This window comes from Grus americana, chromosome 6 (assembly GCF_028858705.1).
Source record: "Grus americana isolate bGruAme1 chromosome 6, bGruAme1.mat, whole genome shotgun sequence".
Lineage (NCBI taxonomy): Eukaryota > Metazoa > Chordata > Aves > Gruiformes > Gruidae > Grus > Grus americana.
This window is the reverse complement of record NC_072857.1, coordinates 22,770,683-22,886,874: the sequence shown is the minus strand read 5'-3', so window position 1 is coordinate 22,886,874 and position 116,192 is coordinate 22,770,683. Positions and strand designations below refer to the sequence as shown.

The 116,192-nt window shown below is 39.7% G+C and overlaps 2 protein-coding genes across 6 annotated transcripts; one reads left to right on the top strand and one right to left on the bottom strand.

Annotated features, from left to right (window-relative positions):
* Positions 1–222: 222 nt before the first annotated feature.
* TLK1 (tousled like kinase 1) lies at positions 223–70,309 on the top strand. Of its 5 annotated transcripts, none has more exons than XM_054829299.1 (22): positions 715–1,161; positions 19,870–19,913; positions 27,508–27,626; positions 30,646–30,717; positions 34,748–34,823; positions 38,448–38,494; positions 38,840–38,926; positions 40,028–40,117; positions 40,973–41,065; positions 42,314–42,424; positions 44,100–44,236; positions 45,483–45,671; positions 52,915–52,981; positions 56,613–56,710; positions 59,984–60,065; positions 60,338–60,429; positions 60,516–60,605; positions 61,256–61,425; positions 62,607–62,742; positions 65,058–65,169; positions 65,458–65,565; positions 68,560–70,309. In XM_054829299.1, exons 3-22 carry the CDS (start codon positions 27,513–27,515, stop codon positions 68,734–68,736), a joined length of 2,148 nt encoding a protein of 715 aa, XP_054685274.1. In that variant the 5' UTR covers positions 715–1,161; positions 19,870–19,913; positions 27,508–27,512; the 3' UTR covers positions 68,737–70,309. The 5 variants fall into 5 exon arrangements, with proteins under 5 accessions (XP_054685273.1, XP_054685271.1, XP_054685274.1 ...); XM_054829297.1 differs by lacking the exon at positions 715–1,161 and adding an exon at positions 1,894–1,943; XM_054829298.1 differs by lacking the exons at positions 715–1,161; positions 19,870–19,913 and adding an exon at positions 223–357.
* A 20,435-nt stretch (positions 70,310–90,744) lies between these two features.
* Positions 90,745–106,411, bottom strand: GORASP2 (golgi reassembly stacking protein 2). The gene is made up of 10 exons (XM_054830220.1): positions 106,211–106,411; positions 97,883–97,963; positions 96,967–97,170; positions 96,482–96,568; positions 95,878–96,008; positions 95,424–95,556; positions 95,174–95,297; positions 94,711–94,797; positions 92,576–92,671; positions 90,745–91,794 (listed from the first exon to the last, which is right to left on the bottom strand). The coding sequence occupies exons 1-10, from the start codon at positions 106,271–106,273 to the stop codon at positions 91,478–91,480; spliced, it is 1,323 nt and encodes a 440-aa protein (XP_054686195.1). The 5' UTR covers positions 106,274–106,411; the 3' UTR covers positions 90,745–91,477.
* Between the last annotated feature and the right edge of the window lie 9,781 nt (positions 106,412–116,192).

Below are 116,192 nucleotides of genomic sequence, written 5' to 3'. Positions count from 1 at the left end.
CTGCAGCCACACCGTCCTGTTCGGGAAAAGAAAAACACTTCAAGTCCGGCAGATCCCTGTCTGCCCTTGGAGGAAAAGCTGCAAAAACAACGTTTACGCGGACCGTGCTGGGAAGTGCCCGGTCCAGCCCCGCTGTTACTGTCCGTACTTACCGCAGCAGCAGGCTGCGCTCGCCCCGCGCAGTCCCACGCCGGGGTGGTGCCGGGTGGCGCGTACCCCCGGCTCCGCTCCCGCCCCCGCGCCTTTCCCCGCCACCATGGTGGCGGGGGAAGGCGCGGCGGCCGGCGCGGGGGGCTCCGGTGCGGACGGACCGGGCCGCCCAGGAGACCTGGACGAAGGGAAGCGCCACGGCCTCGGGTGAGCCACCTCCGGCCCCGCCGCGGCAGCCGGCGGAGCGCGGCCCGCGGCGCGGAAGGTGCGCGCTGGGGCGGAGGTCCCCGCCGCGGGACGAGCGCGCGTGGGGAAGGGGTCAGGCAGCGGGCGGCTGCGGGCCGGCCCAGAGCAGGGGCCGGGAGCGGCCATGGAGGCGGGAGGCGGCCGGCGCGCTCAGGCCGCGCCGCGCTGGGCGCCGGGGCTGCGGGGCAGGTGCGTGTGCGGGGGGCGCCGCTCCCCGCCTGCCGCCCCTGGGCGGCTACGGCTCGGCTGGGCGCCGGCGGAGCGCGGCGCTCGCTCGGCTCGCGATCGTGTTTGCGCATGACCCCTCCCCGCCTGCGCCCTCCCCTCCCCGGCGGCAGCGGCGGCGGCGGGGAAGGTTAGCCTCAGACACAGGCGGCTGCTCGGCGGCGGCGGCGGCCGCGGCGACGCAGTGCAGAGGTGCGGGCAGGTTGCGCCGGCCCCGCGCCCCGTCCCTCCCGCGCCCCGCCTGCCTCCGGAGCCCGCTCCCCGCCGGCGGCCTCCCCGCGCCGGTGTCGGGCCGGCCCCCCGGCCATGAGCGCGGCGCTGGGTGTCCCCCCGCCGCGCCGCCTCCCCCGCCGCCCCCGGCGGCTGCCGGGCTCCAGGAAAGTAGCTTGATGAGTGTCCAAAGTAGCAGTGGAAGTTTGGAGGGGCCGCCATCTTGGTCCCGGCTCTCCACGTCCCCACCGAGCCTGCAGGGCTGCTCCGCGGCGGCGGCGGCGGCCTCCCAGCTCCACGGCGCGCCGCCCGGCAAGCCGCCCAAGGAAGGTAACCAGAGCGCCGCGGGGCTGCGCGGGGGGCCCGGCCCTCGGGGAGTGGCCCGGCAGCCGCTGCCGGAGGCCGGTCCCGGGCTGGCGGGGAGCGGCGGCGGCGGCGGGGGAGGCTGGTGCCCCCGGCGGCGGTGGTGCGGGGTCAGCGCTGGGCCCGGTGGTGGCGAGGGGAGCCTCGGGTGCTGGGCGAGCGGGGCCCCGCCGCCCCCGCCCGCGCCTCCCGCCGCCGCTCGTTAGCGCGGCGGCGCCTCGTTGTTCCCTCCCGCCGCCGGGCCGCGGAGGGGGATCGGCCGCGCTCCCTCCGCTCCCGGGCCGTCCGCCCGCCGCCGCTCGCGTTTCCTCCCGCAGCGGCTCTCCTCGGGCGGCCGCTCGCCGCGTCCTCCCCGCAATCGGTTCCCCTCCGCCAGCGGCAAAGTAAAAGTGCTGCGCCGGAGGATGCGGCCGTTGTTGCTGGATGGAGGGAGTCGGGCACTTTTGGCATCATGGAGGTGGGGAGGAGAGAGGGGCCGACACCGGCGGGTTCGTCCCCGCGGGGAAGGCGCCCTCGGGGGTGGCCGGTTTTACGGCCAGAAGTGACAGGGCGCCTTACGGCCACCACGGAATGACTGCAACTTTCTCCTGTCCTCCATCACGCCTTAGATGATAATATTTTTCTCCTCCCTCCCCTGCTCCTCCCCTCTTGTGTTACACCGACAGCGACAGCAGGGTGTTGTGGGTGTTTGCAGGGAATATCTGTATGAAGGTTATGAGCAAACAAGTCCCTTCACTATTCCCTTTCGGGTATTGTCTGCTTTTCCTCCTTGCGTTGAAATGTATTGCCACAAGATGTAGCAGTTATACAGCTAGTGAATCGCTCGGTGCTTTTAGCTAAAATAACTACTTGCTGAACGCCTGTTAGTGGCGGCGGCGAACTTTTATACACGGATACTTGCATACTGATCAGTTGTATAATTTTACTTGATTTGCCCAAGTTTAGTGAATACCACGTAGCGTTTCTTGTAGCATCTGCAAAACGCCATTGCCCAAGCAGGAAACTTGCTAACTTAAAATAGAAATAATAGTGAAAATGGGGAGTCTTTGTTTTTCAGGTCTTCCTGTAGCTGCTTGCTTGCTTTTTTTTTGGTTGATAAGTGATGTAAGGACTTGGTAACCAGGATTCAACATCCTGAAAATGTATAACGCAGTCTGCGTTTCTCCATTGTCCATGCCAGTAGTTGTATCACTCTGTGTCACTTTTGCACACGTTCCTGCAGGTAGATTGACATGAAATGCTCTAGAAAATACCTGGAAAGGAATTATGGTATATGTTAAAGATGCTGAGTAAAGTGGCAGGCATTTTGTGCTCGTCTTCTCTGGGAAACTGAAGCTCTTAGAAAAACAACCACCACTGGCCAAATATATAGTTTAAGTTTATCAAGAGTGGGTTTCTACAGTGTTGCAACACTTGTTATGAATATATGTGCATGTAATATTCATGTAGAGTGTATACGTGAGGTATTTTTGGATGATTTCAGATACCTATCATACAAGCCTGAAATAATTATTGCAGCACAACTTACATATCTATTTATTTTAGAGAAAAATGGCGTTCCCTGAGTACCTCTATTTAGACAAGGAAAAACATTTCTGTGAAATTAATTTTGAACATGATGATGATGATGATGCTTTTTACTTTTTCCTTTCTTATGACTCATGCTGTTGGATTTTCCTGGGTACTGTAATTTACATCCTCTAATAGAGATTCAGGTGTTATAGAGTAATCAAAATGCTGGTGTTTGGTTGGTATTATAATGTACCGTATTTGCACGGTGTTCCTGGGTCGTGATAATTGCATGTTCTCGCTAGGTAGTTCTGCTTGAAAATCAGCATAAGCTGCCAGCCATGCTTGGGTTCATGCTCGTAGGCTGTTACCAGCACACCCTACTTCATGTATGTACATTTTACAATGAAGTATCTTGCCTGAAATCAATAGGCCCTGAACTATAAACATGTCGGTATGTTCATAGACATTGGCTTATATATATATATATATATGTGAAAGAATGATGTCAGATCAAACTAATAAGTGTGCAGTGTTTGCAGCGCGGTGTATTTATAGGAGTTTGTGCTTTCATCGATTCTGAACTTGTGATACCTTGTGATGTTAACAGAAGCTATGAGCTTTGGAGCAGTGCACGAGGCTGCTGGCCCATACTGGATCAGAACTGCATCGCTGCTCATGCCTTTGCCGGTTTTGAGTGGGTAATATTTCCAGATACAGTGCATTTGGCACTTGGGCTGAGCTTGTGGCTCAGTCTGACCTTCTCGTGTGGGGATTCAAATCCCTTTGGTTGGCTTCTGTGACAGTTATGCCCACGTTGCCTTTGGATGCGCGGGCCTTCACTGAGTGTACCATGTGTGCTGTGGTTTATCTGACCTTACCTTCGATTCACTGTGAAAGTTTGATATAAGCCCATGTCTCTCATATGGGCTTTTAAAGGGTCTGATTTATTAAGAACAGAAACCCCCAGCACCCTGATTTAGGAAATCCTAAAAATATTCTCTGAAGCTCTAATACAGAGGAAGCAAAAAGAAAAGCTCTGGCATATGTAACTATCACACAAAGTTTTGTTGGTTTTTTTTTTTTGAAAAAACCTTGCCAGTATCAAAAAGGGACTACTTGGGAAATACAGGCGAAATTAAAGAAAATAATTAACCTTTTTTGAAATGCACTACAACGTTGCAGCAACATTTTTCATTGGCTGTTATTTTCTATATCTTGACTTACAGAGGCATCATGGCTTAACTGATTTGAATTTATGTTTTAAAGCTTTAAAATGGAAGGACTGGGGTAGACTTGAATATGATTGCATCTGTTCACTTTTATTGTTCCAGAACTGTCTCTTGTTTGCATTTCAGTATAGCTTGTAAATGTCTGTAGTTCTGTCAATTGTTTTATATTCCAGTAATTTATGTGTGGAATATGTGGTCACTTATTCAAGAGCCCTGCAGTAGATGCTATCAGGAATTTATGAGGACTGTTACACAGTATTATTTTACATATAGTATATGATTACGTGGCTAAATCTTGTGCCACAGCTCACATAATTGCAATCACACAACTTCATGTTTGAAGTTTCTTGACTTTTGACTGCTTTATGCGTGTAACTAAAAAGACCAAAGGACATAGCTGGAAAGTGCGGTTTTGTAAATGAGGGATGTTCAGGCCATTGCTGCCAAGGCAGAGAGACAGAAGAGATTTTTGAGAAATACGTATGAGTGTCTTCAAATAGCGCCTCTTTTGAGGTTAGGGGCAGTGCCACAGTGTTTGGTAGTCCAGCATGATGCTTTGCAAGTTATTTTTTGTATGTGCTGTTGGCTTTGAACACTTTACTAAAAGAAAATCAGAATGCCAAATGCAACCTTGAATTACCACGACAGGAATGTGAATGCCAGTTTTCAAATTTGAGCCCAAATTAGCATATTAGGACAAAATGGTAAATGAACTCATGACATCTATATGATGCTCTTTGAAGAACTAATGTTGTAGTGTAGCAAATTTTGTTGGTGACTTTTTTTTTTAATGTGATAAATGTATATTATTTATATTTATTGTTACCTAAAATGTGATGGTAGTTGCTGGTCTGAGCATAAAGGTACAGTATATTTCCTCCTTAAGTTTCCAGTCTAGAAAATGTTTCTAAATGCCAGGTTGTGTCACACATGCTGCCTACAGTATATTAATCCAGGAACATGAAAACTACCTGATCTTATTAAAACTTCCAGGATTGTTTTTTTCTGTTGGTTGTTTGTAGCGTAAAAACTCAGCTGCTTTATTTGCTTAACCAGTAAGTTCTTGGTAAGTTTACTGGTTTTTATCATTCAACTGTAGATTGAGAATTTTATAGATTTGGCTAGTTTATGGGGGAGCAGGGAAGAATGGGAACACTTCGTGTTTAAAGATGATGGTATATTTTTACTTAGCATGAGCATAGCAATCATAAAAGATTATTTCGGCTGGCTATAGCACAAGCAGGTGTTGTGTAAGACTTTATGTTGTTCCATTGATATGCACAGATTCTAACTTGTGATGTTATTGATGGTTTTGTTGCAGATGTGTTTCTCATAGTGAGCTGATGCTTATCCCAGATTCTTACAAGATTTTATAGCGTGCTCAAATGAGAAATGGGAAAAATAACCCTTTTTTTTTTTAATATGGGCCCTTGTTTGAATCTCGTTTTCTAAAAAGCAAGTGCTGCAGAGAATAGAACAAATTAGTACTTGGGTGATTGTTTTGTTTTAATTCTGTTTTAACTTGCCTAGAATGGGATTTCCCATTAACCTATTCCATTTTAAATGGAGAGAAAATCAATATCTTTAAGGACAGGCTGTATTTATTTATTATTATCTCCATTCAAATAAAAAGCGTGTTATTTCTTTCTTTCTTTTTTTTTTCCTATACGATTTTTTTCTTGTTTGCTTTTTCTTTCAGAAAGTAATTTTTTTTCTTCAACAAGCTGAAGTAAACTTGCTTATTAGTAATAACTCTGGTCTGCAATTAGTCTTGACATTTCTTTGGGTTTTCTTAGAGCCTGGTAATCCTAAATGATTGAAAAATACTGTTGGGACTCCTGGGAAAGACTACTGTATACATGTGTATCACGGTCAAAGTTAGATCTATAGAATTTTGCTACCTGAAGAATGGAGATTATGGAAATAGGACAGGCTTAAATAATCCTTTATGCTTTCTGTGTTCTTGATATAAGGTTGTGTTTTGAAGTAGTACTTACTCCCAATCCAGATTACTCCCATACTAAATTTCTTGCCCCATCACTGAGTTTTTTTATACAAGAAAATGTTGAAGTTAGTAAATGGTGTTTATACAGTAGAGTATTTCCTGAACTGTAGCTCCCCTAAAACATAAAAGCACACGAGAGGGGAAGAAAAGCTTTGTCTTTACGAACTTCATGAACTTCTTTCTGTTTGGTTTGGTGTTTCAGCTGTAAAAGAGGAGAAGGGAAATTTGGTTTGCCAAATTGCTTTGAGAGGAGGTGAAGGTGGGTAGAAGAAGGGTGGTCAGTGTTTCTGTTGAGAATGCCGGTGCTCCAGTTGTGATCGCTGGAGAGCAGTTAAACAGAAGCTGGCCACCATAATATAACCCAGTTTCTCAGGTGGGCTTAGAAGTGGAAAACTTCTAACGGTTGCTGAAGATAACACGGGATGAGTACTGCAGTTTACGTTCAGTACTTAAGGATCAAGTTCAGCAGCAGTAGAGAAGGGTTAGGGAGCATCAGAAGGTATTTTGGATCCTACTTTTCTCTTCATCTTGACTCCATCCTTATTGAGATGCTCTGTTTGGCATAAAAACTAAGGGTCTGCTTCCTTCCCAGGCACCTTCTCTCTGGAGGTCTCACTCCTTTCTTTCGTTCCTGAGCAGTGTGCCAGCAGGAAAATCCTTGCAACCAACCTTTCCCTGGGGACGATGTGGTAGGTGGCGGAAACATGAATGCTTGTAAGCTTTAACTGACCTCAGTCAAACAGTCCCAGAAGAGGGGAGCAGGAGGGCTTAAGTGAAGTTGGACGTGCTGAAGATTGACGGGGGAAGGCTGGGGCTGTGTGAGCCTTCGGGGGTGGCTCCGTGCTGGAGGGATTGACTGAAATCAGAGTGATTATATTACTAATTTTAATCATGACTTAAATCAGTGAGCAGGAAATCCTGATTAAATAATTGTTTTTAATTTTATTTTGCATTTGTGCTTAATTATTTTTCCTAAAGAAAAGTTGATTCTAATTGGTCTAATTTGATCATGCCTCTTACTAGGCAAGAGGGTACGCATCTATATGCATTTATTTAAGTAGTTATGCAGCTTAGATTCTTAATGTTTAAGAAACATAATTCCCCATGCTTTAGACAGCTTTTAGCTAACTTTATTAGCTAAATAAAATGAATCCTAATTGTGCTAGATACATAAGAAGAAACAAATAGATCCAAATGTGGTTTGCATTTAAACCAGATTAAGTAGAATTGTCTGTAGTTTGTGAAATTAATCAGTTATTTCTGATCACCGTGCCTTGCAAGATTCAGAGTTAATATGTCAAATCCAGTCACCGTTCCTTCTTGTTCATCACTTGGAAAAGAAAGCCAGGCTTTCCTGCTTTCTGAGTTGTCTGTTGCTGTGTAGCAGTTCCGAGTGAACCAACTATTGAAGTGGTTTAACAAATGAAAATGGCAGAAGCGGTTGCTGGTGAAAGCCAGTCGAGTGCTTCAGAGCTCCAGTTTGAGCGGCTTGCCGGTGGCTTCCAGCAATGTGATGGTTTGGCTGCCAGCAGAGCATTAAAGTTTATATCATTTGAATGTATTTTTCCCTTGTATGAATTTAATAGATCATAAACTTTAAACCTCACCATAGATTCTTATTGCTTCAAGTTTAGCTTAAATGTTTAACGCTGGAGTGCATTTTTAAAATATGCAAATAAGAACAATTATCCACCCTGTGCTCAAAAGGCCTTTTTAGCTTTAGCTGGAGATGCTCAGAGGGTAGCAAATGTCCTCCAAGGATTTAGAGGGAAAGCTAGGGGTTGTTGGATGATTACACAAGTGTGATGGGAATCTAGTCGCTTTGGAATAGGAAACTTAATTTACTGGAGCTTTTACGTGAAACTGAACGTCACGGAGAAAGTCGGTATTCCCTGGGACTGCCTCTGCTTGCTGAGAGGTGGCAGCAGGAGCATTAAGCAATGTGTCTTGCCTCATCATATCTGCACAGTTTTAAGTGGGTGGAAACTTAAAGGCCGCGGTGCTTTCTTTATAATGTCCTTAAGAACAAAGCACTCTGCACTTCAGATTCTAAGCGATGAGGATGGTGGTAAAGAAACTCCAGAGTGCCTTTTACAGGAAATTAAGCCATAATTACTTGGACATTGGCAAGTACTGGATTCCCTTTCTTTGAACTTCTAATATAGCTATACCTATAAGAGAAAAGGAAGAGAAATACCTTTTTTGAGCAATAACAGGAAATCTTGATGCTTTTAGAAAAATCCATTGTATGATGTCACATAGTCCCAACCTTTTAGATATTTAACTAATTTTATGACTGTACGTTGAGCTCAAAGCTTCTAGATGCTTCAAGCACTGTGTCCTGCAGCTGTAGGTTCTGGTGGATTGCAAATTTTTTTTTTTTGTAAGTAAGTAATAGAGCCTCTGAACTATATGTGTGAGGGCAACAAATTGGAAAGTAATGCTAAATATACAGAAAATATTTAAGTTGGTCTTTGTAACTCCTGTAAGTCTGAAAGAATATAATTTAGATCCTGGTATTTACTCCATGAGTCTCTGATGCCCTTGGGATCACACAGCTTTAACAACAGAGTTGTTTCCTATTTCTCTTCTCTACCACTGAACTTTTGGAGCTCTTGAGTTTTGGAGACAAACTCAGATGATGGTACAAGTTGGATTTCTAATACTTCTTTCTTTCACTCCTGTGGCTTAGGCTAACCAGACCTGTACATTGCATAGCTGTATTTGTTAAGTATTGTGTTTTCTAGTTGATGCTGCGTTCTCATAGATTGCACAGTTTTGTCCTAAATTTTGCAGCTGTACTTCAGCCAATGCTTTGCTTCCCCCCCCCCCCCCTCTTTCTAGCTATTTTGGGCCTCAGGGAGGTTGCAGTCTTTGCTACTTCTTAGCTTATTCCTCGTATAAGTGATGAGAGAAGTAGTGTTCTCTAATAAGTTGGTATATTCATTATAAAGCAACTGAAAATCAAATTGACACATTATTAATAATATTCTCTTTAACATCAGTAGAAACATGTATTTTTAAACTAACCTACACAGAATTATAATTAAAATATGTTTGTTTATTTAGACAGGACAAATTTTTTTTGGTTGACACTGGTGGCTTACAGCAAGGTTTATATTTTTCTAAGTGATACCATTGTAAAGATCAAATGTGTTTGCACATACAAGATTGTAAGGAAACCAGCTTGCTTGATAAATGTGTTGTAAGTATGGTGAAAAATAGAGTAACTTTGAAATACCTTTGGGTTTTATCTTTTAAAAATATATCCATTTATGTGGGAATAGCTTTTACAGGTATTATGCTGGAGGTCTTAATTTACTGGCAAATTCATTTAGTCTTGATGAGTAATGATCTGTTTTTAACAGTTCTGTTAGAAGTTGTATTAAAAGATGTACCTGAAATTTGGAAACTTTTCAAAGTAAAAGTACTTTGTGTTATTTTTTCATAATATTCTCTTACCTGTCTTTTGCCTTCCTTTTAAAATAAGAGTTCTTATCTGAGAGGCATGGCAGAAATATTTGATGACAACTAAGCCTACATTTGCTGCCCTTTGAACTAGAATTTATAACGCATAGAAAGTGATCACACTTTGTCTTAGTTCAAATCTGGTATTTAGAAGATACTGTGTTCAACGTCATACACAGCCCATTGAAGAAACATGTTTCAAGCTACCTCTTTCTTTATGTTTGGCATTGTGCATACTACAGTATGATGTCCATTCTTCAGGATAACTTTTTATTGGAATGATCACATTAAAATGCCATACATATTAACGTGATTCATAGCTTATTTATAATACCTTGTTTTCTGTAGTGATTGATAAGTTTTAAGATCATCCCCAAAGACCATAAAATCTTGACTTGAGTTTTCTGATCATCCAGTCCCTTCTGGCTTCTTCAAGGTTTTATCTGATTATTTTTTCAGGACAAAATCCCTTCTTCTCTGTGCTTTATTATTGCTAAGGTATATCCAGAAAAGTGTCCTGATTCCCTTTCCCAGCTCTTTTCCTCCTGGTGTGATCTCTTCAGCAGCCAGGTGAGAACTTACACTATGGTGAGAAGAGTGGTGGTGGTCTAGGTGGTGTGATAATCTTCATAAGGTAATTTTTTTTGTTTTAGTGGTGGTGGTGGTGATTATTAAGAATATTATGCCAACCATATCCTGAGCTACATCCAAAAAAGCGTGACCAGCAGGTGGAGGGAGGTGATTTTCTCCCTCTACTCTGCTCTTGAGAGACTGCACCTGGAGAACTGCATCCAGCTGTGGGGCCCCCAACATAAGAAGGACATGGACCTGTTGGAGCAAGTCCAGAGGAGGGCCACAAGGATGATCAGAGGGCTGGAGCACCTGTCCTGTGAGGACATGCCGAGAGAGTTGGGATTGTTCAGCCTGGAGAAAAGGCGGCTCCGGGGAGATCTAATTGCGGCTTATCAGTACCTGAAGGGGGCCTACAGGAAAGCTGGTGAGGGACTGTTTATCAGGGAGTGTAGTGACAGGACAAGGGGTAATGGGTTTAAGCTGAAGGAGGGTCGATTTATATCAGGTGTTAGAAAGAAATTCTTTACTGTTCCAGTGGTGAGGCACTGGAACAGGTTGCCCAGAGAGGTTGTGGAGGCCCCCTCCCTGGAAGTGTTTAAGGCCAGGCTGGATGAGGCTTTGGGCAGCCTGGTCTAGTGGAGGGTGTCCCTGCCCACAGCAGGGGGGTTGGAACTAGATAATCTTTAAGGTCCCTTCCAACCCAAACCATTCTATGATTCTAAGTGTGGGGAGTAGTCACTAGGTTTTTTGTTTGTTTTTTGTTTCATTTGCAAGTCAGTTATTCCTTGAGCTGGCTGTTGTTTGGGAGTGGTTGCTGTGTCTTTGACACGTGTTTTAGAAACGTTTTGATTATTAGGGTTGCATTTTAGTTTCAGTGATTCTATTCACAGTACTGAACTATGGTAAAAGACTATCTCGTAGTTTTCTACAAGCTTTAAATAAAGTGGAGTAATTCTTGTTATGATAACTTCATATTTAGTATTATGAAGGGCTCTTATGAGGAGTGGGATTTTCATATTTTAAAGTTAGTATAGGATGCAAATAGAAGTAGTTCCTGAAGATAAAGATTTAGAATTTTTAAATGAGATACAAAAAGCACTTTTTGCTGTGCACATTATTGCCTCAGTATGTGATTGCTTTTTGTGAAGTTCATTGCCTATTTAATTTACCTCTACTTATGTAATCAGATTGCATATTACCTCTAATTAAATTGTATTATTAAATGATTGTGATACTAATAATGCCTAAGAGAGGTAACACCAGTATTCAAACTATGAAAGGCAAATATTATGCTCTTTGCTTCCTTGTTAGATGATGGTGTTTTGTATTCTGCATCCATAGATATTTTCATTTCAGTCACTTGCTTGATACATGCTGTCACATCCAGAGTGTCCAAGTGGTTAATATTAAGGAAGAGGCAATTTTATGTATTCTGCATGTACATGCTTTTATATATACACAAAATGTTTGTGTGAAGTCTTGATGAGCTCTCTGTTTAGTCATTAGGAATACTAATGTTGTTGTTAGGACCCCCCATCCCCCATAGCAGACTCATAAACGAGGTAAGCTTACACAAAAACTTCAGCACTGCTTTTTAGTAAAAATGTTCTAAATTCCTGTTGTCTCTTATTACATACTACTTAAAAACTTGTTTCATTTTTTCCAGAGATGTCATTTTGTTAAACCTGCTGAGTATTTCAAGTGATACAAAACTTGGGTGCTAGATTAATTATGCTATAGTTTTGCCATATCTAGAGTTTTAGCTTTTTATATTGCTGTTTGCTTCTAAACAGAAGAATAGAAACACATAGAGTTCACAAAAAACCAGCCTGGTTGTGTATTAGATTATATATTAGTATTATATTTCTTGTATTTTTCTCCCCATTTGTTATACTTGCAACAGATGTCTTAATTTGGGAATGAAATATTGAAGCTATGAACACAAAATAATTTCCAGTAAATGACCTTAATAGTGATATTTTATTTTTTTTTCCCTGTGTCGTGTGATTGAAAGTTGACCTGATTTGTTCTCCTGGCTAAATCACAACGTGCTGTTCTCTCCGAGCCTTTCACTTGTTTTTCTCTTCTAGAGAAGTGCAAACAACAGGCACCAGTCTCTGCCAACGTCTGACACCACCTTCCTGCTGTTTTCTTTAAATCTCTTTTTCTTCAAGTTTGTTCATACAAAAAAAAAAAAAGAGAACCTGCTATTTTTACTTTTTACTTTTTGTTGTTCTTGTGGCTTTGAAATCCCATCTTTCTCAGTGAAACAAGTGATGAGGCAGCAGTAGCAGTGACTGTCGGAAGTTGCAGAATTTGGCGGTGTGCCACCATCCCTCTGGCTCCCCAGGTGGGGTGTGTGCTCTCTCCTAGACCAGGTCCCTCACCCTGCCCCTGGTTTCCCTTCCTGACTGGTGCTGGGCCACAAGGGTGACCTCCAGTCTCGCCCAGCTCCTCTGCTTCCCCTGTGTTTCTCTAAACTGTCATTTTCCTCCTCAAACTGTGGTCCCCCTGCTCAGCTTTCATTTGTGCATGCTGCTGATTTTGCTGGAGGGAGGGTAATCTTTAAAGCGAGTAGGTCGATGCAGTAGAAGCAGGAACCTTCCGGATGTTCAAGCGTCGACCGCCAGCGCTCAGCTGGAGGTGCACTCAGTGACATGGTTTTGCAGGGATGTAGCCGGGAATCTCTCCTCTTGTGTCCCGCAGCACATCACCGCGCGGGAGCTCTCCTGCTGTAGAGCTGGCAGCAATTGCGAGCGCTTCATGCAGTTAGGAGTTCGCAGCCACAGGTGCCTGTGTCTAGAAAGGCTGGAGAGGAATGTTGGTTGGTAGGGATGTAAATGTTTTGGGTTTTTTCTAACAGTTGTACATATATGCATGGTGTACTCAGTCGTTTGTGTTTACGTGTGCCACTTCATATTTAGAAGTTTTTCTGTATGTAGACTTCTATCATGCATGCATATTAACTGTGGCAATGCAGTACCTGCAACCTGCCTCAGGGGCACGTACCATGCAGCGGCCCTGCCGGCAGGGGCTCCTGCTGGGCACGGGCACGGGCAGGGTGAGGAGGGTGGCCTCCAACTTGCGTTTTTTTTTTTACTCCCTGGGAACTGCTGTTGGTGAAATGTTATCTTTCCTGGTGTGTTTTTATTCAGTTGCTTTTACTAGTTCTTAAATTTCAGTTGTCTTTTTGTCGCTGAGATAGATAACCCGCTAAAGCAGCAGGCCTGGGTCCACCAGGGGAAGGAATGTGGTGTGTGCAGCAGGTACCCCAACACGTCTGTAGACTCGTCAGGGTTTTAACCTTGTCTGGCTGTACTGGTCAGGCACTGGTCTCATTTGGACTTTCTGCCTTTTCTAACTGATAGAGGTAAGCCTGGCTTGGTTCTGGATCCTCTAAGTCCATTATAGATTTGTTGATAGGTTTATTCAGTTGTTAAAAAAAGTTTCCTGCGTGCTTAGCTTGGTGTTCAGTTACCTCCAAAGTCAGGAGTATGGAAGCAGTTGTTTTAAATGTACGTCAGGTGAAACACATCCCAGTTCACCAACTGTTGGTAAGGTGTGCTGCCACCTCCCTTTAACTAAGAAGAAATGTGGTTAGTTTTGTGGGGCAGCAAGTACTATGCCCCTGAATGTTCAGGTGCTTCTACATGGTAGATGATGTTAACTGCACATAAGTATTTTTACTGGTGTCTTGAAATATGTTGTGAATATATACCTGATTTTTTTTTCCAATATCAGAGACTTATAACTCCGCCCTTTCCTAATTTCTGGTTGCCCTCAGGGCTTTAACTGCATTTATATTACGAAATTTTATTCATGTGATCGCAGACTTTGTTCCATAAAGTGTGTTCTTTGCTCAGTCTGCAAGATGGCCGGTTCTCAGAAAGGGACTCCTTTCTTCTAAAACGTGAATGAAAGTGATATTATAGCAGAAAAGAAAGCTGGTTTAAAATTAGGCAATGAACGCTGGATAGGAGAAACGGCTGTAATGCAGATTTCTTTAATGATAATGCTGAGCAACACTAAAATGTGTTTTTGACAGATGATTACATAGAAAGTTTCTTTGTGAACTGGGTGGATGCTGAATTTTTGAAAATGTTCAGTACACAAAGTTGCAACTGAATTTAATGTATGCTGTTGGTATCAACAGGCTTTGTAGCTGTGCTGGAAGAAGGATGAGTACAAAGTTTAAAATATTTTTTCCCCTTAGCCTTAAACGTGATTTTTCACTGATTAGTATGTCACTTCAAACAAGTCTCATTTTTTTCCCTATCTGTAGAATGGGAGCAATGCTGCACGGTCCTAGGAAAATGTAGGTGCAGTCATTAACATGTCAGCTTCGCGCGTGTATAATTTATCTATTTAGAGCCATATTCCGAAAGGCTCCTCCCTACAAAGGACTTTGAGGAAATTAGTTTCTTCCCCTATTCAGCGAAGCTTGGATTGTCTTGTCAGTTCAGAGGCTGCTGGTTGAGTTGTAAATTAAAAAAAAAAAAAACAACAACAAACCCAACAAAAACCAACACAAAAAACCCGCAGAAAAAAACCCCACAAAAACCTAAGGAACAATATCTAGTTGCCTGATTCTTTGAGCACCACCTAGCCTCTAGACAGGGTGCCTACAAAAAAACAGTACGAGCCATCTCCTCTCCAGTAGCATGGCTCTGCTCAGCACAGGGGCAGGGTCCCAGTTACACGAGCTGCCTAGTGGTGTGGTGGTTTCTCACACAGCTTGTGATTCTGCAGTCTGAATCTCCTAATGTAAGGGGGTTTTGTTTCAGTTTTTAGTATTTTCTATGCTGTGTGCACCATACGGGTATTTTGAAAGGAGGAAACTGTCAGTGTCATTTGAGGTTAATAGCTTTTTTTCTTAAAATGGTGTAGTTCAAAAGCCAAAATAGTTCATGAGTCTTGTGGTTACAGTTAGAGGTGAATTTACTGTCCCAGTTTAATCTTAGAGGTGTAAGAAGCTTTTTTGTGTGTTTGATGTTAGACTGTGGCCTCTTATATAAGTATATGGGGTTGAAGTTATAGTTGATCACAAAGTTATGAGTGAAATAGATTAATATATTTGGAAAGACTTAGGATTTTTTAATTTCTTGTTTGTAGCATATAATGGTGAGAACAATATAGGTTAAGAGTTATGAGAGATCAGCAGTTTATGTCCTGTGTGCTCCAGGGCGCAGAGCTCTTGCCTCAGCCTCGAGGGTCAGTGGGCTGTCTGCGCTGGGGAGATTTTGAAGATCATGAGGGCAGAAATGGCAGTAGGAGCTACAGAAGTAAGGAGATTAGGAAGTTCAGGGAATTAACAACTGAAACACACTCCTATTGACACAAATACAGCTTTCAAATACCAAATGACTCGTATTATAACTCAGGAAAATAAGATACATTTATTCTGTGAAATTGGGGGGGGGGGGTTGGACTGCCTTTCTACCCTATAGGTAACTTCAGAGAAATTTATTTGGGGAAAAGGTGCACAATTTATATTTGTTTCTTCCTGGTTTACTTTTTCTGAGGAGTGAGAGTGAGAACCAAAAACCCTGTGGGAAGGGACATTGCTTGCTCTCTTCCTGCTTGATAGGTGACCTCTGCTTTCAACTTCCTTTCCACTCCTTCCTTGGATAGCAGAAACCGCTGTTTATTTTTGATATGTGGAAAAGGCCTGTGCCATTTTAAATTCTTGCAGAACAGCCATTTCATGGACTTGAGCATTTAGAGCTCCTTATAACTGAATGCAGCAAATGAAACTTGCTGTACTTTCTGGTATTTTTCTAGGTAGATGGCTCTTCTTCAAGACTGCTCCAGGCTTTTGGTGCTTTTCAGCATAGAAATAGAGATGGATAAGTAGTGAGTTTTTGTTTTGAGTGTGATGCACTTTTGAGAGTATCACAAAACTGGTGTTGTCTTGTGACCTGTTAGTCTGCATTGCCAACAAGTGACCCATGAGCTTGCAGTGTGCTTCTCCCTGCTAGCTGCCCCTTCCCTAAGGGGACAGGGAGCATCTGGTTTTGCAGCAAATGAAGCTGAAATGGGCAAATTCTGTTTCTCTCTTTCTGTTTGGATACCTTTTACAGAGTTGTCTGGAAGCAACAGGAATTGCTGCAGATTCCTCTACATAGAGATGAAAAGGGAGCTGGTAGAGATAGGCAGGCAGCATGTCACCTGCATATGTGCAGCCCAGGCTGTATTAGTTTTTATCCCTCTTGACATAATGTTGTGTTCAAGGCAGATGTTTGCTACCTAGGAAGACAGTCTTTTAGTGTTCCTGCCACAGATGTCTTGTGTAACTTTAGCCAAGACTTCAGGTGCTTTCTGTAAAACATAAATAGGCTTTTCTTACCTTATAGGGGGATTGTAAGCATAAACTTCTTGTCTGTGTATTGTATATTTGTTTATCAATCGTAGTAGTAGTAGTAGTACAGTGCAATACAGAAACACTGATACTGCCCTATGGGACACTAACAAGGACTTTTTTTACTTTTGATTGACCAAGGATCTCCAGTAGACTAAAGAAACCCAAAGGAGTGCCGTCATGTTTTCTTCTATTCTTTCTTCTAACTTGGTAGCATACAATCATAAAGCAATGGATTTAGTGTAGTTTTTCTTTAACCAGAACATTATTCTTAACTTGAAGAAAGAAAAGTTACTGGTTTTGACCTGACAACTGTGTAATGAATCTTCCCTTTCCAGGAGAAAGCTGCATGGAACCTAGATGTGATTGTTTAAGGCTTTACGGGAGACTTTAGACAGGTTAGTATCACATTTATGCAGGCACAGACTATAGTGGTCAAAGATGACAAGAAACATCAGGAGGATGTATTAGTTGGCTACCCAGTTGCTGCCAAAACTGACAGTTATCTTAAACAGAACTTTATTAAAAGCACTTTAAATGAGTGCTTTGTATCTCTGATTATTCCGTCACTGTAGCAGATGTTCAAATCAGATGCTGTCATTAAAAAAGAGTTTTACTGAAGATGCATTTGTTTTTCAGTATCTATACAGTTGTTCTAAATGGACTAGATGCTTAGAGCAGTACTTTAGACAGTGAGAATCAACTAGTCAATAAACCTGCTCCTGAGTATCACTGTCTTTAGCTGTGAAGAGTGCAAAATGGTTAGTGAAGACTATGTTAACAAACCTACTTGTTTCTTTGAAATACTCTGGCTCTGCCAGTTCACTATTAAATGGTAGAAGTTGGTGGTGTTGAAAAGTCACCAAAATCCTTCTGCCAAATCAGAACCTGCTCTTTGATTGCTCTTGGCAGTTCAAAATAATCTGGAGAACAATTGCAAGTGAGTAATCCAGCTTTTAAAAAACAGGAAAATACGACACTTGGGATTGCACAGCGGCAAGTTTCAAAGGAATGGATACCATTCCTTGTAATGAACATGTTCAGGATATCACCCACCTAGTTTGTGTATGCTCAGAGTGTTGACATCTTTTTCAGGCTCATTTTGCATAAGGTGTTGTGGCCAACAACTCAGGAAGGCTGGTTTTAGCTAATTTTTTATTATTTAAAGTCATAGTTGTATTCGTTCAAAATAAGTCTTTTTAAGTAGGACATTTCCGGAAGGGATATTATTCACTGATGATACTTTTCTGTGGAGTATTTTTTGTAGTGGCTTTTCTGTTTGATTGATATAGGAGGGCTCTCATGATGGGAAAAGATCTTGCAGTTTGGGATTTTGACGTAGGAAGTAAACTCTGATCTTACCTAACTCAATATTGGTTTTAAGAGCCTAGAAGGGATTACTGGACACAGAGAGCTATTTTGGATGTGGGGAATTCTTCCAAGTGGATTGTTCTGCTGTTGGGTACAGTAGATGTTTCTGTTACTGTGCCCATGAACTGATCTGTTGCATTCAGTTTTTGTCTAGTTAAGGTGTGTGGAGGAGAGGAGAAAATATAGTGATACCAATCTTCAGAATGTAGCCTCCTCACTGCTGTTGAGGGGTGGCAATTCCAAGATAAACAGCTTTCAAGATGCTAGTAATGTACTGCATGTTCTTTCGGTTGTCCTTTTTCCCTGCATTCATCATGTGAAACATTATTCAACAGACTCAGGAAGGACCTTGTCGTGGTTCTGTTGCTCATAGCAGTATTTGCTATGCTAACGCTTCCTGTACATGGTGCACATGGGGTTATATTAGAAGTCTGGGAAATGGATAGGTAGATGCCATGTTGAATGTTCTATGATATATCTTATCTTCTGCATCCAGCTGTGGGGCCCCCAACATAAGAAGGACATGGACCTGTTGGAGCAAGTCCAGAGGAAGGCCACAAGGATGATCAGAGGGCTGGAGCACCTGTCCTGTGAGGACAGGCTGAGAGACTTGGGGTTGTTCAGCCTGGAGAAGAAAAGGCTCCAGGGAGACCTTAGAGCAGCCTTCCAGTACCTAAAGGGGCCTACAGGAAAGCTGGAGAGGGACTGTTTACAGGGGCATGTAGTGATATGGCAAGGGGCAATGGCTTTAAGCTGAAGGAGGAGGGTAGATTTAGATGAGATATTAGGAAGAAATTCTTTACTGTGAGGGTAGTGAGGCACTGGAACAGGTTGCCCAGAGAAGCTGTGGTTGTCCCCTCCCTGGAAGTGTTGAAGGCCAGGTTGGATGGGGCTTTGGGCAGCCTGGTCTAGTGGAGGGTGTCCCTGCCCGCAGCAGGGGGGTTGGAACTAGATAATCTTTAAGGTCCCTTCCAACACAAACCATTCTATGATTCTATGATTCTTTTTATTAATTAACCTATACTTGCCAACTCATTTCATTAATATGGAAAAAAACACTGCAAAAATAATGGCCTAATAATTTCTAGGGCAAGATGAAAAAAAATTGATCTGTCAAGAATTCCTTCAGGAAAGCTAGCATAAAGAAAAGTCTGGCTAAAACCCAACCTGTTATAAGGATTCACATTCCAAATAAAACTAAATGTTGATTCGTTTTCTGAATAATGAACAGGATTGGAATGAGACACAGCATGCCATTGTTTCAGTGAATATTGCAGAAAAGCTTCAGTAGCTTTCAGACCCATCCCCACTATTAATTGTTAGACAGACTTCAGTCTTGAAAGCTGTCATAGGCATGCAAGTTATAATTTTTCTGGTTTGGGATGTAATTTTTAAAGGTGCTTAGTCAGTTGGGTTTTTTCTTGCTTTTCATTACCTACATTAGTGCTTACCTTTCTTAGGTACTGCGCTGCACCTCAAACAGGTTGTGTTTACACCTGTGCAATAGGTTTGTTGTCTGTGGTGGTGAAGGAAAGTGCAATTACTTATATGCAATATGTAGGGAAAATGCTGTCACTCAGAAATAAGAGCTCTTCATTCCTTCAGGAGGCCTGTGCATTGTTCTTGAGCCATGTGTGGCTTTTGGGCAATTCAGTTGTATTTCCAAGGAGCAGGATTGGTAGAGGAACTTGTCAGAAACGAGGCATTGCCAGCTTGCCTTGGACATAGTTGTGTGCGTGGTTCAGCCCCAATTACAATGGAATAGACCCTTGGGGAGCTATTGTCCTCTCTGTTGTGTGAATCACTCCCTGAGTTCAGAATGAGCTGTTCTGAGTTGCCATCCTTGTGGCATATACCCACATGCATGAGTATGTTGTTGGTTTGTGGCCAAAAAAAGGCATTGGTGGGCAACTCGTAAATTCATCTCTGCCTCTGCTGCCTACAGCCATCTGATGAGACACATAATGGCTGAGGGATCCTTAGAATAGGGCGTGTAGCTGAAAGGTGGAGAGAATTAAACATTCTTAAATTGTTACCCACAAATGTCTCCTAGATGATCTGGAGTTGGCCCAAGTGGTTTATTCATAAGTCTTTCTTCAAGGCGTTAGCAGAAGTTCCCTCAGGAATGTATTTCTCTGTAATTCACTTTTCTTTTCCAGGTTGTTGGCCAGACAGTTGAAATCCAAAAACTGGCAGCACAGAGGTGAAGTATAAAGATCATTAAAATTATTTTATCGTTAAAGAATTTATTTCTGTTGTAGAATGATTTGCAGAAAATTACTTATCTATCCAGCAGCCGAAGTTTTCTTTGTTTTAGATCAAATTTCTGGACTGTTGAACTGTTGGGAAAAGTGAAATAAACAATGTTCAAACAGCATTTTTAAAAAGTGAGCTATGGTAATTAAAAAAAAAAAAACAACAGCAAACCACCACCGAAAAAGACTTCCAAAAATAAATAGACTGTATCTTGGGGAGAGAAGGGACACAAGGAATATTTTGCTGTTCTTTCAGCACCAGAAGAATTAATGTTGAATGGTAGAGTTCAGGAAACCCAACAACATATCCAAAATGCACTTCCTTGTCAACTCTTTAGTTCATGGGAAATCAGTCAGAAGTAGTTGTGTTTGGTGTTTTTTAGCTCCCCATCAGAAAAACTTTATTTTCTCTACTTTGTATTTTAACAAGTTTGCATCCAACAGTCATACAGCTGTAATCAGCAGACACAGTTTTATAATATTTGTCAAAACCCACTGTCTTCTGATGTTTATAGGGAAGATTTTTTTTCTTGTAATTTTTTGGATTTACCATAGTTGTGTTTTTTTAGGCCAAAATTTGCCAGTTATATTATTTCCTTCCCACAGGTTTTATGTAGACTAAAGCCTAATTATCCAGCTTTTCCCCTCCTTCCTTTCACCCCCCCAGCCTCCCGTAAGCAGTAGTCACCTTTCACTTGCCAGCATCGCTCTGCCCATTCTTTTGGACACAGTCTTTCTCATTTTAAGAGGATCAATTCATGGAATAAAAACTCTTTAGATTATTAAGAAAAGCATTTTAAGTTCACCTAGGCACCTTGGCAGTGGTAGGGGATGTGTTTGTTAGGAAACAGAAGTGCCTAAATAGAGAAGATAATTTCAGTGAGAAATACTATTTTTATACTTCCTTTTCTGTGTTGTGTGCTTCAATGTTACCAGCTCAGGTGCTGAGAAATGTTGCATTTTCACTATGCATTTAAAATGACTCTTGATTAATTAAATGGATTCTGTTCTTCCCTGACCCTGGTCTGTGTCTCATTAAGAATTTCTTACCACTTGAGATCTTTTCAAACAACTAGTTTCACTTGAACATCAGGATATATTTTTCCCCTTTTCTATTGCATCTGCTGCTGCTGTTTGACTTCAGCTACAGTGAAGGTTTTCAACTCGAATGTAATGCTGTGAAATTTTTCATGTTACGTGTTGTTTGGACATTACAGTAGCTACATAGTCCTCTGTAAAAGAAGTTAATCCTCTTCATTGGAAAGCCAGTGATTTTAAGCTTTTCTAAGTTTCCCAGGCTAAATTTTGTCATGGTTAATCTGTAGCTGTTTGTTGTTATTCTATAGCGTGTTTTGGAAGAGCTGGATCCCTGGGACCTTGGTAAATGGTGTCCTCTAGGCTTTGGTTATGTAGCTGCTGTTAGGAGGTAAATATAGCTTTGGGATTTGTTTGTGTTACTTTAAATGTCAGAGATTGTATCTTGCTGTCTGCCCTGTCGACTGCTGATTTAGGTTGAGGGAGACCCTCTTGACTTCTGAGGCTGCAGTACTGAATGACTGTGGCCTCAGGATTGTGATTCATGTTGGATGGTAATGCAGTTCAAAGCCTTCTGCTAAGGGTGGGCTGTGTTTTTGCTGTTATCTTGGAATGGAACTCTTTTCAAATAACTGCTGCTTGGCTTTATGCCATCATACTAGCATCTCAACTTGTTTTCTTAGCACATTAGTAGTTTTCAAGGCTGTTTCCAATTCTGTTTTATGTGATTCCTCAAAACATGTTGTGGAAGAAGGACTATTCAAGACATGGTTTAGCAACACAGGTCAACTTTGTGGTGTTTGGGGGTTTTTTTAATTCATTTCTCAATCTCGCAGTCCAAATGTTCTATTTTAAATGGAACAGGTGTCATTTTTTCCAATTTAAAAATCAAGAAATTTGCATTCACTCTATACAGTTTGATGTCTCACTGTGTTTTGGTTTGCTGTGCTTTTTCACTTGATTAGACTTGTAATTTAGAGCTCTGTATATTCCTTTACTGACAACTTGTTCTGAGTTGCTTTATTCCCCATTGGCTTTATAAGGTACTGAAGCATATATAAAGTATAAGCTGTAATAAATAGAAAGTTTTACTATTAATAGGAAGAGACCTTGATCAACATGATGATGACTTGCTAGCATTTACCTAACTACAAAACAGTTTGTTACCAAATACTTTGTCTTCTTGAAGGCAGAAATGTTAGCTTCATTACCTTGTTGTCCTGGAGAATGAAAAAGTCCTTTCTGGTTCATTCTACAAGAAGGAAAGTACAGAGTTTCAGAAAGATAAGAGAGAAATGAAATTGAGTGCGTGGTTTGGTTGGGTTTTTTTGTTTGTTTTGGTGTTGGGGTTTTTTTTCCCCCAAATGAGACAAGTGAGTAGCTGACTTGAAATACATGTGGATGCAGAGACAAGATGTATCTTCATGCTGGTGAAAGAAAAAAAAAAAGTTCTTGTGTGGGCTTTTTTTGGGGGTGGGAGGAAGACTGCTTAAGGATTGTAAAATCTGTATTTTTAGTAATTTTCTGTAGTCTGTTTTGCATTTGATATTTTAAAGCTTTCATTTTATCTGCTGATACACGTGTATTCTAGAATGACAAGAGCTGTCATACTCAATTGTTATAAAGCTAAATTATTAGAGCATCAACATAATGGGATAAATGCATATTTAGGATATTCCAAATTGGAATAAACAGTTACTTAAGGACTTTAGGGATTGCATTGCAATGCTGTTAAACAATGGTTTCTGTACTTGGAATGGTTACCGTGCTTAAAGTCTTCAAAAATTGTTTGATACCTTTAAAAGAATTTTGATTTTTTTTTTTTTTTAAAGGGGGGGGGAAGCTGCTTTCCAGGCTGCTTTTCTTGCTATTTAAAATGTGTACTTTTTTTTTGTTTTTCTTCTTTCCCACCCCTCACCCTTTTAGCTGGATACTGGTTAGATTTACTGATCTAAAGGATGCTACTGTCAGTGAAGAGACTATGTGGTGGTAATATTATCAGTGTTAATGTGAAGTGTTCCTAAAAATACGTTGGACATAATTCTCATACCATGTGTGTTACCATAAAATCTGAGTGCCTACTAAGGAGCCCATCAGGAAATTTGATTTAAATTTGGGCTATTGTTGAACTGTCGTCTTCTCTTCAATAGATAGGTCTCTGTATTGATTTATTTTGCTGTGGCATTAAAAGCTATCTGCATATAAGTCTGTTAAAGAAGCCAGCATGCCTTTCACTTAAGTGAAAGGTGGTTTGCGCTGGTCTTGAATTCAGGAGAAGGGGCCTCAATCTAATCTGGAGGGTTGTTCTAAGAAGAATCTGGCTTTTGCATAATGAACTTTATCTTTATTGTAGAAAGCTGACAATGTGTGAAGCTGTTGAGCTTTCTTCATCTCGAAGCTGTAATTGATTGCCAGATAACAAGACTCCATTCAGGGTAATAAGAGAGTTGAAGATAAAGATTGAGTCTTGGAGCTTGATTCCATATTTAGTGGAAAAGAAAAACATGTTTGATCTGTCAAGCCTTTGTGTTTGGGTCTGCGACGCTGCACTACAGTCTAGCAGTGTTCAAGATAGAGATTGTAGTACACGTGTATCCCAAAAGATCTAGTTTTAGGAGGTGAAGACTTGCAGTTGCAACTCTGTGCTAAACTTTTTCTCCTAGAATGTCAATTTTGCTGAGGTATGAGCAAGTATTTGGTTCAATAACTAGATCTTTTGCAAGTATTTGTATATTTGGAAGTATGGGGCCTTGGGCTACAGGTGTAGTTGCACTTTATTATTTTCTAGTCACCAGTTCTGAAAAACTCAAACTACCATGGAGAATCCTCCAATTCCTTACATTTCTGTTTTGTTAAGGTAGAATACAACATAATTGATTATACTGAATGCCATGAAAAAGCTTATAAATTGCTTCTCTGAATTTATAACTTTGACTTTTGACATAACCCATTGCTTAACAAATTCTCAGAGGAGTTTGGAGTTCTTTTCAAAAGAGTTCTTGCAAAAAAGTGTCCTTTTCAGGACAAAAAAAATCTGTATATTTTATATTAGTTTTTAGAGGAGAGGCTGTATATGGTTCTGACAGATAAATTCATATGGAAGATAGCACTGCTCCCAAAAAATACAACAGCTAGGTAGTGTGGGTAGCTTTTTTAAAAAAAAAAAATCTACTAGAAGCAGCACTCCAAAATCTGTAGTGGTTACAAGAAATAAAGAAAAGTAGTTTTTTAGGGCTTTTAGGGCTTTTCTGTGAATTTTGGGTAATCTTCCAGGTGTTCTCTTTGGTAGATAGTAGAAGTTTGAATGGCAATGGGTGGTAGCAGTGACAGTCTTTCATTTAACATCATTGTAAATACGCTGTAAGTAGTTTTGTAACATGTTCTTTGAGTGAGTTAGTTGGCTTTCAGCTGTAGGCATGAAGTTAGTTCAAGAGAGAAGTCTAGGTTTATTTTCAAAACTGTAAGTTATGTCAGTCTTGTGGGCAGCAAGGTGTTCTGTGAGCAGGAGCATTTATCAAGTCTGGTGTTTAAAAAAAAATACATATTTTTGTCCCTTACATGAAGTTCCTTAAAGCTTATGGTACCTTTAAAAGTAGGTAGCTTGTGCTGAGAACTGAAAGATTGTACAGAACTGCATGTTCTTGAAAAAACAGCTGTGTATCTGGGAGTAAATGGTGTATTTTAAATTGCAGCATGAATGAGGAAGGCAGTTAGGCAGTTTAATAGCTCTTCCAAAGATTTGCTCTGTGTTGAAAGAAGGTTTGAATCCAGCTTTTCTGTCTTGTCCTTCAGATCACAAGGGTGGCAGAGTGTGTGGTGCTTTTTGGTTCTGTATATTTAACAAAAATATCAAAAATACAAACCAACCCCCCCCCAACATAACAAAAAAAACCACTCCAGCAGAAATAATGAAGAGAATACAGTACATTAATAAGCATGTGTAGGCTCTAAAATCTGAGCAGAAAAAAATGAAGCATTGTATTTCATCTGTGCTGTGGACTGACTACCCCTCTACCTGCTACATTACCATTTCTGACTGGTAAGGTAACCCAAGGGTGCTGATCTATTTAGTGCATTAGTATCTAGATACAGTACATGAGACCTGCAGTAGCAATTTCACCCTGCAGCACTTCAAATGAGCCTTAACTATCCACAGTGATTATCACTTTCCCATATTTCATAAAATAAACAATATGGGGTATGGTAGTATCTGTTTCTGTAATAGATGCAGGGTTTGTAATTGGTAGAAATACGTCGTTAATTTTAAGTAAGCTCTGAACTTTTGAGGGCAGTGACTATCAAGTAGGCTAGTAAATCAAAATATTTCTAGTCCTGCTTCATTAAATGGGTTACTTTGGTAAACTAAAATTGGTTATTTCAGTGTGGCACACACTTAAACACTTTTACTGTTATGAAGCAAAATTATACTCATTTAAACTTGCCTGACAAATCTGTTGTGATTAGTTTCTTATGCTTTTTCAGAGCAATACTTTCCCATTAAGGTAGAGATTACGTACATACTTCAAAAGGTATGCTGTACACATCTGCCTTTTTTTTTTAAAAAAAGAAGGCTTATTGCACAATGTGTAAATGTAAGAAATATTTTTTTGTGCATATGAGAAGTGTACAATTTGTTTCTGAAACTCTTGGAAACAATACACAAGCGCATTTTAGGAAGCAAGAGTTTAAAGTAGATTCCTGATTGTTCTGCACTGTGCATACACATAGTAAAACAGTCTTTACCCCGGAGAGCTTACAATCTAAAATATGTAGAAATTGGAGGAATTCTTACTAGGCAAGTTCAGAAGCAGCGTTACAACTGCTGATAATAAGCTGTGGTTTCAAACTGGGTAGTTCCCCTGCATTGCTGGAAAAGAGACCTCCAGCTCCGTATGTGGCTGTGTTTGGGTAAAGTACCCCACCTCCAGAAACAAAATGTGGTATCCTCAACCTGCCACTTGCAGATTTTTCAAAAGAAGGCTCTGCCAACAGCACAGTTGCCAAATGTCTCCTTCCCAACTGTTTTTCTCTTGGTGTGGTTTTCTCCATCAGAGGAGGTCTGGGTACTGGGCTCTGTGGTAAAGGAGCACTGACACCACACTTGCCGTCATCTGCCTTCCCACAGGAACAAGGGCAACTTGAATTAGCCAGATAGCAGAGCCAGTGCTTTCCCTACCAGGAGGTTTAGCTGCATGGCCAGGAGTGGCCAAAATGTGTGGTACAAAAAGGCCTGTATAGTTGTTGAGTGTTAAAGATTTGTGAGATACCCAAGAGTCATATAAGAAAATGTCTTGTGGCTTATTGGTGAAGAAAGCTATGCTGATGCCTTGGTTGTCAAGATGCTTAGCTGATGGGTAGAAGTTCATAGGAGCACTTAAACTTTGCAAGCTGTAGTTTTCATGAAAAGGGAATTCCAGAAGCTTTTTTTCATAGCACCATTTGACTATACATAGTTATTACTTGCAGTCCTTTCTCAACTCCTGTGTTGTCCTGTGGGACTGAAAAGCACAAACTTGTTGTGTCTTAGTTGAAAAAATTGAGGCTATATCACTTTATATGGTACTTGAGGGGTATGCTATTAAAATAGTGCATAAAGACTTTGGCATTAAATAACTTATTTAAAATAAAGCAACTGAAATGTTTCTAAGTGAAGATAAACTGAATGTTCAAGTAGTTGAAAAGATAAAAACAAAGAACGCAGTTTATGTAAATACGGAAGACTATTTGTATAGATCATCTTTCAGACTCATTAAACAGCCATAAGTGATTTAAATACAGATTAGAAAGCTGCACATAATGTTGCAGCCTACTCATGTAGGCTGAGCTCATCAGAAACTCCTTTTGTTCCTCCATTTCCTTCCACCTTATTTTCCCTGCCAATGCCAGCAGCACTGCTTTACCCTGCTTAGCAGGGCTCTGTCAGAGGCACCACCCGTGCAAGGGTCTCTGTTACTCTTGGCTCCTTTTGTATTGCTGATCCCACTCCTTGCTTCTCTGCCCTTCTAATCTCCATATAACCCTGCATTTCCTTGCACATGTTGGGGGCTGTGGTCTACCTTCTGATTTTCCTTTTTTTCCTATGATTCTTACTTGTTTGTCTTGGACATTGATATGCTGATAGCCTAAACAATTGAAATAATATGGAAAATGGGGAATTGCAGTATTGGGAGGTTTTATGCTGGAAAGTGTTTTGCTCCTCTCAGCTAGTTTTTAATCTATAAATAATTGCCTGGTTGGCGTATCGCACGCTGCAGTCTCCATGTCTCTTGCACGCCTCTAACAGGTTCTAGTTTTCACCAGAATTGACAAGGCTATTCTGAAACACAGAACTTTTCCCCAAAATTTCTGGAATTCACTGAGTGCATTTGTTATTAGATAACAGATGGTAAATCATTGTTGAGGGTATAAATCCTTACTTTGCATAGGCCAGTGGTAAGTTTGGCTTGTTTGTAAAATATTCCACTGCAAGTATTAGGGAATATAATGAATTTATTTATCCTTTTTTAGGAGCAATGGATGAGCTTCATAGCCTGGACCCAAGAAGGCAAGAATTGTTGGAGGCAAGATTTACAGGAGTAGTAAGTGGCAGCACTGGGAGTACTGGAAGTTGCAGCGTTGGAGCTAAAGTAAGTTCTAAGAGCAGTCATACAGATCTACCATCTTTGAAATACTAATTTATCTCACACTGTCTCACTTGTATATTGCCCATGCGATTTACTTGCAAAAGTATTGAGTTGGAAGAGACTCTCAGGAAAATCCTTACTAGTATGTTATTTTGCTTTGAGATAGGATTGTTTATCCTAAACCTGTCTATGACATGGACATGGAATTGTTCTTAAAAACACCAAAGAACAGGCATATACAGGCTCTTTTTGGTTTTGCTGTAGTGCACATGTGATCAGAGATGGAAGTTTTTCCCAGTATTTAATTGGAGCTGTCCCTTCTGCAGATGGCCAACTACTTACAGTTCGGCTTGAAATAGACACAGGGAGTCTGGTGTGCCCTCTGTTTTTAAGATTAAACTTGTTTGAAGACTAATATATCTAGATTAACAAAGCCAAATTCTTTCAACTTTTCCAGACATTTATATCAATTTTACCTACTTTCATTGTAGACATTCTGCAGTCTGTCTGTTAGTATCTAAACCGGGATGCAACACTTCAGGAAAAACCTTATGAACATTGAATAGCGGGGCTTAATTACCTTCCATATGTCATATATTACCCTTCAGTTGATACATCTGCAAAATAAATTTGCCTTTATTATAAATTCTGTTCAAGTTACTAGCTTCAGCTTCCAAGACTCATTTCTGCAATACTATTGCCTAGACAGAAATACTTCATTTAGTATTTGTACGTTTGAATGTTCTACACCAGGTATAGGACTTAATAAACTGATGTTAAAAAGATATAATACTAATTTTTAGGCACATTTCCCCCGTGACCAAAGTAGTTTTCAATTCTGTTTCCAAAGTGTTTGCAGTGTCCTCATATTTTAAGAATTTTACACAAACTTGGTTAGTATTTTTCACTTCCTGTTCCACATTATAATTACCAGTCTAGATTACATAACAAAATACTACCTGATAGTAGATGTTAATGAAATTTCTGGAGACATGTGATGTATTGATGACTATTAACAAACTTACCCTTCATGTAAAACATAAATTTCGTGTCCCTTACACATTCCAAGATCTGTTTGAACAGATAATTGTATCTAATCCAGTTGGTTCCCAAATGGATATCTGGATAAAGTGTAGTTTTTTAATACTACCAAATGTTTTGATAATTGTTTGCAGAAGATACTACTATCGCTGTTTTCTGATTGATGCAGATCCTAACCTAAGACACTGTTCTTCCTACCTTCGACCAGAAATATTCCACCAGTGATCTTCAGTATACAGTGCAATACCTCTTCTTTCTCCCGCTTACTTTTTGTTTGGTTTTGGGAGGCAGGGCAGTAGAGAAGAATGCCAATATCTAGTCCTGTGGTTTATGCCACCCTCAGTAAAATGGCAAATATATCAGGTTTGTTTGTATTTCTTTTATTTCTGACCATTCAGTGTATCCAGGCAGATAACACTGAAGTGTAGTAGCTGATCTGGGCTGTGTTTGGAATATGCTTGCTTTTTTTTTTTTTTTTTTTTTTTTTTTAAATATAGTTTTTAGTCTTGGTAGGGGATGTTGACAGAGGCTTATCTGATTTTTCTTAAAAAAACTGATAAAACGTTTTTGATCTGATGTGCAGAGGTAACTGGGAAAATGTGATGTATGAATATGATCTCCATTGGTTTGCTTTCACTTTGAATTTAAAAATGAGAATACTTCCTCCTCACATACGTACCCAAATCCACACATACCAAATTCTCATTTTCCTAACCTAGCAAGACAATACAGAGGTTGCAGCTGCACTTACTGGTTATTTTCGGAAGCATTCTAGGTCATTATTCTTCCAGTAATTAAATTGAGATGGACTTTTATTTATTGGGACTACTATTTTGAAAGCCTACCTTTATCTACTGTTTTGCTGAAGAATTTTGGAATTGTTGGGGGGGGAAAAAGCCCATCATCTTCAAGCTTTTTCAGTAAGCAAGGGTGGAAGTATGAATATAGGTTACTGAGATTATTGTCTTAGCTGACTCCAATGACCAAATACTGAGACATTGCAAGGAAGAACTACATATGAGCATTTCTATGCTAGAGGCTGCTGGGGGGGAACACGCGTGGAAATTTTGTGGCGTTAGTTAACATTTCTTCAGAAATTTTAATTCAGAGATGAGCTAGTTATTCAGAAGATATCACAGATCAGTATTGTCCTGCAAACTGATGCAGCGCTGGAATTTAATGCTTTGAAGTAAGCCGAGTGTTTGCCTTGGAACTGGTTGTTGTTCCACTTCAAAGTATTTGTTCTGCCTTCCTATATGGAAGAGAATAATCCCGTGGTATAAGATTTTGATTTTTATTTTTTTTTTAATATAAAAAAGCTCAACTGATGTTGGCATTTTTTTGTTACGTGAATGCGGAACACTCTTTGAATAAAATGTCCTTGTTGCCATTCTGTGTTCAAAAGATCACTGAATAAATCAGCCTTAGAAAATTTCTAAATGAATATTGTAACTGGAGACTATTTCATAGTTTTTATCCTTTTTTTCTTCCCCTCACTAGTCTAAATTTGTTACTTTGGGGGAAATCGTTTGTTTTAAGAATATAGAATAATATTGACAATAGGTTGTAATTTTCTGTCATTGAATAGATTAAAAAAAAAAAATCTCTGCAATAGCTTAGTATCTGTCTTAGAGAAAATGAAACCCTCTTTTTCTTTGAAAAATGAAAATTTTAGTAGTCTCCAGCACTTTCAGCAATATTGGCTTTTTAAGTGCATTTTGTGGAATCATTTGGTAGGGTTTTTCATTGGTTGTTTTGCTATTCCCAAATAAGACTGAAACATTTTTGAATGTTCTCGGGGTTTACTTGATTTAAAAGCAATCAAAATACAGAATTTACTGTGCATTGTCAAAACATCCACCTGTCACACTTCTTACTCCCCTTGAAGTCACAAGTGCTCAATAGTTAATCAATTTTTGAGAGTGGATTAGCTGTTTTATAGATCTGTATATAATGTTTAGTATTTTATTTTTCTTGGTAGGCCTCAACAAATAACGAAAGTTCAAATCACAGTTTTGGAAGCTTGGGATCTTTAAGTGATAAAGAATCAGAGGTAAGTATATGGGGCAGATTTATTATTACCTCAAAATTTTAATGTTAACAAGTTATAATTTTATATTCCAATTTGATGTCTTATTTTATATAGAAGCTTTTAAAGTAAAATGCAAAATACACAGCTAGATAGGAAAAAACATACATTACTAAAAGATACCGTCTCTTGGAGGAAGAGACATGACTTCATAAAAGTTCCTTTGGATTTTTGGTCATGAAACTAGCTGCTTCTGCTTTTTCATTATCTATGTAGTCATGCTATGAGGATACATACAGCTATTGGAGCTGAAAATGCTTAAACAGTTTGCTGTCTTTTGTTTAATAAGTAATAAGGTTTTCATCAGCACAGATAAAGTTTTGCTAGTCTTTGGCTACATCTTTGAAAATACTCTAGAAACTAGTTGCAGTTGTCACTGTGTGTTTTCTTACCTAGTACCACTTCATAATGCAAAAAAAGGACCCTCCCTTCCCATCTTTTTGTTTTTCTGTTGTGAATTTTTTCTTTTTTACTTTGCACATGGGATTGCAGAAAATACAACTATTAGAACTGTAGTCTTTTTTTTTTTCTTTTTCTTTTCTATCTGATGGATCTATGAAGAGGGGCAACTTATCTGAATAGTAGTTTTAATTGAGATACTTCACAGAGGTAAACTTTGATTGCAAAATAACTTGAAACCAGGCTTTATTCTGGATTCAGGTCAGCATTGTGAGTGATAAACATTAGTTGGATGTTTGATCTTAATATCCAGACCTGTATTCCAGTTTCTTTCTAAATGTATACATGATTTTATTAAATGCTTTGTTGCTGTGGTACATAGGTCTTAATTTCAGTGTGTTTTAGCTACTTGTAGTTGAGTCCTAAATTGGCTACCTCAGGTTGTGAACAAGTGCTTCTGGTAGTCTTCCCAATAGGTTGGCCTTCCTTACCATTCCTCATTAAAGTAGAGGAGTACTCCTTGTTTTGGTTACAAATACTTTTTTTTATTTATAAGTAGTATTTTCTAGTCTCTGTAGATAGTGAATTATTTAAAGGAGGACAGCTTTGTCTGTGGCTTGATTTGTCCAGTTTGATTAGTTATTTAAATGTTTTGCTCTGCTTGCTTGTAGCTGTTTAGTTGCTGCGGTTCCCAATAATACAGAACCCTCATTATGAATGTAATTTCAGAAGTAACTGAAGGTTTGATGTAATTGGAATTTATAATGTGTTGCAGAGGAAAACAGCACTGCTGTATTTGTTTGCTGTCGTTGTAATGCTTTGGAGGGGAGGGGAGGATTTAGAAGAAAACAATTGTGGAAAACTATCAACTCATTCATTATGCATATGAAAAATACTAACAGCTACAAAAAAAAATGTAACTGTTAAGCATACTGGAGATTTAAGTGTTGAGAGACCAAAAAATTAAAACTTTTAATTTCCTACACATGATTTTTTTTTCCCCCCTCTACAACAATAACTTCCCGAGTTATGCTGTTACCAGTTCTACAATAATGGTAGAAAGTATTTAACTGTACATAAAATATCTAAAAATACTTAATTGAGTATTTTTTTAAAGGAGATTAACTAGTTGAGAATTGATACTTAGAAATGTTTATTTTATAAAAGAGGATGTGAAAAGCCAAGATTTAAAACTATAAATGTGAAGGGAAGATTCAGGGGAAGCACATTAAAATTGAGGGGTAAACTAGGATCAAGACCATGATGTATGAGGCTCTGCTAATATGCTAGGCTGTGGGTAACTTTAACATAGCTTTGCAATCTAACTTTGCATAACTTCAAAACTATTTTGTCTTGCTTATGAAATAGTAGGATTTTAATCTAAATCTCAGCTATATGTAAATCCTTCTGAAGTGACTGAAAGCAGCTTCAATCTTTGTTTATCAGAAGGATATGCCTCAGCCCCTTTAGTCTTCAATTTCTTGTAATTCATATGATTCCATTCATTAGAAAGGATTTTGGAGAATATTTTCTAGTGATTGATGCATGCTGTACATTATCATGTGAATTTTATACTTGGAAAAGGTGAACATGACCTTGTTGGGTAACCTCATTAATAACCTCATTAGTGTGCTAATACTTTTTAGTTTGGAAGCTTAAATTAAACACTGAAAGAAATCAGAAGAGTTCAAGGAAATAGGCAGTTATGAATTATTTGAGTTTCAGTTTTAAAACTATAAACTTCTTTAAATGTCTGGGTTTTAAATAAAAGACATCAGTCACTGCAGTTGGAAACTAATTTTGGTGGGGGAAACCTTAAATGTTTAGTCATTAACTAGCTTTTAAACAGCTTTTTTTTGCTTCATATGGTAGGTAAAACTGACTACGTTAGAATGATAACTGCAAAATTGGCAGCTGGAAAATAATAACATGTAAACGCTTTGTTAAATAGTTTTTATTTAGTTTTGTGGAAAGATAGCTTAATGTTACCTATTTACCTGGCAGTAATCACAAATTATTAAAAGTAATACTTCTAGGCTATGGTTTCTGCTTTTAGAATCATACAGTCTTGAAATAACTTCATTTCCAGGAGTCTCTGTTGTACAGTTCGCTAATGTACGATAGCACTCTAAAAGATGCAGATTTTGGTTGGAAGAGTGTATTTAAAATAAAAATGTGTGTAATTTGAACTTCATTTAAGCCTGTTAATACAACACTTACAATTGTAAAACTTCCAAATACGTTTTTATGAAGCTATTCACAGAGCCAAAAAATACATAATACAGATAAGCAAGACCTTTCTTGTCCCGACTGTTCTTTTATAGACTGATAATTTTCTACGGATCACAGGTAACTTAAAGTGGTTCTTTGCCAAAGTAAATATTTTAGGATATTTGTAGTAAGTTTATATTTGAAGATATCCACTGAAATGCTTTTAATGATGAGTTGAAATTTCAGTTTTGATATCATTTGCCGTGGTGAGAAAGAATACTTGGAACACAAAGCAACAAATACAGTGAAATGATAAAATGATGGTGTCATAAAAACATGAAGCATCTTATCACTGATCTCAAATTTAGTCCGAAATGTTAGGGACCATTGATTTCTTGTAAAATGGAGTTCATGTAATGGCTTCTATGCTTTCTCCAGTTACTGGTATGAGGCTGTTCGGAGGCTGAATACACACAGAGCTGCAGTATCTTTTCCTTGAACCAGAGCAGCTTGTAGAATTTAACTTACACTGGGGAGACTAACTGTTTTGAATCCTCAGATCAAGGGAGAGCAAATATAATTTAGACATGCTTCTGATCACAGCCCTTTCTTGTTATCTGTTGTACATGCTGATTGTAGTTTCTAGGCAACTATATATAATATTTCTGGAATAAATTTTTAACAGGTCTGTATCTTTTCACTTATCATTGATGTCTGACTTCCTTGAGATACAGATATCATGAGGAGGGGATGACGACACTTTCCAAGTGGATAGATAGTCAATAGTCAATTTCTGAGCTATTGCGTTCTCTCTCTCTTTTTTCCTTTTCCTTTTTTTTAAATCCTAAGCAGATTCTAGAAATCTACAGTTTATATCAGTTTGGAGATGACTTCTGCACTTCCTAGAATGCATAGCATTACTGGCTTCCTGTTGAAGCACTACAATGTTGTGTTTATACTGTGGCAATGTGTAGAAAACACCATCAAGAAACAGCTTATTTCACTAAGTATTAAGCTTTAAAACACCCACAACTATAATATGAAAATCTTGGTAAAATTTAGCCATAAGTGAAACCAAATTGGTTGTTCCTAAACCCCAGAATGGATGAAAAGGTATACTTGCTTAACAATTAATATGTAGAATGGTCTTTTGGGAAATTACTTAAGAATTATTTGTCACTTTCTTAAATGTCTTATCTAGCTTGTATTTATCTGATTGACCAAGGATCATATTATCTACTTTAACTATGATCTGAAATTACATCCCTGCTGAATTGTGAAATCATGTTTTATTAATGAGGTTTTAAATTTATGTCACAGTAATATAGCAATAATATAAATAAATAGAGCTGCTATTGGATCGTGTTCTTTTTGTTGTTTGTAGACTCCAGAGAAGAAACAGTCGGAACCTTCCAGAGGAAGAAAAAGAAAAGCAGACACTCAGAGTGAAAGCAGCCAAGGTAAACTAACATGTAAACAAATTAGATAGTTATTGTTTGTATTTAATCAAATTACAACGCACAAAGTTTTGACTGTTAGCCTTAAAAATTCTGTATTTTTGCTTCATAAGACAGGCGTTGGGTTTTGAATGATAAATTATGTATCCTCCCTCCCCCCCCCATTTGTCATTGGAAGGGATGGACAAGTAAAACGTGAACTGGGTTGGTAATTGCCCATAAGAATCACACGCTACTGCATGGGTAACTTGCAGCTGTGATACAACTCTGTATACTTTTTAAGAATTGTAGCCACTCATCCAAAATACCTTTGTGGTTTGTATTTCTTTTCAGTAGGTAAGGGGGAAAAGGGATTACAGATTATAATATCTGATTGCTTGTTTTTCAGGTATATTTAAAAATTTAATTTTATTCTTCCTTTTCTATGGATTATTGTACAGTGTAGTTGTCTAGAGAGATGGGGAAGTTGGGATGAGACCGATTTCCATTTTAATATTTACAAAGCATAGTTTTTGTCATACTTCTCTTTAGTGTGTCTTTTGGGAGAGGAATGGTGAAAGTTTAACCTGAAGACAAAATTTCATCAAAAGGGGAGAGGAAATAGTTTTAACAACATCTGTATTAGCTTTTTTTGGTTTCTAACTGAGCTAGGAAATGTCACTTACAGATACATATCAATGGGCTCCATATCTGGAAGTCTTCATGATGCAACATGCTATTAGTAGAAGAGTTACGTAGTTTGTCTAAAATTCATTTCTTTGTAAGTGTTGCTTCATAGAGACATGCTTTGTTCAAAGAACTTGAATGAGATTTCCTACTTCTATTGTTCTAGTAGCCTATCCTTCCTGCAACCAATGAGAGTTGAAATTAGAGATGATAGAAATTTGTGTTGGGTTTGCGTGGCAGGGTTTTGGTAGCGGGGGGGCTACAGGGGTGGCTTCTGTGAGAAGCTGCTAGAAGCTCCCCCTGTGTCTGACAGAGCCAATGCCAGCCGGCTCCAAGACGGGCCCGCCGCTGGCCAAGGCCAAGCCAATCAGCGCCTCTGTGATAACATATTTAAGAAGTAGAAAAACACTTAGAGGGAGAGAGCTTTTGCAGCCGGAGAGAGGAGTGAGAAGATGTAAGAAACTCTGCAGACACCAAGGTCAGTGCAGATGGAGGGGGAGGAGGAGCTCCAGGCGCCGGAGCAGAGATCCCCCTGCAGCCTGTGGTGAAGGCCATGGTGAAGCAGGCTGTCCCCCTGCAGCCCATGGAGGAAGGATGAGGGGGTGTAGCGATTCCACCTGCAGCCCGTGGAGGACCCCACGCCGGAGCAGGTGGAGGCACCTGAAGGAGGCTGCGGCCCGTGGGAAGCCCACGCTGGAGCAAGTTCCAGGCCGGACCGGTGGACCCGTGAAGAGGGGAGCCCACGCCAGGGCAGGTTTGCTGGCAGGACTTGTGACCCCGTGGGGGACCCCACGCTGGAGCAGTTTGCTCCTGAAGGTCTGCACCCCGTGAGAGGGACTCCATGCTGGAGCAGGGGAACGATGAGAGGAGTCCTCCCCCTGAGGATGAAGAAGCGGCAGAAACAACATGTGCTGAACTGACCGTAACCCCCGCTCCCCGTCCCCCTGTGCCGCTGAGTGGGGGGGAAGGTTGAAGCCGGGAGTGAAGTTGAGCCCGGGAAGATGGGAGGGGTGGGGGGGAAGTGTTTTAAGAGTTGATTTTATTTTCTCATTCCTCTACTCTGTTTTGCCTAGTAATAAATTAGATGAATTCCCTCTCTAAGTTTGGTCTGTTTTGCTCGTGCCGATAATTAGTGAGTGATCTCTCCCTGTCCTTATCTCGACCTACAAGCATTTCGTTATGCCTTTTCTCCCCTGTCTAGTGAATGAGGGGAGTGAGAGAGCGGCTCTGGTGGGCACCTGGCCCCCAGCCAGGCTCAACCCACCACAAAATTTTAGGAACTTTCTGGCATAAGCAACAAAATTATAATGCCTTATAATTACTGTCAGCAGCAGTGAAACTGAATAGTCTGCACTGCAATATTCTCAAGGAACTGGCCTAGGAAACGGCAGCATATTGGAGTGGTACAGTAGGGTTGAAGCACAGCAAATACTGCTGTTGTATTGAAAAAAGGAACAAGAGATCCATCTCTTAGATATTGCATACCTAGGATTTTGACTTTCTAATATGCAACATAATCCATAAATGTTGAAGGAAAGTATTGTTTAGAACATGGAGGTAATTGGAAAGTGGGATAAAATCACTGTAAATCTATTCATAGTTGGCTGTGCCAAAATAATTAGATGTGTTTCTTCAGTGCAGAGTTCTGTAACATGACATAGAATAGATTTTTCTATACTGAGAAGGAATGCAGTCTGTCTCGTTTATCTGGATGAAAGCAAATTTTAATTTGATAAAGCGATATATGAGAATTAAACATGGAAATAGAGATCACTAGCAGAATTATAGGATAGGTAAAGAACTGGCTAGAGGGTAGTAGCAGTGATACGTACACTATCTGGGTAACTACTGGAGGAGTTAGCTGTGTGCTGTTCTAGGTCTTGGAATAATTTATCTGTTAAAAGTCTTGACACAAAAAGGGCTGCCAAATGTTTATGTTTCTTTGTGGTATTTCTTAGTGACACAAAGTTATGCAGCATTGCCAATATAGAGGCATATCAGACTAGAAAAAAATCCATTCAGTGCTGAAGCAATAGAAAAGCCTGAAAATCTTTGTTAAAAACTCCAAAATTACATTTTTGAACCTATGGGTAATGATCTCCTAATTATCGCAAAGAATTCTTTATTTAAAGAAAAAAGCTTTGAACAATGGTCCATTTTCAAGATGTCAGACTACCTGTTAAGAGACCTGTACAAGAGACAAATCCAGTCTTAAGATTTATCAGTCATCTTAGGGCCAAATAGAAGAAAGCATTTATACCATTGGGTAAGGCATTGGTGCAGTCTCTGGAATGCCCCATATAGGTCAGGTCCTCACATTGAAGAAAGATTAATTCACATTGGTGCTCCTGAAGTCTCGGTACCGATCAAGATAAAAGAAATTCTACTCTCTCATTCTGCTCTATCTGTCTCCCTAGTTAACCCTGTGAGTTAGCTGATTGATGGTCAGGTGGGGAGGAAAGGAAATACTTGTCATCCTCCTTGCCCACACTGTTACTGGCACTTCGGGAAATCCTGGGGCTGAACATTGGGGCACAATAACTCACCTGGATCATATAATATTAATAGACTTGGTTAATTTGATATTTTGGACGTGGGTGAACTTTGAGATAGTGCTTGAAAAAGGGAGAGACTTAGAGCTAAAGGTTTGATTTGCAGGACAAGAGATGAGGTTCCTGTTATCTAGAAGAAGTCTAGGCTTACTGCTAAGTCTGCACTAATATGGTTTAGGAATTGAAGTGTGACTTAATTTCTGATTTCCCAATGAATGGAATATGCAAATCTCTTTGTTGTGGCCAATCCTTTAATTATCTACATAGCAAGATCACACATTAACACATCAAAGAAAACCAATTAACAAGTGGTAAGACTTTGCTATAATTACTGCATAGGTAAAAATGTAATACACATCTATAAGTAATTTATTTAATCAATTCTAATGTATTAATGTATTTGTTTTAGGAAAGAATATTGGGGGACGTGGTCACAAGATTAGTGACTATTTTGAGGTAAGGGTTTTGTGTGCTTGTAAAATTTACTTTTAGCTTTTTTTGGATGTTACAAAATTTTTGCTTGTAATGGACAGGCCTCTTGAGAAGCTACTTTTTTTCTTCTTTATGTAAGTTTATGAGTATTAAACCTTGAAGTAGAGATGCAGTGGTGTCTTGGTGCAGTCTGAGCTAAAATACAAAAACCATTTTCTTTCACGTATTTCTTTAAATCGCCAAAGGCTACACTAATAAAAGTAATACAATCTGATTTACAAATTTCTGTGTACAGATGAGCTGTATGTAGATGTGTAATGTGTTTTGATAAGAAGATTGACTAATTGGAGGGCCATATCTTCTCTACAGTACCAAGGTGGAAACGGCTCTAGTCCAGTGCGAGGCATACCTCCTGCAATCCGATCTCCTCAGAATTCACATTCCGCTCCTTCTTCTGTAAGTTTGTGAACTTCGTAACTGCTGGAGATATTTTCGTAGTCTAAAAGTAGCATAATTAAAAAGAATCTATATGCAAGGGAAGAATTTTCAAAGGAAGGAATCCTGGGAAGGAATGAATTCTTTCAACAGAAAAAGGATCAAGTTAAATAGAAAATTTTAGTTTTAATATTAAAGCTGGGACTTTTTTTCTAAAACATCATTTTAAAATACAAATTAATTATGTAAAGTGTTGAATAAATGTTAAAATGTTCTAATAACATACTCACAAGCCTCATACAAAAAACGGGAAGATTTTTGTTACTTATGAGGAAACTGAACCCCTAACTCAGGACTTCAGAAGTTTGATTTTTGATAAATCTTAAGTCTTTAAATAATTAAGACTTAATTTGCCTGTATTCTTTTAAAATTCTCTTCCTTGGTCATGCTAATTAATTTTTTTCCCCTCATATGCACAATTTCAATGTTAAGCATACCCATTCTAAATGGCCAGATTCTGCCAGTTACAGAAAGGATTTGTTTTTCTCTGCTGGTAGACCTCTGCTTTTATTCCATATACTTTTAACTTCAGGCATCCTCTTATTCTTGCTAACAGTATGGAGTGTAATACAGATTGTGGAATTTGGCTTGAGAACGGACTCATTCACACAAACTAGTGGGTTTTGGGAAGTTCCATGAACAGGATTTGTGTTCTGATCTGCACTAGCTTCCTTCCCCTTTCTGGTTCTCCCATGGAAAATAACCACTCCAAAAATAACTCACATTATTTTTGAGTTGTGAAAGCATAGAATCAGAAAAATAAGTCTGTGTAAGACTGACATCACCTTATGTCAGTCTTACATTGTCTTAAATCTTTCAGTCTGTTTCCCAAAAGTGACAATCTTAGTTTTCTCAGAGAATATATTGCATCCTTTCTAAACTTCAAGTGATACATAACAGTGTAGTGATAGCTCTCAATGCAATGCTCCAAGCAGCATCTTCTGTAATAAAGATACCTTATTTCTCTATTCTATATGATTTTCTTGCCAAGAGTTGTAAACAAGGCTATGTTCATAACTGAATACTACAGTTGTATCTAAAATCCTTTTTCATACATTCCAGGTTCGACAGAATAGTCCTTCTCCTACTTCATTAGCTTTCGGGGACCACCCTATCACGCAACCAAAGCAGTTATCTTTTAAAATTACTCAGGTAACTGTTTTTTAGTAGAGGCTATCTTATATCACTTTGGACTGTAGAAAAAACTGATAGATATGTTAATTATTTTGTCTTTCAACTTCTTCTAAACTCTTAAAGGCTTTCAAAAGCTTTGCTTTTTATAATCTGCCAAAGCATTTTTCTGTTAAGTTCAGCAGCTCATAATTTAAATCTCTCCGATTAGTTTTGTATTCTGCACTCGCTCCGCTTCCAGTGTTGCACTTCACGAGTAGTTAGCTGACCATGTCGTTGGTAGGCTGTTGCTCAAGATATTAGCTGTTGTGTGATCTTAGAAGTAGGCTGCTCTTTCAGGCAGTATTTGAAGTGACAGCTGCTGTTGTCATACTGCATTTAAAATATGACATTGAAGAAGAAAAATGAGATGGTAATCAAAATGATCAAGATATGGTTCTGTCATGACTTCTGAAAGCCAAAAGCAACTGTTTTATCCTCTCTGCCATTTCTGACATGTTGTTCTATCTTTCACAAATTAGTCAGAACAAGGCTACTTCACCTGTTGACCAAATACAGAGGATTTAAAGTAATTAGCGGGCATTTGTGTACTTGACCTGTCTTAGATGCTTTTTTGTGAACAGTAACTTTTCAGTTAGTGATGAAATCTTTTAACACTGATAGTGGTTTGTCCCAACTGTTCACAGTCATCCTCATGAAGAAGGAAAGAGATTTTGAATAGGAACTTTCCATGTCACTTTCAACACACATGAAAATAAGATGTGCTGGTCTTGTTGAATGCTTTCAAGTAGTTTATTTCTCTACATAACAAACATGAGAAAAAAAATGCTGTAATTGTTAAAGGAAAGGATAAATGTTTCAAAATGTTCTTTTTAGACTGATCTCACAATGCTGAAATTAGCTGCACTAGAAAGTAATAAAAATCAAGACTTGGAAAAGAAAGAAGGTCGTATAGATGACTTACTCAGGGTAAGTGTTAGACATGGGATAAAGATATTTATTCAGAACAACAGACAGTGAATCTGAGGCAAATATTTTAAATGCTTGAATAATCCTTGATTTTAAAAATTACTCTGGAGTTACCTAAATTAAAAGGTGAAATGAGTTTTTTATTTTTGTAAATTTTTTTCCTGAAAATCTGAGAAGTCTATAAAATGAGATGCATAAGGGTTTTTTTCTGCTTCTGTGCTACAGCTTGTTAATGATTAGATATGTTTATAGACTTTCTGAAGGTACAAAGGAAGCTGATGTTCCTTTTGCAGTCAGTTGATTAATTCCTTAAGTTCATAATACAATTTCACATAACAGGTGGGGTTTTTTGTTGTTCTAATTGTGAATAGCAGTTATCAGTGGGACAACTGTTGGCAGTTTCAGAATTGAAGTGATTGTGACAGAAATTATTACAGGCAATAAATAACTACTTTTAGTTAGAAACCTATGCTATACTGTGCTTTAAGACCTGTTTTCAGAAGAAATCTTAATGCTTGTGCTCTTGAGAGAAGTGTTGGAGAAGTGGTATACAGAAATACAAAATAACAAAAAAATCTGTATTCACAAGTGGTAGTCTGTTTAGTGTTTATAAGTGAACAAGTACATATTAACCCATGCAATCATACACTATAAAATTGTACATGTAGAGTGTTTCAGCACATGTTCAGCAGTATGGGATAGACAGACCTATCCTTTTTTTAAAAAAAGTAATTTAATTTTAAACAAAATATTACTATGGATTTTTTTAAGGTAATAAGTTAAATATAATTGGAATGTAGGGAACTTGTTAAACTTCCTACTCAGATAATTGAAACTTTTATCGTTGTGAATTTTTTGTTTGCTTTCAAATTAAAAATGTTAGGATTTCACATGACTTTAGGAGTCAGATATAAAGGATCTGGAGCTAAAATTAAACTTTCAGTTTAACACTGGAGGACCGGAAAAGTGGTCGGTACAATGCTCTTATATATTATTTGTGTAATGAATGCTGTGTAATACAGAATGGAGCTCTATGTAAAGGAAATAAAAAAGGAAGCAAAACCTTCTGCAGGTTGGGATAGATCTGTGAACTGAGATTTTTGTGCATGTATGTGTATATATAATAAATATTATATATACATGTTCCTTACGTTATTCATGTGAAAGTAAAAACCTTTATTTTCTGTGACAAGTGATTAAAACATAATGTTTCAATATATCTTTTCATATTTTGTATATATTTATTAGGCTAACTGTGATCTTAGAAGACAAATAGATGAACAACAAAAGCTACTTGAAAAATATAAAGAAAGGTTAAACAAATGTATTTCAATGAGCAAGAAGCTTCTAATTGAAAAGGTAAGTTTACTGCTTTTAAAATCTTTGTGATAAAAATTGTGAGGGTGCTGTGCAACTCCATTATGATTCCTTAATTTTCATTTTAACTTTTTCACATTAGTCTCTGAGACTGAAACTTCATATGCATAGACTCTGTTTGACAGCAAGTGTTTTTATAAGCCTGAATAGGCAAAATAAATTGGAAAATGTGCCTTTTTTAATTTAAGGAGGGTTTTCCCATCATGAGTAATTAAGATATAGCAAAGCATAAAAGATAAGAATTTAGTATGTCGCAAATTTTCTGGACAAACTTTAAGGTTACACTGGATGAAAAAATTTTTGAACATAGTCTGTTGTGGAGAGGCAATAGATAAAATCTCTTTGTGAGAAACTTAGGTGGCTGAGATAATTTTTGATGTAAAATTATGAAATGCTGTGTTAGCTCAGAATTAATGGAAACAATACTACTATGAAAGAAATACTTATTTCAAATTTAATGCTAATTGTATTTAAACTAGCAGCAATTTCTTAAAAGACAAGGATACCCTGTTTCTTTCCCTCTTCTTTAAAATAGCCTTATTAAAAAAAAACAAACCTAACAAAAACTGAATAGAAAATCAGCTTATTACAAATTAGGATACAAAAAAGTTTAAGGTAAACAGCCAAGTCTCTTCCATAACACTAGCTGCTAGATGCTGTTGTCAGATACAAGGGCATATACTGATCTGTTAGAGGATTAGGGAGAGTTTCCTTGCTAGCATGCCATAAATAAATTATCGCAGTCCTTTTTAAGTTCCAGCATGAGGGGAATGCAGGGAAAAGATGCATCAGATCTGTTCAGCATGATACTAGGTGGGTACCTTCAGACTGAGAATATCCCATAGACCATTTTTCATGAAAGGCCATGCAGGCCTCCTCTTCAGTCTAGAAGTCTTTGCACAAAGATCCTTAATTCTGTCAACTTCTCACTTTTTTGTGTGGGTGTGATTTTGGGCCATAGGCATTTCTTAAGCAGCAAACATTTGTAAGAATTAAAGAAGTTTCTGTCCATCAGCAGTGTTCACAGTGCTCTTTCTTCTTGTGCTGAAGCAGACTAGGCATACTGAGTTATTTATCACATCCCAGGGATGCTTGTGGAAGTAGTGACTGGTTCCAAGAAGGACATCTGCCTCTGTTACTGCAAGTGAATATCTGATTGCAGTTAGATCTACCTGCAGTGCATTCCCACATAGAGATTCCTGAGCTCAGTCAGTTTGGTACAAGTAGTAACATACACGCTCTGTCAAGGGAGTTTCCAGGCTAAGTATAGTAGGGGCACTCTTTCTGATATCTAAGCAGGCTCGTTTAATATAATAGACGTGTACAGACATAATTGTAATTATATGCCTGTATGATGCTGATACTCGATCAGTTTTGCTGTATTTACAAATAAAATGTTTTGTTAATTATGAAGAACAGCGAACTTTATAGGAAAACTGAGTCAAACTGATTTTTTTTTTGTACCAATTCTGACCACAGCAACTGTTTGAGTTCTGCAGAAATTAGAGTAAATGGAATAAAGTAATAAAAGATATTTTCATCTACTCTCCTTCTATCCCTCTCTTAGAAAGTTGTTGGAGAAAAAAAACCATGAGTGTTTTACTGACTTTTTGAATGCTTTAGTATTACTAAACCTGAAATTTTTTTGTTTTCTTAGAGCACACAGGAGAAGCTGGCAAGCAGAGAGAAGAGCATGCAAGACAGATTACGCCTGGGGCATTTTACAACAGTTCGTCATGGTGCTTCATTTACTGAACAGTGGACAGATGGCTTTGCATTTCAAAATCTTGTGAAGTTAGTCAATGCTATGTTCTTAAAATTGTCGCTAATTGTTAGTTCCCTCTAGTGGATTTTTTTATTACTAAGGTTCTAGGATTGGTGCTGCTTTTCATACATTGTATTTTGCTTTGCCTTTTGAGGACTGAGAATGCAGTACAGAACTCCCTTAATCAACTGAGAGAATACTAAGGCTGCGTGTCTTTGAAAGACAGTTTAGTTTCACTTAATTTCAACTACCCTTAAAAAAGCAAGACAGTACTAAATGAGCAGCATGTAATTATTCAGCTCAGCTGGTAGAAAGAGCTATAAAACTAAATCAGTGATTTTTCAAGCAGCTAACCATGTATCACTGGTGATCATTGGGGCGGATGAGGTCTGTGAAGTTCTCATTGGTCACATAGGTGCTGCCTGCACATCCATCACTGCAGCAGCTTTTTCAGGCATCCAGCTCCTTGGTGCCATGAAGGAGGAGGGACAAATCTGGGAGCCTCAGATAGGGTCTAGTGCAAGTGGATGGGGGAAAGCAACCACCTGGAAAAGAGCTGCTGCAACAGGTATTTCAGCAGAGTTGGGGCCAAGGAAAGGGCTCTGGGAGACCAGCAGAGATGGTGGTAAAATAATTATGCAATGCCTCAAAAGGTGTTCTTTGGTAACGAGTCTGATTCAATCTCTGGATATATATAGAGAGAGATTAAAAAAAAATAATTCACCAAAATTTTAATTTTTGATGGGCAATATGTAGTCTTAGCATTATGTGATTGCCTAGGGCATTGGTTTTTTAAGACAGTCTTGAAAACAATATGTATATGTGTTTTGCATAAAAGCTGTAATTGTTTGCCATACAACCAAACTGATTTATTTGGAAACGGTCAGATCAACTTCAATATTTGGCCTATAAAAATCAAGTACTCTCTATTGACTCTGTTACATTTCTTTTGATGGTATAAAAGAAGGTATCCACCAGCTTGGATACTTTTTCTTTCTTTTCCTGTGCAGAAATCATGTGTAATGCTTTCAAAACCAAACCAAAACAACCCCAAACCCAAATAAAACCCACCACATATTTCAAAAGTAAATTGTGCCAAACTAGCAAAATTTTTCCGCCTCATGAAGAACATTGGTGTTCTTTTTCCTAGGAAACATTTTCACATGTACAGTAAGTTTCCTAAAAATTTCTTAATGCTTTATCAGTTAAAAAGATAGTTCTCTAAAAAATGCAAAATGATGAAACTTTAATAAAGCTTTTTTTTGGGGTTTACAGGCAGCAAGAATGGGTGAATCAACAAAGGGAAGACATTGAAAGGCAAAGAAAGCTCCTGGCCAAGCGAAAGCCTCCAACTACAAATAATTCTCAGGCACCATCTGCCAATTCTGAACCCAAGCAGAGGAAAAATAAAGCTGTGAATGGGGCAGAAAACGATCCCTTTGTTAGACCCAATTTACCACAGCTGTAAGTTTAACATTTCAATCAGTCTTTTACATAAATTCTCAGATATTGTCTGTGTGAGTTCTATTCAAATAACAGCATAAAAAGACACTCAGTATATTCAGCAGCTATATTCTCACTGAGTACTTGCTGATGTTAGGGAAATTTGCACCACTGCCTGTGAAGATGCTATACAATTGGCCAATTTATTTTTGGTAAAGTCACTAGAGAAAGACCCGTTCTGTGTTTATGCAATGTTCCTTCTGTTTTCCTGATCTAGAGGAGTCCTGATTCTGGTTTCCTACTCTTGTAATGTCACTGCTACCTATTGAACTTTTCTTGATCCACATTGGTTTAGGAGCCTCTCCTTTAGTTAGAGATTATTTTATTTTTCATATAACAGTCTAGCTGACAAGAAAAGGGGTTTTTTAGCCTTCAGTATTTCAAGACATGTGTCTAAAAGCAAACAGAAAAAAAAAGAATCTTTTTTTCCCCCCTTCTGAATGCTAGATCCTGAGAGCAACTTTCAGAAGTTAGTGATCCCATTTCACATATTGACAATATTGAACATTTTTGTCATTTAAACATAAAAATTGAGACCTATCAAAGAATTCTCCATTTTTCAAGTGACATTTTTTCCTGCAGACAGACATGGTATAATTCAAGGCCCAGACAGATGTGTTCTCGACATTTAACATGAGTATTTTAAGAAGTTGCTGCTTAGAGATACTAGTTATTGCCATTGATGCTAAGAGGCTGCAGCTGATACTGTGTCTGTTCCTAGTCAGCTTAAATAAAAAGTAAATAAGTAGGGTTAAAAAAACTGACAAATTAATCTATGTTACTTTGCAGAAGTAGGATACGTGTGTTGAACATGGTCACCTCTCACTTGTGGAGGTAGTAATTGATACTTCTGGAGTGGGGGGTAAATAAATTACTCTGGTTAAATCTGTGAAATACGTACATTTGGATCATCAGTTTGAAGACAGCTGCATATGTTTTGCATGATACATCATTCTTAAAGTTCACATTGTGAAATTGTTTGGCTGTGACAAAAATATCATGAAAATACAGTAGTAAGGCTAGCAATGTAAGAAAATCTTGATTAGTGTTACTCATGTATTTTAGTAGAGAGCTGAAGAGTCATCACTCAAATTGATTCTTTAGTAGTACTTAGTGCCTATATTTCTTTTTCTTAGAAAATAATACTTCTGAATAGTACGGTAAAGATTACTGTCATGTTAAAAATATCTTTTTGTTTGAATGTAACACCTCTTGTTACTAGAAGTAACATCTAAGTATGGAAAAGACCTGAAAAATTACAGAACTTCTAATTTGCCAGCTTTTGGCCATGTCTTCATTTACGTTGAATTTCCATAATCTTATTGCTGCTTTAGGAGGTGATAAAATATACATTTGGGAAAAAATACAAAAGATGTTCTAATTATTAAGAAGGACAAGATGAATTCTGTAATAAATCTATAATAGACTTAGGAATGTTTTCTGGTGTTATGTAGTTTTAAATAATTTCCAAATGACTAAAAACTTTTCAAATTTCAATTTCATTTGGCTTAACCAGTTACATGTTAAATGGCACATGAAAATGCTTGCTGGTTATGGAATTGCCAAGAGAACAATCAAAATTGCCCTTTTCTATCTAATGCTAGCATAAATGTAAGCTGTTACTGAATCAAAACTGTTTCACCTTTAAGTATCCTAATTTGGTCGTTATGTAATCTAGATATGAGATGGCTTGCCTGTATGATAAGCTTATAAATTTTGTTTCAGACCTTTGAGAAGGTCTGTAACGTGTCCTGAGATCACAGAATCATTAAGCCGCATTATGCTCTTAGGTGTTTACTTGAAAGGGGTTTTTTAATGTTTGTATTTAGGATTCATTATAGTTTTGTATAGTAGTATTATGTGCTGACTCCTCTCTGTTTCTCAGTACGGAATTAAATATGTTTTGTGTATCTTGGTAAAATAATTATTAATTGTGCATTTCCATTTTAGAGTAAATTTGTCATCTGCTGTATGCGATTTCCTCCTATTACATTGTGCTTATCATTGTTTCTGTGTTACTTCAAAAGTAATGATCTTAATTAGTACGGCCAAATGGAAGAGGCTCTGTTTATATGAGGCATGGGGAAATGCAGAGCTGCTTGAGATTAATGAACTAAACCAGTAGTAAATCAGTACAACATATACGCAAGTGATTAGGCAGATCTTTTTTAAACAAACGAACAACTTGCTAGCAGTTGTTAGCAACAAGTGTCTTTACCGCTGTGTTGTTTGCTTTAGAAATGTCTCCAGCTGCAGGTATTGACAAGACAAAATGATCTATAGCTTTTTAACAAGCAGCATTATTGAAGCCCTTTCAAAAACAGGTGTTAACTGTTTTGAAATGGATTGAAGGTGTTGCCTGAGGCATTCTTAATAAGGGCATTGTTTTAGTTTACCCGAATATACTATGGCCTCTGGTACAAATTTAAAAAATGTTTGTGCTGAAGTTATTAGTATAAAAGTGGCCATCTGCCAGTGTCCTGTGAGTGAGTGGTGGGTTTGGCGTTTCAATAATGTGCCACAGATGAGTCTGAACACTGTCCTGGTTTTCCATCATTCTTTCCCTTTTTGTGGCCTAAACAAAAACTAAAAAGTAGTTTCAATTTTGAGAGATCTCTTTTCTACTGAGCAAAGTAATTTTATTAGTCTTACGTGAAAGGAATAAATTGAAATTTATTTAAAGAAAAAACACTTATTTGCAGTAGAGGTTGCCTTCTTAGCCCTGGAAAAATCTGTTTGAAAACTCTACTCTTTGGAGACTTGAGAGATTATAATGCTAGTCCCCACTTCTTGGAAGCAGCTCTTATTTCACTGGACAATTATTTCCAGGAGCAATGTTTTATTTAGTTTAGGTGGCGTAGTCCTTCCTGTGCAGCTTCAGCTGTGTCAGTTGTATTCACTTCCCAGTCGCCTCTTCCTCTGCTTCCTAGTTCCTCTGTGGGAGTCTGTATGCATCCTCGTCCCTGCATGCAGTTTGGAATAGGAAAGCAGAGGGAGCTGGCAGAGTTTGTTACTGTAGCTGAACAAATGCATCATTTAGAGAGAGCATTCTGTTCTGTATGGAACAAATAAAAATATTTTCGGAAACTTTTCAGGCTGAAATGCCAACAATGTGTCTGGGCTTTACAGGACAAGCAGAGACAGCTTCTTTCCTGGGGCAGTCTCTTTCTAAGGCAGACGTGGAAACAATGGGCAAAAAGACCTCACGGAAGGCTTTGCCTTGGTCAGCATCTGCCCATCCTTGTAGAAATTCGAGGAACTAGAGTGAGAATAAGGTTGGACCAAAAAAGGAGCGCTTCAGAAACTGCAGCCAAAAACATGTATTGGATGTGTGTATGGCTGTTTGGGGGCATGGCTGCATTCTGCTGTGCCTGTGTATCCAGGATGATTTTTCAACTGGGAAAAGGTGGGAGGAGAGATGGTTGTAAATGTGCCTGGCTTGATCATCATGAAAACCAAGGAGAATGTGGCCATTTTGGTTTTTTGTCTTGTCTGTACCTACTAGTAAGAGTGTTTTGATCATAGAAGAAGGTTTTGTCTGAACTTGTAAGGAAGTGCAAAGAAGATTGGATTTGTCTACCCATGCATATCAAAGCCTTTGAAATTTGGCTATGAGAACACTTTTAAATGACTGGAAGGCCTATTTTTGCTAATTAAATATTTAAATTGGTGGTAATCAAGCCTTTCAGGCCAGGTAAGCTGTCCGCTTTCTTCCAGCAACAAGTAAAGGTGGCATGCTATGGCTGTACATGTTACAGGAAAATTATGCTACATGCATAGAGTATGTCCGGTGCTTTTTTGGGAATTCCAGTAATTCATTGCATATGTATTATAGTTCATTTGGCTGTAGACAGTTAAAATACAGTATTTATTGCACAGTAATTTTGAGCGGAGAAGATCACAGTCAGGACTAGACTGTTACCAGATTCATTCATGCAACCTACTCCCAGCTGCCCTTGTTCCTCGACATTTCTCAGATTAGCCTCAAGCCTGACTATCCAACTCAAGTTCATTTAGTGGATGGCAGCAGCCTGTTTCTGGCCAATGTCCCTCCCCTGTGCTCCTCAACCTTTATTCCTCTGCATCTGATGAGACCTGTGTGTCTCGAGTGGTGGAGGAGCAACCCCTTCTGCAGGAAACAACGGTGTCTCATAGGTCACTTCTGTTTTCAGAAGGTATCTCCAGTGTGCCACTGCCCTGCAGAAGTGGTGGGTGGATGCAGGTGGGACGCAATGGGCTGATGGGAAGCAGGCTGTAGGCTTTCAGCCGGTGCAACAAGGTGGTGGCCTATAGCCAGAAAACAGCATACACACTGTCATTGTTTTGCTACTATTTGTCTTGTGCTATTTTAATATGAATATAAAGTACAGTATATTTACAGATAAAAAGTCATAAACTACTACTTCTAAAAAAAAAGGTAAATGTTTTGGAATATGAGGGAGTAAAGCTTTGTTTTTCATAAGTAAACAAAACAAAATCCAAAGTGACTATGTCTGCATGCAGTTCAGTGTTTAATATGCCTTCCTCCAAAATGCGGTGGTCAGTAACAACAGTTTCAAATTCCTGTGAATCACGCTGTGCCTCTAATAGGGTTAGATTTGTAAGGAAATAGAAAAATGGAAAACAGTCATTCATTGGGATATAGCATGGAAACACGGAAAGAGTGACTTCGAATCTTAATGTTTTCAATATGACCTCTAACTTGTGCTCTGTGCTCAAGAGCACAGAGTTTTAAGAACTTTTTGGAAGGCAATACTTGCTAGAGCTGTCTAGGCACTTTGTCATAACTGTGTAGATAGCTGGGGTTTTATAAAAAGGACCAGATTTCATATGTTATGCTAGTTTTTCAGGGGACCTATGGTTTTAGGGCTCTCAGTGTTCAATGAAAATTCTGGAAGGTCATGTCATAAACTTCATATTTTCAGTGTATTTTACTTGTGGTTCAGCTTTGCTAAGCCACCTAAATATTATTCTTCCTGAGAAAGACAAACTTCACTATCTGTGTTTCTGGAAATGCACAAACCTATAATTTATACTGCAGACAAGAATCTGGAAAGAATAATATTCAACCTTGTACGCATTGGCATTGATCCTTTGCCTTTTTTAATTGAGAACTTAATCCATGTTAGAGTAATTGTTTGAGTAGAAATATTGAAAAAATGTCAGGGATGCTGCTGTGAGTTGTTTAGTGTGGCCTCAATGCTCTCTTTGATAGGTCTAGCAGATGTATGAGAGCAGGAATTAGAGCATTGTTTTCTTAGGTTTCTTGCTGTTGTTTGGACTGTACAGAGAATGCATTGCCAGCTTTCCTAGCTATTGAGACACCCCATTTCACATTTGCTTTAATGCCTCTTCTTTTAAGATGTAAGTGTAAATTGCCTAAACCCAGAGGAGATTCTGCCAGGAAAAGAATATAAATGTTCGGTCCCAAAATCTGGTGCTAAGGGACCTTTTGCCTTTCTTGGAGAGGCAAATTTTCTCACTCTATTGCCTTCAGAGTGTTTGGGGATGTCTGTTGACTGGAATACAAGGCTGCTTTTCATTCCAGTAGGGGGGGGGGGAAAGATGCAGGATAACTTTGTATGATACTTCTTAAAAGAAAGGATTGCTTCCTTCTCAGATTCTAGCAGGACGTGATCATGGGTGCTTTTGTCGCCTGATCTGGAGTGTTTTCTATACATTATAGACCAGAAGGCTGATGAAGTAACTACAGTCTTGTGAAACTGTTTCCAGGTTCTTGGAAATTTAGGAGCTGTGGTCAAAAAAGAATCCAGCAATTTCACTAATATTCATAGAGAATATCTGGTCAACTCAATCTTCTGTCCTGGCCAAGTCAGAAAAGGGGCAGTGAAATTCAGTATTTATGAAATCAGGAATAGGAAAGGGCTCTATGAAAGCTTCAAAACCACCAGATTTTATCCTGAAAAGATGCACTCCTTTATTAACAACTTTCGAGACCCAATAAGTACAGGGTTTAAAATTCTGAAAACTATGGCGAACCTCATCCAAATTTAAAAGGGAGGAATAAGTCTTACAGTTTATTAGATTTCTGCAAATTTTATCAAAGTTGGCATTTGCTGTAAGAGAAATCTGAATTGCTGTCCCTCATCTCTGGGGAAACTACTGGTGATTCTCAAGACACTCCAGTTCCTTAGACTTGCAATATGAACAGCATGTATAGCCTTCTGTACACTTTATGTAATTTACCTTCCCAGGACAGTTGATAATTGAACGCACTAAAATGTGGACTTTGTGAAAATGTGTTATGCTATTATTTTTAACTTTGCATCTTGCAAGAAATAGTAGATCTAGGCAAAACAAAATGTTTAATTTTAATTTGTTCTTAGGGATTTGTGTGAATCCTTTAAAGGAGGCCATACCTCTTTCTCCTTCCCCATTCCCTGTTCCCCTTCATACACATGTGATTTCTTCTCTGGAACGTAAAGTCTGGTTTCTTTTCTTTGGTGGTTTGTGTTCTGTGTCTTTTTTGTTCATTTGTCAGATGGATACTGCATGCAGTCAGTTCCTGGGTTTCTTAGTTACTAATCTGCATGAGTAGTCTAGATCCTCTGGATGATAACTGACTTTGTGTCCTAGCAAGTGTACAGACACTGAGGGACCACTGAATTAATTGTAGCCAGGAATCTTCTCAAAGGAAGATGAAAAGAGAACAAGCAAAAGAGTCGCGTGCAATTGAAAACTGAATTTGTAGTCTCATGCAAAATGTAGTGTTAATGAACTTGGAATGTATATTTTTGCACTACATTCTTTAAATCACAGCTCAAAAGCATAGTGTTGTCAGTCTGGTCTAGTTGGTTTCTGGATCTCCATCCTTTGATCCATTAAGTGTTAGAGTTGAAAACCAAGCAGTGGGGTAACATCAGCTAAAATCCTGGGATGGTGATATGATTCAGGATGCACCCAGATAATCTAACAGGCTGGCTGACTGAACAGAAATAGTCCAGTGGGAGAGGCAGTTAATATTCCAGAATACAAGACACAGAGGCATTCTGTAAGTATGTTTTGATCCTGAAATTACTAACCAAGATGTTCAGATGGTTCAAAAATGTAGTCCTCGTATTGTGGTAGTAAATAATTAACATAAGATACTGTATTTACTGTAGTATTTAAGTAAGAATGCTATTGTTTTATTTACCATCATATAAAGCTACAATTACATGCTTGTTTTGTTTTGTTTTTCCAGTTTGACTCTAGCAGAGTATCATGAACAGGAAGAAATTTTCAAACTTCGATTAGGACATCTCAAAAAGGTATGTATATGGTCTGTTATTCTAAGGGGTTTTTTTGACCAGGCCTGAAACGCTAAAAACCAGTAGTATCAAAATAAGGAGAGGGCTTGTTGAGAGCTGTCTGATTAGAAAACATAATATTACAAGTGCTGTACAATTTTATGCGTAATAGTGGGTGTCCTTTTTTTTTTGTTGTTCAACTTACCATAAACACTAGGAGTATAGGGGAGTAGTAGTGAGTATCCAGTGTAACACTGTACTGATTCCTTGAATCCTTCTAACAGTGGTAACAGGGATGATGCCACCAATACTGCTCTTGTTTCAGAGCTGAGGAAGTAGAGTCAGCCAAGTTTGATATATGAGCTTTTCATGTTAGTTTTTGACCTTTAAAAAGGTCCAATTTGCAAAGCATTGCATTTCTGACTGAGTATCATGTTTTGATCATCTATGGTATCCACTTCATTTTTTTTTATCAGTTAGCATACTACCTGTTGGAAGATAGAATATAATTTTCCTACTTTTATGGAAAATCTTTTCCCTGTATCTTAAATTATTTTTGTAGTCAGATATTTTACTCCAGTTTTTGACTTTTGAAAAAAAAAAAGCAGTACTTTTTTTCTTGAAGCCCATCATTCTAATAAATCTGTGTAATGAGATAATTATGATATTAACAAATTATTGCTTATTCAAGCAAAACTTTTGAGGAATAACCTATGAAAAAAAAGGAATGACAATTGAAGCAGGCAACAAATGTGAAAGGAAGGTACCTTCATCTGCTGAGCAGCAGTTCTTGAGATGTTCAGTCAAAACAGGTCATAGTGGTTTTCCCCTTGAAATGTTGCAAGAGCGTTTCAGGCCTGTTCTCTTCAAATGTACAAGTCGCCTGTTACAAATCTTACTATAATAAACTGAACTTGGCCCCTTGAGAACACTGATGCTGTTTTTAAAGAATATGACAAGAAAGTACTTGAATCTGTGGTAGGGAATCTGCATATAAACTTGTTGGCACTAGTGACTAGACTGCCCACATTGTTAATGCTTTAGAAATAGCACCAACTTCACATGAAATTCTATTATGAAATTCTGTAGGGTTTTTTCCATGCTTTAGTTTTTTTGAAGTCTAATGGAAATTTTAAGTGACATATGAAAGAAGCTGTTACAAGGTTGTTTAATACCCAAATTTTGTTTTCACCTTGAACATCAATGCTGGGGTACTCTGTATAAGAAGGAAATTCCTTGACTAAATGCCAGAGGGGAAACAAATGTTATTTTTTAGTGAATCATGTTTGAATATATCTGAAAATAATAATAAAAATACATACTTGCATTTTCATTCTTACGTGCGATACCGATTTTGTTGTTAACTAAGAAAAACAGTTTTGTTATCTTCTTTTTACATGGTTATATTTCTTCTCTAGTGCTTCTTTGCGGGTTACATTTTTTTTTCTTCTTTCCTTCTGCATATGCTGTTTTGCTGTCTGCTCCTCTTCCTTTTCATTCTCCAGATGCTTTCCTGGTGCTCTTATTTTTGGTGCCCTGTACATGCTGCCACCACCAGTTTTCTTTTCCTTCTGCTCCCCAGGAAATTCTTTTCCAGCTAGAAGCTTTGGTCCTGGAGAGAGGCTCTTGTTTTCTCACTTCCTTTTATATAGCGGTGACCTGAGGCAGCTAAGCTGGTTCATTCTTGCTTAAAGGTATTCACAGCCTGAGTGTCCTAAATAACAGCTGGAAACAATGCAACCAGCCAGTTCTCTTTGGACTAACATTGGCCTATGAACCACATTTTGAGAACCACTGAATTGCATAATATATGAACAAAAAAGCCCGAAAGAGGCATAACTGATGGATTTTTTTTTTTTTTTGTCGGCCTTTGGGAAGAACATAGACAATTGTGTGTGTATAAGTGTGTGGCCTTTTGCGAGGGGGAAAAGGGCTAGAATTCTTTATAAAGGACTATTGGGTTATGAGGAACTGCATATCATTTCAGGGTGTTTAATGGAGAACTGCAAGGATGAATCTAAATGTATTTTTTTAAAAAAATTTAACACTGTATAAACAGAAAAGAAAGAAAAAAATGTTAGGAAAAACAAATGGTCCACCCAGATCTGCTAGCAGATTAGCGTTACTTAGTGCAGCTTTTAAATTATTAGGAATTTGATTTTTGTTATCTGGGTGGAGGTTCATCTAGTGTCTTGTTTTAGGATGAGAGGGTTTTTCCTTAGCTCATGGGGAAGTATTCAGGATACCCACTGAAATCATCTATTCCGTACTCCTCAACTCATTGGAAATATGATCATTTAATGTGTGTTTTAGATTATATAAATACAGTTGTTGTTTTAGGATGTGGTTTTATGATATACAATGTTTGGAAATACCAGCTTTATGGCATTTTCTCTCCCCTCTGCTGACTTCTGCCTCCACCCCCTTGTGCCATGAGTTGTTGCCCTCTTGCTTTTACCAGCACCATCAGGTTGTGCAGTCACAGTATAAATTGGATTGGAGAACTGATCTAGCTTCTTTCAAAAACCAAATACATATCTTTTTGTGAGGCTTGCTGCTTTTTAAAAAAAAAAAAAAAAAGATTAGTTTTCCAGTTTGGTTCACCATGTGGCTGTACAAGAGGCTGTGCCAAAATAATAAGAGATCATGTGGGGCAATGCTTCCACTGGCATTGCTACTAAAAAAAACCCAAAACCAACGTATCAGATGCCAGGCCTTCTTTTTCTTTTTCAGCTAGAATAATTCCATAATTATGAGCTATCTGGTATGGACTAATTTTGTCTCCCTTTTATTCAAACTTCCAAGTTCTAGAGATACTAACTCTGAAATCGATATAACCCTTTCTACAGTGTCTTTCAATGAGTGTACATTTTTCGCTTTCAGTATAGATAAATAGGTTTCCACAAATTAGGCATTGTCAATTCTTTATTTTTTTTTAGGGAATCTGAATAAACAACTATTTCAGTGTTCTCTAATATGTAGCATAAAGATGAGATAAATTTAAGGGCTGAAATAAGTTAGGAAATGTGCTCATACCTGATGTGCTTCTTTTGAAATTGCACTCAAAATCTTAGGCAATACACATTCTGCATTTGTAATTTTAATAAGATATAAATGAAAAAATCTTTTTAAATTAGCTTGGGTTTTGTGTTTTATGTCAACACCTTAAGAACGCTACTGCTGTAATGACATTCTTTTATTCTTTTTTTGGTTTGCACTTCAGCCTTTTAATATTTTAAAAGTCTTTTTTCTTAATTTGTCGGTTTGTACAAAATCTATAACTGCGTGTATCTCAGGTTTTTTTTTCTTCTTTGTACATCAATTTCAGACCGCTTCCCAGATAATTTCTCTCCTTGGCTGAGGTACAAAACCCAGCTGCCTCTCATTTCAAATAGCATCCCTACAGTGCAGAACAAAACTCTGAACATCCCATTACCTGTGGGTTCATGGACAGAAAGGTTCCTTGAAACAGGCTTTTGCCTTATCTTTCTGAATTTTTCTAGCTTTAAGAGAAAAGCAGTGCTTTCTTCTAGTTCAGCAGGGTTTTGTATGTAATGTTCCTCCATCACCACTAGTATTGATGCAGGGGTAAAAATATCCTTTTCAAACAGGGAGTAAATGAGCTTTTATATTTCATTCTTTTCATTTGCAGGAGGAAGCTGAAATACAAGCAGAACTTGAACGTTTGGAAAGAGTTAGGAATCTTCACATAAGAGAACTGAAAAGAATAAATAATGAAGATAATTCACAGTAAGAGACTCACTGTCTTAATTTTGCATGTCTATTTTTAAAATAACGCTCTAAAATCACATTTTACCTACAGGAGAGAGGCTCATTCATAAATTTTTCTTTGGTTCTCTTTGTTTATGCATATATTTTAAACACCAACTTATTTAAACTTTTAAAAATATAGACTTATTTATGATTTGGTAAACTTACTAATGGTTTTCATGAATATGCAAGAAATAACATAGATACACAGCTTATAGTACAGGAGAGCTAAAACTTGCTACACCATATGACTAGGCTAAAAATAATACTTGTAAGGAAACCTAATGCAATTCACTTAGCTAACAATAATGCAAGCAAATGGCAGGGAGGTTTGATGCAACAGCAGCGATTTTGTGATGCAGTTAAAATTAGTTTTAGTTTTATTGCCCTGTGATTTCATTCCTGCTAGGTACAGGTACCTAGTAGGAGAAAGACAAATGCAAAGTCTTTTGTATTATGTTAAATGTTACTCTGTACTTCAGCTTGCATGGCAATATATCATAATGTTAAACTGTTACTTAATATTAGCTATTACTATGTAGATCTGAAGGTAATACATAACCAAAAAAAAAAGTCTGTTTTCTGTCATAGCGAATCAAACACTAACGCTAGAGTTTCACCAGCACTTTAAGCTGGCACTGTTGCTTGAAAGAAACTGGTTCTGCCTATCCCTGACTACTTCATTATGCCCTTGCCCTGTTTCCTTTCACGTGCTTGCAATGGCATTTCCGTACTGAACAGACACTGGAAATTGATCGAAGTTAAAACCAGTTCCTGTGGTTTCTTTTTCTGTATTAATTTTAACCCTGGATCAATTTCCTAGTCTTGTTCTTTGCCCCAGTTGCCAAAATGCTTATGCTGCCATGAGAAGAGAGGGCAGTGCAAGGGGAGAATGAGCAGCCAGGGGGAAGGAAATGATGAGACTGGGCTTGTTTCTTTCTGCACTATTAAATATTTATGAAACAGCCTTAAGACTTTAGTATTTTATTTTGCTTTTTAGACACAATAGGATTATATATACATACACTAAGACCTAAAGCAACAGGATGTAAGATTGCACTTAACTTTTTTAATGGTCATCATACCTACCCTGCAGGAGTACAGAAAATTTTTGTTACCACGTGGCTATAGTGCTAACTGATAGTTAAATTCGTATTGTGTTTTGGATATGAAAAATAATGGGTGTTGATGCTTACAATTTGATGACAGAATATTTTCTTTTAAAAATATATGTCCTACAACAAATAAACAGTTCTTTGCAGATTGAACGGTAACTTTTTTTAATCATCTGTGTTAGCATTAGAAGAATTTTTTTTTTTTTTTTAAAAAGGGAGACCCTTCAACAGAAAGGAATAAATGCCACAGCAAAATCAAAGGCTTTGACGTGTGTAAATATTGCCTGTGTGGGGGAAAGAGTGTCCAAATTACAGTCCCAGTTGAAAACAGAGTTACAGGACATGGACAAGCAGAATACTGCAGCTTCACTGCTCATTTTCTGCAGTGTTGACATATTTTATTGTACAGAATGACAAACCATAAACTGTACGTTCATGTTTTTGTGGGAGTTTAGACTTGAGTGTTTACCAAGTGGCCAGGCTGCAGCTTACACTCATAATATAGAAGACAGAAGCAATGGAGAAGTCATTTAGGTCCATAGCCCCTGCTGTCTTTCCTAGCACACCTTGGCAACTTGGCCATTTGATAGGGGAGAAGGCTCTGAAGCAAAGCAGCTGTTGGGTCCTGACTCAAATCCTGTTGGGTTTACAGCTTCCAGCTGTGGTGCAAAGCTGAGCTCTTTCTTGTTCTAGCAACGTTCCCCTCTACATCCCTCTAACCCGTGTGCGCCCTCCCCAAGCATCCCAAATACAGACTGCAAACTCACCTGTTGGGAGTTCCAGCCTTGACAGTGAAAAGCAGATGGGTAAACTTGCATGTCTGCATGTGTTATTTACAGCTGCACTGCACTAACAGTCAAGTTGAGAGTGTGGGTTAGGGCTTCCCTGTCTGGGTTTAGAGCCCACATGATGCTGGGGCTACCTGCAAGGTGCAGGTTCTGAGCCACGGAGAGCTGCACAGAGTAGCAAAAGCAGCAGTGGAGAGGGAAGGTGGTGAGGTTCACAAGATTGGCCCTACATGTAGTAGAAGGACCAAGAAAATACGAATCTAAATTTGTTGAGTGTGATTTTAAAGAACTGGGCTACTGGTCACATGACAGCAATCGCCCGATGATGCTACCTCTAAATTTATTACCTCTTCTATACTGAGTGCATTCCTTACTGTATGATTTTTTTTTTTAAATGTCTTTAGCATTGAAATACAGATTTTCATAATGAGGAAAAGGGAAGTTTTATGTTTAAAAGGGGCACAGTAACCAAGAATATGCATTTTCCCTCAAGTAGTTGACTATTGACCATACCTCCAAAACTGTAGAAAACATGGGAGGATCCGATGACCTATTTGCAGACTAGCGCTAAACCCTTCCTTAAAGTGTTCTGTGGAGTATAATTGGCAGCCAGCCTTAGATTCATGAGTGTAGTTGTCTCATGATTGCACTAGAAATGTAATGAGTATTCACCTCCCTTCCCCCTGGTTGGATGGAAGGATGTATTTTGTCTTCTGCGCATTTCAGGACAGTGTGTGGTCCTTTTCTGTCATGCAGCATCATTTTGTGTTTGGAAGGAGTGTTTTCTTCTTGCTTTTGATTAGAGTATGATATTCAGTCCTTTGGTGTGTTTTCCCCATATTGCTGTTTGTTATTTGTTAATTTCTTAGTGATATATAAAACCCATTTTGTTATAAAAGAGGCAGGTACGTACAACAGGTCTGGTCGTGTTCCATGTGAAATTGGGAGTATATCCTCCTCATCTGTTCCAGAAAGCTGAAGTTTGAGACTTCTCCAAAATTTGGCACAAGGAGAGAGCCCTTGTATCGCATGTTTAAATCCAAGGGTGCTTTTCTTATCCTTACAAAAAAAAAATAGAGAAAAATAACAAAAAGTTTGCCAGAATTTTTTTGAGGTTTAACAATGATGTTGTGGTAGCATTTCTATGCTAAATAGTCAAAAGATACTGGAATTGGTCATGTTGTATAGTTGTGCCATAAAGTTACACATGGTGTAATATTGTTCAGCATAATAGATATTGCTAGTAAAAAAAAAAAAAGCTCCATTTGAGAAGTAATATTAAGAGGTTTACATTTTAGACTCTATTCGTATACCTTAAATAGAATTAAATGATTTTTTTTTCTTTTGAGATTTAAAGATCACCCCACGTTGAATGAACGATATTTGTTACTCCATTTACTTGGACGAGGTGGCTTCAGTGAAGTATACAAGGTACAGTGTGTTGGGTCTGCTAAAGCTAATGTTTGAGCCATGTACATTTGTACATCTAATTTTCGAGGGAAGGGAGGGGATCTAAATAAGCAGGATTGTAATGTGGTATACTCTTTAAACACTAATTGAGCAAACTTTGATTAACCTGTGGAGGGGAGGTAGCATTACAGTAGACTTGTGAATTACATGCCAGTTATTTTCCTCTCTTTATTGGGTATTGTTTTTATCATCTTTGGTTATAGCTTTCCCATATTTGTGGGTTTCCTTTTTAGGCTTTTGATCTTTATGAACAACGATACGCTGCTGTGAAGATTCACCAGCTCAACAAAAGCTGGAGGGATGAAAAGAAAGAAAACTACCACAAGTAAATATTAATGACTTGTGCTTCATATGTTAAATTGAATAGCATTTTATTGATTGTAGGAGGTTAATGTATCCATCTTCTTTTAGACATGCCTGTAGAGAGTATAGAATACACAAAGAACTGGATCACCCCCGGATAGTTAAACTGTATGACTACTTCTCCCTGGATACAGATACGTAAGTGCATAAAATGATACATTTTCTCGAACTTGGCAAGGATTTTAGTGCTGTATATTAGATAAACAGAAATGAAGAGAATTTGAACAAAAATGCATTCTTGCTTTCAGCCAAAGCATTTAGGGTTTCCTTAAGGGGACTTAAAAAAAACCCAGAACGCTAGTTGCAGAATTTTGTCTCAGCTAACTATTGCAGGCCGCCTATAAAGTGACGAAAACAGTGTTTTGCAACACCTGACTAGCAAGCCGTACAGGATATCCTGAGGGTGAAAGGGACATGTAGTGCTGTAATGTTTTTGGGCAGAGCAAAGGCTGCTCAGGGCAGCTCTGTGAAAGGCTGCTGTATCTTAGACAAGTTTCCAAGACTAAATGACATCAGGAGTATTATTAGCCTAAGTGTAGCCCATGATCACTGGGCTGCACCTCTGCATGAAATTTTGTCACATCGTAAGGGATAGTGAATATATTTCTTAAGAAACATGCCTACATAATAAGGGGTTTTTTTAACTTAACCTCTTGTCAGTATGGATGCATTTTGGTGAGTATGACTGTTCTTATTGATAGCAGGTTTCATAGGCTAATAGTATCTCTACTTCTGGCTGTGCAGTTTGATAGGTTTATTTAACTTTGTTTCTCTGAATTCTACCCTAGGTTTTGCACGGTGTTAGAATACTGTGAAGGCAATGACTTGGATTTCTATCTCAAGCAACATAAATTGATGTCAGAGAAGGAAGCTAGGTCCATTGTAATGCAAATAGTAAATGCACTACGGTATCTCAATGAGATCAAGCCCCCTATTATACACTATGATCTTAAACCAGGTAAATGAGGAATGATACGATTGAAAATATCTTTTTTTTTTTTTTTAGTCCTTTATTTTGTTTGTAGTTCATGCCTGAAAATACCAAAATTCTCTTCTGTATGTCAGGCTTATTGTAAACAACTGAAACAAGTGTGTACTTTTCTTTCTAGTTTTATTGCCAAAATCATCTGTCTTTTCTTTGGAAAAATGTTTGTCATAACTTTTCTACTTTGTATTATTTTGATTTGAATTTGTAGAAAAAAATCATATAGCACATAGATACATACGTTGGTATTTAGCAATATAAACAGATCAGATCATTAGTTGGCTCAGTCCTATCTGATCATTGTGGAATGCTGATGTGTAAATAATTTTTCTCTTACATATTTCTTACCCTGTAAAGGATTGAAATATGTAATAGATCACTTTCAGCATCCCAGCATAATCACTTCAAAACAGGACTTTTCAGAAGTTTTCTTTACAATGAATAATAAGCGTCGTCATAAACAATGCATTCTGTCTTGAATCCATGGCCTTTGCTTTACCACCTTGCATGAATGATGCTTGTATTCTTCATGTACTTTAATCTGCTACACTTCCAATCGTGGGGTTTGTAATGTAACTCTCGTGCCAGCCTGTTTGCTTGCTGCTGTGTAATAAATTGTTCATATAGATTTCTCTCGTGTTATGGAATTGTACAGAATGTATTCTTAGTCTCATTAGTTTTTGTTCTTAGAGAAACTTCATCAAATAACTTTTATATCAAATTGTTGTACCACTTTAACACACAGAATAAGATTCGTAATTTTGCAGCAATTTCTTGGCATGATTTTGTGGCATATGCAAGCCCTGAAACCTGTAGTGTGTAGGATTTGTTCTGGGCAGAAAAATACGAAACTTTGTTGTAACTGGTATACTGCTACGTTTCGGTGTTTCCTCCCTATGTTTTGTGTTTCCTTGCTGTCCAGCCAGCTCCCAGCTGAGGGAGCCATTTCAGATGATGATGATGACGACCTAGAGAGTTCCTGAGACTGCACTGAAATGTGTCAGTCAAGTTACTCTAGACTTGAGGATATAAAGATGATGTAAAGTTACCAGTTACCCCTCATGAAGTTAGATGTTCCTGAAAATTGAACCTGGTTTTGAAAATAAAGCATTCTGTTAGCTGTTTTCAGGTGATTTTTTTTTTTTCCTGGATAGGTAATATCCTCCTTGTAGATGGAACAGCATGTGGAGAAATAAAAATTACTGATTTTGGCCTGTCCAAAATAATGGATGATGATAGCTACGGTGTGGATGGAATGGATTTAACTTCACAGGGAGCAGGAACTTACTGGTAATGCCTGGTTTGATTTTGCTGTTTAGACCCTCTGTCATTGTTCAGATTTCATAAATACTCTCTGATAAAGCCATTTTGGAGAGAGAGCTAGGACGAAAATATTAACATGGATGAAAAATAAAGATTTTTGTGCAGTACTACAAATGATGATATTCCCAAATGTTAGAATGGTAGCATAACAAGTAAAATAAGAGAGGGTGAGTGTATGTGGTTTTTATATATATATTTAAATATGGCGATGATCGCTATGGTTTAGAAACCTGCTTTCCCTGAAGAAGCAGGTGTTTAATCTTTGGCTGCAGGTGGTTGAAGACGTTTGACAGAGCTATGATGATTAAGTGTGGGTGCTTAGTCCTGGAAATCTTAGAGCAGGGATTACCAGCAGGTAATGTCCTTAGGACAAAAGAGTATTTACTCTTCCATCCTAAAGGTTAATGACAGCTCAGCAGCTGTGATTTGTTTTCTGTGTGCACTTGCATGCTTGTCCAAAAACCTGAAGTTTTAGAACTGCCTACAGAACAGGAATGACAATAAGCATTTCATTGCTTACAGAAAAGCTACTTGTCAAATTTTCTCTCTAAAGATGCAGCTTCTTCATAGCACAGTAGCTCTTTGAGCCTGGGTAGCTATGTCAAGGTGGGTGGAATAGAAAGTCTATATTGGCCAGGTTATTACTTGTGAATTCATTTGCTCTTTCTCTCCTCATTCTGCCTGTAGCAAGATCAGTGTCAGGAGCTGAAACGTAATTCTAAACAGAGAAGCCAGTGTCATCCCATTTACTCTGCAATTTTTCCCGTATTTGGAAGTTGCACATAATAAACTTTTTGTCTAAAATGCCAAAGGCGCTAGTGGTGCTGTAAACTAAGAGATCAAAAAAGGTCTGTGACCCTTATAGGTTCATGATGAATCTCTGCGTTTCTAATTCACACTTTCTCTGATCCCAAAATCTTCATTAAGGAGAGAAATATTTTGAGCGAGTTTGAGGTGGGGGATGAGTTTGTTCAGAAGATTGCCCAAACTGTCAGCAGCATAGTGCTGGAAGGGATTTCCTCAGTCAGTGGGTCCAGTTCCCTGCCTTTCCAGGCAGAGAGGTCACATAATCTCTTTTGTAAACTTAGAGACGTTTGTATTAAATTTAGGTAGTGTTTTGTCCCCAGTAATCTGATTTGAAGTGTGTTCTGTAACCTCAGTTCTCTGATCATTAGAAACCTAATCTTCTAATTTACAGACTCTGTTTATTTGTGGCCAGTTTATACTTGTTTGTTCTTGTGCCAACACTGTCCTCCCTGAAGTAGGTTATTTCCCTTCCTGGTACTTGCTCCTTGGTGTTTTTATAGCCTTCAGGTTTTTTTTCCCTGAATTGTAGGCTCTCCATTCTTCACATCATCTTAGTAGCTGTCTTTGCACTTGCATCACTTTAAGCTCATTTTTCTTGAATGTTGTAATTACAATTGTACACAAGTATTCCAGAAGAGATTTTGTGATACGGTGTGAAATTCTTATTTGTGTTGCATTCTTACCTGATTTTTCTGCTTATTTCCATTTCCACAAATATTTCTTCAAAATTTCTTTTAAAGCTTTATATGCTGTTGCTGAAAGAATCTCTGGTCTGTAGTTTCTCAAATAGTTTTTATGCCTGTTTCAATTTTATATATTATAGTCAATAATACTTAACTGCCCACATATTGATATGGTTGGGAGGTTTTGTTTGCTTTTTAAAGGAGGTTCCATTTCACCAGTTCCTTTGTAATCCAGGAATGGCACAGAAACTTCCTCAACTTTCAGCTCTTTAAGTATGGCTTCCTGCAGATGATAGGAATGGAAATAGCAATCACCTTTGTCTACCATATACCCCTCTGGTTAATGTCATCACCCTTACTAAAAACTTAGGTGAAGGGTCTTTAAGCCATATCTACATTATCTTTGATTCCTAAGCAGGCCTTGCTGTAAAACGCCCTATGTGGCTTTCATCTTTTCTTGCTCCGATAGAAGGAAAAGGTTCATATTTAACCTAGGACCCCAATTAAAAAAAAAAAAAAGTGGCAATTAGCAATGTAGGTAAAGAATGTTAGTAGTTGTGCTTGTATGAAATAGACCCTCTGTTTGACTGACTGACTGACTATACAAAAACCTGTGATGTCAGTTTTGATGGGTGCGCAAGGTGATGGAATGCTGACCGTAAGGCAGGTGTGCTCGTTGTCAAAAGATCAGGGATGTGTATGTGAAGTGTTTGTATAATTTGATATTTGAATAAGTTCTAGTGATGCCATACACCTACTTGCAGACACTGAGATGCATATTTTGTTTTCCAGGTACTTGCCTCCAGAGTGTTTTGTAGTTGGCAAAGAGCCACCAAAGATTTCTAATAAAGTTGATGTATGGTCAGTTGGAGTAATCTTTTTCCAATGCCTTTATGGTAGAAAGGTAAGGAAAACGTTGTTTGAAAATCTTAAATTGTTTTAGTGTAAATGCCTGTTTCCACTCGACTGTGAATTACAGTCATAAAGATGTGATTCTACATGGAAAATTAGTTGTGTTACTTTTTGGTGGTGTGCGTTGATATTGCAAGAAATGTAGAAAATCTTGACTGAAACTTTACGGAATGGTTAGTAGTTTGTATTAACACTGCAAAAACTTAGTATAGCATAAATATTTATGAAATCAAAGTAGTTGGATAACTTTCATGAAGAAAATAATGTGCTTATTTTTCAGCCATTTGGCCACAATCAATCACAGCAAGATATCTTACAAGAAAATACAATATTAAAAGCCACAGAAGTTCAGTTCCCTGTCAAACCTGTTGTAAGCAATGAAGCCAAGGTAACTTTTCACGTGATCTCTGAGTAACAGTTAAAACATTCATCATAAAGGATTCAGCTATAAAATTGCCGTTAACTTAATGCTGTGGGACGTAGTAACTAAACGTGTAGGAAAACGTAATGGAGAACTAGTATTTTGATGTTTTAATTTAAGCAAACTTATTCTGGGACTTCTCAAAATCGTGTACTTTATATATTCCAGAAATTTGCAAGCAGTTTTAAAGTAGGCTGCTTCAAAAATTGTCTGCTTTGCTTTTTCCCAGAGGACCTTACGTGTCTCACTCAGACTGTCTCACTAGAAGTTCTTGTGAAATACTTCTGCTAACAGTATCAAACTCTTTCTGAAAATAGTGAATGTTTTTCTCTGCAGCCTTATTGGCTTGAAGAACTGTTTGACTTCCAAATACCTGGAGGATATGCTTGCTAACACTCTTCCCCTTGAAAGGTCATACTGTGTGTGTATTAACTCAAAGCTGAGTTTAGAAACATAAATTCTTAAGAATCTATAAGATATGTTGATGCTGGTTCAGGAAATAAGACTGCCAAAATAGTTGATCCGCCACAAATGTGCAGATGGCAGTGTCTTCCTGTATTTAAAAAAAACTTATTTTGAAACATCTGTAGTATCAAACTCATCTCCACAGACTAGCTATTCAGAAACAGATTAAGGTGTTTTCCCAAGTGATTGCTGCTGTGAGCATCCATAACACAAATTCTGTGAATATGGAAGAAAACATTATATATGTGTTACTTGTTTGTAAAGCTGTCCCAGTTTTTGAAAGGTATATTCACAGCCAGATGCAGTAGAGATGTGTTTGTGGAAAAAAATGCCAAGATAATCAAGATAATAGATTACCTATTCAAGTTCCAGCAGTTAATTAAACATACTTAGATTTGGGATACAAGCTGCAAAAAAATTAGGAATGTTAAGATTTAGATTGTAAAGATTAAAAGGAAAAGAAACCTATTTCTAGAGGCTGTAACTTCCCAAGAAAATATGTCTTTTGAGTACATAAACCTGCTGTTACAATTTGTGGTGTATTTCTGTTGGTTCTATTTTCTAAAAGTAGTGTTAGTGAATGAGTTGCAGTTAAGGTTATGAAAATTTGGTTGAAGAATTGTAGTTTGTCCTAGCATTGTTTTTTGTTTGGGATTTTTTTGTTTGTTGGTTTGGGGTTTTCACCCCCATTGGGAAAAATTGTGTCCTTTGAATGCAGTTGACAAATATACATCATATAATTGATAACATCACATGTTGATAGTTTATATCTCTGTCTAACATTGCATTTCTTTGTCATTAGTAGGTTTTATACAGAGGATGTCTGGAAAGAGTAGGCAGTTCAGCATGGAGAATTGGCAACTTATTTTACATTCTCTGTGTATTCTATGTTCTCTTTGTTTATTTGAAAGACTAAAATAAACTTTCAGCATTCTCCACTCTTATTAACATTGTCACGATAGCTGTAAGAGAGAGGGAGAAATTATTCTCTGGTGGAAATGCTATAAAACAATTTCAGACTACCTTGTAAATTCAGACCGTTTACGATGACTGTGTAGAATCCAAATTGTCTTTCAGATTTATAGGCCTGGCAGTTGGAAAAGAACAGCTTGTAAACTGAAATTCTGATTTGGAAAACATGGAGATGAAATAAATATGGAACCTGGAATGACATTGTTAGTTTTCAGACTGTAACTGTCCTTTGATCCTCCCCACTTTTTCCTATTTTGTGCAATGTTCTTTGCATCTCATTAATGTGTCTACAGTGCCACAGAAGCATGAGGTATTTTACAGACATTTTAGACACAAACTGTTACTCTGAGGATCTTGCAAACAACTCTTAACAAGTAATTTGCTGTGAAGGATTTATTGTGAAGAATTTGATTAAAATCCATGATGTCAAAGAACATGTGAATATATATTAACAGATGTGCATGTTTTTTCTTTTGTACCTTGTTCAAGCTGGATATGTAAATGATAGAAGTAAATTCTAGTAGGATTCTTAGGAACTTGTATCACAGATTTTTTCCTTTAATCTCCAGTTTTTTATTGGAGCAAAGAACAAACAGCTGAACAGATTTATCAAAGAAAAGATATGTAATTCTTTTAAATTAAGTTCTAAATTAAGTAATGATGTGCTAATCAGTACTGCAGCAATAATAAGGATTTTCTGTCATTAAATGTTGAAGCCCAAGCTCTCGGGAGACCAAATGTTCTGTGCATGCTAGACATAAGACTTGACAGAAACTTTCAGCACATAATGATTGGCATACATTGTATGGACCTAAACATAGGACAACATAGTGTCTCAAGAACAGTCCTGAGGCTAGATACAGAATTTTTCAACTGATTAGATATTTTTAAGCAGATGGGATTGAGTTTTTTTCTGGGAAAGGAGTTCCAGCTAGGTAGTGATTTCTTAAATAGTCTATTGGTTGTTTAATGCCTATTGAACATGGCAACCACCATTGTCAAATTTCACATTTTGCTGTATTCCATCATGGCACATGTGATAATGCCTGCTTTCAAAGGTCAACTAAAGTGCTCAAATTCTGTCCCTGTATCTTCCATCTACTCTTCCCTACTGCACAGCTGAATGGGTTTAGAAGCTCCAGGAAGCTCTTTCCCACTTTTTCAATGCTGTGACATTTATTTCTAGTTTTTACTAAGCTGTTCAGGTGTAACACATGCAGAATTCTAATCGTGTGAGATGCTGATGTTTTACTTGTAGATATAGTTACTAAACATGGAAATACTATTTGAAGTGTGATTATTTGAAGCCAGTTAATTTGCTGATTTTTTTTTTTTTCCTGCTGTGATGTTACATTGTTTTATTGGACTTGGTAGTAAAATGTTACACTGTCATTTGAACTGAATTACGTGAGAACAAGGCTTTGTTTAGAAACTAGTTTCTCCAGGAGGATGCGTGTACTTGCTTGTAAGCAGACATAGTTATTCGGAATAGTATTGTCACTTTTTACATTTTTTTTTTTCTAGGCCTTTATCAGACGCTGTTTAGCATACCGAAAAGAGGATAGATTTGATGTCCACCAGCTGGCTAATGATCCTTATCTTCTCCCTCATATGAGGAGATCAAATTCTTCAGGAAACTTGCATATGACTGGGCTAGCAGCATCCCCTACACCACCTACTTCGAGCATTATTTCATACTGAAATTTCTCCAACCGAGGAATGGCATGATACCTTTGTGTAGTTTCCAGAAGCAGACTTGAGCTTAAAAGCATTTGAGTGTTTTTACACAGGACAAGTTTGATAACTGTGTTTTCAGACTGAAGTCCTCCTATATAGTGTCATTTGTATGATTGGAATGGATCATGGACTGTGAATAAATGTACCCTTCTGAGAAATACCTTTAAACATTGAAGGATGACACTGCCTGTTACACACTAACAGGTATACTGTGTTTAAGACTGAAGAAAAGGTTTTTAGTTTTTTCTGGGGAACATTGTAAATAATCTTTTTAATACTTAAAGTACATTTGGTTGATACTGGAAAGTTCTAACATGAAGGGTAGTTTCTCATTATTTAAATAAAAAAAGGGTAGTTAGCAAATTTGAAAACACAGGAAAAATACCGTGCCTGGTTATAAACTAATTAAACTGCCATCTTTCCAAGACATCTTTTGAAACCAAAGTAAGGAGTGTGAGATGGTCAAGGATACATTCTGTATCAGATTCCTCAGATAAATTTATAGTATTTTATTTGGCAACTCAGGCTTGTACCTCCAAAAATGTGGTGGTGTTTCACTGAATTTAGATTGGAAGGGTGATATGGAATTCCTGGTACTTATTTCTCAAATAGATTGCTAATTTTTAAATCCGCTCAATTTTCTAAAAATACTATACTTTCTGTGGTATTGAAACTTGTGAAACTTTCCAGGCTTCTGATAAAAGCAAGCAACAGTCTGAAACTAAATGCAAACAGGTCATGTATAATGTTCTATGCAGGAATAATGATAAATTCCCTTCTAGCTCTATTGTAAATTGTTGTACAGATGTCACATTTTCAGTTAAATTTCAGCAACTTATTCCTGTACAAATGTTTAAAGTATGGCTTTTTCTAATTGGATATTGTATTTTTTTTAAGTCTCCCTCAAGGCGCTTTTAATTGCTGCTAGATGACGTTGCTTTTACTTTTGCAAAAGAATCAAATGACCTCCTTAAGGTGCAAGTCAACTGTATGTATGAGAGATTGAGTAGGTAATTCATTAACAATCAAGGCATGTAAACCAGATCCATGTTGGCAATATACAGTACAGTTCTTTAAGTCAGTTTATTGCGTTCTCAACCTGCAGAGCGCATTGATACTAGATGTAGAAGTTGCTCATGGTTATTCTTTATCTCTGGAAGTTCCTATCAACAAGGAAATGTTTCTTGTGGCTTGTACAGATATTTTAAAATGTGAAACATTTTCTAACTGCCTTGTATGGTAGAAACTTATTTTTCAGAACAGTGTATCTCTCTCCCATTCACTATTCTTTTTACTATCCCATTCTTGATGCTGAATACCTATATGTAATTTTGTCCATGTTGCAGAAAAAGGAGGCTGTATTACCACAGGTTTTCATTTAGTATTGTACAGTTAAACTGTTGCTCTTGTTTCTGATGTTGCAAGCCATTTTGTTTTCATTGTATATAAAGAAACATTAACTGTCTCTTTAAGATGCTGCTGAAATTGTAGAGAATGTAGCCAAAACAGTAATAAACAATGACAGTTGAAATTTCAAGGTTTTCATTGCGAGTTTTTGCATTTCAAGGAAAGGCAAAATCAGTTAACCATATCACTGAGCTACACTTAGCTACTTAAAGCAAACTCTCTTTAATTACAAACAAAAGGCCAATAATAGAATAATTAATTTAAGTAACGTTGGAGGTGAAAGGGGAGGAATCCATGAAACTTAAAACATCTGTTGTAATGAAGTAACCCAAATGTCATTTCACTGAATAGACCTCACAGAAACAACGTTTTCAATGGGTCCTTCTAGAATTATTTAACTGTAGAATAAAATTAGCTCGGAGAATAAAATTAGACTCATAGTGACTCTTTCTGCCTTAGATTACACCAGAGTACTGGGACTACATCCTTATCACCCCCTACAGCGCAAGACTGAGTGCAGAGTTCACAGAGAATGTGCCATAGCTGTAGGCTCATGTTAGATTTCATTCCTTGTTATTCTGCATGTGTCAATATTGGAAGTTAAATCAAAGAATGTTTTACCTAAGGAAAAGATGTAGGATCATGTTAACTGCATTTTTCTTTATCTGGAATGTATTGTGGTTACCCCTAGTAAAGGGAAGTTTGGCAATATATTGAGAACTACTGAAGTAACTGGAAAGTGTACAGCTACCTAAAAATAAGGGGGTTTATGCATTGCTCTAATTACATACAGACTTGTTTTTCCTGCTGTTAGCATCTGGAAATAGTCTGTTGTGGCTGAATACATGACACTTACTCCAACTTTACAAATACACATTTCTGAAACCTAAACACTCACTTTAAACAAAGTTCCATATAGAAACACATGAAAGAAAAGGACAGTCACTGTCTCATCCTTTGAATCAAAGCTGCAAGATTTTTAGCTCCAATACACACAGTTGTGTTTGCGTTAGCATCTTAATGGTACTGTTAATAAAAGTTTTGTATCCCTGTGTGGAGTCATTCTGCGGTCACACAAAGACATCTGAGTTACTGTGTTTGGTGCCTGGTATTCAGAAGTTTGTACTTGGGATAGAAGTACCCTTGAGGCTGAGTCTAGAAGACTGAGTTGCTGCTGCTGCTTGTGGAGGAATGCTGATCCACTCCTGGGTAATTCATGCAGTGGTTGTTCAGTCCGTATTTCATGCACATGTTACTAATTTCAGTATGTGTCATCCATCACTAGATTTCCTAAGCTCTCCTGATTTAGCAGCAGGCAAAGTGAAGTTAAACTTCATCAGGCAGTTTTTAATCAACCTTGGAAATAAAAGGCTTCCTTTACTTTAAAAAAATACTTTAAAATTTCTGCATTTACTGCAAGATGCTAAAATAGTACATTGCTGTATAGTTTAAAAACCCTACGTGTGAAACAGAAGTGACTGTAAGAGAAGTCCTGACCTTTTAATTAAGATTATAGTGCTACAGGTTATTGCAGCCAGCGTTCACAATGGTTGACTTGTTTCTGGAAAACAACCATGTTTTGGCACTATTTTATTTTGTTTATATTTGTACTGAAGTTGTTCAGGTTTCGGCATGGAACATTATTCACCCTTAACTTGGTCTGTGCTGGTGGATAGATACGCTTTTCATGGAGGCTAGTTAATATTTTAATTTTCTAAAAAGTGCTTTTAACTGTTGCAAGAAGACTGGAAGGGCATGGCGCTGTTGGCCAGCTGCCCAACTGCTATTGACTGCACACACTATGGCTATGAGCAAACTGCTGCATAATTAGAGAGGCTTTCAAAGGCCCACAAAGCCGCGAGCCCTCGGTATGCAAGTCACGGGTGCATGAGGTGTCCGGTCGCTGCTGAGGGTGCTCTGCACCCCTGGGACCCTGCACGGCCTAAGCAGGTGACTAGCTAAGGTGTGTTTCAAAATAAGCAAGCCCTGGAAAAGCAAACAATGCCCTGAAGCATCCTGGGTGCTCCTGCTCCAGCTTTGATGTCTTCCTAAACACGAGGAAACCACAGGTCTGAGGCATGGCCACCAGTCTGGCCAGGCCTGTCTTCCCCATCCCACAGCATTCCTGGCCAGGCAGGACATGGCACATCCAATTTGGGGAGCGGATGCAGGTCCCCAACAGCCCTGCTGCTCCAGTCTTGCTCCCGATTTCAGCTCTGCTGGGGCTGAAGCTGCTCCTGTCACAGCAGAGTGCAGCAGCTGAGGGGCCCTGACCGGGCAGGTGGTGGCAGCCAACCCCTCCTCACGTGCCATCATGTTTTCTATGCAGGGCTGGAGCAGTGAGGGACACTGCTGGGGGTAAGAGGTCTGCCAGGAAGGGTGAGAGATGTCTCTGGGACATATATTTCTCTTCAAAGAGCCCCCCAGGACTTACTGGTTTTCTCCAGAAGTGGGAGGTTGCATTAGGAAGGGGGACTGGGGAGCTGGGCCCAGTGAGGGGGCCTGGGCAGGGTGTTGGGGCAGGGTGTTGGGGCAGGGTCAGCCTCAACATTTGGAGGCAGAGTGGTAAGAGAGTCTCTGGATTTCGGTGTCTAAAACACCAGTCTCACAATTGCTGTTGTATTTTTAAAAAATATTTTTTCTACATATCAACCGCTGTCAGAGGGAGGACCCTGGTTTCCCAAGTGAGGGGTGCCGGGCAGCATGGACTGACAGTGTTTCCCTGTTTGGTCTCACACTGTGTGCCAGTCAGCCTGTCATGTCTGCCGCCATGTCACCAGGACCAGGGCACTGTCATTTCCACAGTCCCAGTGTGATCCTGCTGCAGGCTTTGGGGTGTAAATACCTCTCCTGAGGGGTGGAGCATACCCAGCTCAGGCAGCCATGGATTGTAGAGCTGAGGACTGTTGTGTTTGTAGGAAAGGTAAGACTGCAAATGTTTTCAGAGAGATAATGAATAATCCAGCAATTTAATGTTTTCTGATTGATTAGAGTCTAATAACATAAACAGAGCCCGCCCCGAGTCACCAACCTGGGGGCCTGGCATTACATACCTGCCACGTGAGGCCTATGTGTTTCCACGTGTTCTTTCCACAAACAACACAAGTTTTACTTGGTCCTCAATGCTTACTAGGCAAGGATCCCTGAAAAACTCTCTAGTCTCTTCCAGTACCCAAGTTTGGCTCAAGTTTACTTATATCCTGACAAATTTGTCCACCTAATTCTTAAAGATGCCCATCAGTGGAGCTGCATTACTTATCCAAGCCATCTACTCCAGCTTTTCCTAGCATCCTGTCTTGTTGCTCATTAAGCCTGTTATTTCTAGTCCTATGCACTATGGCATGAAGAACAGTTCCCTGCTATGTGTAGTACATGAGTCTTGCTTTCTGTGCAGCCTCCATGTATTTAATTTTGAACGTCATGCATGCTTCTTGAATATCCTTCAGATAATTAAGTTAATTTATCCCCTGAACAAGTGAGATTCTTGCATTATTTATTTCAGATATTCAACTCCTAACAGAATGTTAGGGAAACTGTTGCTGTTGAAGAAAGTAATTTTTTTCTGTTTTGCTCTAAGTAATTGTGTCACCTTGCAATCTTTTCATTGTACTAACAGTGAGTAAAATTCTGTGCATAAATCAAGGGAAAATGCCTTCCCTAGAAATCTCATTTTGTATCTAGTGTGTCTAGAGCTAATCAGGTATCATTAAGAAATTACATGATGTTTGAATTTCAGAACTGCCTTGTGCAAATCTGTGGATATCTTCTGTGCATCATTAAAACGCACACAGGGACTTTCTGTTTAAAAAGTGATGGAGATCAAAACTACATTTGCTATATCTTCAGAGGATGCGTGACCATCAGACCAGCAGGTCAGCTGGCAAAGCAAGGTGTTTTCTTGCTCCTGTGTGGAAGCTATGCTGTGGTATTCAGGAGAGCACAACTCTGCAGCCCAGTAAAACAAGTGTTTCCCGTGAAGAGAATGCCACGGCCTCAGCCCTGAACCCAGTGCTGTTTCTATATTTTGGCAGTTGCTTTCAGTGTAAAAAACATAAGCAGTCGCTGGGCATCACCCTTGTGTTTGCTGTTACTTTTGGGAAGCCTGCTTATGTGTACAGAGGGTTTGAATCAGTTTTGCAGGTGGCCTGGGGTTGTGGCTTCCCGTTATTTTTAGTATTGATGCGCACAGGGGACTGTATAATTCCTCCCTTCACTGGGGCTGGAAGGACGGTCCTTAGCAGAGTCATTGACTTCAGTAAGGTCTGGGGATGTCTATAGCTGAAAGAGGTATAAGCACGATCCAGCGCATCAGTGCTTAGAAGTGCCTGTCAGTACCTTGCTGAATCAATATCCTAGTTTATTTTCGATGTTGAAGTTCTGAAATATTTATAGTTCAGGACAGAAGGAAAGGAGTCTTTATGCACTCTTAAACCAGCTGCTTCTAAATATTGTTCACTAATAGAAAACTATGATAGGTTAAAAAATCAATTGTATGCAGCTTTATGAAAGGCAGTATATTATGTTAAATACATTGGCTGTATGTACAAGCCTAGAGTTGGGGGTTTTTTGATGATTTCAGCCAGAGATAAAAGCGCCACACACATCTACAAGTTCATGGCTTGTATATAATATATGAAAAGATGATATTTAAGATTGTAGTACTTCTAGGGTAGGATCTGGCAATATGTGCCTCCTATTGCCCAAATGCCTTCTAACCTAAATTTCTATATTATCTGCACACCTTTCACTGCAATGGAATAACTGGAACTGGGACTTGTAGAGAAGGAGACCCTGTGATGCTAAAATATGCCATTGAGTTTGTGGATTAAAACAATAAATAAAGCCAGGACATGAAAAACAGAAATTTGAGAAAAGTTTGTTGTAGAAGACAGTTCATACAAGATTTTCTCCTCATATGAGTAGGTCTTCTGTTCCTTCATCTTAAGTGCTTTCAGACAGCATAGTCCTTTGATATTCTCTGGTAATTTCTGTGCATTGTTACAGTTTTTCTCCCTGTACCCCCAGCCCTTTCATCGCCCTCCAGATGTCCAAAGCCATGCTTTGGCTTTCCTCCCTGCAGGTACAGCATGATGATTAGCGGATGGTGCAAGCTGAGCGAGCGATAAAAATCTGGTGTGCAGCTGGGTGTAGTGAAATGATGTGCTAGGCAGCTGAAAGGTGGCGGTGGCTTTGAGGTGACAGTGCATATGTCTCTACTTGCTCAGCAGTGCTTAGGCAGTGCTTCTACACGCTTCTGCTACCCACACTGCTTCTATGCCTGTCTCAGCATGCAGGGAAGTGGTGCTCAGGGCTGAGAGGCAGGCAGCGAAGCAGAAGCAGAGCAAACACATCTGCAGCTTTTCTTCAGGTCTATGTTCCAAAATCTCAGTTGCTTGACCACACAGTAGTTACAATGAATTTTTAATTTTTTTTTTTATACAAGTGGAGGTCAGGACATCTGTCTTCTTCTTCCATGCACTGCAGCCTTTCCCATTTTCCTGAACCGTATCAGCTTTCACTGTCCAGTTAGTGATATTATGAGTTTGTCAGAAGGCTTTACTTCAAAGGAAGCTGTAATGTTGCAGCCTTGTGTCCTCTGCTACTGCACATATGTGTAACCAGGGCAGCGAGGGTGAAGTTATGGAGGCTATATGTTGAAGTAGTGTCTATATCCTCCTCATGGCTTTCCTTCTTTGCCCAGCTGTGCTGATATGTGTGATACTGATAACCAGCCTTGTGCCCTCTTCCCTTCCTCAGAGCTGTGCATAGGCCTTTTCCCTCCTGGAGGACGAAAGGCAAGTATCTGATTCTTCACATTTGACAACTGTGCTGCATTAAGACCCACCGCCCCTAATTTGGACTCAAGTAAGAGAGAGCATGGGATCTGTCAGACCCCAGCTTTTTTAAGGTCTCGGACATATCAGGAGATCTAAGCGCCTCTTCCAGCACTCAGACATTGGCCTTGCAACTTCTAGAATAGTTGGGCTGGTGCTGTGTCCTGGAGTGCGCCAGCATGTCACCATGCAGCCATATTCCATGATGTATGGAGGATGCATTCCTGAAACATGCAATGGTTAGCAACTGGATGCATAGCAAAGGTTCCTGTAACAATTAGTGTAATAGAGGGGTGATGTGTGCAGGGCCTTGAGGAATACTATCTGAATGCACAGGGATGTATTTTGCAGCATGAGCACTTTCCTATTCACATCCCAGTAATGCTTCCAGAAAAGAGTTTTCAGTGATGTAAATGCAAGACAAAGACAAATGAGATGATTTCTTGTGTCTTAACCTGTTGGGACATGCTCATGATTTTAGCAGGCCTGGAAGGAAAACTGGAAAAGGGAACTGACTCCCTGATCACATTGGTGAGAGCTTTGCAGGACAGAGCACCGAGAACTCAGCTGCTTTGTGCATGCGTGAGCAGATCCAGTAGATCTTCGCTTGCCTTCATTGGCAGAATGGCAGTTTCTACTTAAAACAATGGGACTAGTAAGGACTTCAAGGATTCAAAGAAGTAAAACGTTCCCCTATGCTCCCAGATTTCTCTCTCATCTGCCCTTGCACTGAGCATGGCAGAGGAACAGGACCTGCCAAATGGTCGCATACACGGAGTTGACTCAGCGAGGAAGCGCAGCTTCTTTCCTTCTCCCTCTTAACAGCTACATGAAGAGTTATTGCATAGCTTTGTACATTTGCATAATGGAAAACTTTCTTCATGACAAAAATAATCACCCTAACTAGTGCACAAATGGTTCTTTTCAGGCTTGCAGCTGTGGCTCAGTGGCAGCTGGCAGGGCTCTCATCACCGATTTCAGCACTGGAATACCTTCCCTGCATGCCCTTCTATTGCAAAGCCAGGTATGTAACATATTAGTTGGCAAACTACATGTGACCACTTGCCGATAATGAATTTGGAGCATCTTATTCCATTGGTTAAATGTCAATTCACGTACATTTATATGATACCATGAAATCATCATGTTGCTTGTAGGGTTACATAACAATGTATCAGATGCTGAGCCTGGCCTCATAAATTGTTGTCTTAGCACTGTCAGATGTCAGGACAGTTTTATCACGGAGCCCAAACACATTCCAATCTAACAAATTAGCATATCATAAAGGTTATTGTCCTATCACCCAATTAACAAAACTCGTACAGATATAATAGACAAATTACTCCTTCCTCATCCTTTATCATCTGTCAGAATTCCTGTGTTTATAATGAACCTCATCCTTTTTCCACTAATATTAATACCTTAATATATTGGTAAAACAAAAACCTTAATATATAGGTAGCTCGTTAAACAAAACACGGTCTAATGGTGAAAACTGTAAAGATTGGGGGGTTTTCTCCTTATCTCGGAGACCACTGAGAGGAATTCAGCTGAATTGCATTGAGATAGCTTTTCTATTTTGGGGCATGCTTTGATGTGCTCTGTTAACATCAGGCAGCAATGTGAAGGCCTCTTTTTTTTTTTTTTAATTCAGTGAGTCAGGTCGTGTTTTTCTCCTTTCTGGTTTTGCAAACAATTACTTAGGTTGCAAAGGATTTTTGCTAGTTTTGTGCTAAGGAGCAACACAGGCAGGGCATGGAGATCACGGAGAAAAGCCAATATAAGCCATTCCTATTTGAAACTGGGGAAAAGCAAGCAGGAATCAGCAAGACAAGGCTCCAGACAGATGGTGTGACTGAAACGACACTTCAGCTGTGCTCACTTAGATAACTTGCTGTATGTCCAGAACACTTTCAGACTTGGCCACTATGCACTGGGTGGATAGAAGATGAATTGCTCTAACAGCTAGTGGCAAAGTTTTACATTGCATTTCATGTTAAGATATACAGAAAGCAAGCCCAGGGCACACGGGGAAAAGTAGTGATGACGGAACCATCACAACTTTATAAGCAGCACTTTGTAGCTCATAAATCAGCCTCGGTCCAAAATCAGGGAGGTACATCAAAACTTGGCTTGACACTGGAGATCTGCATCAGACAGGATGCCCAGGGGAGACGAGAAGGAAGCACACGGTTTCCCAGCGCCCACTAGATGGCAAAGCAAGGTGCTGTATTGAGACACTAAACATCTACTTTACCTGTCCGCACCTCACACTGGTGTGACGCAGAGCTTGGGCATGGCAATATCAGAGCAGCAGATGCTGTGACTGAGCGGTCAGGACTGCTCATCCCTCTGGGATATTGGACCAGGGCTTTTCTGTCTCCTGCAGGCAAAGGATTTAAATACTAATGACACTAATTTTCCCAGAAATTACTATGGGGTATCAGTATTTGCTAGCATTTGGCTGTACTTGGCTACTATTGATTCAACAAATATTAAGAGAAAAGTGTTTCTCTTATAGCTTATGTAAAGCAGGGAGGAATAGCTTGTAACAAAGTGTGGAGGAAAACTTACGGGTTTATACAATCCATCTGACTTGCAGCGAGAGTCTTGAAAGAAGAATCAAAGCTCCCGGAGTGAAGCTTGACTTCTGTTTGGAGTTCACGACAGCATTGAATTGTAGTGTTTGGGAAAAGGATCTGTAAAAGAACTTAACTCTAAAAATTCTGAATTTTGTCTCCTTGATTTTTGTGTTAAGCCCTAGTCTGTTATTAAGAAACTTCAGGCTTTTTAGGTGCTCAAATACTATAATGATGAATCTATAAAATGCATTGACTAATACCTAATAGTTTGAAGCAAGATTCACAGAATATATTTATAATTGAAAATTATTGGAAATATTGTAATTCACCTCTTCTCTCTGCTTTGGACTTTATCCTTATTACTGCCATTCTTGTCATTTGAAATGACACAGTCACAACTCAAAAGCCTTTTAAAGTATCATTTTATCATTTTCAAGTCACACATTTCCTTGTGATGGTCACACTTATGATGTCTAACATTATTTGTAGGGCATTGTGCTGATAAAAGTGAATTAATGATAGGAGGTAGTTCTAAACTAAGAAATAACCATAGCTACTACCATATATGATCTGTAAGAGAATTTTTCACTCAGAAAATGTAACGTAATAGTTACTAATCCTCATAGCATAGGTGTTATGTTTTAAGGCAATTAAATATCCTTTTACGATTAAATATTTTGTTGTATTTTTGACCCAAGACAAATATCTAATGTGAAAATTGTCTGAGTGCTTCACGTAAGTTGATTCCATTAGGGTGTGGTTGTACGTCACAAGTTTCTATCTTAATAATTAAAAATACTGGGTTTGCACTCATTTGTGTGTCTGGAGGGAAAAAATGCTGGTTTATAGCTCCTGGACTAAAGTCACAAAAGGTGTGAGAGCTATGATGCTCTTGGTCATGGTCCAGGGTTTAATGCCACTCCGTTTTGCATTCCTAGCTGGAGATGTAGGTTTTGCTGTCAGTGTAAGCTAACCCAGAGTCCTTCGCACCCACAGCCTCCCTTGCTTCCAGACCAAGGACCACGCAGCTGTGTGCTAGGTCTCATCAGCTGGCAGGCCTAGGTGAAAATGCAGTGCTCTTTTTGGCTGGGTTACCTCTCAGCCAGGACCCAGAGCAGCCACACAGCTGCAGGCACCAGCGCCGGGAAGCAGATGTGAGCACTGATGGGCATGGGGAGAGACATTTCTGGAAATGGCAGCAATCTTAGCTTGGTGCAGGACAGAGCTTCACTTTCAGCTCAGGCTGCCCCACTGCCTGGCTGTGCTCCCTCTAGAGCCCCTGGAGGAAGAAGGGCTTCCCCAGAGGCAGGCCTACTCTCACAGCTGGGCTTTGGTGTGCTGGCTTTCCCAGCACCTCTCTTAATGGGGGCAATTGGCTGGCTACCCTACCAGTATTCTCCAATTTTCATTGTGTGGACATCTTGCCAGAGATTTTCTCCTTCCCTCCACAGTTGCACAGATAACTTCCTTCTCCAGGCATGATCCAACAGTGTGCTGTATCCAGCTGAAACGACAGGGGGAAATTCAGACACAATGCAATAAAGTAACTGGAATTTGTTTGTCATAAACCCCAAGGGCATGTTCTCATTAAAGCAATGAGTTGTATCCAGCAGTTATGTTCTTTCATGTTTGCATTACACCCCTCTATACTGCTGGAGATTAGAGTCTGCTTTCAGTGTTGTCTGTGGGTCTCTGCCCAGTTGGACAGGGAGGAAACTTTTCAGCCAGGGCTTGGAACAAAGAGCATTCCTCCACACAACAGCTATTAATCCTGCCTTTGTGGGCAGCATGCTAGCTTCCTTCACTGACCAAAATCAGTCATGTTAAGAGAAGGGCAAGGGGATGAGGAGAGATTATCTCTCACCTGACAGACAGTAAACAGCAGAGATGTTCTGCAGCAGCAGACAAGGGCACCAGTAGGAGATGTAGGAAACATCCCACCACGAGTCAGCACCACTTCCCACAGGGCCTCAGGTAGCCAGTTAGTTTAGAGTTTTGTTTGTGCCATTATACAAATACTTGACCAAACCAATGCTTTTTAGTGTATGAGACCTAGCACACAGCCCATGGTGGGCTGTGCTGTCTGCTGACAGATTACAAAGAACTAAAATTTCCACGACAATGATCACAGCAGCCACCACAGTGATCTGGGTGCTACCAGCATTTAAACCCTCAGTGCCATTTCTGCTTAATTGTCTCCAGAGAGTAGGAGTTACAAAAAAACTGCCATCGTTTTTTTTAAGCATTCCCTGACTAAACTAATGTAGGAAGAACTTGGTGTTCTAATTATCCCATATCCCATGGGCATGAAAGTGATTATTCCTGTAGGTCCTGCATGAATTCAAGCATCTGAAGTTCATATCTAATACTGTATCTATGTTCACTATCCTTTGGACACCCAAAGCTGAGCTTACACTGAGCATCAGATGCCTTTGAGCACTGTGACTAAGCAATTACATCTGTTCTTGGCAGATACATACTAATCCAGGATGCAAATGTAAAATGTTTTTGTAAGTGAAGTGCAATAAACTTGTAGTTTCAAGGGCAGTAAAATTCTCACTCAATCAATAGTCTTTATATGTGGTTAGATTAATTAATAGTATTTCTGAGTCAAACAAAACCACAGATAAAGGATTAGCAAAGACTGGTGCCATGCTAGGCAACATGTTTGCACTCACTGTGCTTTTAGAAATGTTGATGATGTTTTGCAAATCTTTGTCTTCTTAGATGGGGCTTCTTAACACTGTGAATTTCTGACGAGACTTGGAAGGGGAAAAGGGTGTTTGCCTCTTTCCTCCCTGCTGAACTGCCCAATTCCCTCCTTTTAGCATTGGCTGGTGCAGAAATGCTTGTTTAAACCCCACCTTTCTCAAACTGGAGAGATTCCCTCACTGATGTCTTTTCAACAGGTACATTTTTTAAATGGTCTAAGAGTAGGCTCCTTGTTGAGCCAAGAACTGGCTCTGGGGGCATTTTTCTCCAGGGAGTGAGGGAGTGGGCTTCCTCTCTTTCTTAGCTGAACTCCTTGGTAGAAGACACAGATTTAGGGAGGGCTTTCTAGAATCCTGAAATCTAGTAACTGCACTGCATCAAGTAGTTAGAAATAATATTTATTACCACGTATGTAGTGATAAACTGGTAAAGAGGTTAAAGTTAATCCCAAAGAGGAATGCATTGGGTCAAGTGCTTGACTAAGGTGGGGAGATAAGACTCAAATTCCTGCAAACTGGGATGCTTTGCATTTAAAGAGATAGATAGACAGACACATACATACATTAATACATACACATATGCATATTGAAAATATACTGCCTCTGCCTTGTTGAGAATATAGGACCCTGTAGCAGAGACTCTCTCCATGTGTTCCCACAGACCCAGCACAGGAAGTTGAGAAGTCAGCCGAGACCTCTGTATTCTCAAAGCAATGCAAATATCAAACATAAGCCATTGCTTAATCAGCATTTTTCACTTCTAAGGGGTGAAGTGTCAGCATCTTCTTTATTTATGACTCAAGTAGACAAGTCCTTAAAACTGTTGATCTTATAGGAGAGAGAGGTATTAGATATGGAGAGGATTACAACAGTGGAAGCAAACACTTGCCCTTGTGAATTCTTATGAACTATATTTAGAATTAAAATCCAAGCATAATTAAACAGTGCTAATGAGACAGAGGGACTTATCTTCATTTGGTGTATAATTGGTATCACTGATGTCCTCATTCATTTTTTTCCTAGTTTTAAAGCCTTCTTGTTCCAGTGAGATTTGATGGTAAAAGTTACCCTGCAGAGAGAAAGTATCTGGCCTGGAGCTTAAATTCAGCTGGAAGCCTTTTAAGGGATGCAGCTTTCTTGATAGCATCAATAACTAACAGCAAAGACACCTGTGAATGTGTAGCCAACAGTCAAGCAAGGTACTCTTTTTGCAGTGTACCCTGGATAAAAATGCCATTTCACACAGTATGACAAAGACCATAAAGGGGAGAAAAACTTGCCCCTTATTCCCAGTGAGGGAAACAAAACATGGTAGAGTTTCAACTTGTAGGTATATAATGTACCACTATCAACTGAGGTTTGAATTCCTCCTCAAAATATGGTCCAACTCATCCAGGAATGTGAAGCTTGCACATGAACTTTTCATGACATTTTTGTGGTGAGCATAGTGCAGCAGGTCAGGGTGGAAGATGGTAATGATCTCGCCCAGCCTTAGTAGCTCAGAGCCCATAACCAGAGCAGCAGTGTCTGTTACAGCTCTGCTCCAACAGCTGGTTTTATTGCTGAGCAAAGGACAACAGCTACCTGCAGCAGCAGGGGCTGGACTTTTTGGGGTTCTTGACCTAGTCAAAGCCAGTAGAGAAGCGGGTGCAATAGGCAAAGTCAAGCTTACCGAAGTCCCATTTTGCTTTTCAGTTGTGCCTTTGGTTGGACTCAGGGTCCTTTTTATTATGTACTACTGCCTCAAATGGATACAAATTTTGGAGGGTTTAGTCCACATCCATTGCTGCAAAGTGCAGCAAAATCAGCTGTTTCCTAAGAAGTGGCACAATAATAACTATGACTCTCTACATTTCAGTGCTGCCATGCGTGCCAGGGTGCTTGTGCTTACCTGCTGACAAGGGTGCTCAGAAGCATCATTCACTTAAGACTTCACTGTGCTTTACATCCTAGTGGGTGTGCTTGCAGCCAGCTGGAATCTGTTCTCAGTGACTGCCTGCAGAATAGTCTCCAAACACTTCTGCCTCCAAAGTGACCACCGCTAAATGCCCGTCCACCCACTGAGCCAAACCAGTTCAAAGAGGAGCACTGCAGTGTCTGTGAGCAGGCTCTGCTGGATACAAAGAGGGAAGAGCAAGACAAATCCCACAACACAGCAAATGTTTTTCATCTTGCTCCAGTAATTCAGCATAGGCTTATTCTTTGGTTCCCTGAACCCGAGACTTTGTTTTGTCCTTTTCTGGAAGGGGATTTGAACACTTCCCTGCTAAGACTGTTATGCAGATTAATCAGAGGCATAGGAATTATTACAAGCATTTGGTCTAAAGTTCTCTTTGCTCAGTTTCACTGGACCACTGTGACCATATCACCCACAGTAAATACCCCTCCCTCTTGTTGAGGCTGCCTCTTTTGACCGCTGAGGGCTCTGTTGCTGTTTTAGGAGGCGAGACTTGCAGCCATCCTTCCCCTTCATCACTGCCTAGCTGAGCTATTTGGTCATTCATAGTCAATAATACTGATTGTAACTTTCCAAGGGAATGGATCATTTTAGGTATTATTCCACACCCCCAAAAATATCTTCATCTGCTTATATATGTCACAGAATGGCACGTCTGCTCATGCTACTTTTTTCACATTAATAGTCCAAGTGTTCAAGTACTTAACACTGCCTTGTGGTTGAACAGCAAAGAGAAATACCACTGGTAACCAGAACTCAGAGCAGCAGCAAGTACAGCTGCTCCACTTGTGAGCAGTCCAGAACCACAACCACTTGTCCCTTGAGCCCAGTTGAAGAGATGCTCTTTTTCAAAAGCAAGATTTCTCTGTGACTGAGCTGTGAAACAGAGGTCTTGACTGTCTATGGCCATGATAAATCCCACAACTCTCAAAGTATCAATCACTGAAGTCTTACCAAATTTGAGAAGTCCATCACTGCCTTCTGTTGCCTTAAACATAATTTTCATTATATTCCTTTTTAACCATCTTAGCTTAACTGCTAGGGAGTCCCACTGTCAGGATTAAACAGATGTTTTATTTCCTGCCAAAGGTGGGTGAAATAATAATCACCAGCTCTGCCTCATTGCCTGCCATGTGGTCTGGAAAAGTGCCATATGCCCAGCACTCAGAGACTGCTGCAGACAGGAAGTTGAGGGCATTTATTATTTGCCTAATCAATTTAAATACTGTCTTTCCTTCAGAAAGCACATTTCTAGTGCTTATGAGGAGATATGTACAAGACTCGTCAAACATCCTCCTCTAGTGAAGAGCACCTGCAGTTTAAACAGCCAATATCCCCCTTGAACAGCACATGTGGCTAGAAGCAAAGACCTTGCACTTGAAACTGCACTGTGCTCGTGAGCTGGTCTCAGCATCACAATCAGTTGTAGAGGTTGTTCAAGTTCAGCCCTGTGTGGAATAACAACAGCTTTCTATTACTCTTAATCCTTTTGAAGAGTTCTCCTTGAAGACAGTGTGGTACCACTCCTCCAGCAGGCAAAAGGTGTGAGTGCGAGCGAGTTGCTTGTTGCTAACCTCTCTCTCTTGAAAACTGCTGCTGTGCCTTCACAGTGACGGGATGTGGTGTCTCTGGTGTCAGGCACAGGGCGATGTCTGCGGGTGCTCTCTCCCACCAGCTGACTCATGATCCTCCTTCAGGCCATCCCACGGTGGAGCACAGGCTGTGGCTGAAGGGGAGGTGACCAGGGTGTGCAGAGCACACCAAGCAGTGGATGTGGGTGCTGACAGGACTCAAGGCTGAAGCAAATACTTCTGCAAGTTGGTGAGAGATGCTGGCGCAGGCTACGCTTATACTGAATGCCAGCAATGTGAATCCGTCAGGTGAGGAAGCATGAGCATGCCACCATCTGACTGACAGATGGCAGTTTCCAAGGAGCATTTGAAAAACATTTCGTTCAGTTCATCAAAGTTCTTGATATTTCACCCCAAATTCTTCAAAGTCTTCCTACTCCTTTATGATGTGTACTTTAGGCTAAAAATATTCAGAAACACAGTGCAATCCAGAAGAACTTTTTTTTTTTTTTACTTTTTTTGTAGTTAGGAATGAAAACGGTCAAGAAGTGGGTTATGAATAGTAAGTTCCTTTTCATTATTAAACAGTTAGTGCCCAGAGAGTAAGTGTGGATTTTGTCGTGCAGATTTTTTTTTTGTCTTCTCTCTGAATAGGTGTTACTGGTAAGATGGGTAAAAAGGTAACCTTGAAACAAAAGGTAATTGTTTTACAAATTCAGCCATTTCCAGTGCCCAGCATGTTATCTGGCAATACACAGACTTCCAGTTGGTTTCTATTTTCTTAGCAGTTGCAGTTGCTCTCAAAAAGATTTTACCCAAGTACTGGTTATATGTACAAAAAACATCCCCTATTGTCAGTCTTCTGAGCCTTAGTGAAGTAGTGTCACTGCCTGGGACCAGCTTGTTCTGTTCCCTGTTTCATGTGAACACAAACTCACCTGAGGGCATAAACAGTGTTGTGAAATAGCTTCTCATATATTTTCTTACAGATTGAGCTTTTAGCATCATAGCTGATAAAACTTGACTGATGCCTAGTAACTGTTAATACTGAGCTGCTGTTTATGAACATTTCAAATTTGTTTCCAAGCTTTAATGTTTCTTAAATAAGTTGCACTATTTCTCTGAGCTAGCTTCACTTCCCAGATTCTTTATTTAAAATTGTTTAAGCACTGCTGGATGGTGTGTGCCAATCCAAGCACACAGTATGTGCACAGCTCCAAGCCCATACAATGGGTATTTAGAAATGCCAGGATGGGAGGTTTGAAATCTTCAGTTTGTTTTTTAAAGACTATTTTGAAGACTCAAACCACCCCCCAGAATTTCAGGGGAAAGCAGCTTTCCCATAAGGGCAAGATGGTAGCAAGGGGATCACTGCTAAGTCTTAGCTACTGAACTGTCTGTATGCTCTCTCTCTCTCCAGTGCAATGAACTGGAACCTATTTCTCTTATACCAGGTGAGAATGTAGTGGTGTTGGCTGAAGATTTGTAATTTGTGACTATTGTTCATTTAGGAGCAAGAAGACTGACATGCACCATTTGTTCATGAAAGCTGCCAGCAGAGGATATTGGCTGATAAATTGCAAGGGCTGGGAAGAGATGTCTTCAGGGAGCAGGATCCGGGCAGCGCTATAATGTCCTATCTGCATATCAGAAGGTCCAGATGAGTCGACACTCAGTGACTTCCATTACATCCAGCACCCCTTGTCAAACATAAAGCTCATATCTCTGCATTGCTTTTGCTAGTATTATAATATTCCATTGCAGGATTTTCCTACATAACTAGCAGGCCTAGGCTAGTGTAACTAGCGGCTTGAGTTCGTCACTCATGGTTCCTTTTTTTTTTAGCTTCTGTTGAGGTTTCATAGCTTACCTAACCTGCAAGGGCCATGAACGAAGTATGTGAATATGCAACCACTTGCTGGCAGAGTAAACAGCTCTCAGACGCAAAGACTTATTAAAATGGATTGTTGTGTTGGCAGAAGTGGCTTTCACTGTTGCCATGGGTTGCCCAAGGTGAGCCTGACCTCTGTGGTCTCTGTAGCTCTCTTGTGGGTGAGCTGAGCAATGCTGGCATGCAGCTTTTAAGATGGATTAACTGTGAACCTAACACAGGAAACTGTTCAGAGAGCATAAAAATACTACATTGCACAACTAAGGATGAAACATACCTTTTGATCCCATAGGGTAAAAATTCCAAGGTGAGAACATGATTATTTGATAGGGCTGTAGTCAGGTTGTCAGTGCAGAGTAAAAATGTTTGCAGCCTCCTCTTAGGGCAAAATTCTGCTTTTCCAGGTGCAAGGAAGGGCAGTGGAGAGGCAGGCGTGTGGCCGATGGACAGAGACAGGACTGCACTTTCCTGCTGTGAATAAGTAAGATTACAAAACCACACACCCCACCTAGCCCTTCTCAGCCAGAGCAGGTCTCCACATGCCAGGTCTGTGGCCTTTAACTCTGAGTCTCAATGCAATTTTGCATGCCAAGTATGTCATAGCACAAAACCAGCACTTTGGTACTAACTTGCAATTGAAATAATGTGCAAAGGCTGTTCCTAAGAAACACCAGTCATCCACCCAAGTGAAATTCTGATTTGCTAGCTGCACCCTGGCAACATAATGTATTCACAAGGCCTAAGGATAAACATGAACTGAAGCTTCTGAAAAGGATGTGTTTGTTCCTTGCTCAGCTTACTACCTCTCTAGCCACCATCTGCAAATCTCTTAGATATTCTGTAAAATGGCAGATTACTATGCTTTAACTCTTTTGCCAGGGCTGCAGGGGCAGAAATGTTGGAGATTCACCTGAGCTAAATGATGCTTTCTGTTTCATTGGTGGGTTGTTCAGTTTGGGTTTTTTGAGACTGATTGATGCACCCTAAGTATGTCACTTTAAAACTGTGCTATGGTAGGTGCTGGCTCCCCATTATACCACAGCTAAAAAAAAAGCATCTACCACAGATGTTACAGGCAAATCAGTTTGAATATTTTGCTTTCTGAGCTGGTTACTACTAGAAGGTGCGGCATAGTGCAAGACACTGTGTGCTGGGTGGCGCAAGTATGTATTAAGCCATTGGCACTACCATGAAAAACGTACAGAGCAGGACTACAAAGCATGAGTTAGTTATGAACTACAAACACTTGAAGAAATACTTTTGCAGTCTGATACTTGCCTACCATTACGGGATTCAAATCTAAACCAAGACAGGTTCTAGGTGTCTAAGTCCAAGTGATGAACCAAAGAAGCCGAGCTTGGTGCCAGTGGGGCCTCCGTGGTAGGGACCGATTGCTAACACATTTATCTGACTAGTACAGACAAAGCCTGTGTGTAATTGAGAAAAACAGGGCACCACAAACATCACTGAGAGGTTGGAAATATTACCTTGGCCTCTCCTTCAGCATTACGGTATCTCAAACGAGTCCACACCTGTAAGGATCTGCTTTCTTCCAAACAAACTTTCACCCTGCCCCGTGGTTAGCTTGGCTTAAGTCAGCAAACTGCCAGTAAAATTCTGGAATTTAGAAATAGCTTAAGCTCCGTCCATTTCTGCCTTCAAATCAGTTGGTTTTACAGTTATCTGCGATTCCTTAAAATACTATCATTCACCATCCAGCTGGCATCCATTTGACTGCAGTTGCTGCTGGGGGGAGGGGAGCGGTAACCAACAAACCACTCTCATTGCTGAGCCTAATCCCGTAAATGCAGCAAAAAGAAACCGTTGCACGCCATCTTGTGGCCCTGCACAGCTATTTCAAGGGCGCTCCAATTGTGACAGGGAGATTTAATGTTGGACAGGATTGATTTAAAAGATGGCTGTCAGGGGCTCAGAAACAGCCTACTCTATGACCCTACCAAAGCTATGAAACGTTCACCATTAACGCTTTGCCCACGCTCCTGCTTTGACCCTGTAGCCCAAGCAGCCGCTTCCTGGAGCAGCAGCAGAGCCTCAGGCTGCAAAAGGCACCTCTTCAGTGCACGCTCACGGTGCCTGGAACCGACCTGTAGAGATGGCCCTGCACTAGCAACAACCATACGTACCACTGCGCACCGCTGCCCCCAGAGAAGCCTTTGGTGGAGCAGGGAAACACCTTATTCATTTTACAGTATGTAGCACACACGTTGATCATTCTTAATTATCGGCAAGGCTGGGGATATTCATGGTACATCTATCTTCCTGTCTGCTGTCAGTTAAAGAACTCCATGTGTCAATGTTTTAAATACAGCTAATATGCCTATTCATAACTGTTCATTAACCACTGAATACATTAACTCATGGAAACGAGGTTACATTGGCTGTCAGTCCTGTGGCATCTCTTAACTTCTTACCCTCCTCACTCTCTTTTTTGGGGGAAAAATAAGTGATTAAGGTATGATTTCATTAAATCTAGTTGAGGCAATTAAAAAACAGGGACAGAATGCAATAGTATGACTTCACAGTCCTTGCTTCTATTTTAAGTAAGTTTTTGACTTCTCACTGTTTATGACTTTTTAGCTGAGAGATTACAGCTTAAATTCTGCACCACTGAACCATCTCCAAATTTGAAGTCACATTATCTTCAGCAGAATTGCTGATGGTTACACTTAAACACTGCCTTACTTCCACTACTCCCATACCTGTTAAAAGGCTGGATCTATAAAGTCAGCACCAAGGGACCTTAAAATAGCTAACAGAAGTGCATGACTTCAGACTAAGCATCTTATTTTGTCTGCTACTGGAGGCAACTGCACAACACCTACAAAGGTTTGCAGCTTGCTGTTGGAAAGCATAGAAACATGGCAGCTAACTTCAGATGTTACTCCAAAGGACACTGTGCCATACTGTAAGGTCAAAAAAAACCCCAGCCCAAGGATTCCATAGTTCAAGGTATCTGATTACAATCAGCAATGTATGTGACAGAACTTCTATTTTTACTGTTCTTAAGGCTGGATAAGGAAAATAATGAGGACTCCAGCTGTGGAAGCACATAAGGAAGTTACAGGAAAAACTGTTAGACCTGTGAGGCTTTACGAAGCTCAATACTAACAGACTTTCTCTGTATACAGCAAAGGAAAGAGGGAACATCCTTCTCATGCCAAGGTTTAATTCTGAGGTACGTGACACTGGATTTACAAAGGTAAATCAAAAGTACATTCTGAGAAATTGTGAATCCCCCACTTAACAAGGCAGAGGGATTTCACACTGCAAGCAGCTGACTGAGCAGTTTCTTCTCAGTGTGAAAAAAAAAGTATTTGGGATCTGTGTTTGTCACAGGCTTTTGACACAACAGGTGATGAGGAAGTGTGCAGTAGCAGGGCAGAAGAAAGACAAACACTTAAGTGATAAAGATGAGACAGGACAACAGGTATTAGATAATGTCTCAAACAATTAGTTCAAGTGGAAGCCTTATGATCAGCAGTCAGATGCAGCTACTATTTCAGTGATCAGGCACACTACATTGCCAAAAGGGATGACGTAGCTGTTGAGAGACTTTAGCTCCAGCCTGTTGATAAGGCTGAAGTTTGCAGAAGCTTGTAGCAAACACGTATAAATGAAATCCCAGCAGTACAAAAGGACTGGAGAAGTACAGAAGAGTTTTCCACATCAACTGCACCTGATACCAGGAGCAAAGGCTACCACCTGGAGTACAGCGCACACACAAGTTTATAGAAGTGTATAATCTACAGTTGATCTAAAATTTTTATCCTGAAGATCAATTTAAAAAGCCAAGTATGAATCATGACTCATTGCTGCAATGGATCTAACCACTAGCACTGATTCTGCCTGCCGTTAAGAAGTCTGGCATTCCCTCTTGGATCCGTTCCTCTGGAGGGGAGCCCTTTCATGGATCTGTGCTAGAAAGAGCTGAGCTAAAAACAGTTAAATGAGAATTTAAGCATTAAACAAACAAATGTGCTATTTTCTCACACAAAGGGTAAAATTCCAGGAATTTATTGCTGTATGTATGCTTAATCCATTAATTTGTCTTACAGTAGTCATGAAGTGCCAAATTGTGTGCTACATTTAACATTTCCTGTATTCCCTTCCAAATGCCATTTTACAGTGGGCGTATGAAACAACGCAGCAGCAGTCACAAAACATGGCTTCAGCATCTCTCGAGAGCTTAAAAATAAAGATTTGTGTACAAGCTGAATAACGAGATATCAGTTAACAGGTCACTCAGCAACTTTAATAGAAATACCTTTAGGTGGAAGTTTTGCAGTGTTAAAATTTACAACTCAGACTAAACGTTCTCATCCCCACTGTAGTAACAAGATATTTGCAAAGAACAAGAACTATGGTACGTAAATGTCACACGCAAGAACCGCTTCATTTCTATCAGAAGCAAAAATTGCTAATTATAAGCAAGGACAGGCCTAGCAGGCTAAGGCTGTCAGCCTATATTAAAAACATATACCTCCGAGTTTGGCAGTGGAATTCTGTTTACCACCTTGACTTTTTTTTTGGTTACATACAAGTACTCTTCCTCCCCTCCCACCACACACACTTTATAAACCCTCTTTTACTTTTATTATACCTCCGTATTATTTACAGGACTCCTAAAGATTAAGTACAAACTAGTATGAAATTAATGATAGCTTGCTCTTCAAATAGGTATCATCCCATGGCTAAATAAATACCAAGCCAATCCAACAGAGTGATCTGGAGTTATGATTCAGAAGCTTGTGTATCTGTGACTCCAGATGTTTTCTCATTAACTATGGAGGATTCACTTGATCTGTCAACAATAGCCTTAGAATTTGGGGTAGTGCTATCCAAAGTGAGCGTAGAGGTCTGTTCTACATTTACAGTAGTGCCAGGGTCGACGGAAAAGCTTCCAACTTGAGTCATGGAGGGAAGCAAATCTGTAGGCACTGTAGATGCCTCTGTGACCAAAGGAAGCAGAGGAACACATTTGGGTGGCATTGATAGAGGTGTTATTCCCATTAGATTCAGAGGTGGCAAGGAGGGAAGGGATGGCAAACCTAAGGAGGAAAAACAAAAAGAAAAAAAAGGCAGTGAGCTGCTGCAAACCACAGACTGACTGGAGACATTCTCTGTTTGCTTAGAATTTTTGCCTTCTCTAATCTATTTACCCTTGAGGAGGAGGAAGCTTTTTGAGCTTAGTGTGAGCATGATACACATGCAGCACTGACTCAGCAGACTAGTTTCAATCCTGATACTTTTCAGATTTCAGAATTGAAGGATCAGAATAAACTCAAGTTTGCTTCTGCCTCCCCAGAGGACTAGGCATTTAATGCATTAATACCAATGATCACATTTTTCTGGCATTCACTGAAACTGCCAGAAACAAGAAGTTAACAAGAACCTTATTCCATATAAGCTTCCAATTCTTTCTGCTTGCTCCATGTGCACCTTCAGCAGTTTTATCCAAAACCATAAATCTAGTATTAGTTCGTACTTTTGGTATTCAATCAGCATGCTTCGATCTCATCTGGCACACAAGAAAACACCTCACATTTTCTTCTACCCATAAAACTATATACTATCGTTCTTGGCACAATCTCTTTTGAGATCATAAATCAGGTGAAATAAGATGAAACAACTAAATACAGAAAAAGGTTTAGAATTATCTAAAGACACATTCCTTGTCTACCTAATCTGGGCACTACTGTCAACTCCCATCTCAGGCAAACATTAAATTTATCCTCTTCAGGACTCCACCAGATGGCTCTAAACGAGAGTGTCAAGGATCCTCAAGGAGAGATCCGCTACTACACTGCTTCAGTTTGCAGAACCACATACCAGGCTGTATGATTTCTGGAACGATGTGCGGTGCAGGTAAATTAAGTTTGGAGAGATCAGTCAGGTTGGGAAGCCCTGCTGGTAATGGCATCAGACCTAAGAGAAGAGTGGAAAAGTTACCGCTGAAAACTCAAAATTGTTTTTTTCTGTTTCTGAGATCTTATTGATCATTTAAAGTTATTTTATATTGTTTTACATCCTGATTATCATTTTTACATATAAGAATGCAAATTCACCCGAATTTCAGCTTTTAAGTTGCACAGTGAAAACAGATACCTACTGCAGGAAGTGTGGACTAGCAAATACATAATCCCAACCTTTCTGATTTTTCTGAGGAAAGTAGAATCTTATTTCAAGGAACTAGTAGGTTTGCATTCCAAGTTCAGCCTTTAACAAAGATAGTTATTTCACTGCAGCACTGTACCAGAAGCCCTCCATTCCTAATTTCAATGGCAGAAGATAATAATAGGATGAAATACATACTATGCCTGATCTCTAATATTGATTACCCTATTATGAGGCTTTTCAAGTTAGTTCATAACTAGAGTTAAACACAAAAACATACAGAAAAGGCATGACAAAGTAACTTTCAAAGTCAGGAAATACTGAAAATAGAAGAGAAACATACGATGAACCCAACACATGTGCTTCCATCATTGTGTTTGCCATGGAACATCTTTCTGCTCCTGAATTTCCTGTCTTAGAAGAACTGCATTTCTGGGACAAAAGCTCTATTCCTATTTTGTGTTTATTTCAGAATAAGCCTTATCTGAGCTAAACTGTTGATACTATGGTAATAAGACAGAAGGGCCACTGTACACAGAATTTTATTAAGAACCAGTCATCTTTACCTACCTGTGAATTCATTAGCCAAAGGCTGACATCTGACTCAAAGAGGTTTCAGCTCAGCTACAAGCAACTTTGGTTTGAACTTTTTTAAAAATCTGAAAAGTTGAACTTCACACAAATTCACTCAAATTTTAAACCTCCTGTATTTTTAATACTTACAATTTCACTAGTACGGCCATGCACACTGCAAGAAATATTTTAATAACTTTCAAAAAAGCAATGATACTATTCAGAGAACAAGGTGAAAGGAAAATTCGTATTTGCAGATTTTGGAGAAGGGGTGGATAGGGGACATTAACAGAAACTGAACTTCTTAGTAGTTTGCTATTTTCTCTAAGTCATACAAGATTAAAGTTCTCTGCCCCTGTTTGCCTGCACTTAGCTCTACTATGCATTTTTTCTATGTTAGAGAGCATACCTCCAAGCATTACTTAAAACTTTTGGACACATCTTTATCTACTTGTCTCACAGCATACAAAATATAAAATACAACTCCTTCAGTGTTTTGGAATGCATGACTGAGTCCTGTGCTGGTGCACCAATTACATGTCGAAATCCTATACAATTCTCACCTTACCTATTGTGAACAATACTGGAGCACTAGTGCTTAGTGTTATTATCAGGAAATACCACACACCACTTTGTAGACAGACTCCTACTTTTGTTATACCAGTTTAAATTACTAAATAATTCAGAAACAGTAAGTGCAACATACAGTTCTATGTTGTTAGCCCTCTATTTATATTAGGAAGAATGATCAAGCAGAGTATCAAAATGGAGTTTCCTAAAATGGAGGGTTTATGGGTAAATGGAATGCAGAAATAGGCGAGACGTGTCTTCTCAATCTTTCTTCTGTCATGATGTCCAAGTGCAAAGGACAAACCAGAAAATGTGAAGCTATTTGCAAAAGTATTTTGCAACACACAATTTATAAACTATGGAAAGTAACAGCATCAACTCAAGAAATGTTGCAAATAGCAAAGTTAATACATTCCTGAAAAACCCTGAATGCTGCATCTATTGTGCAAGAGGCCCTAAAAGGTAAGTGATTATAAACTCTGTTGCCAACTCAGTCCTCTGTACTACAGACATGCTGTACACATTCTCTTAAAAAAAAAAAATCTTAACATCGTAGAGGTTGTATAGAGATCTTTATCATGAAATGTGTAAGTTGTATGAAGTTATACCCTCCCATCCCCCAAAAAAAGGTGGAAAAGACAGCTCTCTTCCCTTGCTCCCTTAAGATCTTTGTTTCAGAAAGGTTTTAAGAAATTTTACCTACTCACCTGGTAAGGTAGTTGCTGGGTTAACTGGTGGCACAGAGGTAAGGGACTGACTGACTTGTGGTGGTAATAATGGAACTGTTGGAACACCTGGTGGAGTATATAGGAAAACAAAATTAATTTTAAGCATACGACACTTCAGTTCCCTTCCTCAAGGAATAAAAATAAATAATTGCTTACAGAAGAATTACTATTTGCCTTCCCCATAAAACATTGATAAAAAAATAGTACTCTAAATAACAGGCATCATAGTTCTGATAGAAGTTGTTTGCAATTATTTTGTGAGCAAGCAGGGCACAATCACAGTACTCTAGCCTTTGTTGTTGAGAAAAATTTGGGGAGGAGAAAATTTTATTATCTCTTTTGCCTTCTATTAAATTGATAGTAACAGATCACAGATAGATCTGTGCGTGCAATACAGCCAGAAACCCCAAGCATTTCAGAAGTCGGTTACTTCCACACTAACCTGTGCTGAGAACGTTACTGACAGTAGTTGAGGGTGAACTAATAGAAAGTCCTGAAAGACTCTGTTCAAGGCCTGCTGACCCAGGGGGTAATGTGGCTGAGGGATTAACTGATGACAGCTGAACCTTATTGAAAGGAAAAAAAGAAAGTTACATCATTAGGGTTTCTTTCCACAAGAACCAATAGAAGCAGAAAAGCCATAAAACATCATAAGCCATTTTTACCAAGCCAAAGAAGTGACTACAACTTACCTCTGTGAAGCCATCTTTGAGGGGACTGAGAGATGCACTAGGCAACTGTCCCGGGAGAGAAATTTTCTTTCCCTCTTCAAACGGGCGCGTAGGTATCCTATGCAAATATCCATAACCAATGCCACATCCTAGGCTTTTAACATATGAACATTTAAAAGTCAGTGAAGTGACTTTACAACTACAGACTCCATAGTAACAATGCATGAATGACTCAAGACGCCAAGTTTCAAGATAAGTTCTGTACAACTTACTGTGTTCTGTTACTTACAGTGTAAATACACCCCCCTCATTAGTAACTAAATATGAATTTCAAGTAAATATATTATTATAGCAGAAACACCTTGGATATAACAACACTTCTTTCCTGTATTTGTAGAAAACTAAAAGCAAGCAGCTTTTAGGCTTGTGCTATAAGAAAGTCGTCCCATCCTCCTGTAGCATATTGCCTCCTTACCTGCCTTCCCCACCCCAGGCAGAGTTTGGAGTAATCACCACTTCCCGACAATTATCCGTGTCCGTGTTGTACACATAAAGTTTTAATGGCTTGGCTTCATGCGTTTCAATAAGGGAAAAGAGATCTTCAGACTGGAAAAGGATAAAAATTAATTAGGGTTTTCTTGTCCTTATTTTATCATTTGACATTAGAATGATCATCTTTTCAGTCCTAACTTTCTGTAACAACCCAGTAACTACTGCATGTTGCAGCTGTTGCAGCGCTGCTGGTTTATCACAAGGCCAACTTTAAAATATTCTTTGCTAGCACAACTCAGAAGTCATGTGGCACAACCCAGACTTCAAATCTGCTACCTGAAGTATTAATATTGGAGTACCAAAAAAAGTTTCTATCTGACTTCATGAAGATATTTAAGAGTAGTTTTTATTTCCAGAATTGCATTTAAGCACAAAGAATAAGCACTACGCTAGAGCTCCTTCCTCTTTGCATTAACTTACTTCCATTAGCACTGAACAGAGGCAGAACTGGGGATGTTTCAAACTGCCCTGGTACAATTTTTTTTTTTAACTTTATAAAAATCAAAATCTTATTTTTATATACTTACCTCATTCATGACAGTATCTGCTCCAATGATATAGTCACTATGAGGTCTAAGTCCAGCTAATGCAGCAGGAGAATTTGGTTCCACTTCCTGGTTTTAAGATGGAAAGTTACAAAACACTACGTAACTCTCAGGGAGTAGCACAAGTTAGATGTGTACTTCACACAAGTTTTGAGTCATGTAGATAAACTGGTCAAGTTTTCAACACAATTAGAAGAATAGTCACTGAGCTAGTGAAACAGTGGCTAGACAGCAGTCTCTTTGGATACCGTTACAAGGAGCTCTGAGTATTGTACAAACCCACTGATTTAAATACAAGATTTGATAATATACTCACAGAGTTCAAAAGTCTCTTCAAACCCAAGATCAATGAAGAGAAAACAGACCCATTTGATCTCATAGCTTGTGTACCCCCTTGCAAGTTACTTCTCAGTAAAAAGTTTAACAGTAAACAATAGTAAGAAAAACACCTGGCAGTTCATACGTACCAAAACATGCCATACATTTTCATTGGCCCCATCAAAGCTGCAGAAACGAATGCTCACGCCCAGCAGGCCCTGCCCACCCCACATGTTGCTGGGGGTCACTGACGTTTCTCTGAGTTCCAGCGTTTTGCTACTGTACACCAGCATTTTTACAGGTTTTTCAACATTTGCTTTCAACAGGTCCTTGAGAGTGTCATTGTCTTTATTCTGCAAACAGTCAAAGAAGAGCTTGGTTTAGCGTTTAACATAGCAAGCATCCAGTTCTGTAGCACCACTTTTGTATTTCAGAGGTCCTATAACCACTGTGCATTATCAGAATATGTATCTCCAGCTATTTTATAACAAGCTTCCAGTCTCTTTACAATTCCAAAATACAACTCCACAGAAAACCTGGGATTTCACAGTAACAGGTCATACTTTCCAAACATGAAAGCACTTGAATTAACCTGTGATACAACATGCCTCACCACTTTGCAGAGGCTTTCTTGAATCCAGCCATCCTGGTGGAAGAGCCTACCCACAGCTGTTCTTCTGCACTGCTATGGTTTGTCGTCTCGCTACAGCTCTGTTTGAAAACTTTCTCCCATGATTCCTACCCAGCTGACAGCTTTGACAACAGCTCTGTGAACCAACCCATTTTGACCAAAATGAGTTTGCAAGTTCTCACACAAGCAGGTTTACAGACAGAACTAGGGGGGCACTAGCACAAGCAGCTAGGGCTGGATCAGTAGGTACAACTATCTTCTGCTGGCGCAGATGTCTGCAGAGAGTATGTCTGTGTCTGCATCCTCATTCTCCAGCTACACTTTTGATATTATAACTACAGGGTGAAGGAAATTAATTTCTGATGCATTGGTTTACCTATAAGATTCTCAACACATTGCTTATATTCAGAGTTATAAAACAACAACACACTTACCAATCTTGAACCATTAATAGACACGATAAAATCAAAGAATGGCTCCAATCCAGCTCTATGCCCCGGTGAGTTTTCTTGTACCTAACAAAGTTAAACAAGAATTTAGCAAAAGTGTACCAATGTTGATTCATAGATTAGAATTATATTTCTACTTGTGCAAACTGTAGTTCTAGAATCTACTGATGTTTGTATGTATGATTTTTAAGTGTTCAAATATAATTTTTTGACTAAAAAATCCCTTCTGTAAAAAAAATAGAGAGAGAAACACTTAAATCAGTAATTTATAAATTATTGAGGAATGACACAACAGTAGCCACTGCCTGGGACAAGCACTGCTTCACAGCTGCAGCAGATAAATTGTAGATATTTATTTCAATAAAGGAGATTATGGTCAAAGGACAAGCTTAATGAATTCTGAAAAAAGTTGGTTAAAAAGCAGTATCTTTCCACAGAAGTGCCAACATTGGACCTTGCTTTTTATCTTACACATACTAGAGGAAAAGGAGAGTCACATCTCTGTAAGCACTGCTTGTTATCTCATGATTAAACATCACCTGTTGACATTCCTGCAACGCAGAGGGCATCTGTCCAACCAGTGATTCATTAGCATACCAACAAGCTGCAAGAAAAGGGACACGTGCACTTTCGCAGCCATGGCAGCGCAAATAATTCAACCACTCCACTAGGACAAGGCCTGAGTATTGGATACAGATTGCTCCCAGAAGCTTAAAGTATGCTTTTAATTCCAAATGAAGTAACTGAGAGACATTTTGCCAGTGTTGTTTTTTCACTATTACATGCATTGCTGACAGACAAAAGTAACTCCAATATGGCTGTCAGATTTTTCCTACAGCTTTTGTAGCAAAGAATATCTTTATTTGTAAGCTGACTCATTTTACCCACTGGCTTTTTATTTTATGTGCTGTATTCATCTTCCAAAAAGATCTAAAAAGTGTTACCCTTTACGGTGTGGTTTCTTACATTACAGGTTAATCCATCTGACAGAACTGGTACAAATCTGCTAGTTTGGTCAATATCAGTCTAATTCTGCAGGAATTGAGTTTTCTTAATATGACTCATCTAGAACAAAATATTCTAATATGGAAAAAAAATAAGCTTGATTACTACTAAAACTATCCTCTTAAGAGTCTATTTACCTCTGCCCAACACGTTCACAAAATCAGAGCTTGGAAAAAACTCAGACTACTTGTGGGTAGCTTTCTCTAACAGATGCCGGAAGCTTAGAATATTAGTGTCACATAACCTAAACAATCATTAAAGAAAAAATAATCTGGAATCAGTAGCTCCAGAGTCACATCACACACACTGATTGCTGTCCAAGACTGGTAAAGCAGCAAAAAAGTATGAAACGAAATAAAAATCACTGAGGCAGCAAAAACATCCCCAAACTCCGTATTTATCATTTCTAGCTAGAAGTTGAAGTGTGTCTACAGAAGCATCTCTTCAAGATGCCTGCATGCTCCTTGGAAATAATTTCCTACAACTGGGGGTACAGATACTCTCCCTAGGTGCAAGCATTAACCATACGGAACCACAGCTCTCAATCACCAAAGTAGAACTGCTAACTAGATCCAAACTACTGCCTCTGCATTACTTACTCAATCTGTCAGTTCCACATGCCTCTCGTCAAGAATAACTAGGGATCAGATAGCAAGCTGTGCACCAGGTAACAGGGTAAAGGTACAAGCTAAGCTCCATGTAGCAGACCCTCTGACACCAGCTGCATAGAAACTCCCGGGCACATTGTGGATGTTGCTTTGACATTAGTGGACTGTCCCTAGGGCTCATTTTTAACTTTAGGTATGAAAACTTTCATTAATGTAGAGCAACCTGAGAACAGCATCCACAAACAGAAATTTTAGCTTATGAGAAATGCCACAGAGAGGCTAACATACACTATATTATTTATTCTTCTCAAATGCAGAAAGCATTTACTTACTAAGTTGGGTACTTGAGGCCTTTCTGCCAAAGAAAGGTTAAAGGAACAGTTTCATGAAAGCAGAATTGAAGAACCCTGGTTTCCTATGGACATGCTCCATGTAGTTTCCCTTGTAATTAAGTCATTCAAAACATCCTCTCCTCTGATGTGGTTTTTCTAGTAGCAAATGTAGAATGAGCTTGTGCTGTTTGTTGCTCTTCCCTCAGTTTAGGGAGGTGACGTGAAAATACTTTAATAGCCTCTCTCTCTCATTCCACCACCTATTGCATGTGACATATAAGAACTTATATTTTGTGTTTTTAATGAGCCTAACCTAAAGTCTTTATATTAAAATGAAATCAGCAGATGGTTTCAGAAATTATTGGGAAAACAAAAATTTTAAAGACAGAACATGTCTTTCTAAACCTCATCATTAAAAAAAATCAGTAAATCCAGCAAACTGATACATTTATTCAGCTAAGACATCAGATTGTTAGGACTGAATATATGTCATGGCCTTGAAATGATAAAAAGCAGACTTCATTCAGCCAGTAGGACAGCTGCAAAAGCAGTCCTGACATGATCCACTCCCTATTCAGAGATTTTCCTCCAAATGAGCTGCTTAAAACAAAACAAAAAACACCACACAAAAAACCCACCAAAAAACCCCCACCAAGCACACCACCCCTACACCCTGACACAATATCCCTCCCCAAGGACCTCTTATAGATTACACTGTGAAACAGTGACCAGTATTCAGTAAGGAAATCTTTTAAGATAAGACGGACAGCTACAATAAATGAGAATTACAGATGTTCAGCATCCATCAGTGTCAAGCTCGCTGACAGCTGGGATGCAAAGATTTGGCATTCTAAGGAAATTATTTATAGTCTGCCCCAAACTGATGAAGGGACTGTGAGAGTTCCCAAGTTCCGAACAATTCGTTTGCAGAAAGTATCTTCAGGTGTTGAACACCTTCCCCCAAATCCACCACAGTCCTGAACATCTCTTCATGGCTTGTTTCTAAGTGGGCATGTAAAACTACCAGGAAGCCGTATCTAAAAGAAATCAAGCTCTTACAGTTGCATCAAGCATACACACACCTCGGAAGCATGTAGCTGCATTCCTTCTGTCATCACAGTTCCTCATGCTGCCACCCACAGGTTCAGACACAAGAAGCTTCCTATTCCCCTAGCTTGTTTGGGCCCAGCGTCACTGATGGAAAAGCATTTTTATGCCTGGCAGTCCAGGAAATGCAAACCAGAAGTGCTGAGTTCATTCCACATGAAAAGTCTCCTCCTTAAAGGAGCGACACACTCAGCCCTGCACAACAATCACACTGACCCATACAGTTTTTATGTCGCACCACCTTATTTTCAGCCAGCTGCCCGCACAATTCATCACCATTAGGCACAACATCACCATTCATCACCAATGCACAACACGGCTCTCTGCTCAAAGCTCTGTGGCCACAGTTCTCTTCCAGGAACTACAGCAACAAAGGATAAACAGGGATCTTAGGAAATACAAGGGCAGAAAAACCTTCTTATTAATGATGGAAATCAAGATCCCACATACACGTACATAAACTCCAGGCCTCCTGAGCCATCTGGCTTTGTGCAGCTTTGCTGTATGCCCCAAGTCGGTATTGAGTAACCTGCCTTTGTAATTGAATAAGGACTGAGAAATAATCAAGTAATACCATTTACAACAGATGCCACTGCAGGCAAACCACCATCCATGGCAGCTTGGGAAACCTAATTCTCTCAAAGCCAGCCAGTTATTTCAGACATGTAAGATACAGACACCTGTGGGTAAATGCCATGACTTTCTAACAGTAGAGAAAAACAGTGGAATGGACTACCTGGAGAAGCTGTGGAACTGCCACCACAAAAGATTTTTAAGAGCAAGCAAAGAAAACCTCTATCAAGAACGCTGAACATCAGAAGGCAGAAATGGGCTGTTTGACTCTTTCAGCCCCGTACAGTGCTGCAGGACTTCAGTTTCTCACTGAGATGACAGCACTCAGGGCAGCAGGGCTGCTGAGCGCATAGATTACTCACTAGTTATTTCACTTCTAATTCACTGTCAGGAATTAAACAGGGAAAAGTTTTCAAGGTCAAGACACTAATTTTAATCTGCATTACTAAAAAGACTTCTTTTTTTGTAAATACATAAAGTTTCTCTTTGCTGAACACTTTTCCCAACACTATCAGCCTATGCCTACACAGTATAGATTGTATGTTACGCATTATAATAAGGCTGCTCAGCAACACAGTGATCACAAATTTAAGCCCCGAGCAAGCAGTGCTACAGTAAATGGAATTAGGCATGGAAACTCTCATTTTTCAGAGCCAGATGAAGGCTCTCACCACTTCTGAAAGTCAGATAACTTATACTAGTGTCCACTTAAACTTTCAGAAGCTTACATTTGAACACTAAATACACAACTGTCATGGAGCAGAAGCTCTGAAGCTTTTTTTTTTCACCCACATAAGAAATGCTTCCTAATATTTACTTTATTACCAACAAAAAGCTGAAAGTTTTTTTGTTGTTCTTCCATCCACTTTAATTTCATTATGTATCATGTGTAAGCAATTCCTCTTAGGTCTGACAATATATTTTATTTCTGTCAGCTATTTTACCACATTACACGGTATAACTGTGTTGAATTTCCTTATGAAACACCCAGTTTTCAAGAGAAAAAGTTTCATAAGCTTTTTGTAAGAAAATAGATTCCCTATACATAGCATCAAATTTTATTTTAGCACAGGGAATTTAACTCAAGCTTTTAAAATGTGAGCCTCCCTTAAAAAATAAATCATGTCTTGATGGCAACATGTTTGTATCTACTACAACAAACCGAAGCACTCAAGTAAAAGTTAGAAATCTAAACTTTGGGCATTGAACATCACATAACACGGAAGCATACAAATCTCTTGCAGATAAAAATTCTGACATCATCTGTTAGCTGAAGAAATTGTCAAGTCATTACAACAGCCTGGGCAATCTATAGCAGTATCACACTGCTGAACAAGAAAGTTATTCAAAATCTTCCTTCATTCTGTTTTGAAGAGCAGAAACAAATGCATACTGAGCAACAGTCAGACAGTTGCTCTAATCAGCCACATGACTTATGTTAAAGGAAACTTATGTAGGAGAAAAACAAGCAATGGAGAAAATTCCTAGAACCAACCAGCGCTACAAGCTACCAGCCTGGGAGGTCCTAGTTAAAAAAAAGATTTTTGAGCACATGAATCAGTAAACGGAACTCTAACTGCAAAAGCACATACGATGAATAAAAACGTATTCCAAAGAATTGTTTCAAACAAATGACTACTTATTAGGTCTACCTACGAAGAGACTAGGGCAACAAAACCGTTTGTAACTTTCTCTTGAAAAAAAAAAAAAAAAAAGAAAACAACAAACCCAAAACAGGGGCTACATTTCAAGAAGAAACCCCAGCAGAGCAATCCGCAGCAACTTTTCCTGTCAAGTATGTGTGTGATGAAATCGCTTTCCTTCGACAGCGCTTCAGTCCTGGAGCGTTCCTATTTCCTGTTAAAAGTGCACTGATAATAAAGCTCACAATGAAAGTGACATTGCACCAAATATTAGCAGAAACTGCCAAAAAGATTAAAGTAATCTGCAAAAATTACATCAGAAAATAACGATGGTACTGTTCACTTGCTGCATATATATTTCTGCTCCTGTTTGAAGTGAGCAGAGCAAGTGACTTGCTACCAGTTTTGTAGGGAGGCAGCGTGTACAGTCTAAAAGTCTCACTGTAAGGAACCTGTGACTTGCAACAGTCTCAGTTTGCTCACCCCTCTGGCAACTTCTGCTTGGCTCCTGTGGCCATTCTAAACAACATGAAGTGACTTCTTTCATGGCCTTTTAACACATTTTTAATTTATCTGCCCTACCCAAACAAATTGTTCCAATAATTGAAAAGATTTTCTGATATTTCTCTAGTTTTCCAACAACAAATGAAATCTTAAAAAATGACCACTATATACACTATTTACAGAAGCTTGGCATTATAAAAGAAATCTGACTTTATCTGAATTAGCTCTGTAAAACTGAAGGACTACTGCCATTTTCCTTTCACCATTCTCATTTATCTGATTAAAACACTGACCTCAGAAAGAATGTCTACTTGAGAATGAATTAGAAGAAAATAGTAGTATTGCTTGACCCCAAGTTCTACCAAAGTTCAGTCCATGCAGGCAGAGCATTTGTGTCGAGCACCTCGGAGAGTGTGAGCTGAACACATCTGTCTTTAACAAACTTACTACAAAATACTGAATTCAAAATTAAACTTGGAAAAACTATGGAGGAAAATTCTAGCCACTTGTATGTAGGCTCTCAACTACATACAAGCACAGGCCGAACTCCTGGTAGACCGGGATCACGATGCTATTTGAGATGCCCATCCACAGTAAAAAAATAATTGCCCATTGTTGTGGCATCTGAAGAGATCAGCAAGAAGATAAGGCAGTCACAAGTAGAGACATAAGCCTATTTAAGACAACAGGCAGGTCCTTTCCTGCATTTAATATAAATACAGCTGTCCTCTCACAATCAACTTATTTAATGTTTACCTACCAGCTACATTTGCAGAGACTGGCAATCAAACACTGCCACTTCAAGCCACAGCAAAAACATTACAACCAAAAAGTGCCTAAATGAAAACAAAAGGTGCCAGATTCAAGCAAGATTACAAAAAAACCCCTAAATAGATTATACTTCATAAGAGATGCATCTCAGTTTACTGACGTGCTTTAATCAAACTATGAACTGACGAATCTGACGTAACTGATATTCTAACTGCAGAGTACTTACTGATGTTACAGCTCTCAAAAGTAAAAAGCACATGATATTTATGCTACAGTACGCTAAAAAAAAAAAAGTCTGCCCCTTTTACCAAACTGAAAAAGTGTTTTTTGTAGGGGAAAAGACAAAATGGATTGTCTTGTATTACTAGCATTAGATTGTCATGTATTAGTAACATTAAAAAGGACAAAGAGCACCATGACTTTAGCCTACACGTACATTTTAACAGATCAATGTCTGGACTGGATCAGAACCTGTTTGTTCCTCTAAAGCATTACAGCAGCATTTTTAACACTTGAAAGATAATTGCTGTTCTTTTTCTGCCATAGTATTCTACATATATTTGTAACTCACTACTAGCAAGGAAGTACGAATTCACAGGAGTTGAGGTCTTGTGCTCTTTCACATGGATAAAACGCGGGGCTAAGCTCTAGACAGAGCGCTGATCCAAGAAGGTCCAATGCCAACAAAAAACTAGCCCAGCACGGTGTCTGCTGTAAGGGTAGTGATGCTCTGGCTACAGCAGCAAAAGCGCTATGGTGCGGGCAAAGCTATTAGTAACTCCAGCAAAGTTACTCTATCACCCAGTGCACCAGATCCAAGGACACAACTCGGCTACCTTTCTACTCATTCAACATGAAACACATGCTAAAGAAAGGACTTCCAAAAGGCTGCTAGCCAAACATTTAATGCAGCCTGCTTACCTACCAAAATATTTTGTTGTGCACAAACCCAAAACATTGAGGGCACAGTGTAAACAAAAACTATGTAACTACGAAAAACAGCAACACTGCCTGCACTAGGAACGCAGCTCTGGCAGGCATGATGCCTGTCATTTCAATACCTCGATCTAACACCCCCGGAACTACTGTTGAGGGGTGAAGCAGCTACAGCTCAGGTCATGACGCAAGGGGAACGCGTTATCCGAGCCAGGCACCTGAAGGGCTACAGTTCTTAAGCTGCAGTTTGAACGCGGGCAAGCTAGCGTGCGAGCAGCGTTTTCTAGAGGAGAAGCGGCCTTTGCTCCCGAAGGCTGCCCAAAAAGCAGCATCACCTCCCGCGCACCGTCCCTCTCGGCCTGTTCACAAGCTGAAGAGCAGACGGCGCAGTCCGGGCCACCCGGATCTCTCCGGCCGGGGAGAGGCGGCTCGGAGCCCCTCCGGGCTCCCGCCGCGGGCCGGGACGAGGCGCAGGCCCCGGGCAGCTACGCGCGGCTGAGGCGAAGCCCCGGGCAGCGGCAGCCCGGAATCCAGCCTTTCTGGCGGGGCGCCCGGAGGACGGGCAGCTCGCCTCCCTGCTCCTCCGGGAAAGGCAGCCGGCAGCGCGGATCCGCCGCGGATTTCACCGCTGACACGAGCCGCGGTGGGGGGCCGGCCACGGGCACCGGGAATCCCGGCCGCCGCCGCTGCCCAGGCGCCTCCCCGCCGCCGGGCCCGGGGAGCCCCTCGTGCCGCTCGAGCGCGGACCCGCGGAGGGAGAGGCCGCGGGGCCCAAGGGCCGCCACCGGCCTAACGGCCACCCTGACGGCGCGCCCGCCTCCCCGCCGCCCTTACCCGCAGGACGTGGTAGCCCTCGGTGCCCCCGCCGGGGATCTCGACGCTCTGCGAGGCGCCCATGGCTGGGGGCGGGCGGCGGTGGCGGCGCTGCTCCCCGCACAAAGCCCCACGCACCGGGGACGTGGCACTCGCTCCCGCCCGGCTCGGGAGGGGCGGGCGAAGGCCGCGCGCGGGGCATGCCGGGAATCCGTGCCACAGCGCCCCCTACCGGGCACCTCCACCGCCGGGGGGAGGCGGAGGCCGTACGGTGGCCGCCCTAGGCCAGACCTCGCCGGCTCGGCCCCCGGGCGGGCGGAGGCAGTACGGCGGCCGCGATGGACCACGGGCCTCTCGCTCGGCTTTAGCGCAGTGGCGCCCCCTGGCGGCCGAGGGCGGCACTGCCAGGCGAGGGGCGGGGGCGCGTGCCTGCTCTCCCGGGCTGGGAAACGCCGGCGATGCTAGATAGGAACGGTTAATTAATGTATATTAGTATTAATTCTAGTAATTATGTATAGTAAATGGGTGCACAGAACATAAAGAAGGCCAGCTGGGGCAGGTCATACCTTCTGCTGGCTTCCCCAATCCCACAGCTCTGTGGAGCTCAAGGTAAAACTGAAATACCAGCGAGCTCTGAACATTGTTCTTGTCCGTCGGACGGAGCTGATCGGGAGCTTCCAAGTGAGACAGAAGCATCGGGATTGCCCACGATGGGTGCGCATGAAATTCTCTGGTAGCTGGAGCTGAAGTGGAAGGATTGATGCTTTGGTACGGAACAGCTTGGGTGAGAAATGCTGCCCAAGAGCAGCATTTTGAATTAACCTGTTTCACGGCATGCGTCCCCTCGCAGACATTAACATGATAATGGAATAGATTCTCGCCGCAGATGTGGGGTGTGTGGTGACATGCAGCAGACACTGATCTGCTCTCCAGCTTGTTTGCGCAGGCAGAGCCACTAGCTGCCAAAATGCACCATGCGCCCAGCATTAAAATCCAGCCCCGAGCCAAATTGATGTCACAGTGTAGCTGGAGGAGGTGGACGGTGGGTTTTCAAGGAGTGTTATGAATCACGTTTAGACCATCTCTCTCTTTGAGAGTGCATGGAAGGCCCCAGATGAAGCTTTCACACAGCCTGCCCACACAAACCAGTGCCTCCTGGTTCTGGTACTGTAGACCTAGAGGTGAGCTCTTTACAGAGTGCTGGCCTCACTGGTCATTTTCCATAATGCAGAAACAGCATTTGTTAGTGAATTGGAACACAGTGCTATAGATCCTCAACTGAGCACAGAAAGGAAATTCAGATTAGCAGAAACCCATACCTCACTTCTTTTGGACTCATTTCCCTCTGTACTATCACAGTGGTTTACTTCTCAGAATTAAGATGCTCTCTGCACTGTGCTTGGGATTTACCCCCATGCTGCCTGCAGAGATGGCCGACCCCCTTCCCATCCTTGGCCACCTCACTGTGCCTAGGTGTTTCCACCGGAGAAGACAGCCAGTGTTTCTCCAGGCCTCTCGGCAGGCATGGCCAGTTCTGGATTGCGCCTGCATGCCAGTTTAGGCACGCTTACATCCCTGGCAGTGTCTCTCCTCATCATGACAAGAGGAAATAAAATCTGGGATGCCTAGAGGCAGCAATACAAGGTAAGAAGGCAAAGTGAATAATACATAAATAAACTGTATCCTAAAAGAATTCCTGTGCTCTTAACACCACATAACAAATTTGTTACAGTATACTGTAATGATATATGTGAGCTGACAAAGTCAAGTCACACAAACAAGGCTAAAATCTATACCAGCTTACGCAAATCTTATGCCTCTATGCACATGCCATTTAGACTTGGGAGAAAAATCCCAGCTATGTTAATTTCTTTTTTTCTATTAAAGGTTCATGATGGACAGCAGCATAACACAGTGTGATTCCAGGACAGCAGTTGTGTTCACTTCCCTTTATCCAAAACTTCCTAAAGGATTCATAGCTGATGGCAAACTACCGCCCACAGTAATTTCTTTTCTCTCTTCTGGGAGAGTGCTCCTGTAGGACAACTCTCCTTATGCTGCTAGGTAGGCACTGTCAATGTTGTGGATTACTTGCAGGTTTTCTGTGGCCAAGAGGCAGACACTAGCCAGCTTTGGTCCTCCTGACTGACCGGTTTTGCGATGCTGCCCCACCTTTGTTGAGAAAGAATCTATGGGTTAAAACCTTCATTTCGCAAAGGCTTCTCTAAGGTATATTCAGTTTCACCGCCTTGCCTTTGGAGTGGAATACCCTTGTATTACTATTGCTGTGTTAAGAAAAAAAACCCCACAACTCAAGCAACACTGCAATGGGTTGCTTCTCTCCCCAGTCAAAGCCCCATAAATTCTAGAGCATGTTTAGACCTCACAGTAAACTTCAGTGACAATTCTGTTTCCCCAGAGATCATGAAGAGGTGAGTGGCTCTGGAGCTGATAAACATTTTGTTAATGGCAGGCATTTGTTACTCAGAGTTTATGGTGGGTCAGATGTAATAATTGTTCATGTGCTTCACTGAAGACACCAAATACTCACTTCAGCGTGTTGCACACCTCATCCCTAAAAAGTTATCTCTCAGCAGAGGTTACTATGTGTGAAACACACTGTAAAATACCTCTTAGAGATCCTTTCCTATGCCATTAGAGATTGTAAAGAAAAGACCTGAACTTTTATTTCTTTGTGAAAAAAGGGTGAGTTATCCCAAACTCAATATTTCTGTTCACCAGCACCAGAACCAAAAAGGGTAACAGTGTTTTGCCATTGAAAAGTTGCCATTTTGATGAACATGTGCTTGAAAATCCGTGATGTGAATACTAGTCTTTCACACACTTCCATCTGGCCTCTAAAAGCGTAAACAGCCTTAAAGCTGGGATTGGCCAAATTGCACAGTGCTGATTTTATGAGCCTAACTTCAAACTATCCAGTTCCCAGTAAGTGGCAAAGCCAAACCACCACATCCAAAGTAGAAGGTGAAGAAAGCCCATGTCACTAGTAGTAACACTTACCTGGCTGAATTCAGGTCCTGCAACTGCAGAGAGGTATGTGAGGGGCTGAGGAGGTAGAAGCACCTTGGCAATTTGCAGCAGCTATTGCATCCAGCTATTTGTGAAAGGGAATACGAATGATATCTATTCTAACTGCATTTGAAAGAGAGAAGTGTTGTCAAAGGAGGAACGCTCTTCATGTTTCATATGCTAGTGGGGAAATAAGGTGACAGAGATTTTATAACTCCATAAGTCTGCTCAGATATTACACCCTCTGAGAGCCGGAAAGTACCATTACATCAGCAGTCAGTTTGTCATGTTCCCACAGAACCAACAAAATTCTATTTCCCTCTTCCTCAGGAGATCTGTAAAAGTTTCCTGCCTGCATGTGTTGAACCCAGAAATAGGCAGCCATATTTTGTTCTTCTTAATCACTCGAGTCATCTCCTTCAGAGAAATATGAACCTGGCCCCTCTCTGGAGACATAAACTACATGCATTGCTGCAAGACCCGAGATGTTTTTTCTTAGGAACTTTTGCCTTACCACAGCATCTCAGCTTTCCATCAAAATGCTGTCAGTCCTTTTGGGCTGGTTCCACCTCAGTGAAGAAAGATGTTCTCTGCAGATGTCCATCGATTCCCATTAAGGGCTGAACCAGATTTATTTGAGGAAATATCTTTGAACTTGGTTCAGTGTTCTACAGAAAAAGGCTAGTCTGTAAAGAAAAAGAAACATTTAGAACCCTTTTAGGTACAAAAGACACAAAACTTACCTGGGAAATAGGGAACAAGGTTGCCTGAAAGTATCACTTAAGACCTAATAACAACAAACTCCATTTGCAGAAATTAACAATTATAACCTACCTGTTCCTTTCTCTGTGTATCTCAGCAGCTGCATTTCAAAAGTAATTGAAGTTAATGAGCTGTGCTTTGTGGTAGAATCATGAAAACTTAATTGGCATAATTAGTTGTGAGATAGCAAGTGCATCTTCCTGGATAACAACATGTCATCATTTGATAAGAATAATAATTAATTTAATAAATAAATCAGGGGCCTTCTAATATGTTAATATAATAATGAAGTAGAAGGCACACATGTGCAAATGATGAATTATTAGTTTGGAGACTGCATACAATTGTCTGAGTAAGATGGATGGGGAAGTGGCCTTCTTGAAACCGTCAGCTACGGCTCTTGGCTAAAATCCAGTTTGCAATAGATGAAACAGCCACGCTGCCCTTTGCAGAGAACATGTTGCAAACGCTTTCAGTGGGGGCCAGCGTGCCTCCGCAGAACAGAGCAGGATATACAGCAGCTGAAGAAAAGCAGCTTTTTTTTCCCCACCTTCTTAAACCCTTCTGTATTATTGGTGCTGGGCAAAGAAGAATAAAGATGGACAGGGAAACCCAAGCATGTGTAGCAAGAAAGAAGCTACTGAAATACAGTGTACAAACCAGCCCGTTTGACCCAAATCATTTAGAGGCTAAGACAGGCAGAAAATGATGATTTATTGCAGAAATGGTGTGAAGCTCAAACATAGACAAATACACCAGAACAAAAGCTTTTGAGGCATTATTAAGAATCAGTAAATAGAATAATTTTAATTAATAGGTGTCTTTGAAATTAAATTAAGTGAATACTGCCAGAGTTATGAGAAGGCCTACATCTCCAGTGGATAAAGTAATAAAAGGGATTGTCCCAGTAAGCAAACACTAAAAGTAGATAGTTTTAGACAGAAATAAAGCAGCAGTGTCCAGGGACTGAGAAGAGGATGGGTCATAAGATAGCTCTTGGTCATAACATTTTCTATCCCTTAATCAATGTATGACCTCATTCATTCCTGCTCTTAATGTATTGCCCAAGATGAGGAATTGCAGGTCAGAATATCTACTTGTTGAGTTCAGTCTCAGCAGAGCAGGACTGAGGTTGGAAGGAGCCATAATCAATCTGATGTATGTCTAAGAAAACTCATCTGTTAGCAGTGCCCAAGGAGATTTTACCTCCTTTGCAAGCATACAGGGAACAAACTATGGCTACTTGGAAGGCATCCACCTGGCTGTGCACCCTCAATACTTAAAACTTCACATTAGTAGAAGGGATAAAGCACAGATCCTTCAGCTATACAAAAAAAAAAGGTAGCTCTAGCTTGCACAAATGTCTGGTAAAAGCCTGCTGACACATAAAAGCCTTACACCCATCCATCAGGCTGTAGGAGTACTCACATACACTCCCCACAGCCTCAGTTTAGGAGCAGAAAGTGTTTTGGAACTGAGGTTATCTAATAAATAAAAGAAAAAAAAAAGCAGCAAGGTAGCAATGGTCAGCATGTGTGCAAATGTGAGAGGTGTGAGACTGAACCTGTTCTTGACCTGCTGCTGGGAACAGCTGTGAAAAGACCAGACCATGTCTGAAATGTAAAGAGAAGTTAACAGTAAGGCACTTTGAATGGAAGCCAAGCATTAGTGAGCCTCAGACCAAATAACCCCCCAAAACTAGGCAGGCTGTGATTAAATACTATGGTCTGATACTCTAAAAGTTAATTAAATACAGGAGTACTGTGGGGCTTTTGTAAAGCTGTTTTTACAGTCATTAGTTGCTATGCAGCTGAAAAGGGAATGAAATGCAAGGGAGGAAGGCACTATCTGGATGGGTTGCTCTCAGGCATAGTCTTCCCAGTGAGAATGCTGCAGGGCTGGTTCTCCCCTTGTGCTCTGCAAGGCACAAAAAGACCACTCCAAACTCAGAAAGCCTAGTCTTGACCGCTTGACAGTTTTTACCACTATAAAAATCCATCAATTTTCATTGCATTATTGCTGATTTACACTAATGCACAAGAGAGGGGAAGCAGTTTCTGTGAGATAATTAGGAGTGACTTGTATCCAGCAGAGAAAGAGCTGGAGCTAATAAGGCTTTAGCTGAAAACTCTTAACTTGATAATATTGCGACATGCAGCAGCTTCCTTATGTCAGTGGGAGAGAAGGACCACAACGTCAGGACCTAGCACGCTGCATCTCTGTAAGGGGAACGCTCAGGTGGCAGATCGCTGGCAGAATTGCTCTCTGCTTTTCCCCCAGAGCTCCTATCATGGGCATGTATTAGAGATGTAGTCAGTGTTGTCATGCTCTGGTTATTATCAGGAACAGTTCCTCTGGCAGCTGTAATTTGCATGGAGGACTGCAGATGCCATCAACAGATCAGAGGGAGAAGGATTGTAAAGGTAATCTACAGCCCTCTTCCCAAGTGAGTTGAGACCAGAATCAAGGCTTTTATTTCAGAAACCAGAAACTCAGCAAAACTAATTTGTGGAGGTGCTATTAATAGAACACAGGAAATTAACTAAAGCTTTCATTACTTTGACTCTTAGAAGTGATTGACCTGGCTGTAATACAGGTTAACTCTGCCTGTCTTTCCAAAGCTGCTGAAGACCCAGTAGTTGTGTTTGAGTTAGACACTGGTAAGTAGTTCTCACACGAATCTGTAAGGGGCACAGATTTGACAATCAAAGGTATTATTGCCATAGGTTTCTGATAGAATGGCTTTTTATACAATCTTTACTTGTTTCCTGTGGCCACAGTGGTTTCACCTGAGACTGTAAGACTGCAGATGAAACTCCAAAATAGACGTCTTCTGCTCCTACAAAGCTTTGAAAATACATGCCTGAATATTAGAATGGGCTTAGGGAAATCAATGTCCTCACTCCCCTGCCTCCAGAAGTTAGTACTCTAAACTCACAGTCCTTACTCTGGCTTGCTGTCCCATTTCGTATAGCCATCAGACCCTGATTTCTGGCATAAAGGATAGCGTTAAGCATTTTTATGGAGTGTATGACTAAGAGCAGGCATAATAGAGGAGAATAACCTTTAAATACATGTATTCACAATAAAAGATGCATTGGTGAATGGTTAAGAGAGGGCACAGAGTTAATGAAAATATGTCAGAATGTTTCAAAGATTTGCTTGATTATTAACTAGGAAATAACACAATGTACATGAAATTACAAATAGGTTTGCTTCACTGTTAAAAAGAAAAGAAGCCTCTTTAAATTATATTGGGTTGAAAACAAGGTTCGTAATAGAAACACTGTTAGAATCTTAATTATAGAAGCAATTGCACAGACTAAGGTTCTGGCCACCCAATTTAGGAATTAGAATGCACGTATATAAGAGGCTTAATAGGCCTGCTACTATTCAGATAGCAGCTGGCTTTGGGAGTAGTAGGGATGCAGCAGAAGAAGGGTTCATAATGGAGGGTAAATTAAGTAGTTTCCAACCACTTCATTACATGATACTTACATGCATTGACAGTCATTTTGGACCCAAGTGGTTAGCCTAAAATCTGGAGTTTTAGAAACTGCTTACAGTAAGAGACTTGTGTGATAGTCAAGGATTTGCTGCTGCAAACCTTTTTATTTACCAAGGACACACTAAATCCTGTTTTCCTAAACATAATAAATCAAACAAGACAAATGTTTTTGCTCACAGAATCCCTTATGCAGTGTGTCTTGGGTGTTCAGTACTTTCTACAGTGATACATATGATTTCAGCTATAGTTCTGTAAAGGGCTTTACATTGTTTTTTCTTAAATTAAGGTCAGCAATACTTTGCTCTACCTAAAGTTTTTCTACAGCCCTTTATCTAGAGTTCAGACTGAAACATAAATGACAGACATCGGTATAAATAAATTAAAAAAAGAGCCTACTTCTAAGTTTCCCAACTCAGATTTTATGCTTTCAGATAAACGAGCAGTAAGACAGAAAAGCAAATGTACACATTGACTGTATTATCAAACTGCCAGGATCTGCTGAGGGATGTTTAGAACAGCTGTTGATGAAGACTCTCCTGGAAGAAAGCAATACTGGAGAAAGGCTTATGCTAAAAAGACACGTATTTAAAAATGGACCATATATTAAATCCTTTAGTGTCCCATCCTGAATAGTGCTCCATTTATTGTACTTGCCACAAAGGCTGAAAACATGGCCCTTCTTGGCAGAAAGTCCAGACCTTTTCTATAGGCCTTACAGAGTTATTGCAAACACCCTGAACATTAAGAAAAGAAATTGCGCTTGGCTTGACAGACTTGATCAGGCGGAAATGTCAAATATAATTCTTGAGTATCAAGGATAAAAGAAATCCCTGTGATGGTTTCACCCCCAATATTTCATTTTATAGCTTTGGCCTCCATAGATTTGGCTGTCAGAGTACAGGAGTAGTTCTAAAATCCATAAGAAACAGGACCTGCTTATGTCCCAAGGCACAATTACCACAGAGTTGCCTCTCCCAGAAGCCCTGGCATTTTCTTCTGTATCCCTAAATACAGAATGGTGACCTTCTGAACACAGCCAGTCTATAAACACTGTTTTATGCTACAGATGTGCTATTGCTAGGCTTCCACTGCCTTGCCTGTGACAAGTAGAACAGGTTGAGAGAAGAAATACAAAGGTCCTAGGAGGTCCCTCTTTACAGAAAGAAGGAATAAAACAAATGTTATCATGGGGAATTTGAGATAAACAGGACAAATACTGCACTCTGACACCGGGATGATCTGACCCCATAGGCTACACATGTTGTTCACAATACTCCTCTCCCCTGCTCACAGAGCTCCAGCTCTCTGGCAGCTCTCCTACATGCATTCATTAGTCACAGAAGGGCACGTTCCTCCATCTTCTGGACAGCTACAAACTAAACACCATTAGCCTCTTTGCAGCCATGCTTGAAACAATACATTGCTAGCTCAGAGAAAGCAATCTGCTTTAGCCTCAGGAAAGGATCTTTTTAGTCTTTGTTATATTTTGAGTTGTTTTTATCCCTGACATGTTCTATGAAAGCTTCCACAACTGTGTACTTCTTAAGCCATTTTTAATCTTCCCTTCAGAAAAAAGAATGAAAAAAAAAATCAACTCCCTTTCCTTTATCTTTTCTTGCCTTGGGAAATCTTTTGTGATTTATTTTCTTTTGCCTCAATAGCTGATAACTTCTTTTCCTTCAAGCCTCAAGGAGAAGGATTCTTTTATCTTCCACAACAAGGAAATGTATTTTTTGAGCAAAAGTAGGATCTAGGCTTTTGCTGTTATTTATCACATCACTGAGACAGCAGGATGCCTCTGCTGGGACCTTGTGAACATACTTTATTTATTTTGAGATTAGATTTGGAAGTTTGAATACAATCAAACAAACCAGTAACATAATATATGCACTGGGAATGGCAATCCCCTATTCTGGCAATCCTCAAAAAAACACCTTAAAATCCTAGTAAGAATGCTACTTGATAGCATTATGCTGTAGGTAGAGTTCGTTAAAGCCAGAGGACCTTTCCCTTAATGAGTTGTCACTGGAGGGAACAAAATTGGTTGAGCGAGAAAGCTTGAGATATAATCAGATCCTATGAACCTAGCCATAAAGCAGTGTCACCCCAATGCAGTACCCTACCTTTCTCCCCCCAGTTAGACTCTGTCCTCTCACGTGTACTAACGAGAACAGCTAGAGGCTGGAGCTGAGGTTAATCCTTCCTTCGCTGGCTGGCTGAGTGCTCTCGGCACCATTTCCAAAGAGGAAATGCTACAGGACTTCCTGGGTGAACTAGCAAAACCAGTGAGTTTTAGAAAGAGAAAACGTGTCAGAAGTTACTTCCACAGCTATCTAGATATGTTAAACTAAATTACAGCGCATGACAAGATGCACCATCCCTGGCTAGGCATCTATCTCACGTGGTTTTCCATTTCACTGCAGGCAGATGGAGCTCTCTATACTTTCTGCAGTGTCTCGAAGCAGCAGCAGAGGATGTCACCCATGTGTTGAGTTAAAGAATCAAATGAGCAGTTTGTCATCTGAAATCACCGCACTGAAAGCCAAATGACACAGAACAATAATGCTTTTCCGTGTTGCTGACAAGAATGAATCAATGGTCCTTGCTAATGCCGCCTGCTTGAATGCTTTTCTCGGCAAGCACAAAGTTTGGGAGATAGGAGCTGGTGGCCCAGCTTGGTCCCGCTGGGATGTGCTGCAATAT

Bases quoted from the DNA above. Each gene is read 5' to 3' on its own strand.
- TLK1 (XM_054829295.1), top strand. From the start codon at position 1,011: ATGAGTGTCCAAAGTAGCAGTGGAAGTTTGGAGGGGCCGCCATCTTGG. The intron at 44,237-45,482 runs GTTAGTCAATGC...TGGGGTTTACAG, and splicing joins GCATTTCAAAATCTTGTGAA to GCAGCAAGAATGGGTGAATC. The intron at 65,566-68,559 runs GTAACTTTTCAC...TTTTTTTTCTAG, and splicing joins TTGTAAGCAATGAAGCCAAG to GCCTTTATCAGACGCTGTTT.
- GORASP2 (XM_054830220.1), bottom strand. From the start codon at position 106,273: ATGGGCGCCTCGCAGAGCGTCGAGATCCCCGGCGGGGGCACCGAGGGC. The intron at 96,569-96,966 runs GTACGTATGAAC...TCTTAAAACCAG, and splicing joins AAAATGTATGGCATGTTTTG to GAAGTGGAACCAAATTCTCC. The intron at 92,672-94,710 runs GTGAGTAGGTAA...CTCTTCTCTTAG, and splicing joins CCCAGCAACTACCTTACCAG to GTCTGATGCCATTACCAGCA.